Here is a 102,066-nt window from a genome sequence, read left to right on the forward strand (position 1 = left end):
ACACCTGCTTGCCTGCAAGCACTGATGGAAGTCAGAGGGGCTAAAAGGCCTGCCACTGATTTTAGTCTCACTTGTAGCTCCGTTCAATGACGCTGTAGACAAACATATTTCAGTCTTTAAACTGCCCCATATTTTGTAGGCAAGCAAACTTTTTAAGTTTAAGCCTGCCTTCTCGTGATTACCGGCTTTACCCACCTTATTATATTTACCACTACATCTCTGGTTACAGCCTGTATCCCCTCTGCCCATATCAAATTCAGCACAATAGCTCATCACTGTGAGCCTGTCAGTGCTGTTATTGTCATTCATAAGCCTCTCCCTGCTCCAGGCACTGGGCCCTCCTGGCAGCCCTGCTCAATGCTTCGATTATCAAACCGTCATTATGTAAATTGGCATGTACAGTGCAACTCTTTGATCCGACTAAATTAGGAAAAATGTTATTTGCTAACAGCCCCCAGGGGCATGGGTCGACCCTCTGCACTTTGCTGTGTCACAGCGCAAACTGTCAGAGGCGCATGTGTTTGATTTTTCTCTGAGCTGCGTGAAGTTTAATTGTTACACAGAAGTCAGATTGAAATTTAAAGGTATTTCAATGTTTGGTATTTTATTGTCAGCATTTATCAAGCCTGTTAAAACAATTCAAGATGCCAACATCAGTGCGAGGATTATTATTTTTATTTTGAAACAAGAACGCACCCAGGACGTAACTTTAATATTAAAAAAATAAAATAAAATAACTCTGTATACATTTGAGTAATTCAGATGTTTTAACTTTAAACCCTTTCAGAAGGGACTAAGTTCATGTGTGCAGTGTAAATGAAGGAAGAACTGGAGTTCCTTTTATTTTGGCTTTGTCAGTTTTGGACTCGTGCATTAAAAAAAGAAGAAAAAAGGAGGCTTGTGAAAGGCTAGCTTTAAACAACCCTGTTATTGTTATTTAATTGTGTATTATTTGTAAAGTGAACGATGCCAGTTTTAGTTCTCAGGACAGACACCAGATTTATGATTACAAATACATTTAAACCGAGGAACCGCTTTCATTTCAACTCCACTGAAAGAAAACTACTTTTGTTGCAGGCTACGAGCGTAACATGTATGATTTTGTCCACTTTACAAACACAGCAAACTTCATTCTGATGTAGACACACTCGCAATTTAGCTTGAATTACTTCAGAGACTGTCTAATAAAAAAGGCAACATTTTTTCATGATCATCAAAGCACTTTCACACTTTCTTTTAAACGCGACATGTGAGACACACGTTTAACTGAACAAAGATATGGCTGAAAGTGTTTACCTCTTGTAGAAATAGTTTTCTTTTCCGTCACTTTGTACACAGACAGCACGGCTCGAGCTCCTTACGTCTTCAGGTGTGTCTTCTGCTCCTCCAGCTGCCTTGTGTTGGGTTTTTATGGCCACCCTTTCCGTCCTTTTGTCCGACAGTCAGATAACAAGTCAGGGGCGATGTAAAAGTCATCCAGTCTAACTTCAAGTCCGTTCGCTCGCGCTCCACCTGCTCCTCTCGTGGTGAATTCGCCGCGTCTCGCGCAGGAGTGAGAAGCCGCCATCTGCTGGTGCGCGAGATCCAGCGGAGGGATTTTAAGGAGAGCTTCGCGGGGGTCATGCTGGCTTTTTATTGGCTCATCGTGCTGTCAATCAAGTAAATAAGCTCGCTGATCGTCCAGCGGCAGACTGGCGCTCTGACTTCTGGAGTTATTTTCCAATATGATCAATTTAAGCATATTATGTCCGCTAAATCCCTCCGTGTCTGTCTACACGTTTTTTTTTCTTTCTTTTACTGAAATTGAAAAACATCTCCAAAATATGAAAATTTAAGCTTTTTAGTGGCTCATCTTTGGCAAAATGTGTAGATATTGGTTTTGGTCGATGTAAAATATAGAATAGGCCGAATTTAATTTCAGAGCGAGTCTGCTGTAATTTAGTGAAAATTTCTTGTCGGTTGTATTTCTTGAGCTCAGGCGAGTAAAATGTTCCTGTCAAGACATTTCACTGGAATATGAACTATACATTAAAATCAATGCAAAAGTACATATATGAGATACTTTGTCAGAACATTTTTAACAGTCAAACTATGAAGTAAACCTGGTTTCATGTATACAACGATGATTTAATTTTTTTAAAAGTTTTTGAAAATCGACTACCCTCAAACTTCTTGCATGGACTTGGACCATGAATGCAATTGCCTCTTTTTAGTTTCTGTGATGCACAGCAACCATCCTTTAGTTTGTTTGCTTTTCGGCTTTTTCTCCATGCCTCTGTAGGAGAGAGACTTTGGAGAGATGGCTAATAGATGCCAGGGCGCCGCCTTTAGACTCTCTCCCGGCCTGGAAGGATTTGGGATGGGATAGGGAAGACAAGACGCCATCTCAGCCTCCAAAAACCCCTGTCTTAAAATGACTGCGGGTAAGAGGATTAGGGCAATAATGCCCTTCTCTTCTTGAAGGGTTTTTAGAGAAGATTTCTTCTCCCGGAGCAAAACCGTTTAGGTAGGGAATTAAGGGCAGCGCAAAGTAGCCTTTTAATGTAAAGCTTGCATATTTTGTTGGGAGATTCTTTGGGAAAGTGATTGGCCTCTAACGCAGTTTTATCTCTGACCGTGTTTCTCACTCTGAACACATTTTGAACAGTAGACAAAAGATTTCATGGAATAGAGAATATTTATGTGTTTGTGCACATTAAAACACAACTGCACCCAAATGCACTGTTTATAGACAACCAGTGTTTTGTGGACATGAAGATGAAAGTTGGGCTGTGTGTATGTGTGTGTGTGTGCGTGTGTGTGTGTGTGTGTGTGTGTGTGTGTGTGTGTGTGTGTGTGTGTGTGTGTGTGTGTGTGTGTGTGTGTGTGTGTGTGTGTGTGTGTGTGAGAGAGAGAGAGAGAAGGTGTGAGAGATCATTTTCTTTCAAGAAAAAACGTCATTTTTATGTCGAAAAGTCTTGTAGCTATTTTAAGAACAAGTCATATATACTAGCTTTGAAAATGTATTTATTTTTGAATGCTGAAATAGAAAAACTGTAAAATGAAACGAAGAGGAAAATGACAGTGGTGGAACTCTTGTAATAATAAATTGTAATCACTACATCCAATAAGGTAAGTAACTTAAGATAAGGGATAATATATTTGATATTTTCTTAAACACTGAATTAAGTTCCAAAATAGGAATAAGTCTTATAAGTCTTATATACACTTATAAGTAAGGGGGTTGTTTTACCTTTAAACGTATTACTATTATTAATAATAAGAATATTAATATTATTATTGTTATTATTGCTCCTACGACTACTCTTATCAGCCAGTTGATGTAGTTTCTCGTCCCTGACGCGTCTTTCCTTCTAAATCTGTTTCTTTTCAACCGCCTCAAACTTTTTCCATGTGCTTCAAAGTCTTCCCCTCGCCTGGAAAAACTCGTGTGCCTCTCTGGTTCTGTCGCCTTGGTAGGCTCCTATCACTCGGTTTTTCTCCGAGGTCTGAGAAAGAAAGAGGATTAACTTGTGAACCAATGGAAATAAGAACTTAAACGGGAGGTAAATCTGGCCACTGTCTCTTTGTGAGGACCGTCTCTAAAGCAATTAAAGCGAGAAAGAGTTTCTTCTCAGCGCCTCTCCACCTAAAGCTCCTTAGAGCGACTAGAGCTGTCCAGCGCATCTGAAGGGCTTAAACGCCAAAAACCAGCTCCCCTCACCCTGCACCCAGCACCCAGCCATGTCTGTGAATACAAGGTGCGCAAACAATGACCTCCAGCTGACGAACACACCCGAAATTTCAAAAACATTTACACATTTAGGCAGAAACTCCATATCCTCATGTAGATTTTAACCCTAAACTCTTTTTAAGGATCAATCTGTGTTGTTTCTGTGCTGATCTCCTGTCGCGTTTAACCCCTTTTACTCTACTCTCTGAGCAGTTCACACAGATATCTGCGATGAACTTGCTCCCCTGCATTTGGCAGAGATATGACGTACAAAACGATCTTCGTTTCCGCTGAATTCTGTTCTCTAATAGCTAATTAATACTCTTAATGATGTTTCTGCAACTTCATGAATACATTAGGTCTGCAAAGCAGCGCGCCTCAGCCTCCCCTGCACCATTCAAGGGTATTTCAGCATCTGTTCATCCCACAGCAATTAATCATTTTGATGTGTAGTTTAAAATCGACTTCTTGCAGGAGACCTTTTTGACAAGAATAACAAAGCAGTTTGCCAGGAGCCACCTCTTAGACACGTTATTAGCAGCACTTGCACAGTAAGACCCGCTTTTCCCATTTCTTTTTTTTTTTTTTCCTTTTTTTTTCTTTTTAGAGAATATATTAGATAAATGAATTTAAAAAGACAGCCACAATTTTGCGGTTTATTGTCAGCACCATGCCTCTGAATCCTCCTGAAATCCCTTTTATTGGTGACAAGATCTCAGGATCTCCTCTGCAAATCCCTCCTCTAAAAGTTTTCAACCTGTCAGTTTCCTCTGAAAGCTGTATAATTCCCCCTCTTTTTCTCTCCATCCATCCCCTCCTCTCTTTCTTCTTGCCCTCTTTTTCCTCCCTTGTCTCAGTCCTTCTGTCTCATTTCTTTTCCTTGCCTTCTCTCCTCTCTCTCTGGCCCGGATCCCTCTGCACAAGGGGCCCCATTGTATAGTCCTAATCCAGAGGCAACACAGCTTTAGGGACATGCAGGGATAAAAGGCCCATTAAGCCCACAACTTTATGGGGGCAAATCTCTCCCTAATCCTTCGCTTTATCTAAACAAAAGCCCCTCTGCCTTAATCCACCTATGTGTTGAAAAAAAGGAGAGGAAAAACTGGAGAGAGTGGCAGGGAAGGAGAGAGAGAGAGAGATTGTTGAAGAAGAAAAAAAATCTCACACTGTAGGATTGAACTAGGAGAGATCATATGGGGAGGGTCTGAGTTTCCTGGAAGAGCTAAGTAATAGTGACAAGCTTTCACCTGCACCAAGGAACTTTCACATGTGTTAACTATAACTGCTGCAGAGGTGAAATGAACCGTCATCCACATATATGCACGCACATGATACAAATGCATGCACATTATTGATGAACTTATGAGTAATATGATATTAAAATGGACAAACGGAGTTCTGGTCTGGATTAAAGGAGAGCATGAAGGTCTGCAGTCACTGCTCAGTGCAAAGAGGAAGTAGATGAATACAGCTGTGTGCTCACACATAGAAACATATGCACATATAATTTGACATCAATAAAATATATGTGTGTGTGTGTGTGTGTGTGTGTGTGTGTGTGTGTGTGTGTGTGTGTGTGTGTGTGTGTGTGTGTGTGTGTGTGTCTGTTTCCAATCTGATCATAACAAAATCAAAACATGAACTTTAGCTGTTGATTCGCGTAATTCATTAGTGTGTCTTTAAAACAATTAGAGAGCTAAACCATCTTCAAATTTTGTGATTAGTTGACTTTTTTTTTTTTTACATTAAATTACATATTTTGTCATTAGTTGCAGCTTTCTTCATTCTGAAAATCAATCTGTCCGGCTAATCTTAGAAAATGTTTATGTATGTATTCAGAGGTGTGCTGAAACACACAGACTAAGCCCTGTTTGACCCGCCTCAGCAGCACAGAGTACGCTGGAGGGCTTTCTGCACGTATTCTGTACCAAATACTCATCAACCACTGAAGGCTTACTGGATGATAACATTCAAACTCTGTGATTTTAAAAACACAAAATGCTATTTGTTTTCTTTAGATTAGATACTGTAGTGCAACAACACATTTATTTTACAGTATAGACAGAAAGCTTCAGTGCCATGTTGCATCTTCAAACCCTCTATGAGAAACACATGCTCTTGGACAGACACATGGCATTTTTAGGGCTCCGTTAACTTTTATGTCTGTAGTGTGATTGTTTCATCTGTAGGCGTTAAATTTTATTTACATGTACATATCTTTAAACTGCTTAGATTTCTGTCCCGGTTTGATTCCAACATTGAGTGTCACAGTCACAGCCCTCACTGTCCATCTGTGTTGCTCCCCACAGAGTGGAGACAGTCTCAGATTTGTAGTCCAAATCCTGTTAGACTCAGGTGTGGCCTTCCCTCTTTTACCCCCTGTTAATATTGACACAGGGTGTGTCCTGCTTTGCCCAGATTCCAATTAAAGAAATGGACTCATGAGGCCAAACGTTAGCAGCGATGACAAAGCCAAAGCTCCTCTGTGGAACTGGAATCCCTTCACTTCCTCTAAAACATCTGTCTTTACTACAGAAAATCCCACTGTAGCTGCTCCACTGCGGACAATCAGACCCTAATCTGGAGCTGGGTTTAGCAGACTGAGAGCTCAAATCTGATGGTTTTAGTCAGAGCTGTGAGGGATAGGTGGTGAGAGTGGCTGATACCTGCTGCGTCAGGGGTAAATACTGACAGTAACATTTGTGTTGAATGTGGCATTGTCCTGTGAGATTGTGAAAAGTTATCCAAGATCCTTCCAGAATAAAATCCTCCACCAATCTGTCAAAGATGTCAAAAGCCAGAGCATCACACATCTTTTACTGTCAGCATGGCACTCATCATGTTGCCTTCATTAACAATCTCAATTACCTCCTCCTCCTCGGCTCTGTGCCTTCCTAATAGAGCTAACACAGACTTAATGAAGCAAATAGTTGGGACAATTTAGTCATTAGAGACAATTAAGACAATCCAATGCAATCCACCTCAGACCAGGAGACAATCAGAGTAGTCGGGGAGAAATTCAGCAGCCAGCCACCCCGACCAAACATAGCCGTCTGCCGAGTCAGCCAGTGCAGAGAAAGCTTTAGAGTGGATTGAAGGAATTTTCCCTCTGGTGGTATCACTCGTAATACTTGAACCATTATAAGGCTGATCAGTAGTTGGCTGGAGGCATCTCCGTTTCCTCCATGCAGGGATTACACCTGGCCTCAGGAGGAGGAAAATGTTTCCTAAAGAGGCAAGCAGACGGAGAGGCAGACACAAGGAAGCCTGGATGCATTCCACCACAATAAAGTATAAATCCTCCTCTTCACAGCGTATTACAGGAATGAACATAAGGGATTGTGTCATTGTTGCCCTATAATCTGGCTTTAAACTCCTTGTTTTACAAATGGTCCTCTTTAAAAAGCTCTTTCTTTTTGTGTGGGTATTTTTTTCCCCTCCCTTCATCCTGTATTAACCTGCTGTTTCCTCATCAGCAGTTTTTCTTTTTTTGTTCCTGCATGTCAGATTGGGGTTTCGAGTATTATAACTATCTATATTTACAGAATTCCCTGGTAATGCGTAGAAATGCGACTCTCCTTCTAAAGGTCTCGTGTAAAGTGCATCATTCTTCCTATTAACCAGCAATGACAGTATGTTCCAGTTTTGTCACCAAAATAGACCATTCACACTGCATGATACACTACATGCTAGAATATTATAATTTTCCAAATGTCTTTCCATGTGTCCTTGCCCTCAAAAGCTAAGGGTAATATCCCATCCCGCTTTGGAAGTGGAGATGCCGGCACTTTTTTCTGTTCGCTGAACAGGCAGCCCGCATGAAATAACTCTTGAGAGAAATGCTCAAGCTGACATCTTCTCTTGTGTCTCCACCTCTTCTGTCTTTACCGAGCCTTAACAGACTGCATGCATTTGAGACAGAAGTAATTTAAACAGTAATCACAATTCATGGTTGATAAGTGTACACAAAACCTCTTTGTACCAAGGACGAGTATGGGAGCGTTCACTTTTCATGAAAGGAGAATTTTTGGTACCGCTGTAACTCATCATTTATGTAGGGTTTCTAAGTAGCAACTAATGGCTAACTAAATAACTATTAACAGTTCAGAAATCAATAGTTTATATATGAGTTATGAGGGATTGATAAGGGCAACTTTGGGGTTGCCAGGTTATGAAATCAATCCTTTTTATGGTGTGTATCCTTTATGGATGCAATGATAATACTTTCTAATAGGCCATCAAGTCTGCATTTATAAAAGTTAATATGTAATCAGCAAATTCTGTTTTACTTATATGTTGTTGTTTTTTTAACTATTTTGTCAGGGAGGATGATTATGACCAACAGAATGAATGGATGGATGGATGGATGGATGGATGGATGGATGGATGGATGGATGGATGGATGGATGGATGGATGGATGGATGGATGGATGGATAATTAATTCTATATATTGAGCATGAGTAAATCATTTATTAACCACTGGTGAAGCTGTTAGTTACCACTTATAAAAGCTTTATTAGGAGCGTCTTATTGGGCTCTGTGAGCATGGTGAACATTACATATGCTAAACATCAGCATGGTAGCATTGCTACTGTGAGGATGCTAAAATGTTGATGTTAGCACTGAGCTCAAAGTGACAGAGCAGCCACAAAACCAGTAGACTCTTAGTCTTGTCATTTTAAACAACCCCAATTCCAAAAAAGTTGGAACATAAAACCGGATGCAGTCATTTGCAAATGAGCTGTACAGACAACAGTTTCACAAAGTGTCCCTGATCCTTTTCCTAACATCCTTTATGCAATCATGTGTTCACAAGTGGTGAACCTCTCTCCATCCTCACTTGTGAACGACAGAACCTTTCCAGGATGCCCTTTTCATACCCAGTCTTGATACTATCACCTGTTACCAATGAACCTGTTTACCTGTGGAATGATCCAAGCAGGTGTTTTTGGAGCATTGAACAACTTTCCCAGTCTTTTGCTGCTACTGAACCAACTTGGTTGAAACATGTTGCTGCATCAAATTCTGAATAAGAATATGTTTAATGAAGCTGATGAGGTTAAACATTAAATATACTGTATTTGTACTGTTTTTAATTCAGTATATGTCAGAAAGGATTAGCTTGTTTCATTTGTGTTTTTCATAGTGTACTACAGTTGAGTCTGATAGGTAACATAAGAATGCAATGATAATGACATGTAGGCAGAATTTAACTTGTGATGTTGCAGGCAGTAGGTGATATGAGGGGGGATGCCAGAGAGAACAGGGGCAGAGGTTGTTTAGTTGCATATGTTCGTATTGTCTGCCTGACTCATTGATTCTTTATCTGCCTGAGGTTTATCTAAGTTAGAGTCTATGACCCCGACCACGGCTCTGAAGTATCAGTAGGCTGTACTGTATATTGATGAATCCTTGGTGCTGTCCGTGGTGCTGAAGTAGCAGACAGATTTGTAATTGCCCCCTTTTCTCTCAGTGTGGCCCTTCTGTCAATTCCATCTTGGATCTATAATTTTCTTTAAACTATGTACTATAAATACTCAACTCTATACCATATTATAACCTATATTCTCTATTGACTTGTGTCGCATTCATGATCAATGTGACAAGTAGCAGCGTGTAGTTGAAGAGGGAGAGGATCATAGAGACACACTACTGCTGCCTGTAGTATTCCTATAGTATTCCTAATATTCCTATGATCATATGATGATCATAGGAATGATGAAATTATTTTAGGGGAGACATACAGACTACTGATACATCCTCCCAGCTAAAAATGAACAAATCACCTACCGGTTGCAGTTATGGGATGGACGTTTTAGACCACTAGGCAACAAATATGCCCCATGCATCTTCTGTTAGTCTGAGATCTTTCTGCTCACTTTTACTATTAGGCTGTAATCAAATTATTTTGACAGGCGTTCTAACAAAAGAAGCTCTTCATCAGTTTCTTATTAAGATGCATTAGTTGTGGTGATTGAGTTTTTCGAGAAACAGGCAGTGGCTGTGGTTGATAAGAGATGTGGCTCAGTGATTGTGGGCTGAAATGATTTATGGAATATCAATGTCGCTCCAAGCTCAAGTCTCTTTCTTTAAAGAGAAATTAAAATTTGATGACTTTGCTCTTTAAGACTGCACAGAATTATGGTACAAACACAATTTAATCGCCAAATTAGCAGTTTGTTAGAGCAGTAATTAACAGTTACATCACTGCTGAAACACTCATGGCCATGATTGGTACTGCACACACTCACACACACACACACACACACACACTGACAGATTGGGGTGACGCCAGGCAGCAGGTCTGGTTCCAGCCTGCTGTCCTCTAGTCTCTTCACTCATTCTCTTTCTCTTTTTCTTCATCCTGCTCCTTGTTTGAGTCTCAGAGGCCCCATCCCTCCTCCTCCTCCTCCTCCTCCTCCTCTGCTCTCTCCATCGCCTCTGAAAGGAACCTTGCTGGGCCCAACTGTCTGTGTAACGAGCTGGGCAGGACGGTCACAGTGGGGTTTGCAATTGTGTGCGTCAGTGTGTTTACACTTGTGTATGTGTGTTTGCTGTGAGTACTTTGTGGGGGGTTTCAAGGAGTCTCCCCATGAAAGTGTACTTTAGGCTCTATCACCCCTTTTTCCTCTCTCTCTCTCTCTCTCTCTCTCTCTCTCTCTCTCTCTCTCTCTCTCTCTCTCTCTCTCTCTTCCACAGCAGGGAGCAGAGGGAGGAGGTGGAGCAGGAGGCTAATGGATATGTTTGTTTACCTATTTGTCCTTGACATGATCAATTGATCAGCAGGCTAATTCACTGCCACCGTGGGCTCATTACGTTTCCATTTAAATTGCAAATGGATTTCTTCGAGGCTTCATCTTCCATTCCCATTTCCACTGCATGTGTGTCGGCGTGGATGTACAGTAGAGGTGTGTGTCCATGGACACCTCTGGAGCTCAAACACAGCACAACATAATGCCCTCATCTGCGTTCATTTATTGGTGTGCGTGAGACAAAAGTTTTATGTCAGAAGTGAAGACCCACCTTATGTCACGTGTGTCTTTCTCCTCCTCATTTTTCATGTCATTATGAAGTAAAACAGGGATAATTAGCTTTATCATGAAGTGGATGTCAGTCATTAAATGGCTGTCATCAAGTCACACACACACGCATACACACAAACACACACACACACACACACACACACACAGTCCCCTGGGAGCGGTGTGAGCTAATTCCTGGGCAGTAAAAGCCTGTGATTATGTGTTGCTGGGAAGATTACAGTGAACGATTACTGATGTGGAATTTAAACAGTGGGGAATGAGCAGCCAAATTGAGCCAACAGCAGGAGATTGACGTTATCACAAATGAGCTTCTGGTAAAGCTGTTTACGCTGCATTTTGACTACATCTAAATAGTAATTCTTTTTTTTCACCATTTTAAAGGAAGAGATTGAAATTTTGGGAAATATGCTTATTATCTGTATTGGGAGGAGTTAGATGAGAAGGCTCTATCTGTCTGTTTGATATGAAGTGCGAGTCTGTTAGCTTAGCTTAGCATAAAAACTGGATACAGGGGGAAACAGCTAGGCAGGCTCTATCCAAATTTAATGAAAGCCACCTACATGCACTAATTAACGCATGTATAATATAAATATAAAAGATATATATGTTAATCAGTCTGTGTTATAGGGGGATTTTGTTACCTTCTGACGGGCTATGCTAGCTGTTCTCCCCATTTCCAGTCTCTTTGCTAAGCTAAGCTAAGCTAAGCTAAGCTAAGCAGCTGGCTATAGCTTCATATTTACTGTACAGTGTTGATGTTCTCATCTAGAAGAGAAAGAGAAAACCCCTGTTCCCCAAAATGTGGACATATCCCTTCAAGTGTAAGAGATAAAACAAGCACATTTCTATTATTTTCAAATATCTTTCTGCACTGAGTTCAGCCATTAAAACAGAAAATCGACAGATAGTCAGACGGGTGGATACATGAATGGCAGGGTCTTTACAACGACATCTCATGGGATTCATTTGTTTCATTGGCTTGTTTGGCCATAATGGGCTTTATATGATGACTCCTCACCCCTGTCAGATTCCACCATGATCCAAACAAACACACGCATTCATCACCATCTAACACACACACACACACACACACACACACACACACACATTCTGATCAATGGCCATAAATTTGATCCATGACAAGCCTGACACGTGCACCCACGAGGCCTTTGGTCACTTTGCTACTCTCGACCACTCCCAATGCAACACACACTCATATACTCACACACATACAGAGACAAGCGCCTTTTCCCCTCTCTCACTCCTTTCCTTCCCCTGACACTCTTGTCAAGGACCTCGTTGACCCCTGACCCCGCCCCACTTGGCACTGTTATTGATTTTTCCTCCGACCCTCTCAATCTGGGATGAAGAAGGGTGAGAACGGGAGAATTAGTCGCCATAGTCAGGTATAACGGAGGGGACGCCGAGGATGAAGGGGAGCGATCAATTCGCGCTGATGGCTGAGCTTGCAGCAGCAGAAACGACAGTCAGCCATGGAGAAAATCAAAAGGGCTCGAGGCAAAGATGTGATGGGGGTGAGAGAGGGGAGATGGGGGGGGGGGGGGGGCTGGAGGGAGGTCTTGTTTGTTGTCTTTTCATGTTTTGGACTTTTACAGAGTATTTATTGACACAAAAAACATTTAAAAGATGGAAGATAGGAGAGAAAAAGTAACATATTATAATAATTACACAATCACAGCATTCCATACATTGTGTACAATCGGTGTACAGTCAGAAGTGGAGGAAGTATTCAGATCCCTTAAGCAGAAGTAACAATACTACACTGTAAAAATACTCCATCACAAGTTAAAATCCTGCATTCACAACTTTGCGTAAATAAAAATAAAAAGTATTATCAATAAGTATGAAAACTAAGGGTACGCATTGTGCAGTAACACGTTCCCTGTCAGTCTTTTGTTGTATCACACAGAACTGAGGTCAGAAACTCAGGGCATCTGTGGCTCAGGAGGTAAAGCGGTCATGCACTTATCATAAGATCAGTGGTCTACATGTCAAAGTATCCTTGGGCAGGATAATGAACCCCAAATTGCCCCCGATGTGTGAGTGTGTGTGTGAATGTTTGAAAGCTTTTAATGAGCTGGTAGCTGAGCCATCGTATGAACGTGTGTGTGAAAAGGTGAATGCAGACATTGAGTGGTGGTCAGACTAGAAAAGAGTTATATACATACAGTCCATTTACCATTACTGAAAGTGCAATAGAATGTTATTTTGTAGTCACATGTTCCATATATGCTCAGTTTGTCCCATCTATATGTCTCACTGCAGTTGGCCTGTTTAAATATTCGCTGCTTGTTCAATCAGCACTGAGCTCTTTCAGAAATGTACCTCCCTCCTCCCTGTTTTCTCATTTAGCATTCATTTTTCTCAAAAAACACAACCACCAGTGTCCGCAGGTGAAAGGCAGACAAAAAATAAAAATGATGGAGGAGATGGCCTGTCAAATCTTCCACTACCATCTTTTTCCCCTTCTACCTAAGCTCCCATTGGCTGTTACACATTTCACTTGTGCTGGGACGCAACTCAACCAGACTGACCCCAAAGAAAGGAATCATATTTGAAGGTGTCAAAGTTTTGAATTTTGAACTTTTCTGATACAGGGTGGGCTAACACTGCTTTAAAGACAGTATAAATACTGTCTGGATTAGCTGCTACAAACACCTGTCCAGATGTTAGTGTCTGCATGTCTTTCTTCATGTTGCCACTGAGAGTATGCACATTTGACAATGGTAATAAGAGGAGTATCTTTGTGTTGAGCTGATCAGATGACACCTTGCCTACCTTTGTCTTTGCTTGTTTGTTGCACGTCGTACACAGACACATCACACAGATGTTTGTTTGATAAGCATGTGCTCTCTCTCTCTCTTAATGGTAAGCAAAAGCTTTTTAAGCAACCTCGGGTCCTTCTTTGACGCAGCTTGCAATAATCCATTCTCACTCCACCACCTCCTCATGGATCAGGTTAGAGATTTCACAGCAGTGTTCGGAGGTGACACACTTAGACATAATCTTTTTTTTCCTTATTTAATTTCCCACCATCCTCTCAGCTGATTCTCCCCCTGTCACTTTAGACGCAGCTAAGAGACTGATTTGGCTTTCATAATCTCTTCTTGCATTCCCCCCTCTTCTACTTGAGAAAACCTCGAAATATCATAAGGAGATTATTTTATTCGTAATTGATTGAATGGCTCCTCACCACAGACCAAGATACTTCAAAGTGTCTGAATTAAGACTTGGTGTGTTGGGGGAGCTGAGGAGGGGAGGGGGTGCGAGGAGGCAACGTGGCTCCATGAGGCTACTGCCGGGGTCGAGCAGCTGAGCCTCTTTGGCTGGCAAATAAGAGTTGAGTCTGATCCTGTGATGGCAGCTAATTGGCTAAAGCAAAGAGGTATCGGTCCGAGGAACATTTTGATGAGGCTCCTCAGCTCCTACAGACTGGTTTTCAGGCCACCACTGGATCCACTAAGGCAGATGCTTAGGAGGAAGAAGTTTGTCAACTTCGTCCTTTTCCAGACAAGTTTGGATGCAGTTTCCAGTCTTTTAGCACATTATATTCTGAAGGTTTGAGAAGTGTCACAGACTACGTGACACACCCCTGAGGTCTTCTCATAAACTGAACCAAGTAGTTTTGGCGCCTTAACTGAACCAAATTGTGACTATTTTGACAGTGTGTCCTGTGTGCCTGCAGATAGACCTACTTTTTGCTGTAAAAGGAACACTAAGACATTTTGGGACGCATGCTTGGTCACATTCTTGACCAAAGTTGCATGAAAAAATGAATACAGCCAGGAGATTGTTATCTTAGCATGGTAATAAGATTGAAAGCTGGGAAAGAGCTGGCCTGGCTCTGTTAAAAGGTAATAAAATCTGTTGACCAATCACATCTGAAGTTCACAAAGTTATATCTCTTTAGTTTAATCTGTACAAAAAATGAAGTGTGAAAATGTCCAGTTACGGTTTTAATGGAAGTTTATGTTTCTTGGTATTTCTTGGTGAGGAGTAGCGATTTCCTGAAGTCTCCTTTTTACACTTATGTTTGTCATATACATATACTTTCATATTAATATATGCATATACTATGATTCATGTACTATATACATATACTATCATATACTATAATTACACCTAGACTCTGGTTCTGTTCAAGGTTTCTGCCTTTTAAAGGGAAGCTTTTCCTCACTGCTGTCTGTTCATGGGGGAATTGTTGAGTATAGTATGTATGTGAGAGTATATTCTGGACCTGCTTTATATTAAAAGTGTCACGACATAACTTTTGTTGTGATTTGCTGATAAATACAATCGTTTTGAATCAAAACGAATGAGATGTAACTTGGTAATTAATGCACTTTTGAGGTGACTGGTAGGCAGATTCTGTTACCTTTTGACAGAGCCAGGCTAGCTGTTTCCACCTGCTTTCAGCCTTTATGCTAAGCTAAGCTATCTCCTAGCTTCACATTTAACAGGGAAGTTTAAGAGTGGTATTGATCTTCTCTTCTAAATCTCAGCAGGAAAGTGAATAAGCATGTTGTATTCCTTTAGAAGGAAGGTGGGGTCCAGATCTGTGTCTGTTATTGACCACGGGGATGCAGATTCTGCTTCTGAATGTCAAATTATTTCTGAAAGCGCCATGTTGGACTTGATTCTAGCCTCTACAGATCCTTAGACTTCTCAGTCACCTTGAAATGCTGCTCCTGCAGACTTCAGGCTTCCTGATCGCTCAGTATTTGAACTCCTAGCTTGCTCATACCTTCCTGCAGCCTTCAAGATCTTCCCTTTGGCAGCAGAGATGCAGTTGACCCCCCACCCCACCCCACCCCACCCCCCCATTCTCTGTGGAGTCAATCAAAGTGCCAGGTTAAGCATTATACTGCCGCTCCCTCTCAGAGGTACACATAGATCCCAAATGATCACTTATGAGTCCAAAGCAAAGTCTATGGGCCCTGAAAGAAAGAAGATGAGACGAACAGTTTGTCAAGTCTCCATTTCATATCTTTTCACCCCAAATCACAGATCTCTGTCTTATTTTCTCCACGCCTCCCTTTTTCTTTGCCCCCTTTCCTTTCTCTTCAACTCATCCTTTTGTCCCTCCATCACCCCATCCCTCGCTATCAGTCCTGACCCAATGCTGATCTTAATCCTCTTACCTCACAGCTCCATTACCCACTTCAGCCATTTTTGCATATACACCAAAGAAAGAGGGGCTCCTCTCTTCTTTCTCATACCCCCACAGCTCAGTCCTCCAATCCCCCCAAATATAGATCTCCCAAACGCCTGCCACATATACCATCTCTTATCGTATGTGGTTTCGTTTTCAATCAAATGTGGATGTTTCTAAATCTGAGGGGACAGTTTTATGGGGGGCAATGAGGCGTTGGAGAGACGGGGTAAATTATTCGTGCCCCTTTTCTTCTCCCAAGCCCTCATTCAAATTGAAAATGGCGTAAGTCAGTTCCCAGGCGGGTGTGGCCAAGATGTGGGATTATCTCCTGTTTTGTGTTGTTTTAATCCCTTAATGCCACTTCTGGTCCCATCACTGCTGATAGGGAAATGCAAATGCTCACTAGACTGCTCGTTTGCTGTATCGTCATTTACCACATCATTATTGACAACACAAGTGAACAAGAAGTCATCCTTCAGGCAATTTATTTATACATCTCAAGCCTGTATTTTCATGCTCTGTAATTCATCATGTCAACTATCTTCCTTTCAAAGCAGCCATTCATGATCTCCTCTCTTTCTCCCCTTTCTTTCCCTTCTAATTTACTGTTTCTCTCTCTCAAGGGAGAGATTAACCCCTAATCCCCTGATGTCCCATGGTTAATTGATATGATTTAACTATTACAAGGCCCTGGGTGGTTCCACACTGCTACCTCAGAGAGAGCGCGCCCTCCGCTGAGAACCACAACCTTCCCTCGTTCCCCCATTCGACCCTCCCCTAGCCTCTCCCCCTTAAATCATCCTTTTTTCTCTGCCGCCCTTCTCTTGTATATCTCTTTCATCTCCCATCTTGTTGTGCCTGACACCCCTTTCCCAAGGGTCACCATTCAGAAGCAGTTAGCGGAGTATGCTGGGAGTTTGTCTGCACCGTGAGACCAAAAGTTCAGTCAAAAGACTTTCTAGAGCTCGAAGTACCTTGGGATTGTATGCTGTACATAATTGGAATTATGTTTATGAGTACAAAAATAAAAGGCGCTCAGGAAAGGTTTCCTTTTGCATCCCCTGTCCACCTTCTCTGCTCACTAATGTCATCGAAAATGAAACAGAACAAACAGAACAGAATTATTTTTGAATCTTTCATTAATGGTATATCCACATGCTGTCAAGGACCTCTGATGGCTTAAGGTCATGAAGGCAAAAAAGTGACAGTGCTGTGTATATCAGGGCGGATTGAAAGATAAAACACAATGGAAAATCCCAGGATTTTCAAGCATTTCCTCCAACAAATCCAGCGATTAGTCTGCATCTCTGTTGCTCATAATCTTCAAATCTTGTTTGTGCGGTAGCAAGATGATGCCATGAAAATCCCATAAAAGGAGACTCTATAAAAGGTTTCATGCGTCTTTTATCAGTTTGTTATTGTCTTCTACCGCCACACCTCACACTGCTCTTTGTAGTTCTTTGTAGTTCTTGATAAACATGCAACACGTTCTAGAAACATATTTTAAAGGAATTGTGCAACAGTCCCAAAAATTTGCTTTCTTGCATGGATCTAGAAGGTCGACACCACTTTCACGTCTGTACAGTAAAGACAGAATAAGAGTATTTTGTCTGTATGGATTGCATTGAGAAAATGTGTCAATTAATGAGCTCTAGTGATGCTGTTAGTCTAGCCAGGCGAACTGTCGCCCCTGTTTCTAGCCTAAGCTAACCTAAGTTAAGAGAGCCAGCTGCTGGCTCTAGCTTCACGCAGTATTTACTGCACAGACATGAGAGAGCAAACCTTTTATCTACATTTCAGTATTGCTTTAACACGACCTGCACATTGTCAAATAAGCCAGCTGTATATCCTGGTCACTGCAAGGTTTTCTAAAGCCCTGTAGGGTAATGGACACTGAATCCAACACTAATCTGTGGTTGAATCTGCTGTCTGTATTTTAGTGTTTGTAGTGAAGAGGAGCTTTCATTTGATGCCCTTACATTCCTCATATACATCCTTCTGCCCCTAAACCTGTGCAGAGTGTGTTGACTCTATTATCAGTCCGGTGCTGAAATGTTACACCCCGACTGCAAATACGCAGCATGAACTTCCTTTCACCACATCTCTCTTTTCACTCTCTCATCTCTTTCTCTCCTACCTCTCTCACAATATATATACACACATAATCATTTTCTGGCATTCATACAGACACACTTGACTCACGCATGTCCACCACACACACACACACACACACACACACACACACACACACACACACACACACACACCTGCATTGAAACCTGAGAGTGTGTTGGTGAAATCACTGTCATATTTCTCAGGCTGATGGAACATTCTGCCCAGGTCTGAAAACATAATAAATAGAGGGCCGCACTGTCTGCTCCCGGTTTAGCATGTATTCGTAATGTGATCATTCTCCAACCCGCAACCTCCTCGAGCGCTTTTATCGTCGGCTCACATCATAACATCCTTCCCTCAGCTTTCATAGGAGAAAGAAACTACAAAGACCTACAAAAAACATTTAGCTCTCTCCTAATGACAGATTTAAAGAAAAATGGTCTTATAATTGTCTGCTATGTGTCAAAAGTAATGCTTTCACCTTTGTATTTCTGATAAGCTGGACTCAAGTATGAGCATCATGTAATGATAAAAAAGTAACAACATAATGAACAAGGCCTTGTATTTTTGGTGTGTCTGTGTGTGTGTGTGTGTGTGTGTGTGTGTGTGTGAGAGAGAGAGAGAGAGAGAGAGATTGTTGTGTCAGTCGAGGCTCTGTGTAGGTGTTGAGGGAACATGTCATCAGAGGTGTAGAGCTGTTTGGGGTTTGGAGTGTTAATGGGGGAGGGCTAAGAATGTGTGTGTGTGTGTGTGTGTGTGTGTGTGTGTGTGTGTGTGTGTGTGTGTGTGTGTGTGTGTGTGTGTGTGTGTGTGTGTGTGTGTGTGTGTGTGTGTGTGCGTGTGTGTGTGTGTGCGTGTGTGTGTGTGTTCAGGGTTATGTTTGTGCATTGCCCTGCCGTTTACCTTTTGGCTCACCTAAATGTCTGCGTCCACTCGTCTTTCTTCTCCTCCCACTCATCCTCATAGCCCCTGTAAGTCACTGAGGTATTTCCACAGCAGCGTGTCAGTGTTAATATTTACTCTGATCTCATGGTTGGACAGAGGAGCTCCTCCTTGTTGCCCGGCGTACACCTCTCCTAACTCATCGGCCGTGTTTACAACACCGAGCGCCACAACAGGATGTATGAAAATAGAACTGGCTAAAATAAAACTCCTGTTGGTCATTGTAGTTTTATGTCAAGCATTCATGCCCACTTTTAATTAAAATGATTGAGTTTGTAACTCAGAAGAGATCATCATATCTGCTGTCAAATTTGAAGCATTGCATTGCAGGATGTTTGGCAGACACTCGTGTCCATATCATGGACGCTGCTTTATATTCAATTTGGTGGATTTTGAGGGCCACAACTAATGCATATATTTCACACTGTAGACCGCCAAAGAAAACAGTAAATATGATGCAATAGATAGCAAATAGCAAGTGATTTCAGCCACACATTTCAGAAAGCAATTCAGAGGCAATTAGCCAGTACATTTATTTGAAAAGTTACAGTTTGTTTTTGTTTTTTTTGCAGACTCAGGATAATAATACAAAATATTATTAACAAATGAATTATCATTCGGTATTAAAGGTGATGGCAAAACTTTATTCATTCACAATCTCCCAAGCTACCCAGCTGAAAAAATATATGAAGTAGTTGAAATTAGCTCCACCTTAAGTAGCTTCAACATTCACAAAGTAATGAACGCATTAATGTGTCAATAATTATAATCCAACAATGTAATATATGTTATTCTTAAATGAGGTATTCTGCATGATGAGCACTTTAAGTATATTGTATGGTGCCACTTCTTCCACCTCTGAAAAAGTCTTGTCTGCTTCTTTGGTTAGTAATTACTTTTTCAGGAATACCTTAACAACCTGCTGCATTCAAGACCAATCACCCTCTCACTGCTCACTGCTCACTGTAGGAGGTTCCATGTAGAGAACAATTATTATATTAACTTGCTATATTAACTATATAATGCATTAAGTCAAACAACACTGCCTGACGGTACTTCGGCCATTCCCTTCAGTCAGTATGGATTGTACAGACTAGTTTTTTCCATCTGCGTAATGTATGATGGTAGTTATCTCTCAGTTAATGAGCATAGGTCATATAAATAACATTAAGAGTGGCTCTGTTCTATTCAATATACCTTTATTAGTCCCACAAGGGGAAATTCCAATTTTTTTTTAATTTTTATTTATTTATTTATTTATTTCTTCAATTCAATTGTTCTATTCTCTGTTCTACTCAAGTGTGCCACTAAGTCATGACAGTTTGACAGTGAGCCAGCATGAACAACACCAGGAGCCTGAAACTGATGCAGCTAAAAGGAATCCAGCCATCATTCATTTTGTTATTTGTTTTACAATGCATTGTGGGATATTGTGAGATCACATAATAACCTTTGCTAGACATTTGGGCACATAACACGGTTGTGAATATACTTAATAGTGGAGTATTTTGAATAGTGAACTGTATTCGGGATGCAACATAGGAGCTGCAGCAGAGCACAGCCTGACGCTGTGACTGCAGTGCATTGAGGCCTGTTGAGGCTCCTGGTCCTTCAGCCTCTTCTGAGAGGAGTTTTGCCTGATATGATTGTTGAACATTGGAGCAAAATGGCAACTTCAGAAAGACTTGACATTCATGCTGAGTTGTTTAGAAATGCAAAAATTAAGGAAAAATCTGACTTCTTATCCATGAAAATACACCACAGCAAACAGCGAAACTGACACAGAGAGTCAAATTGTTTTGTGTTTTAGAGTGATTTTTTTCTTTAATCCAGCTACATGTGTATGTGCCTCAGGGGCTCTCTGTGCAGTAGCGTGTGTGATGTTAGAGTGTTTATCTTTTCAAAGCGGCGTCTCCATGGAGCTGAGTTGTCTCGGTCAAACCTCTGGGTCACTGGGTCGTGAACCCTGGGTAAACTTCAAGCTGCTGCCTCCCAGCAGGAGCGAGAGGCCCAGTCAGTGTGTGCAGCGGATCGGCTGCAGATCAACCACAGTGCTGCACTCAACATAAAGGGCAAACTCGCAGAACTCAAAATTAAAATAGCTTTGTTGCAGGGTGTGTTGAGGTTTAGCTAAAACTTATTTTTTCAAAATCCTGTCTTTGTGTCTCGTTAACAGCTGGGCCTTTTCATTATTCTAGGCTGCAGCTTCGGTGTATATCATATTGGCGAGATGTGATTTACTGAAAAATCTCTTTCATACAAAATATGCAAGCCTTGTTAGTATGATACAGTACTTATATTGCTTACTTTCTATTGTCCCTCTCGAGCCCTCATCAGAGAGAGTTTAAAAGCCCTTCAGTTCTGTCTTGTGTTTCTTTTCTCTGCTATTACAGTGGACTATCAGACTTTTAATTGGCCCCTGGCAACAATTTGACAGTCGATAGAGCAACGACCCTCATTAAACACCTATTTCACTTCCATTTGGTATCAAGAGAAAATACAGGGAGAAAGAAAACAATCAGCAGAGTCTGTTGATTGAGAATGATGATGATTTAGTTAAACTGAGAATCCAATGCCTCCCTCCCTCAGCCCTGCGATCAGCACAGAAAAACACCTTATCCAGTCGATCCTACAGAGGAAGAAAAAAAGAAAACCTGGCTCCTTTTCTTTATCCCCAAAGCAGGATAACAGCCTGCGTTAGGGGAATATCCACGCCTGCCAATTGCAGTAATGGCCCCTAATTCCAAATTAATTCAGTCTAAATGAACTGTCAGAGGGAGATTGATTTGTTGGAGCTGCTGTCTTGATGAGTGCTGTCGTGGGAGGGGGTGATTAGGCGCTGAGGCCTGCGTCGCTCTCCCACAGCCTGAGGCTGTGAGGCTGGATTTTTCCATTTTTTTTAGCAGACCTGGACCTGAGCAGTGGCAACACCAGCTGTTTCTGGGATGACAGGTACGGAGACGTGTGGCCACTTGGGGATGACGTCCACTGAGTAGGTGGACGTGGTGACCAAGCGATGTGGGGCAAATTTTCTGTTGGAATTGATGGGACAATGGGACGCTGAGGGCTAGGTTGATGAGGACTGGTGTGTGTGACTTGTATAGAGAGAGAACTTTGCGGAAAATGCGCAGAAAGACCACCTGATTTTCAATTACTTGTGCAGACTTGTGTGTTTCTTTGTGTTTCATCCATAAATTGAATTCCAGCCTCCTCCACACCAAAAAGTTCCTTCTGCATATAGTTTCAGGCTTTTTCTGCGAAGACAACCTTATTAATAGGCTCTCTTCAAAGTTAATTAGCTGTGGAAACGAGGCCAGGGGCACTGGCATTTCTACCCCAGAGGACTTTGCTATCCCCGCTGATTCCCGGGCTAGGCTAATTATTTCCCAATAACCTTACTTACTGGCCATGCTCCCTCCTCTGGGCCTGAGCCTAACAAGCGTCACCCTGCGAGTCGATAGGCTGTTCTGCTTGGAAGTTTTTAGCCACCTGCCTCCCCGCATGCCCGCCGCCTCAGAGATGATTTCCTCCTCTTCCTCCCTCTGAGAGGAGGCGAGTTCAGAAGCTCTCGGAGCCCCAAACATGTGGAGCCAAGAGGGTGGTGGCTTTCCAAAGGCGCTGCTGTTTGATGTCGAAAATTAAATTCCTTCAAATTCGCCATTAACGCTATTACTTAAAGTATTGGACACACTCCTAAGTATCCCAATGGCATTATGTCTGCTGTCATTAATTTTGCCCTCTCCTGTAGCTCTTCCTGCAAATATCAATATCAAAAGGAAAAACTAAATAGTTAACCTTATTACTCTGGCTGTTTATTTTGACTGTTTATTTACTTTGTTATTTATATATTTCTTCTCCCACACCCAAAGCAGAATTGTCTGCTCTCATATACCCGCACATATGAATAAATATGGGCCACATACATATTCTGAGGGCTGAAAAGCTGTTTATCATGCAAAGAGGGAACATCAGAGGCTAAGAGGGGAGGTGGCTAAAATAGGCTGAGCTATTAGAATAGATATTAGAATATATTAGAATATTGGAAATTAAATGTGAACTTATGATCCTTTGACATACTTGAAGATGAAAGGAAAGAGTGCCTAACTCTTTAAAGACCGACATTTCAGATAACCGTTAGGCTAACCGTATAAAATAGCATTTTCCAGGTGAAGGTCATGATAATCATTGAAATGTATCAAATCATTTTGAGCAGGCATAAATAAGGTCAGTCTTCAATGGATAGCATATTTTTCTGACCTTTTGCACTGCATTTGTCCAGTTAATTACTGCCTGTGTTTGTTTCTACAGGAGTGTTTTTCTCACTCAGCCATATTGCATTAATCCCCTTTAAAGCTGTCCCTGTACAATCCTCACTAAGCACACAGCCTGAGGCCAGAAGCTGCACTGAGCATACGCTAACACACTACGCACGCTAATGGTCAGAGAAATATGTTTTTCTTCGTCTTTGATACTGATCATAACAGATTAAATGTCAAGTTTCTTCATAACAACTGAAGGATGCATGACGTGTGCCTTTGATAAGTTGGTTGTTGTTTTGCGGACTTGTCATTCATCCAGCTTTAAGTGCCTTTAATTCCCGACAGGGTCCAGAACAACACAATCAGAGAGATGTTTGTAGGATAAGAAAGGCCCGTACACATGAGATGTTACTCTGCTGCTCTCTAATCTTTTGCAACTAAAAATATTTTCATTAGATCAAGCACGAAGTGAGCTGGGAGTCAAAGAGCTTCTTGAGGAAGCTTTTAGTGGAATAAATGTCAGATATTTAGAGAAAAAGCACATTCAGATGGTACACAGCTACAGCACACGTAATGGAATGAAGATCTGAAAGAAACTTCAACTCCATTACAGTTCAGATAATTCTAACTGCACCTAACAGTAGACGGGAGATCAACACTATTACTTGATGAATTAATTAGTCAATTGACAACAAATTAATTGCCAACCATTGTGATAAGTGTCAAGTCATTTTTCATGACAAATGCAAAAGAAAATAAAATCACGTTTTTACATTCTCAAATGTGAAGATTTGCTGTTTTTCCTTTTAATTATTTTCATATTTTCCATTCATTTTTCAAAATAATTTAAAGGTTTATTTTAAGGACTATTGGTTGGACAAAACAAACACTGAGAATGTTTTAAAATTGTCTGAATTTTTACAAAGCAAATCATTCAAATAATCAGCAGATTAATCCATAGTGAAGATAATCATTAGTTGCAGTCCTAAACAAAATCAAATCAAGTAAAAGAAAAATGAACAGTAAAATGCTGCTTACGCATTAATACATGACTTACAATAATCTAATGTAATGTAATAGTATAACAGTCACAGCGGCCATTTTTCTGCATTGAGTACTTTTACTTTTAATACTTTGAGTACATTCGACTTTTACTTGTAATAGAGTATTTACTTAAGTAAAAGCTCTGAATATTTCCTGCCGCCAATTATCCGTATCTGTCTGAATGAAAGCCTTCCAGGGAAGTGGAGGCATTTACACCCTCTGAACAGCTGTAAGAGTTACAGTGTGGAAGGATGGAGGAACACCATCATCATCATAGTAGTACAGCAAACAGGAGCAGATCAGAAAACAGATCATCTTCTCACTGAAATGATACTAAAACTTACTTACAAAAGAGTGGAAATAAGAAACAAATATTGTCTGTCTTAAATAAAGACCTGCGGTAAAGACAAGCCCAGACGACTATATGAGAATTTACAGCAATCTCATACTTTATAATCTGTATTTATATAATGATAAATACAGGTTTTAGGATCATTTGTGCATCAAATGCTTCAAGTTAATCATAATCCAGAAATCACCAGACTGCCCTCCTAAAAACAGATTCAACATGAAACCAGTTCTGGATCCACAGAAAGACAGAAGAGATTTAACAAAAGACATGGAAAGGAGCAAATTAAAGACTTGTTTTTCACAAACTGAAAACAAAAACCCACATCTCACAGTAAAATAAATACAGTAACTGAATTATCCTCTGCTCTTTTTAGTGTCTATAATCTATTTCCACCAAAAGTTTCCTCTCATCCTTCCCACAATGCACCTGGGGCCATAATAGAAGCTGGGTGTCTCATTTCCCTGATGGACCTCCGCTCTGCCTGACACCACTGTCCACACACTCGTTAACAACTTTACTCCTCCCGTCGCCCCCGGCGATGCGCCGATGGATGGACGGCCCCGACGTCTCCTTGTCTCTCACTCCGTTTCTCTGCTCATCATTCCTCTTCCTCCTCCCTTCGGCCTCTTCCTTCACCTCTTGCACCATAACACTCACCTTTCCTCCTCCACAGTTCTAGCCTATCGCTCCGCACTGTGTTTCTTCTGTTCCCTTGTTTTTCCCTCATTTGTTCAAGAACTCAGAGCTATTCTGCTTTAAGCCTGCTCCTTTGATCAATACAGAGTGGGGCTTTCTGACTGCATACATCCTACACCATGGCAGCTTAGCCTATCAATACTATTTAAATTCTCCTTATGGCCCCAAACAAGCCGCTGCATTATTTAGCAGGCGTACGGTCAATTGCACATTATCTACATAACATTAACAGGTAAATAGTGTTCGTGTGGAATCTGTCTAACAGCTGTCGTTGTGATGTGGGTACTTGCATCTTTGTCACACTGGACAGTCAATATGGTGGGTTTAGTCTCTGAATCTCCCTATCTGTCTCTAAGTTATATGACATTTTCTTAATTCAGTGTAAGAAAATTTGGCCTTTTTCAGGAGAATAACTAAGAAAAAAGGCTTGAGAGCACAGCTATTAAAGGGAAAACACGCCATTACAAACTGCAGGTACAACACACTCTTTTATAGCTTCCCTTTCCTTTGTTGACCTCTACAGAATGGCAGAGCCTCGTTCAATCCAAAGCAGCAATACAGCCATAAGTGTAATGTACTTGTAGATGTAGGGAAGAATGGGCTACAATAAAAGCCGGGTCTCATTTACTGTGGAAATGTTTTCCCATCTCCTGAGTTGAAAGGGGAAATATTCATTAAGGAATAAATCAAATGAGCCATGACTGCAACAAGGTTGCAGTGGAAATTCAATTTGTATTCATAAACAGCCACAAGCAAGGAGGTGATAATTCAGAGGAGTTGGGTGCTGAAGCTGTTTGCTACTTGTTATTTAAAAGACCCGTGCTGTGTGTGTGTGTGTGTGTGTGTGTGTGTGTGTGTGTGTGTGTGTGTGTGTGTGTGTGTGTGTGTGTGTGTGTGTGTGTGTGTGTGTGTGTGTGTGTGTGTGTGTGTGTGTGTGTACAGTACATGCCATTGTTCCTGCCTCTGTGTGTGTTTCATGCACTCGATCCCCTCATAAAATAATGACGTCTGTTGGATCTATTAGCACTGATCATTTTCCAAGTATTGTTTAAACTCTAAACTCAATCACGCTAAATAAGCGCCCGAGTTAATGTTTTTTCATTAATGTAATGAAACACAAGGTGTTTGCGAACTGTTTTCAAATGATTCGTCATTAATGACATAAACGGCACAGAGGTGCAGACTTCATTATTAAAACTATTATGACACTGGTTTAAGTGAAAGTCCTTCACACATGAAAAATAGACTTTTTTCTGTTCCCAAGAGCTGACAGGTCCAAACTGAAAAAAGGATATTTATAAGAGAAAATACTGGTGAAACTAGCAAACTGTGTTTTCACATGGGTGGAAAAAGCTGAAGTGGTGGAAGAGCAGGTGTGTCTTTAATCACAGGGTTGGCAGTTCAATCCCTGGCTAGCGACATTTTCTACGGGATGTGAGTAAATCACTTTCAGCACAGTGATGCTCGGTGATTCCAGCCAAAGCTGAAAGTTGCAGTAATTTGCTGAAAAATTGACACAAAAACTGATGCAGTAGTCGATCAGGAACTTTACTCTTTACCCACTGTGGATAAGTGTCTGTGGAGAAGAAGATCCATGTTTGATATGTCCCTTCCCTCCAAGATTACAGATACAAACAAAATGCTGCTTGTCACACAGTCACATATAATGCTGGTCACCAAGTTACACAATGTTTGCTCTGCAACCTGCTGGCTGGCTCACAAGCGTTCACACACCTGCACGAAGGAGCGAGAAGTGCTGGAGGCGATACCGTTTTTGCTCCCATTGGGAGTGATTGCCCTATGGAGGTATGGGAGGAGAAATAAAAAGCAACCATCAAATGAATAACCCTGACCCAAGCCTTCGCCATGATGCCTGCATGATGAAGAACTGGTCACTCTGAGCTCCAGTAATCATCATTTCATCCATCAGCATTTCTTCATCACCTGCTTGCTAAATAATCTCAGAAGTAAAGATATTCATGTTGGCCAAGAGCCACGTATTCTCAATGGAAAACAAATAGATCAGCATTTTTTGAACTAAAAACAAAAAAACTGAGCTCCTCTAATCTCTCTGATCTTCATTGTATTTACATTTATATGATATTCATCCAGTATTAGACTAGTGTGGAAGAAAAAAGACATTTTTTGCACGTGTTCCTTGATTAAGATTGCCTGTTTGTCCCAGTAAAATGTCTTTTTTGTAGTATGAACTGCAAATAAATCCAGCAATACTACAACAGGACACTTTTACAACCTCACATACAGTGTTCTGTGTTTGGAAAGCACATCAAACCAAAGGCCAAGGTCTGGCTACTGCACAGCTCCTTTGTTACTGTTCTTCAAGCTAACGCCTCCATGCTCATAAACAGTTGGAGCCTTTTCTCTTCTCAGAAAGTGTCTGATGGAAAAAAGAAAAGAGCAGCAAACATATTTAGAGCAGAGAAAAAGGAGGAGAGAAGAGAGATGGAAAGAGGATGAGTTCTCTGCTGTGTTGGAGAGGCCGCCAAAATCCATTACCTAAGTGTTCTTTATCTTACCCATATGCTTTTGTTGTCTAATCTATCTCTGCAAATCCTGGATTCAGAAAACAAACAAATGGATCAGTCCCGCCGCTTGCTGCAACCAAATGCGCTACTGCGAACACCACAGAGGCACACTGCTGCAGCGCTGCCCAGAGGCCGTGGGCAGAAGTGCAGGGAGATATGCCCAAAGTGGCGGATGGATGGATGGATGGATGGATGGATGGATGGATGGATGGATGGATGGATGGATGGATGGATGGATGGATAAAAGTCACATAGGAATATTTTGGGGGGTGTTGAAGATAATCAGAGACAGCAGCTGGAGGAATTCGAGGACAGGAGACGGAGTTGCTAACTCTACTTCCTGCTCTGTCGGATCCTCTACTTTGGCCCTCGCATCCTTGATCCTCTCGGCTTTTACTACCCTCCCTCACCCCCTACCCCCCCTCCCCTGCTCTCTTCTTTTAAGGAGGATTGGAGTTTATTCCAGACAATCCACCCCAGTCCAGGAAGTGGAACGAGAGGGACTCAGGGAAATGCGGGATCATGGACGGACTTCCGAGGGGGAAAATCGCATCACAATAGTGCTGGGACTCTTATCAGATTTAAGTGAAGGGGTTTGAGGTTTATAAAGCCAAGAGCTCGGGCTCAGTGGTAAACTTTTAGAATGGTGGGGGATGCATTGATCATTGAAAAGGGTTTGAGCCTTAAGGGTTAGAGAGAGTCTACAGGCCTCTAAATTTTTCAACTGGATGAAAAACAGCGGCATCTCTCCTGCAGCACCCTGATTAGCTCTTAGCTAACACTGAAACAAGATGCAAACTGTGCTCTGCTGCATGCAGGCTCCATGCAACAGTAAAGAATATGTTATTATGAATCTCACCATAGTGACTCCCTCCAAAATTCATCAAACCCAGACATGATGCCAACCTTTAAAGAAGCAATGTCAAGAGTTAGGTGACACAGTCAGTACAACTCTCATGTATGTGTGTCAGAATAGGCCGAAGTACAAAGCGAGGGCTGGGAGGTAATTAGCTTAGCAGGAAAACAGGAAGTGTGTAAGTAACAGCTAGCCAAGCTCTCACCAAAGTTAAAAAACATACACCTCTAAATCTCACTTATTTACATGACAGACCTTGTTTGTTTAATCCAGACGCAAACAGAAATGATAGTTTTTAGCAGGAGTAATGTGCTATGAACCTGTCTAAGCTAATTGCATCCAAGCATGCCATACATAAAACACTGGTTCACCATTTTGGGAAATTCACTTACTCCCTTCCTTGCCAAGAGTTAGATGAGCAAGCCTACATCATGTTTCACTAAATATGAAGCTAGGCTAATCCAGTTAGCTTAGTCTATCACAAAGACTGCAAACAGGGGAAAATTAGCCTGCCTCTGTCCAAAGGTGATCAAACCTGCCTACCAGCAACTCAAAGGCTCACTAATTAATATGCCTTGTTTGTGTTATTCACACAAAAACCAAAGTGTGCAAACATGAGTGAATGTGAAAGTGTATTTCCACAAATGTCCCAAAAGTTCTTTAAACTTTACACTCAGTGCCTAAACAGAAGTGTTTTTCTCGCGTTAGCACTGATGAGATTCATGATTTTAGCCCGCTATAAATGTCAGAAGTGTATGATGTTGAAACAGCTCTTTTTTCTGTGTTAAATATCAGTTATCTGCAGACAAATGACTTGCTGGAACACAGCCATGCACTTCTTTCATGCTTCAACCCTCCTCCAATGCCCCCGTCAAGCTGTAGGCTAAACTAGCTAGTGATCAGTCCCAGTCATTAAGCCCAGCAGCAGCATGCTGTGTGAACAAACATCCCTAATCACAGCCTCTTAAAGACTCCTAATGAGACTCTGCTAATTAGGCCTCTGTCTCCGCGTCAATCTTTTCTCTCTCTGCCCCACTCTGCTCGCCCAGCCTCATTTATCTGGTATAGATTAGTGGATGGAGGGGTCGGTGAATGTGTGTGTGTGTGTGTGTGTGTGTGTGTGTGTGTGTGTGAGGTTGGGCCAAATCAGGCTATTGAAAATCATCAGTAGTTAAAGTGAGGGTTTAGGATGGAAAGTCATCAATGATTAAAGGAGAGGTTTTGTCTTTTATTAGGTCTGTTATCAAAAACAAAAATGTTCCAGATCAGATCACATCAAAACCCTCCTGTTAATTTCTCTGCCATCGTCCACAAATTCTAAAATGAAACCATAATTCCTCTAACGTTTTTGCTTGGTTATAATGATTAAACATCAGCCGTTTTGACTCACTTAGGCTTCCTATTATCGTTGTAAATTAACTTTTAAAAAATCAGACCAACAGCCAATCCAGACTATTGGACTTAAAATGATATGGGACAGAGAACAGCAGCAAATGTTTGCTAATTACACCTGATTAGAGACAGAATCCATTCATTAATTTGCAAAAAAAATGTGGCCTGATCTATCAATCTAGTTGATTAAAAAACATGTTTTCTTAGTTCTTTAAAGCAATACAATGACATAGATGCTACTCAATAGAGCTACTCCTAAATTTACATATATCACAGATGAAGGATACCAGTGACGAGCCAATAACTGGACCTTTGTCATATCTGATCTGCGCCTCACACCGTTAATGTTGTTACATGGTTGCAGTTTGTTTGGGTTTGGCCAACAAAATTATTTGGTTATGAGTCAAAATAAATACATTACTGTTACAAAGGTGATGTAGCTTAAAAATTAAAATAGTTCAACATTGAACAAGAACAAGAGTCTCCTCAGTGAAAGTCCTGTGTTTGTCTGACCCATCCATCCACCCTCACCTTCCTCCACATACGGACTTTCTTGCTCTTTATACTATGTCACATCCTCCTTAGCCCCGTCATAATTACTATGGCCACTAGAAAGTCGCCAAATATCAGTCGTAATAGGTTTATTTATGTGGTGATTTCTCTGGTGAGGATGGGCTCGACAGACTCGTAGTGATTGTCGCAGTGACAGAGAACAGATAGAACTTTCAAATCCTTTCTAACCTTGATTAATCTAATTAATTGAAGTTTTCTTTTTGTTATTTCAAACCAATCAGTTGTCCAGATATTTCAATTTAAATGAAGACTGCGCACACAAAATTTCACTCTATCACAGTTCCAGTGTATCTAACAATCCTGTGTTATCCAGGTACTTATGTCACTTTGTGATTCATCAGGACACTCTGACAAAGCGTAAGTAGGTCATCAACACCCTCCCTCCACAGAGTGAAGGCTTCCAGCAGCAGCAGCAGAAGCTGTCGACAGACTCCAAAACCCCTGGATTCACATTCAACAGAACAATATAAATCCTGGAAAGGAGTCACTCGAAGAGAGACCTCATCAACTTCCAACCTATGAACCAGGTGTGCGTGTGAGGGAGACAGGGAGAAAAAGAAAGCGAGAGAAGAGATCTCAGAGGATAAGTTTGGAGATGAAGATGATTTGCCCAGGGCTGTCACTGCCCACCCTCTCAACTGTCCCCCGCCTGTCTGTTTTCTCTGTCTCCCTTCTTTCTTTCTGTTTCAAATCTGTGTCTGAACTCCACACCAGTTTAGAAGGGGCTGAACGTGGCCGTCACTGAGCAGGTACCCAAACCACGAGCTGGGTCATAAGGCCTTAAAACAGCCGCATACAGAAGGGCAGAATTACCTTTTCCCTGCAATCTTCCCCAATTCCCAAAGAGACAGTTTTGTGAATGAACATGTCATCTCAGAGCTGTGCAATCCACAAAACAGCAGGTATGAGCTGATATCAAGACACAGCATGCTGTCAACTCTGTGAAGCCATCCTCCTGCTGGAAAGCACACCTCTAATCTCAGATACACTTCAAATAACATTTTACACATCTTATTGGTGAAATCTCTAAATGTCCTGAACATTAAGAAAAGAAAAGCATGTGCAGGTACTTGACCGTGGCTCTAAATAGATAGATTAATTGCTCTTCTTCTTCTGGGTTTCTGACAGTGTAGCCTCTTAAGGCCTCCCCATCTGGTTAATACACAAGTAATTTCAAATGTAACTTTTGTTATTACTGCTACCTGACACTTGTAATTACTGGTTACCAGCAGAAACCAGTAACCACAGGTGTGGTGGTTTAAACCCATGCTTAAATCTGAAGGATTATAATTTTAAGCACTGTGGGTTATGATTGGTTGTAATGGCGTTTTACTAGGTTGATACTGATGTGTGAGCTGCCAAATCCAACCGATTTCCTTTTGGCAGCTTTGAAAGCACACACACATTAGCACACACGAGCCCTGGATCCACACTGCCCTGTGAAGGAAGGCGGTAATGGCTTGTTGAGCTGCTATAAGGCCGGGCCTCGGGGCCGGTCACAGCCATATCTCACACAGTATCGATCAGCTCAGAGCTAAGTGTGGCCCAGAGCCCTTCATCCCTTCCTTCTTCATCTCCCTCTCCCCCTGTTCTTGATCCTGTAAAGTTATAACTGTACTCATGTCAGCCGGGTAATTATCATTGATCTGCTGCTGCACAATGTGACAAATTCCACTGTTGCTGGAACAGCTGATCTGTGATCTGTTGTCCCCCGCTGCCCTGACTTCACCACAGTGCGGATGGGCACTTGTTGCCATGAGATTTCACCCCAGCTGGATGGAGGCATTCTCAGTGTGATTTTGGCTTCAATGTCTTTTTATGTTTCCAGATAAAACATACACATTTCCCACCATATTATAAATACAAACAATGGTGTACAGGGATGCAATTTTGATTGGAAAAAATACAGATGATACATTGTTAACTTCATTAGTAGCATAAAGACACATTTTAATATAGTTACTCTTAAAAATACCAGAATCAAATGATCAATACATAAAGGTGTCATTTTACCCTTATCTATTTATGCCCAACAAAATAAGTATTAGTTCATAATTGTAGGAGATAAACCCCCCCTGAGGTTCCTAAAACCCCTAAGTTTCCATGAAAACAAATACAGAACATGTGAGTTCAACGACCTCAAAACCCACAAGACAAGTCAGTAACATCTCCTGTTCTTCTGACCTGAGTGCTTTCCATTTGTGGGCTACCTGACACCACAACAGCACCACAGAGAGTCATAAATGATGTGAGCAGGTAGAGGCGTGTTATTTCTCAGCTTCTGCTTGGGCTACATCGCAGTAAACATGTTCTCTAAGGCAGGGCTATGGCCTCATTGGCAAGTAGACTGAGATGATTACCCTTCACTGTCTTTACAAATAAACTTGGATGCATCCCCAAAACACAAACACAACCCTGATTCCATACAAGTTGGGACAGGAGTAACAACAGACCAGGAGAGACATGTAATGCTCCAGAAACCTGTTTGGATCATTCCACAGGTAAAGAGGTTCATTGGTAACAGGTGACAGTATCATGATTGGGCATGACAGGAGTATCCTGGAAAGGCTCAGTTGCTCAACACAGGCTCAGGAACATTTCATAAAACCATTGTCGGTAAACACAATTCATTTCTTAATGACTGTATTCTGTTTTGTTTTGTTTTTTAATTTAGGTTTTTACACAACATCCCAACTGTTTAGGAATCAGGGTTGTAGATATCCTGAGGGAGGATAGCAGCTTTGTGGGGGCAGCGGGGTCCCCCTACTGTACCTGAGAAAATGTTTATGGTATCATTTCGGTATCAAGTGCTTCACTGGCATCATAGAGCATCCCAACGTTTTCATCCCACTTACCTGCTGGTACACACTAGCAGCAAGTTCATCATCATAGAAAAGAGTCTCGATGGTGTCACATCATAACAAATTAGGCGGACAGGGCAGCAGGGCAGCAGATTGGTACATTCATCACGGGAGAAATAGATCATGTCACTGTTGTCTGTTCAGTGGAGGCCTATCTGCTGCTGCTGCTGCTGTGGGCCTGCGGATGGGGCGGCCAAGGCACTACATCAAACACAACTGTAGGAAATGAGGCCTTCATGACAAGTAACAGGCTTTGTTGAGTGGATGATGAGTGTGTTTGAAATATATCACACTAAAAGTTGTGCCTTTTCCTCTGGACAGCTGATGGATGACTGATTACTGAGGCCAGCAGAAAGATTTATTAGTGTTTATCCGATCACCGAAATCTCACACAGAAAAAAGTTTCGGTGTATACGAGTGTTGTAATCTGTCTCTGCTGCCTTTTAAAATGTCTTCTGTCAGTTTGTGGAAGCATTTAAGCAAAACAGAACCAGCTGTCAGCATTCTCAAATCAAAGTCCATTATGGAGGGAGTGTGGCTGCGTGCGTCCCTGTATCCTTTTGTAAAACACGACTGATAAATTCTCTTTTTGTAACCTCTGCAGGGTTCAGTGGCCACGGTCAATGACTGTGAGAGAGAAAGAGACAGGGAGAGGAAGAGCGACAGGCAATCATTTCTCTGTGCGAGCGGCAGAGCGGGTAGGCGAGCAGATGAAAGCCCATTTTCCTCTGATTAAGTCCTCCGAAAATATTCCATTTGTCAGTGCCACTGCAGCTGAGACAGGCCCTGGCCTGCACAGCCAGCCGACTGTATCTGTTGACTATGTAGCCGCCACGATTTACATCGCTCACTGACAACATCATCATTTCCTCCTTTAATGTCCCCCTTCACTTCTGTCTATACCTCCCTCCCATCCCTCTATCCTTCCACCTTCGCTGCTGCTTTCCCTCCTTCATTCCCCCTCTCTCATCCCATCCACGGTGCTCAGCACACGCCACCTCACCCCCCCTCCACCCCCCCACCCCCCATGCCCCCCTAACAGCCTATTTTTGTTTGATCTGCCCTCATTGCAAGGTTGACTGCTACCAAAGAGGGGAGAGCAAAGCGGGACCTGGCTCTGTCTCCGTCATAGTCATTTTCAATGTCATAAATTTCAATTTCCAATCTTTCTGCCCCCTTTTTTCCCCCCCTGTTCTTCAACCTCCCTCCTCCTCCCCTCCTCCCCCCTCCTTCTCTCACAGCATACCCATCATGGGAATTTGTCAATTCTGTTTCTCTCTGTCTTTCTCTCTCATTCATTCTGACGCCCTCTCTCCAAACACCTATTGGCTATTATCCTGTCTCATGTCTTCCCCAGACTTGTGCCACACAGAATGCAATTTTCTCCCAGCCGCATCCGTGATGAGATCCAAATGAAAGATCGTTAATATTTTGTTCAAAAAGAAATGGAGTTGTGTCTCCTATTTTAAATATTGTCATTTTCCCTCCTCGTGCTCGCCTGCCATTGAGATGCTCTTTCTCACCTCCAACACATCAGGGGGATGCAGATGATCACTTTTTTCCTGTTACTGCATGCTCTTCCCTCCCAGCCCAGATATATATATATGTGTGTGTGTGTGTGAGTGTGTGTGTGTGTGTGTGTGTGTGGGTGTGGGTGTGTCTGTAAAAGCTGTGGAAAACTCGACAGGCATATAAAAAGATATTTGCTCTTTGTCTCTTCACAAGGTCTTTAACTCGGAGACACTGACAGGAGCAGATGAAGCAGCTGTGAGTGTTGTTGTGTCAGAGGAGATGGAGTGGCACCATTGGCACAGTCTCTCTGACAGACTGACTTCAAGCCACGTTCATATAGTGATGCTAATAATGAGCAGGATAGGCTTTGTTAGTTTTGAGTCAAATACATTTTCTATTATTTTGTCTTTTATGTCATGATCTAAGAGAGGTGGTTTAGTTAAAGGATTGTGTTGGAAGACATCAAAATATAAAGACTCAAAAGGGTAAAAAGGTTATGTCTTGCATGAACACAATGAAAAAAACTGATGTTTAAATAGTGTTAAAGTTCACTTTATTTTCTTTGGTGTGGGAATCGGACAGAATGTGTTTGCAGCATGGAGATGGTTGAAAGTTTAGGAGTTTAGAAATCCGTCAGTAACCAGTGTCATTGCTAGGTTGCTTGACAATGTTGTCACCAAGCTGTTTGTCTGTACCACTCATGAGGATTTGAGGTGGGTAACCCTTTTTCAAAGAGTGGAAGTGATCACCTACCAACAAGCACTGATTCCATTCAGCAAAGGACAACTTTTTTGAGTAATCCCACTTAATTGCTTTCTTTATTGCACAAATCTGTTTTTATGGATTTGAATGTCGTGATGTCTTTATTTGTGTTATTTTATTGGGTTAACACTACTTCATGTGACTAGCTGCACTGAAAATATGTTTAATGACAGAATTTTTGACATGTTGAATACTTTTTTCCCCAACTGAAATACAGCATTTATAACACACTGTAGTGTTGTTGTAAACTGATTAAAAGACAAGAGAAAGGTGTTTATTCATGGTTTCAGTAACAGCTTTATCTTGTCCTATGAAGCATTCATAACTGGTGAATAAACGCTTTATAACACACATCACTGTTAGCCAGTTGTATCTTAAACAGGTTTTTAAACTCCAAACGTAGTTCTAGGTTAGCTTGCTCATGTTAAACCTGATTAGGCAGTGCCAGCATCCTTCATTATGTTGCCTCTACAAATGCATAAGAATTAAGAATAATGATTGAACAGACAACAACATCTTATAAGTTATAATGGCCCAGATTAACCTGTCAGGAGTTTCAGGATGATATGAGCTGCTGTGCCCCACAAATCAGTTTACACCCAGTATGAATGCAGCTTTCAAGGCCAATGGAGTTCCATGAGTCGAAAATGAAGAATACAGTGGAAGCTGACAAAGGAGGGCAAGCTTCCCAAGTACAGCAAACAGCAAGGCCAAGCTGAGGATTTACTTAGCTGCAGTGTGACTGTGAGACCAGTGCTTCAAAATTAAGCCTGAGTTTAATGGGGCTTTCAAAAGGCAAGCAAGTACAAACTAATGGGCAGAGAATGCAATTGATTTAACCGACAGAACGGTGGTGTTGATGGAGAATGTGCACCATGGCAAAAAGACACAATAAAGTTGTGAAATGTAAACTGGGAATTAATCAGCATTCATTAGCCCATGGGGCCTTTCCTCCGAGCATCTTCCTCTCTCCATCTTTCTATCGCTTAATGTTCCCTCTCTCATTGCGGCATCATGGGTAGCTCGCTCACTGCTCACCCAAGCGTTGCCCATTTGCCTGCTGTCTCGCCAGCTCGCTCTCTAACCAAACTTTACCTCCTACCTGACACTCTCCCCTCCTTCCCTCACCCCCTCCCTCCCTCTGCTCATTAGCATCACATTAGCATTTCATTTGCATGGCTCCAATCTTATTCAATTCAACCTGCTCTGTTTCTCACCTCCTTTTGTTTTTTTAATCACTTCTCAGCCTTCAGCAGAACTTCTTCCCATGTTGTGTAGCTGATTGTGTTGTTGAACTTGTGTATTTGTGGATTTTAGCTTTGGATTCAGAGGGAATGACACCATTTCTGCTGCCATTCCTTCATGACACAAAGTTTAAAGCGCCATTCCAGTGTTTTTCATGTTTTCACACTCACTACAAACCTCTTCCATTTAACTGCTGAAAAAGCAGCTGAAAAGTGTTTTGAATTATGACACCAAATCAGTTTATCAGTTTGACAAGGCTTTTATCGTCTCAACTCTCATAGCAGAATATCACTAGAAGGACAAACCTGCTGTACTGTACTGAATTATGACAATGTCAGTAACCTCACTTTTCATACCAATGAAGCTTGAACGAGCTCGAAATTCATTTCAGTCTCTTGGCTGGAAAGACACAGTAATTAGCCAGGTGAGCAGAACAGGGCGGGGTCACGCTCAGGCAATTAAGAAAGTGACAGCCCATCCAGCCCGCTGACAGGCTGAGGCCACACACACATCCACGGAAATACAGATTTATGCACACACACAAACATTGACGTAATAACTAGCTTCTTATAAAAGTCGGCAGTGAGCAGCCTAAATACCATAAAATCAGTGGATCTGTGTCATCCATTTCCTTATATCCTCATCCTGTTCAACAGTGGAAACAAGAAATTCACCACTGAGTCATGAGCAGGAGGCTATTTTCATTATTTTCTGATTACTTAAAATGATCACTTTTAACATGCAGAAACAAAAGCTTGCACCACATCTAAGGCTACGTAGAGGGCAGATGTAAATCAGGATTGTATCAGGAAGTGATAGGAATTGTTTTAGACGTTAATCATGAGCCAAATCACCCACATGACATGAGATTCTTCAGACATTTACAAAACATAGAACCTCACCAACCTATGAAACCTTTTAACTTACATGTGCATGTTTTCATCATGTATACACTCACTGTGTGTGTGTGTGTGTGTGTGTGTGTGTGTGTGTGTGTGTGTGTGTGTGTGTGTGTGTGTGTGTGTGTGTGTGTGTGTGTAGGGCTACAGTGTTGAGACAGGCTGGAGATCCTGTCACTGCTGAGCACCTTAATAAACTGCTGACAGCTGAACAGTGATATGATATCTGTTGTCTGTTATCAAATCAGATCACTCCCTCATTTTGCATACACACACATGCTCCCGTATGCACTCTCTCACACACACACACACACACACACACACACACACACACACATCCCACAGTCATCTAAGAAACACAGTGTTCGGATGTGATTCAACACTTTTGCACAGCGCTCATCTGTGCAGTTAAGTGTTAATGTGCTTGTGCATTCTCCCTTTGTCTCCCATCTCTCCATCGCTACCCTAGCACTTAACTCCGTGTGTGTGTGTGTGTGTGTGTGTGTGTGTGAAGTGGTGGGATATGGCGTGAGGCAGTTATAAATGGCCATCATTTCCCAAACCACTCTGTTCTCCATTGTGGAGTGCATGTCGCCGCGGGGCAGGAGAGAGGTGATGTGTGTGTGAGTGTGTGTAGGAGGATGTAAGGGTGTGTGAGGGGGTAATAGAGGAAGTGAAGGAGCTGATAGTCCCAGAGGAGAACTGACAGTAGAGAGTAGCGGAGATACAGCACTAGGTTGTCTGGAAAGCTGCGCTGAAATCAGTGTGTGTAAGCAAGAGACGACTGTCTAAATACAAAGACCTGAGAAACAGAATACGTATTGTACCAAACTTAGAGCCTAACGTCACTCTAATTCCAGGGCTGTAACCAGGACTTCAGAAATACTGAGGCAATGGCAGCCTCTAAGGCATAATTGGCTGGCCACCACACTCTCCAAAATTTTTAGAATAGCATGTTATATTTTTTTTTTAAGTTTCACTTTTAACTCTTCAGTTTCTTAATTTTTTTTTATCTGCCCACATTTCTCTAAAGGACAAAGAATTGTCCACACTGACAGAACTATAATTCAAGTGGAGAAACAAATCCAGTCATTTTATTATAGTGTATTTTTAACATCACATATTGACTCTATCATTGACTATCAGAATCAGCCTTAAAAACCCACCATGTGTGGATTGTTAATACCTTGGCCACAACCTGTGTGTCCTCACTGTTAGCTTCTGTACGCTAATGCACTCACCTCATTCAGCGTTTCTCACAGGTTCATGGATTTTGCCCGTCTTTTCTTACAGAGAGTCGAAGTGAAACGGGAACTTTCAGAGTTAAGAAAACTTCATTCAGTATCCCACTGACATATGATCGAGTCAATGACTGCAGGCATGTCTGGAACACCAGCAGGACAGAGAGGACTGAACGGAAGTTCTTAGACAGCAGAGAGTTACGATGACATGAACCAGTACATTCATGGGAAATGTAGTTTTTTTCTGTGCTTGCAAACTACTCATCATTTAACAACCAAAAGACTTCAGCTTCTAATAGTGAGTGCTGCAGTGGAGAGAAATTCTGAGTGTGAACACAGAATTTCACACACGTGAACACGAGGAACACATGCATGAACTTTTCATTATATCGCTGTCTGCTTCCTTTGTTTTGAGAGCCACTGGTGGTTTGTTGGTCAATTGGTTTGGTTTACATTTTATATTTCCACGACTTGGAGTAGCAGAAGTTGGACATTTAACCAAAATATTCAATACTTTTTACTATTTATTTGGTCTTTACAGCTCACTTGCTGACTAGTTTTAACATACCCTCAGTCACAGCGTGTGGTGCTAGTGTTAACACTGACTGAGGTTGGTGGGAAACATGTCCATGTCTCTGTCCATATCCCTGCAGAAGCAGCCTATGGGTTAGCCCACCCCTGGTTGGGAATCACTGGATTATTTTAAGAAATATTATCAGGTGCTGCTGGACCTTCTGTAACTGATGTAGGAAGACAATTCTGAGCATTTCATTTCTGCTGTATTTGATAATAATTTCACTGCCTTTGTAGATATCTGCTCTGTGCTGCAGTGTTGAGCTTCTCATGTTCTTGACTTTGTGTCATTGCTTCATTTAAAGTGTCACTTTCATAATACTGCAGAGGCCATTTTTGCTGCCAGCTAAACCTCAGGATATAATTGTCCTTTGTTTTATTCTTATATCCCTCTTTTCCATCTCACATGAAACTCTCTCCGAGCATTTGATTCACTCTGCTGTACATCTGCATTCATTCTTCCAACTTAAGAGTCTTTTGTTAATGGTATTGTGTTTTCTTTTGGCAGTCGTAAAGTTTGGGTTTAAAACTGTTAATAACAGTTTGGCTGTGCTGGCCCACTGTGAGCTTATATTATCCTCTTTTCTCTTAGAGTGTTAAAGCAGTTTGGTTACACTGCGAGTCCAATCACTGAGATTAAATTGGTCCATCAAAAGCAACTCTTTGAAAGATAAACGCTCGCGGCCAGGTTCATCCAGTGATTTGGATATGTGTCAGTGTATAGGATATCATAGACGCAGAGAGTTATTGTCTTCTTCTGCATAGAAAAAATAAAGCAGTTCTTTGAAAGCTCTTGATTGCCCTCTCCTCCTTGCTGCACTTTGCTTTTGTTTCATAAAGTAGGACTTCCTCTTCTCCCTCCTCTTCTCTGACACACAGCAGTAAGATCTCTCTTCACTGGTGCGGTGTGTAGAATTCCCTCATTAAAACACATTTGCAAACATTCAGACCCAATTTAAATTTCTGTATACTCTCATTCCCTCAGCGCCACTCTGAAGCAGTGTCACTCGGGCAGCTTGTGACATGAAACCTCTTGTTCTCAGATGCGTTAAAAACCACAAACTCTCCTTCTTTCCCTCTCCTCTCCTAAGGAGGTTAGAAATTAAGTGGCAAAAACAGCAAGGGACAGCCTGAGCATATGTGTGCACCCGCTTCAATATATTACAAATGTCTTCCACTTAGGCCTGTTTCAACCAGGGGCCTGATGTGGTTTTGATACAAGAGACAAGTACGGAAAAAGAGAGGGCCAGTTAAGGAGGGGAAACGGCCGGTGTTTGACAGGAGGCCTTTCTAAATCCCACACTCATCCATCATAAGTGGCATTTGTGCACTCTGAAGGCCCGATAATAGCCTTTTGCATTTTCACACTGTGCTTTGCCTTCTGGATTTGACGAGGGGGGGTGGGGAGTGCGGGATGAGGGACACACATATATTGTGTTTCATTCATCCCCCCCAACTCCTCATCATCCCACCCTCACTCCTTCAAGGCTGCTTCTCTTCTCTTCCCCTCTACATTTTGGGAAAATCACTCTCTGAATTGGAAAAGCGACCCCGGGGCCACAGGCGCAGGGTCCATGTTTCGTTTTTTTTTCCTTTGGATAATTGACTCTCCTTGCCTGGTAATTCATCGCTTGCATATGCCAGCTAATTCATCAGGAGAGGAGAAGCTGCCGACCTCACAACCTTGCATGCCCCTCCACCCCACCCACCCCAAACCCACCCCGTACACACACACATGCAATTCATATCCTAACACTTCTCACATCTCACCTTGCTAAATCGCACATATGCATGCACACGTACACAAACACACACACCATTCAGGGTTGAGTTTGCTCCCTCCACCAACACCACCACCGTCACCTCCACCCGCCCCAGAAGAGCCAGGAGCTTGGAATGAGAGGAGGGAACAAGCGGCAAGTTAGCGGATGAAAAACCTGAGATGATAGATGGGGCGCATTGTGGCATTATGAATGAATTATACCTCACAAATACCTTGAGCAGTGCAGACTGTCAGCCTGTATCTATACTAATCTGGGAGAAAATATAGCTGTTTCCACATTAAAGGGGGCTGGCAAAGAACGGGCTGCAGAATTAATTGAGCAATCAGGCCATTAGAGAGAAACATCATACTGAGCGCCGCTTCTGATGTAGCAACATTTATCACTGCTGACCAGGAAGCTGCTTCCATTCCTCTGTGTTTTTTTCTTCTTTTCTCTCTCGCTCTCTCTAATGTGGCCCTATCTTCAGACAGATTAGGATTATCGTGACAAGACAAAGGTATCTTTTGTCTTTTTCCATAGCCATGTCAGCGCCTGCTGCATTTATCACGGTTGTCACACAGTCTTAAGGCTTTCAGCTTGCACACCTTGTCCCATTTTTCTCCCAGTGGTGGGTCCGTGTTAAATTTGCAAAGAAAAGTACATTATTGGAAAATGTCCCCAGATAAATTGTAGGCCTGTCAGATACACAAGCGTTTGTTTGCTCTTTTTTTTTTTCAGTTTCAGTTCAGTTTTATGTTTATCAGGTGGATCTTGAGAAAATATGATTCCGATTTTTCTTCCTCAAAGTCACTGTGACGTTTTAACTTAGTATTAGGTTTTGGGAGATGTTAATATTGTAGGTGCTCAGTGATATTTGAAATATAACATGAAGGTCAACAGACAGAACAGAAGAAAAGTGAAAGAAGAAAGAAAATTTGCTATGGAGTCAAATAAACAGTGTCTACCACTTCAGACATTTTGAACACACACAGCCACCTCAGTTTTGTGTATTAAATGCTACAGATTGACTGACAGTCTGTAAAAAGATAAAAGTCAGGGCAATATTGGACTTTTTTTTGCCCAAATGAGAAATCCACATTTCACATTGATACAGAAAAATACAGTAGATTTTTATAAATTCATCTTCCTGATGAAGAATTGCTTATTTGAATTTATGGATGCATGTTATTATTATTATTATTATTATTATTATTATTATTATTATTATTATTATTATTATTATTATTATTATCCCATTACTTCTCATTCTCAAGCAGCATTACATAGTATACACAGTATACTACACAGTATACCATATACTGTTGATCAATGCCAGATGTTGACCAAATGCAGTCAATGCAGGTATTTGAAGCCATACACGATGACACTGGCTGAATCTCCTGGGGATTGTTAATGATGCTGTGACATCGTCATTATTGTATCATGTTTACTGAGGTGTACTGCAAAGCACTAGCGGGTGTTGTCTCTCTCTCTCTCTCTCTCTCTCTCTCTCTCTCTCTCTCTTTGTTTGTTTGTTTGTTTGTTTTGTCTTGTTTTGTTTTGTTTTGCTGCTTCCTTTGTCCCTCTGGCACAATGAAAGCAAAGTGCCAACAGTCTATTAATATCTGGATGCAGAGGTGGTGTGTGTTACGTTGTGTGTGTCTCTCTATGAATTCATGCACTGCAGGTGCATGTTGGTGAAGTGGATCCTTTGAAAAGAATGAAATGAAAGTAAAAACAAAGTAAAATGTGTGCATTTTTCACCAAACACTAAGATACTGTGTGTGTGTGTGTGTGTGTGTGTGTGTGTGTGTGTGTGTGTGTGTGTGTGTGTGTGTGTGTGTGTGTGTGTGTGTGTGTTGGTTTATCCCTTGAGCCTTTTTAAATGTCTGTCCATGTGCCAAACAATGTCTGAGAGCGACGGTGAATTAACACAGCAGACTTTCTGCACCTCCAATCAAAATAAACCCACGTATAAACACACAAAACTACACACTGTGATCCAGTGATGTACATAATAAGACATGTCTCCTCACAGCTGCTGACTGGATGGGACAGTTGTCTTGGTGATCTAATATCTAACTTCTACCCCCCTCTGCTGGACAAATCAGAGAATTGTGCCAAGATCGTCCTAAAACCTGCAGTTAAAACTTCATACTTATTTACTTTAATTACTTGGTTTATTCATTCATATTTACTGAAGGTGAATTAAGATACAGAGATTTCTGAGCAGATCTTCTCTGTCTGGCATAAACATATACATTAAAAATACTCACACACACTGTAGCACACATGCATTTGACCACATACAATAATGTAAAATAAAATTCAATTAATTGTTACAGATTGAAATAGGCTGCTAATCATTTCAAAGTGTGTGAAACTGTCAGAAGAAAATTCTTGTGCAGTATTTCATATTGTGCTTTGGGAAAACTATTATGCCTAATTCACATATAGACATGTTTTTTTGTTTTAAAACGGGTTTTTCCTCCTTCAATCTGAACAGAAAATCCCACCCACACAAGAAGTGTTTCAAATAAAATCTTCATCCATATGAAAGCTCAAAAAAACAAATGCAAGTACAGCCAAGAGCGCGTCAAACCCACAGGCAGCGACACAACCCTAAAAAAAACTGTTACCAGCAGGCTACCTGCAACTAGAGGTCTGATATTCACTGTAGTGAAAGAGATGCAATCGTAAATGTTGCTCACCATATGTACCCGTCCAATACAAACAGACTGCAAAAATGGCAAAAAAAAGATCAATGGCAAACACAAAAAGAGGGAGAAAGGAAGTTAGACATCGACAGAGTGGAGATCTTCTTTCTTTTGAGATAGAAAATCTTATCTGTTCGATTCAAAGTGTATGACCACACGTTACTGTAATTCCACTATTTTTGGTGGATACAAAAAACAAACCAGAACAGTCCTGTCTGCTCGACAGCATTACTACAGTTAAACTAAACGAATAAACAAACAAACATACCTAGCTCGAAATACTGGTTTTCACCCTGATGGTAAGTTGCTCTACATTCTAAATTACACTTTTCTGATGAAGGATGGTGTTATGTCATCTTGATGTTCGTACACAACACGGAAACAAGACAGACAAATAAATCATGCAACTAAAGGGTCACAGAAACAAACACACATGATTGTGGTCACTGTTGCTCTGAAAAAGTATTCCAATGCAAGTTTATTAATGAGATTACAAAATGAGAACAATGATTATATTCATGATTATTGTCACACATTTATAAAACTCCTTAACAAACTCAAGACTACATGTACATTTTGTCCATATTTGTCAGCAATTATAAAGTTTCTGATTACTGAATATTTCAGCAGCAAAGCAGTTCATGTTTCATTTGTTCTACAAGCCAGTAGCTGCACCCTGCAATAAAATAATTAGGATTGCCAAACTTTAAAGCCACTTTTGTAGTTTTTAACCGTGGCTAAATGCTTAATGCATGTATTTCTGTACCCATATTATATACCCATATTAAAGACTCCTTTAGTTTTAAACGCACAATCCATGTTATAATACCCAACACCAAAATAGACAACTGATTAATACCATCCAAACTGATTACTTAGTCTTTTGATATACTGACTCCCTCTGGGAACAACTAAATCTAAGTTATTGCTTTTTGATGCTGATAAATGTTTGGATGTTTACATCCAGGGTTTTTTTTAACATGGCTGTAAACAAAGTATGAAAAGAAACCCCCCACCAAAAAAGTTTTTCTCCTGCAGTAAAACTCAAAAGGTTTGCATGAGAATTAACTTGAAATCCAGGTTTTTAAAGTTAAATGTGTAATATAAGAGAATATATTAATAGATTGGAGCTTTGTAGTTATTATCCAACATATAAACAATGAATGCAGAAGCAAAGTTACTTCATATCACACATGTTGTGACACTTCTCTGTATTTAGCCAAGCACTGTACTCATCAGGTCTTCTGGGGTGCAAAACAGTTTCCGTGAAGATGAAGAAAAATAAGTATTACTGCCTGTTGTCTTTTCAGTATTGCTGCTCATACAGTATGTGTAACAATGTGTAACATCCTGCCATATCTCAGGCCTACAGAACTCCAAAATGAAGAACTTGAACTTTTATGAAATGTCAGAGTAAGCATTACATCACATATTCTGGCCTCCCTTCAGGAACTCCATGCTAAAGCATTACTGCAAGTCATTACATGGGCACGCATTGTCCTATCTATGCAATTTGATGATCCTTTATGGATCCTCTCAGATCATGGGATACTGGTTATGTTAATGTCTCACTGTTCAAATTGCCTTTATGAACATTATCAGCACAGAAATTTTGAGGACCATTAAAGTCCTGAAAGAAAAGTCAAATTATTCAGTCCCAAACACCAATCACCACATCACTGTGGTCCATTAAACTCAGAGCATCTTATCGATAATGTCTCTATTACAGGTGACTCACCCTCAGAACTGGCATTTTATGGTTTTTCAGTTAAAGCACACAGCTCTGTATTGGACAGAGGTGTTTCAGGGTGAAGAGTCGTCTCTGCTGATGCATTACGCAGGTCATCTGCTGGAGTGCATAAAGTTCTCAGTCTCTGGAAAAAGACCAAAGTTGCCACTCAGTTTGTGTTCAGATCACTTGTACTGTAACAGACCTCAAAGTATGAAGTATAAGAAAGTATTCTAACATCACATTTACACTAGTTGTAGAAGTTGTGTACCAGTGAAAAGGAGGCACATTCTGTATTTGTGGTTTAGGAGCAAATACCAAATTCTTTGGTATAACGTTAATGTGTGAATTCTGCAGCAACAACACTCTCTCCAGCAGCTAACACCTCATGACAATGCTGTCAATGACGAGGAAATCAGCCACATTAAAACCACATTCATCAGGGGACAGAACTGCTTCGAATAATCTCCAGCTACACTGTGTATTCAACATCAATAACAAATTACTGTTTTCAAAATAGAAAACATTACACTTCATAACATATTGTAACCTTTTTATAACATAAAACAGGGTCCTCAACTACATACAAGAACTTTTTAAGTACATTTATTTAGGACTAATTAGCCTAGAATTGTTTAATAATTTCACTTTTTTACAAAATGTATGTTATTTTTCAGTGATGCCTCTTGCATCTTAAGACAAGCTTTGTGATTCTCCCTGACAATCAGTTGGGCGGGTGAACTATGAAATACGGACTTGACAACCATCAATCTCAGGACAGACTGGACCTTTTCCACCAGAGAATAACAATGGATGTGGACATTTCCTGATTCATTAACATTCTGCTTGCTGGATAAGAACATGGCGAGCAGGATGTGACCCATGGGCTGGGTCCAGATTGACTTGCTGGGTCCAGACACTGAGAAACCCTGCTCCAGGTGAGCTTCGGTACCTGCCCTCAGGCAGGTGTGGGTTGGGACTTAAATAGACCACTTTGTTGCATGTAGACTTGGTCACAGACAGGTCAAAGAATTGACCTTTTAAGGCAAACGTTACATGGGGTACAGTGTGCTGTCAGTAGACACACTTACCTGCATCACTGTTCCTGGGGTCACTGCCATACGGTAGAAAAAACACAGATGACTCAGGAGAACTGAAGAGAGAGCAAGAAATATCCCAATGGCATATCCCCACCAGGGGTACTGGTAGGTGTTGTTGTATTTCAGAGGGGTGAACATCATCAGGGAGACAAGCAATATTACCTATTAAAGAAGAGACATACAGGTATTGTCACATGAACAGCATAGATTTTCATCAGCACATAGCTTTATACATCTGGACACTACAGCACACCGTACATTTACTTACAGCACAGACCAATGGTGTGAAGAACCTCCAACAATATTTCATGTAAGAAGAGGGGTAGTAGCCAATCATGTCCTTTATCTTGTTGTAATAACGATCAGCACCTTGCAGACAGAGAACCATATTAGCCAGATCAACTTTTAAAGCACCAGATCAAGCACTGGACATTCAGCTACTGTTTGAGGATATTTAACAATACAACAGGAATTATTAGTGCAGTGCAGAGGAGAAACATTTGCAAAGTGAGTCACGTGATCAAATATCAACCCAGAGCTTTCTTTTTAACATAATGTGCGATACTGTGATGAAAACAGCTCTGAGAGCTCCTCTGAACAAAGTCTAAGTCTTATCTGAATTGCCAAAAAGTGGCACAGTTATTAATTATAACATTGTTTAAAGTGTTACTGATACTTTAAAGTTTTTTTTGCTTGTTTAATATTTTTATTAAGAAAAAATGGCACATGAGAAAAAGCAGTGTCACATAAACATTGAGAACCATAGTTAAACAAGAAGCAACAGTAATATTATCAATAATTTGTGCTTCTCAATGGAGTAAATGAGAAACAAGCCATGTTTTCCATATTATTTGAGGGTCAAACACACAAGAACAGAGTAAGCCAACAAAATAATAATAATAATAATAATAATAATAATAATAATAATAATAATAATAATAATAATAATAATAATAATAATTAGTGCTGTCAGTCGATTAAAAAAAATAATCTAATTAATTACAGGATTTGTAATTAATTAATCTAATTAACCGCATTTTAATCTCATATCTGCTAAAGGTCCCCAAATAAAGAATTTGAATTCTAGGACATTACAATTCACTGACATTCACATTACAGCTGGTGAATTCTTTTCATCACTGTAGTTCTCGACGGTAGCTGGAAATTAGAGTCAGATGACGCTATATGAAACGCCTCTTTTAAGCCCTCGTCTTCCACGATTGAAATCGGCCTGCAATCAGCAGCAACCCACTTTGCGATTGAGTTTGTCAGTTTTTCTGTCGTGGCTTTGCTCATTCATTTTCCTAACTCAGCAAGTGTGGGTTGGCGGAGTGAGCTCACGGTAGCACTAGCGGCACTAGCAGCAACTACATGTTTAGCATTTAAATGATAATTCAGGCTGGAGCTGCTACGGTGATAGGAAAATTCTTTTTTACACAAGGTACAAATCACTGCATTCTTGTTAATAGTCCTGTCTTTGTTCTTTTTATAAATAAACTTGCCGTTCAAAGGTCCAAGCAGGCTTGCCTCGCTCGCATCCATGTCTGTTGTCACCCTGCTTTTGACTAGTGGCGCAGGTAGGATGCGACCTGCCACTGCAGCCTACGGGTCACTCAAAGGGCCAAATTTAAAATACTTGCGCATTGACTTGCCACTCATGTAGGGCTGGGCGATATGGCTGAAAACTCTATTGCGATATAAGTGTTTTATATTGGTCATATCGATAATTATTGATTTTTTTATGACCTATTTAAAATAAGGACCAGGAGAAAAATACATTCAATTTAAACATTTTTATTTTAAATTGAACCTTCCTCTGATTATAATCCCCTCAGCTATAAAGGCAGATAGGAAATGTCAACACAACCATGAAAAACACTCAAATAATAAATGTAAAAAAAAGTGTAAAAATGTAAACAGAGAGAAACCTGGGAACTTTTTTTCTGCAGGTTTAGTGCAGAAAGTTCACAAGCTGATTCACCTTCTGGTGAATAAAATGTTTTCAGATATGTGCAGTGTTTTGGAAACATAGCAGAAACTGAGGTGGACTTGACTGAATTATAAAACCAGCCTAGACACATGAACAACTTTAGTCACTCTTGTTATTCTAAACAAACATGAACTATTCAATTATATTTTTATTGCAAGTGTGTTTTTTTGTTGTTGTTTTTTTAAAAGCACGTGTAAGAGGTGTTTATAACCTGGCTTCTCCACAGTGCTCAGTGAAGCATGTCTTTAGCTATATGATATGCCGCTGCCTCCGTTACGTCTTCGTGCCTTTTAGATGATTTGTCATCAGTCACTGAAACAGATACCTCTGCATGGTGGTCAGCTGCTTGTGCGGTGGTGCTGTGGTTGGCGGACGTTGTCGAATAGGCTGCGCTCCAAAGAGTGAGCGCAGCTAAGGTGGTTAAACAAGTTTGTGGTGTTACCGGTCTTGGTGGGGACGACAGTCTTGCATAAGTTACACACCACATCGGTCTGACTACGGTCTGACTTATAAAATCCAAAAAACTCCATAGCTGACTTTCCCTGTTCTATCGACGATTTCTTCGCTCGCTGCAGCGCTCACTTTCTATTTCTCATCTCACTCCTCACTGAGCAACAAACACGTGACAACGACATGGCGCAACCGAACTTGATAATGTTACATGATTGGCGTGTTAGCGTGTCTCTCTCACTGATTAGTGATTACTCCCTACGTTGCTTGGTTACCTGAGAGCGAGAGCCTTTGTTCATGCAACCAACCTCGCTTCGCAACTTTAGGTTTCTTCCGACGAAGAAAAAAAAAATTATCAAGTGTTTATCGCTATTGTTTTTATCGCCCAGCCTTACACTCATGATTAATTGCGTTAATTTTTATAGCGCGTTAATTTGCAGCGTAATTAATTAATCTAATTAACGCGTTAAACTGACAGCCCTAATAATAATAATAATAACAATAATAATAATAATGTTAGAGCCATTTTTTCTTGTGTGTTGTTCCTGGTTGCCCCAGTAGGTGGCGCATGTAGACAATGGCTCATGTAATCTATAAGAAGAAGAAGAGTTAATTGCTTGACAAGAGTGCTGCTGACTGGGAGAGGAACACAGTTTTTCGACCGCCGTTAGTGGCCTAACTTTGAGTCCTTTGTGTTTATTTTGCATACAAGTTATGAAAGATAAGTGTGTGTAGATTAATCAAGTGTATTGTCAATGGGATAGGTGACTGTAAAATAAATACGTCTTGAACACGAATGGACATTGGATTCTTTGGAAATGCCACCGACGACGTGTCAACTACAAGTTCCCGGTAGCAGCCTCCTAGTGGCTTAGGTTTTTTTTGTTTTCGTCGAAAGATCAAGTCACTACAAATAATAATAATGAGTAAAAGGAAAAGAAAAAAAGGGTAGAAAAGAAAAAAGGGAGAAAGAGAAGAGGGGGGCATCAGTCCATTAGGAGACAGAGATTGGAGAGAGTTGATGAATGTTAAAAAGGATTGCCACTTAGTGTAAAACTTTTCAGAATTACCTCTCACTGAATATTTAATCTTCTCTAGCTTTAGAAAGGACATAACATCCCTGAGCCACTGAGTACTAGGGAGAGACATGAATAGACATTGAAAGTATTTTTGACATAGTATCAACGTAGCTCTGCCAAAAGCTAGATGATACTGGACAAGAATAGAACATATGAGTTAGGTTGCAGGATGAAGCATGACATTTGTCACAACTGTCAATGACAGTACTGGGATAAATTTGTGACAAACGGGCCTTGGAAAAATGAACCCTAAAAAAAACCTTAAATTGTATGAATGTGAGGCGAGCACAAGTTGAACTCGTATGGATTTTATTAAGAGCAGCATCCTCCAGTCCTCCAGGTTCAACCCTAATTCACCCTCCCAGTCAGCCTTGACTTTTGTGGCTGTTGAACTGTCATAAGACAGGAATTTGTTGTAGACCTTTGAGATGAATGATTTTTGAAGGGGGTCAAAACTGAGAAATTCATCCCACCAGTGACTCGAAGGTGAGGAGGGAAATGTCGGAAACAAAGATTTAACACAATGTCTGATTTGAAAATAACGAAACAGATAAGAAGGTGGGAGCTGGAATTTGCTTGATAAATCTGCAAAGCTACTGAAAATACCATCCTTATACAGGTCTTTTTCAATTTTTCAAGCCTTGGTCATGCCATATGGAAAAAGTGGAATCTGTTAAGGCAGGTTGAAATAAATGAGCTGAGGTAGATGCAGAAATAAATTTAAAATGCCGCCTGAATTGGTACCAGATTTTAAGAGTAGAACTTACCACTACATTATGTGTAAAGCCAGAGGGGTTGATTGGAATAGAAGATAACAAAGATGACGAAATGCATGACCGTATCTCTAGTCTACACCATAAGGGATCTGTTCATTTAAAGCAGAAAGAAATTTTGTGGATATGTGTTGCCCAATAGTACAGTTGAGGATTCGGGAGAGACAATCCGCCACGGAATTTGCACCTTTGAAGTACTTATTTGCGGATTCTAGGTGCCTTTCCGCACCATAAAAAGGAGGAAATATCTTGATCAATTGTTTTGAAAAAACGTTTTGGCAAGAATAGGGGGAGACATTGAAATATAAACAGGAACTTAGGCAAAATGTTCATTTTAACTGCATTAATTCTCCCAATTAGTGACAAGGGTAAACTTCTCCATCTCTGAAGGTCAGACTTAATTTTAGACAGCAAAGGGGAAAAATTGGCAGAAGAAAGAGAGGTTAATATTCTAGTTACATTAATCCCCAGACACCTAAAACCAGCAGGGCTCAACTTAAAGGGGATATCGGACTGATTAAGTTGTAAAGCTGGAGCATTGATGGGATAACATTCACTATTGGAAATGTTTACTTTATAACCTGAAAATGAGCCAAATCTCTGAAGGAAGGATAAGATTGGTGGTATGGAATTGGTCGGATCTGACACATACAACAATAAATCATCAGCATAGAGTGATAACTTAAATTCCATTTCCAATCGTGATATGTCAGTAAAAATGAAAGAGAGCCTCAGATAAATTGACAAAGGTTCTATCGCTAAAGCAAACAACAAGGGCAATAAAGGACATCCCTGTCAGGTGCCACGAGACAGTGTGAAAAAACTAGATTGAATGACATTGGTGGAGATACAAGCTTGTGGGGCAGTGTAAAGGAGACGTATCCATGAAATAAAAACATTTCCCAGCCCAAATTTGCCTAACACAGTAAGCAAGTAGTCCTACTCAACCCTGTTGAAGGCTTTTTCAGCGTCAACTAAAATCACTACTTTGGGAGCAGTTGTGGTTGATTTAGAATAGATAATATTTAACAGAGTATGTACATTGTAGAATAACTGCCAGCCGTTTATAAATCCAGTTTGCTCATCCGAAATTAGACTAGGTAGAATGCTTTCCAAACGAAGGGCCAGAGCCTTAGCATGGATCTTAACATCCAATTAGGGAGACAGGTCTGTAAGAGCTGCATAGTTTTGGGTCCTTGTCCTTTTTCAAAAGTAAACTTATGGAAGCTTGTCTTAAAGTAGCGGGGAGAGAACCTTGCTGCAGAGATTCATTATATACGGAATGCAATAATGGGGCCAATTTGGTTTGAAAACTTTTAAAAAATTCAACTGGAAACCCATCAGTACCAGGAGCTTTATTATTTTGTATGCTTTTCGTAGCTAGGATGATTTCTTCTACAGTTAGTGGTAAATCGAGTTCTTTAGCAACGTCTGAATTTAAGACAGGGAAATTTAGACTATCCAAGAACAAATTAATTTCACTTGTGTCAGACGGAGATTCAGACTTATATAGAGAAGAATAAAATGAACAAAAGAGTTAATGGTGGTAGGATCTGTATGTAATGTGCCTGATGAATCTTTTATCTGAGGAATAAAGCGTGAAGCAGTTTGGCAACGTAGCTGGTGCGCAAGGAGCTGGCTAGCCTTATCACCATGCTCATAATATGAAGAGCGTGAACGCAAATAAGGCACTCTGCGTCACTAGTTGTAATGAGATCAAATGGCTAGTTGTTGATCCAATTTGCTAATGTTAGTAGAGAGCTCTTGTAGTTTTAGTTTGCGGGTTTTATTCAAATGTGCTGAATAAGAGATAATCTGACCGCATAGGTATGCTTTTAACGATTCCCACAGCAGTGAGTAAAAAATAGGCTCTATGTCTTTAGAATATACAGTCTTAATGGTGGTTTGTTTAATATACTGTACTTTTAAATGCACATTATTGAAAGCATATGTGTCACTTCCATGTATGATTTCCCTTAAATGAAATTATTTTGTTGCTCACCAAATATCCACCCCACACAAATGGCTTCCAAAATGGCAAAAAACATGATGGGTATTCCAGTGCAAGCGTAGTAGTCAAACAGCAGAAATACATAAAGTCCTCCCTACGGCACATAACAGAAAAGAGATGGGTAGAGAAACAAATAAAAAAGTTTTGTTGAAAAGCAAACCATATTTGACACAAAGAATGAGACTGATAGACAGACAGGTACAGTATTTCTTCACAGTTTTAATTTCACAGGTTAAACAAATGAACTCTTACCTCAGTCACCATGAGGAGGCCAACAAAGAAGGATACAACACAGAGGAGCAGCAGAAGTAGTTTACGTCGATGACCAGTCAAAAAGAAAGATGGATACATGTCTGATATGGATGTCACCAAGCCTTCCAGACCCACAAACTGGGGGCAAAAGATTAGTGGTTCCTGTTATCATATTTTACTTTTAGTGCATTGATGCTTACAATTAAGTCATTTAGCCACTATGAGGTCTGAAGTCCAAGGAAGTCTTATAACAGTATATTTATTTGAAATATGGCTGAATGGTAACACTTTACTTCACTGTCCACTCCAAGGAAGATTATCATAATGAAGAAGAAGACAGCCCAGAGTTGAGGTAAAGGCATCATGGCCACTGCCCGAGGATACGCAATGAAGGCCAGGCCAGGACCTGCAAGGGGTCCAAAACAGGGTAGGCATTAGTACTCTTACAGGTCTGTGTCTGTGGTAATAGGTTGATTTTGATGCAAGATCAGACTAAGATTTTTATGTAGAACCTGCAAAGATTGAATCCTGAGATGGTGAGTAATTAAAACTAAAGCTCTCTTAATTTTGTTTTCTTGTTTGGACTAATTTCGTTGAATTTGACCTTTGCCTGTCTCACCATCCTGTAAGCCTTTCATCAATTCCCCTTTTGCAAATAAATCATATGAAATGCAATGAAAGATTGGCATATTTCTTAAAATGCTTTTTGAAGAAATCTCTCTTTTTTTGTAAAGCAAGTGCTGTTTTGAGAAGAAGCTCTGAAAGACTGTACCTTACCTCCCAGCATCAAACAGCAGACAAAGTTGGCAACTAGCTAATTAGTGGATTAGGTAGATTTGCAGCTAAACAGCAAGATATAGGGGATAGTCCACTATGAGTAAAACAGCTCATATCTCATATCATATCTGTATGTGTAAATCAGTAACTGTCTGCCAAACAAAATTTAAAGGGTGATAACATGTCAGTGTTGTGTTTACAGTCTGTTTCTGCAATCAGCTATTGCAGGTTTAAAGTTGGGGTATGGGTTTAAGTGAGGTATTTAGGTTAGGGTGGAATGAGAGGATGGCCTTGTTCATCACAATTTGAGGACCCAGCATCTGGCAGCCCTCAGCACTGTAACGACCTACTTGCAATGTAGGGATTAGAATCCAAATTTTCATTCGACAAGTTTTTATTGTTTAACATAGGGTTAAGATGTTGGGAGTAATTCAGTGCAAGTTGTTTATTTTTAATATGCACAAGCAAAACATGTTTAAAAATGATTGAATTTTTTTTACTGGAGAGCCATAAAGCTAATATATAACACTATGTTTGCCTGCAAACCGTCCCAAACCTGATTCAGCCACAGCTGAGATGTCAACACCCAGCTCATACGACATGAAGCCAAGGACGGAGAAGACTGCAAGACCGGCTACGATGCTGGTTAAGCTGTTAAGTGCGCACAAGGTAAATGTGTCTCTGGAATTAGAAAAGATGATTATGTACTGTATCTTGCATCACACAAACTGGTAAAGGCATAAAAAGTAAGCTAATAGAAAACAGTTCTTTTCCTTACCTGTAGCAGTTGTTGTTGTATTTGTTGTAGCTTCCCATAGCTGGCAAACAGCCTAAGCAGACAGCATTTGAGAATAATATCTGGCTCCCAGCTTCCATCCACACCTTGAAACAGTTAAATGAGGTGCCATATGCCTTTAAATATTTATTTGATGTTTATACTTTTCAGCATGTGTGGCATTAATGTTTACTTGATACTAAAGTTATGAACAGGTGTGTACCAAGTATTAACAATGATGTCCAGCCCAAGTCCCCTGGAACCTCGCTGAGCTGTGACTTGATTATGGCCTAGTTGCCACACCTGACATTGTGGGACATGACACACACCAGTTCAACGGAAGAGGAAGTCCCTAATGCACATGCTTTCAACTGGTATGACCTGTATACATTGACTCATCGCTCACACATACACCTCACCTGAGGATCAGTCAGACGGGTCAGATCAGGAGAAAGATAAAATCGAATTCCATCTACAGCTCCTGGCAATGTCAGACCACGGATCAGCAATGCAATCAGCATCACGCAGGGAAAAGTGGCTGTGACGTAGGCAACCTGAGAGTGAAGCATCAATACATACTGCCTTCATTAGTGGTCAGTTTTGACATCAAGGTTTTTAGGATTATGTGAAATAAAAGTACTGACAAAAAAAACGCACTGAGGGCTTTTGAGGGCACCTGAATTTTCATGACTAGAATAAGTGTATAAATCACACCTTTCCTGATGTCTTGACTCCATTCCAGATACAGAAATAACAGATGACCCAGCTTAGCAGAAGACATCCAGCCAGGTCCCAGCGGATGCTACCCAGCTCCTCAATTCCACCAGACAAACCCAGGACTCTCCTCCTGTGCGCAGAAAGGAAATCCTGTCAAGACACATGTTTATGACTCTATAATAATTTCAGTGATATGAGCTGTGTTGTGACGCATTGCAAATTAATGCATTACAGCAACTCTTGTTACTTATGGCAATAGCTTAATAGGTCAAGTTTCTTCACGTTAAGACATTCTCACTACTTCCCTTTTGCCAAGTAGAAAGACAAGAATATTTTAGTAAACTGTAACCTCTGCTCCAGTTCAAATGTTCTGTCCACTGTGAAAAACAAAAATTCTGACCTTTCTATGCACCTGGATGAGAAATGTGCTTGCAAGAAGCAAACCTATTTGCTCAGCTCCCCGGGAACAAGCCATTCCACCCAAGCAACCTAGACTGGATTTAAATCATTGGGTTTTGACACCTTTGACCCAGGCTCAACAGCCAGACCACAGTGCTGGGTCAGCACTTGAGAATCAGTCACATCAATCACAATCGTCTTGGACAGTGCAAAGCTCAGTATGCTGTTACTGTGTCCCTGCAATATAGTGCTGGGGTGAACTTGTTTTGGTGGAACATGTGCATGTGGGGAGGTGAGCCATGGCATTAAAATGGCTAAATCCCTGCAAATCCCTGGGAAAGGTGTTTGTACCGTTACCAACCAGTTTAGGATTAAGGCAACCTGAGACTTTTAGCATGTGCGTTGTTAGCTAGGAGGAAGCAAGCAAGAATTCAAGAAGTCCAAGAACAGGTGATGTCCAGGAAAAAAAATGAATGGTCCAAAAAACACTCAAAAAGGCTGCATCACTTGACACACACCACACAACACCTATGACCAGTGAATCATAAGAAGGCAGCTGGTTAGCAAGATACCGATTTCATGATAATGATTTCCATCACTGCCCATGGACTTCATTTGTGTTAACTGACAGGTATGCATTGGTCACTAGCCAAATTTTATGAATTTCTCAAAACTTAGCTGCAGTTACTTTTTAATGAGGTAACTAGTAACTGACTATTAATTTTTATTTTGCAGTCATCTGCACAACACTGAATACTTACTGCCAGAATTCTAAAACCGAAGACGTTCCATTTTCATTGATATGGCCATGAAGTGAATAATTCTGACCGTCAGTACAGTTCTCTGGCATTGGACAAGTGAAAAGAAACAAGTTAGATTGGGTAGAAATTTTTTTGTTTTTTTTTTAGAAATTTTCTATTTCCATTCATTGTAATTCTATACCTCTATAAGGTCATGGCACCAACATAATGCAGATGTGTACCTGTGTTCCAGGTGTTGTTACAGCTGGTCCAGGGAAGCACAGTGTGGAAAGAGAAGAAGAGGTAGCGGAAGGCCCAAGCCAGGATGACAATATAATACATCATCATGTAAAGCATTATCGTTTCATTGCTGTAGCCTAAACCTGTTGAAAATAATATGACCAAATTTCAACATCAGGTTCACACAAGTAACATATCAAATATTGCAAATACTACATCCACTGTGTTGAATCTGTAGCTAAATTAGTGGTACCTTCAAATAAAGGACATATTTTCCTCCAGCATGTTATTCCACCCTGACCAGTTAACTGTCCCAGAGACACCTCCAGGAAGAAGAGGGGGATTCCACAAGTGAACAGGATAAAAAAATAAGGAATGAAGAAAACCCCTAGAGAGAAGAATTTAGCAAATTAATTAAATTAATGAAAAAAATACAAATCCAAAATGTCAGTGACCTAATACAATTCTTCCAGTCTGTTCTACCTGACTTTTATCTAACTTTCTGCTTGTACAATACAGCTAAACTTTTTTTTTTTAAAACATTTTATTTGCAGGAGTTTTTGCATACACAATTAAACAAGGTAGACACAGCATGTTAAAAACAGGTTGACAAAAAACAACAAAAAAGGACATAGCCCGTGCCCACCCCCAGCCAACTAAGAGAGAAAAAGAGTGGAGGGCGATAATAACAGGATACAATTATAAATAAATAAAACATGGATACGGTAATAATCTCAATGAAGTTTTTTCAAGCTAAACTGTTTCAATGGAAAAGGATACAAAGGAGTATCTTACAAAGTAGGGACTGTTCCTTCGGTCCTTCGTGTGTTGGAACACAGGGTTCAATGTTCTAAAAGATTTCTGAAGATTGTCAGACAGGTCATATCATAGTGTCTCTACATGTAAAACTCCCATCAGTTATCTCGGTCTCAAACTGGTGTACAGAGTCAGATTTCCAGTTTCAAAATACATTTCTTACCATGCCATCCACCAAGACTGTGCTAGCACTGTGGTCTAAATTCTGTACAGCTGAGGAGTACTCAAGTGAAGCAGTTGCAGAGTAAGGGATTAAAGTAAGTTTAAAAACAGTAGAGCAGGCTGCCATTGAAATTTGAGACACCAAAAATTCTGAAGTTTAAGACAAATCTGAAATGATGAGCAAGCATGCCCTTAGCACCTGTGTACCTATCACATAAAGGTGAGAGAGATGGAAAAGGTTTGTGGAGATTAGCCTTGGGATAGTGTAGTCTAGTGTGGATTACTTTAAGATGAAGGAGTTGGAGTCTTGCCTTAATAGACCAGGACTTTATTCAGTAAAGTGCTTCTGTAACCCAGTGGTTATCTAGCCAGCCTGTTATTCAGTGTTAATAGGTACACTGTCTCTTTAAGAGTCACAACAGTAAGCTCTGCTTTACGGTTGTAGAGCAGCGATCTCAGAGCAGGAGAGTTTGCGGGTTGCACTTGAATAATACTGAGAGGGGAGAAGACATGGCCGAGCTGTAGCCAGTCTTTACTAGCCGTCTTTCACATCAAGTCACCACTTATACTTTTTTCCTGCTAGCGTGGGTGAACCAGAGTCAGGCAGAGACCGCTGTGTCCCGGGACTTGTCGCCAGCCATCATCCAGCTCTGCTTGTGGACAACTTGAGTATCAGAAAAAAAAACTTTCTTTCTATAGAGCTCTATAGTATTTCTTTTGGGTACCCAAATTTTGTTTCCTTCGCTGTAAGTTTCTTATTTCTTTCCTCCTGGACTAAGAAATACCAAATTGCGGATCACCACAATTTGTGGAGAGGATTGACTGTTCATTACTCAAGAATAAGGGACTGATTACTTTTGATGAACACTGCAAAGAGACTGAAAAAAAGGACTACACAAGGTTTTGAGTTGTGATATTTCATTTATATTGTTGGCAACTATTTGTGTTGCGGGACTAAGTCAAATCAATATTGAAGCTGAAGAGAATTTCTATATATATTTTTTGTGTGTGTGTGTGCTTGTGTCACTACAATGAAAGAACATATTTTGAGTTAAATGAACAGACACTGATTTAAAGGGAAGGTACGTTCCAGTCCATAAAATTTATTTTATTTTATTTTATTGGACTTAGGTAGCATACTACTACCAGACCCAGAATAAATTCCTGCTGAGTACATTTGAATCTGATCTCATCTTTGTTGTTACTGAAAGAGGGACAAATTGGTACTTGGTTACATAAGGGAAAAAATGGCGCCCGAACAGGGACTGGAGCGTGTCTAACCTTTCTTCATTTTCCTCCGTAGTATTTCTTATGTAAGAGTCTGTGCCAAAGTCAGCAAACAGAATGGCACTATGTGAAATGTATGGGTTTGACCCCGAATGTTCAGTTGTGATCAAGGGAATCAGGGCAGATGTTAACCTGAACACTGTAAAGAAAGCATCAGCACCTTGATGATCGTTCTGATACCATTTTGTGTCAGTTTACTGAGACTGTAACTCCAATGCTTCTGGAAGGGGGACATTCAAATGATGATGGTTCTTATTGGGAGGTTGTTTTGGTAGAGGAATATTGCACAGAAAGTGTAGATGAGCCAGCACCTGCTGAATAACTAGCTCCCCTTGCCCGTATAATTGATGATATGACAGTCACTTTTCAAGAGCAGATCAGTGAGTTGGCTGTCACCTATAATGTCAACCCTACTACTTTGAGCCAGAGTGCAGCAAGTTACATATGTGGAAAAATGGACAGTAACAAGAGCCATGCAACATCAACCCCTGCCCCTCGCCTCAAACCACAGCTTCCCTCTGACCCTTTATCTGAGGCCACTAATGCTACCGCCCACGTCTCAGGTCATGCACAGCCCCCCAAAAGTGACTCCTCCCTCACTATCCCTGTACCTGCAGATGTTCAACGTGTTGTTGTTGAACACATTGTAAAACACGACTCACACCCATATGCTCCCACTCTCAAAGAGCCACGCCCCTTTTCAGGCAACTTCCCAAAACCGCCCTCTGAAGTTGACTACAATGTGTGGAGGCTTCGTGCAAAACAAGTGCTAAATGACAGTACTCTCTCTGAAGGGCAGCAGCGTCGTGCGCTACTTGATAGTCTACATATGCCTGCTTTGAATGTGGCTCTTGGCATTGGCCCTCAAGCGCCCCCACATGCCTACTTACAGGAATTGGACAATGCTTATGGTACTGTCACAGGAGAGGAGGAACTGTACATTCAATTCTTGGAAACACACCAGAACTCATGAGAAAGAGTGTCAGTTAAAGGAAGTACGGAGAAAGCGACACATGGGAGTCACATCGACAAAGGTTCACACCAAGACCCTGGTGACTATGGGTGAGTCCGAGGTCACCAGCGGTAATGTCTCGAAGGTCCCAGATGTTGCCATAAGAGAGCAACTAGAGGAAAGAATCAGACAGTTAGAAGCTGAGCTCAAGAAAAATTCATCCTCTCAAACTACACAGCGTCCCAGATATGTGAAAGATGGGCAGAAACACTCAAACAAATCTAAGAACACTAATACAACTCTGCCAACCCCATTGCTGCCTATAGAACAACGCACAAAAATCAGGAAGTTCTGTTACAATTGTGGAGAGGACTCTCATATGCTGCCACAATGTACTAACCCACTTAATGCTGTTTTGGTGCAGAGGAAATTGTGCGAGAGACATAACAGCAGACAGGGCCAGCAACAAATTGCCCCCCAGTCTAACTTACCTTTAAACATGTAGGAGCTCCTGCTAGGGAACAAGCAGGAGCTCAAGGCCCAACTAGTTCCACCTGCGCTAACCACATTAGGTCTGAGCCCCCACAATCACAGGCAGACATCGCTCAAATCCCTGCTGGTCTGGTTGGAGAACCCTGCGAGAGTGAAGGTTGGATGGATGGAGTTCATTGTCACTGTTTGCTGGATTCTGGAGCACAGGTCACTATTGTATCTCAGTCATTCTACTCCCAACATTTATCCCATAGACAGCTATACACCATAGGGAAAGTACTTGACATTGAGGGAGGAGCAGGACAACAGGTCCCATATTTAGGGTACATTGAAGTGGAGCTCCAGTTTCCCAAACATGCCTGTGGTACCGACAAATGTGTTTCAGCCCTAGTATTAGTGGGGCCAGACCAGTCATACAATGAGAAGGTCCCTCTCCTCGTTGGAACTAATGTTTTATGTCCTTTGGTACTAGACTGCACAAAGAGAGGTGGAACACAGTTTCTTAAGACCCTACCAATCCAGGCTAGCTGGGCAATAGCATACTCACAATATGGCAAAAGCACAAAACCCCAAACAGAGAGTGCTTATGTTCTTCATGTGACACTCAGCAGCAAAGTACCAGTGCGGTTAAAACAGGGTGAGACAGGGGTATTAAAGGGTATCTGTCACACCAAGCCCAGAGGTGATCAGTTTCAAGCTCTTGTCAGTGGCTCAGAGGAGTTCTTCACTCCTGGAGGTTTGATAATCTACGACCAGATTACCAGAGGCTAGATTAGAGCATGACATCACTTTGCACCCAAAAACTGTCATTGCAGAATGTTCTCCCATTGACTGGGCCGTACCAGTTGTGCCCTCCACACCTAAGGCTTCACCAGATGCTAAAACCCTACAGGCACACACTCTCTCAGTCTCTCCCACTAAAGAGTCCCCACAGACTAGTGAGACCCTGGAGCTTGACTTTGGCGATAGCCCCATATCAACACAGCTTAAAGAACACATACAGACTAGGGTGGATAATGAAGTGCCAAATGCATTCTCTAGACATGAACTTGATGTTGGTAGCGTATCCGGAGTCACTCATCGTATTGAGTTAGAGCCACATGTCCCATTGAAAGAAAGAACACGGCGTGTCTCACCAGCAGATTTCAATGACCTAAAAAGGCATTTGCAGGACCTTTTGGCAGCAGGCATTATTGAAGAATCCACTAGTCCTTATGCCTCTCCAATAGTGCTCGTTCGAAAGAAAAATGGGGACCTGAGAATGGTTGTAGACTATCGAAGACTGAACAACCTCACTAAAAAGGACGCATATCCTTTACCTCGTATTGAGGAGACTTTCACATTGCTTTTGAGGTTCAAAATGGTTCACTGTGCTCGACCTTAAAAGTGGGTATTATCATCTGGAGGTGGAGCCATCTGATCGCCCTAAGACAGCATTCACAACCCCCTTTGGTACGTGGCAATTCCGGAGGATGGCCCAGGGCCTGACCAATTCACCTGCAACCTTCCAGCGGACAATGGAGAAGGTAATGGCTGGACTAAACCTTCAGGAAGTCGTTGCTTTCCTTGACAATCTAATAGTCTTTTCAGACTCGCTGGAGCAACACGAGGAAAGGTTGATGAAAGTACTGAAACGCATTGCAGACTTTGGGTTGAAATTATCCCCAGGTAAATGCAAATTTTTCCAGACAAAAGTAAAATATCTCGGACATGTAATATCTGCTCAGGGAATTCAGCCAGATCCTGATAAAGTAGCAGCCATCAGGGAATGGCCACGCCCTCAGACTGTTAGAGAACTGAGATCATTTCTGGGTTTCACCGGATATTACCGGAGATTTGTCCGTGATTATTCCAAAATCGTCAGGCCCCTCAATGACCTCTTAAAAGGAGAGTTCGCTCCCAGACACAAAGGTCAGAGCCACTGGAAAAGATCCAAGTCCCCTTCTCTCACAAGCGTTTGGAGCAGTAGCTGCCAGGAAGCATTTGAGCTTATCATTGAAAAACTGACGTCAGCTCCGGTACTTGGTTTTGCAGACTGGCGATTGCCTTATGTGGTACATACCGACGCCAGCACCACAGGGTTAGGCGCAGTCTTATACCAGGTCCAAGAGGGTCAGCCTCAAGTGGTGGCCTATGCTAGCCGTGGGCTCTCCAAAAGCGAGAAAAACTACCCTGCCCATAAGTTAGAATTTCTCGCACTTAAATGGGCAGTAAGTGAGAAATTTAATGATTACTTGTATGGGGCTACCTTTAAGGTGTTGACTGATAACAACCCTTTAACCTATGTGCTCACAAGTGCCAAGCTGGATGCCACAAGCACATGTGGCTCGCTGCCCTATCAGTCTACAACTTTGATATTCACTACAAATCCGGCCAGCTTAATGTGGATGCAGATGGATTGTCACGACGTCCTCAGGAGGACCCACATGAGGATGAGGAGTCAGTGGAGTTGGGCAAAAAGATATCCAGTCTCATGGGCTGTGCCAGTCTGTCTCCTGAGGAGTTCCATGTCTTTGGGGAAGAGGCAGTGGGCACTCTGTGTATGCGTCATGGTGTTAAAGTCCTTGCAATCTCAGATGAGAGTACAGAGTATGACTGTGAGATACCCGCCATTGAAACCCTCTTATGTAGTGAAAGTGCTGTCCCTGACAACCTGGACGAGCCGCCCCAATGGCCAGGTCAGCCAACACTCCCAGGGATGTCTACAGGTGACTGGCAGCAGGTACAGAGAGAGGATGAAAATCTGGCCCGTATCAAAGAAATCTTAATCTGTGATATAGACAGTGACACAATAGACAAACGGCTTGAACAGCCGGAGGTGGTGCTATTCCTCCAAGAGAGATCAAAACTAGTCCTTGTTGATGACGTGCTGTACCGTAAGATTTTCAATCAGAGAGGTGAAGCTTTCCTTCAACTTGTCATGCCCAGTTGTCTTAGAGAGCAAGCTTTCCAAGGTGTTCACGATGAGACAGGGCATATGGGCATTGAGAGGACCTTGGAACTAGCCAGAGCTAGATTTTACTGGCCGAAGATGGCTCAGTATATTGAGGAAAAATGCAAAACCTGCGAGAGGTGTGTGAGGAGAAAGTCCAGAGCACAAAGGGCAGCCAAACTAGTCAATATCCAAGTTAGCGGCCCCCTTGAACTCATTTGTATTGATTTTCTGTCCCTAGAACCGGACTCCAGAGACACCCGAAACATACTGGTCATAACCGACCATTTTACTAAATATGCCCAAGCATACCCGACAAGAGATCAGACAGCTAAGACTGTCGCCCTAGTGCTGTGGGAAAATTTCATCAGTCATTATGGTTTTCCTCGCAGAATACACAGTGATCAAGGTGCGTGTTTTGAGTCAGAACTAGTGACAGAGTTGTGTAGACTTTCTGGGGTGAAATCCCGCACAACGCCATACCACCCGAGAGGTAACCCTGTAGAAAGATTTAACAGGACTCTGCTCAACCTCTTGGGAACTCTGGAGGACAAGAAAAAGGATGAGTGGAGGAAGTATGTCCGGCCCTTGGTGCATGCATATAATTGTACCAGGAATGACTCAACTGGAGAGGCTCCGTTTCTTTTGATGTTTGGAAGAGAGCCCCGCCTTCCTATCGACCTCTGTTTTGGCATTAGCCCACATGGCCACAATCCTACCACACATTCACATTATGTGCGGGAGCTCAAAAAGAGACTCAGACATGCATACCAGCTAGCCTCTGGTAATGCAGAGAAAAGGCAGCTACTGAACAAAAGACGCTGGGATGCCAAAGTGACTGCTCTGCCTCTCAAAGTCGGAGACAGAGTTCTGGTAAGAAACTTGAGCCTAAGAAAGAAACACAAAATTTCGGATCGGTGGGAAACCGTTGTTCACATTGTCGTCAGACAGCCTGATGCTGATACTATGTGGTAAAGCCTGAGGATGGAGGGGGCAAGGACAGAGTCCTGCATCGTGACATGTTGCTTCCTTGTGGATTCCTGCCTGCAAATTTGGATGTACAGAGTGACAGTGTGGCTGATGTGGTAACTAGCCATGTCTCTGGAGCAGCTGATGAGGAGCAGGAAGTCCAAGAATCCTTATATACAAGTGTTGTGGAGGCAGGAGAGGACGGGGAACTTTCAACTTTGAGGGAGGAGTAGAACTGGGAAGCTGACTATATATCAGTTCAAGTTCCTGAGAATGATACATTGGAGACACAAAGTGGACCTCAGTCGCAAAGTTCTCTGAATCCTGGTGCCCCTGAGTTTAGTTCAGATCACTCTGGGTTGTCAGAACTTAAAAACTCTCCATCCCAAACACAGAGTAGGTCACAGAGGAGGCGAGCTCCCCCAGCTTACCTCGGTGACTACCAGCTTGGTTCCAGGTTTACCTGTAGGCAGCACAGTGTTAGTCCACTAGCACATCAAACACTGCTGTATAGCTTTTTAATAACTTTGCAGGAGCAGGTTTTAGGATTAATGCATTTCCTGGAGAGACAGACTGCCGAGGACATCAGTTTTTAAGGGGGGGAGGATGTAACCCAGTGGTTATCTAGCCAGCCTGTTATTCAGCGTTAATAGGTACACTGTCTCTTTAAGAGTCACAACAGTAAGCTCTGCTTTACGGTTGTAGAGCAGCGATCTCAGAGCAGGAGAGTTCGCGGGTTGCACTTGAATAATACTGAGAGGGGAGAAGATATGGCCAAGCTGTAGCCAGTCTTTACTAGCCATCTTTCACATCAAGTCACCACTTATACTTTTTTCCTGCTAGGTGAGCACATATATTGATGTTATGTGATTGTGCTTATGTTGTTAAAAGAGGTTGCTGGGGTATGTGTAAACATGAATGCGTAAATGTGCATTTTTGATGTTAGACGCTAATCGCGAGCTAACCGCTAATTCAGAGCTGAGAGCTAACAACAAACAGGCTTGTAAACGAGTCACTGTAATGATTTAGTTGCTTATGAGTGTTTAATATTGTAAACACTGTACAGAGTTGAAAACTTTTGCACTTGAATAATACTGAGAGGGGAGAAGACATGGCCGAGCTGTAGCCAGTCTTTACTAACCGTCTTTCACATCAAGTCACCACTTATACTTTTTTCCTGCTAGCGTGGGTGAACCAGAGTCAGGCAGAGACCGCTGTGTCCCGGGACTTGTCGCCAGCCATCATTCAGCTCTGCTCATGGACAACTTGAGTATCAGAAAAAAAAACCTTTCTTTCTATAGAGCTCTATAGTATTTCTTTTGGGTACCCAAATTTTGTTTCCTTCGCTGGGAGTTTCTTATTTCTTTCCTCCTGGACTAAGAAATACCAAATTGCGGATCACCACAATTTGTGGAGAGGATTGACTGTTCATTACTCAAGAATAAGAGACTGATTACTTTTGATAAACACTGCAAAGAGACTGAAAAAAAGGACTACACAAGGTTTTGAGTTGTGATATTTCATTTATATTGTTGGCAACTATTTGTGTTGCGGGACTAAGTCAAATCATTTATATTGAAGCTGAAGAGAATTTATATATATATATATATATATATATATATATATTTTTTTTTTTTTTGTGTGTGCTTGTGTCACTACAATGAAAGAACATATTTTGAGTTAAACGAACAGACACTGATTTAAAGGGAAGGTACGTTCCAGTCCATAAAATTTATTTTATTTTGTTTTATTGGACTTAGGTAGCATACTACTACCAGACCCAGAATAAATTCCTGCTGAGTACATTTGAATCTGATCTCATCTTTGTTGTTATTGAAAGAGGGACAAATTGGTACTTGGTTACACTTCCTCCTGTGTATAATCAACAGTTTCAATAGGCATCTCTTTTTCCCTATGCTTGTTTTATTTTGGATGTGGAACTGTCTAGTCTGCTTGTGCAGATGTCAAGAAACTTTGAAATTAAATGTCTTGCTTCTGGTTTAGCACCATGTTCACTGTGACAAGCCTGTTCAGATGTTTTGTGATTATTCTCACTGTCAGTCAGCGGAAATGTTTATATTCATTAATGTTATTAGTTATTACAAACCAGTGCCAGGGTGCTGAGTGTTGTTGTGGTTGGTGAGAAGGACGGGGAGGTGGGTCCAGTGAATAACAATCACAACAACTAAATATCAATTTTAACATGAGAACCTTATTGTAAACAAAGTTACATTTACTGTAAACCTGAGTTATCAGCTCTAGAAAAAGATGTGAACTTCATCCTGTGCGTTGTAGCACTTGGTTCTGTAGCAAGACTGTTAATGTGCTTACCTCCTCCATTTCTGAAGCACAGGTATGGAAATCTCCAAACATTGCCCAGACCAATGATTTCTCCACTTAATGCCAAAATGAACTCCCTCTTGTTGGCCCACTGGTCTCTCTTAGCACACGGTGGAGGAGCATGGCTTGGACTGCTGTCATCTTTCTTCAGATTCCTCTCCTGGGTACTTGAAGGCTCCATCAAAACAGGTCAGCTGTGTTGAAATGTAAGTGATGAGAACTGAAATCGTAGTCAAATCTCCTGTGAAATTTGCATCAAGCAGAGTGTGGTATTCCCTGGAATATGCATCTTGTGGAAAATGGTCAGTAGTAATGTAGAGAAAACACTACCTACCCTGAATATCCTTTAACTGCTTTGTTAAAGTTCCAGGTGCAATCCAAAAATGGTGGTGTGCTAAGACCAATTGGGTATCAGAGGTCTAAGATGTGTCACTGGCTGGTGCATGCAGGGTAACAGGGGCAGGACCCAAATGCAGATAATGCAGAGTGACTGGAAGAGTTCAATGATTTACCATAGTAGAGACATTATATGTAGGCTTACGGAATTGTGAGGCAGGCAAGGGTCAACACCAGCGAGGCAGTCCAAACAGGAAAACAAATCCAGAGGCAAGGTACGCAAGGAGTAGATCTAAATCCAGATGAATCCAGAATGGGGAAAAAGGAATGGGACAGGGCAAAAATTTCTCAGCAACTTGGACAAATTAGCTGAAGAACAGTGGATCTTGACTGATTGAGGAGTGGCTGAGGAATGGTTACGGTAACGAGATTGGTAAATTCAGTTCAGAGTAGTGAGGTGCTGGCAGCACAGACATGAGTGGGAGGATCTGGAGTGAGACGAGAAAGTCAGAGCACTCCATCCTTCACACCTAATAAAAAACAAAACAACAAAGCTGGTCCAGAACGCCACAGAGGGTGGGTGAAAGGGGTCTGGGCAGGGAAATAGGTTCCTGGGAACTGAAGAACACCTTGAGATCTCAGATGGACATCCCGGGGCCTGGACAGAAGCAGAGTCAGAGAAATAGCACAGCACATAGGTTTTGAGTTGAAATGTACCAAACAGCTGTATTTTGGTATTGTATAGGGCCCAGAGCATGTAACACACAGTGTTGTTGTAATTTTTGTTGTAATCATTGTGAGCATCATTGTGAGCCCTGTGACTTTGTTGCAACAGTTATGGCCGTAGGAAAACATATAATTTATTCAAAACCTGTTTTTCCTGTGGTTTTATCAGGCTACACCCTAAACTGAAATCACCTAGAATGTAACAGACTCATTTTGCCTCATCAGCAGTGTCTCAACTGTTTCATCTGTGAAGCTTTGGGATGTCTCTTTTGTAAGAGGCTTATTCCTTAGAACAGGTATCACAATCATCTCATTACATTGTCATGCTGGCTTGGGCCTTCCTCTTCCTCTTCTAAAACAAAATGGCAGAGTGCCCAGTTTAATGCAGACATGCAATTTCAACTGATGCAGGTATATGCTCTGCACTTTAAGATACAGTCTATGTCACATATTTCTGTCAGGCACAGATGACCAGTAAAACCTCTAAGGTCACATCTTACTGCATTTAAGGAAACAATATGGTGTACTTAGTCGTACACTTTTGGGATATTCTCTGTTATTTCCTTAACTCTCCTTATTCCTTTGTGGGTGTTTTGCATTTTGGCTGTAACACCTGGCACTCTGAGACAGGTAACGTGATGTGAAATCAATATGCTGTGGTATGGGAGATGCTCTGAGTCTCCTTCAAAGCTTTCATGGTTGTCTTTCAGTGTTTTCTTCATCATTCTTAACCGTCTAGTGAGCAATTGTTTTCAAGCCATGTTATTGGAAATGCTTGAAACATCACAAGGTTTGCTTACAGTAGTGTTGTTTTTGGCAGCCTGTTTTAATTTTAGTCTTAGTCTAGTCTTTGTGTCAAGCTGTCATTTTAGTTTTTATTAGTTTTAGTCACGTTCATACTCTTTTTAGTCTAGTCAAGTTTCAGTCGACTAAAAGTCTGAGCATTTTTGTCTTAGTTTAGTCAGAATTGTCCGTGACTATTTTCATCTAGTTTTAGTCGACGAAAACTGATGACACTGTAGTCTAATTTTAGTCAATGAAAATTGTAGTCTCTTTTTTAGTAATGCAATTCTATTTGACCCGGTCAATATAGTATCTAGTAGTATAAACGAAACCAAAATTTTCTTTTAGTCAAACCCATTTCACAATTCAAACAAGGTTGTCTTATTATTATATTATTGTTAGCTTATAGACTCAAGAATACATCCATTTCAGACACGAAGGAGGCTCTGATTTGAATTTACAACATATTTATTTTACCAAGCAAAGCCAGCTGGCTGGCAATCGGTCCTGTTCTCTGTGTCAGCTGTCTGTCGTTCACGCTAACCAACCGCAGCTGCATCTTCTAAATAACGCCGCGAGTGGGAACTAATGCTGTGACGTCACGTGCGACTGCGCAGTGCGACCTGATGCAGCCCCTGAAGCAAGACACAGGAAACAGAAATACTGCAAAATAATAATAACGAGACGAAATAACGTAAGAAGATTTCGTCTCATTTCGTTTTAGTCAATGAAAATGAAGAGACATTTTAGCAGAGTTTTTATTTTATAAACCACATTTAGTCTCGTTTTTATCCATCAACAATATTGCATTATATATTTAATTGTAGTTATCCTCACATGACCAGCATTTACGTTGCGTCTTGTCTCGTTTAACACTATGCAGTCAAGATTAATGTGGTTATTTACACTTGTCTTTGACAAATTAAAATATCCGCAGGGAAAGCAGTTTATGCAGACATGTTGTTGCATGTTTCACACAGTCTCTGAGATCTGCAACCACATGGAGTTACCTCTAATGTTCATACAAATAACTGCAAAATGGCCAAAACATTTTTTTACTCTAAATTATTCTTATTAAGCCTGGGTGGAATCATCACCCTGTGCAGAGTGCATAACAACGGATAAAATATGAATTTTAAAACTGATTAATAAATGATTTCTGTTTGCCTCCCTCCTCACAGAGCCTGAAAGTGTTGTGTTCTCCAGTAAACCACATGAGTGCATCACCAAATGACTCAGAGGTGTGAAACACCTCAGGCACAGGCAGAGCTGTGTGAATGAAAACACTGACATGTGGTGACAAAGACTGCAACTGCCATGTGCCGGAGGCTCACAGACACATACGATCAGTGCTATTCCAGCTGTATCTGTATAGTAAGTAGCATTAATAATGGAAGTCACAGCAGTGCTGAAGAATAGGCGTTTTCTTTCGACGAATGACCTTGTACAAGTCATTGTGTCTTTTATGATTATTATCTGTAGGGTACATAAAGTCAAATTCTTACTGTGTCTTTTCATCAAAGAAAAACAGCCAATTCTGGTTCCAGTGCCAGGAGGTCTTTTCTGCGTCACGGAAAGTTACAACAGCTCCATTTGAAAGCAGCAGTTACTCTCATCAGTGTTAGATTGTGAGGGAATGCATCATCCATTGTATTGGTCATTCAATGGAAATATACTGGTGGCATTTTGATGCATATGACAATAGATTCCTTTAATCATTGCACTGTCCAGTGTTCTTGTTATTTTGTTCATTCAGATTCAGAATTTATTTGTCACATACATACAATGCAGTGAAATGTTACAGTCGGTTCCATGCTAAGTAAAAACACAACAGACACAGAAACAACCCACAAAGAAAGTAACAGACAGGAAAACAATTCATTTAAGATGTCAGGAGGTTATTGCAGATAGGGGAAAGTGGTGAACTCAAATATAATAAATACTTGTGACTATTTTCCAAAAGTGCTTAATCAGTGTGTCAGGGACCCAGCACAAAGGCATGAGGACAAAGGTATAAAAAAGAAGATTTTCTTTAATAAAGTGATAAACAAGGAAAAAAATTAATTCACATAACTTAAATGGAAAGGTGAACAACCAAAAACACAGGGCCCAAACTCAAAAGGAGGTCAACTAAGCAGTACAAAAACTAAAACTTCAACTTAACATAATCAGACCTGACACAAATGACACACAAGGGGAGTTATATAGACACGGACTAATCCTAGACAGACACACAGGGGACCACACCAACATTAGATCTAAGACCTCCAACCACTTAAAGATACTCAAACTAATAAAACAAACAACAAAGCAAAATAAATGATAAACAAAGAAATAATCAGCTCAGAATAACTAGTAAAAAAACAACAAAGAGATTTTAAACCAGTTGACCAAACCATCCCCCCCTTTTTCATTCTCCCTCGTGGCTCCTTCCACTTCTTGTTCATCGGCCTTAAAAAGCCACCTTCTTCGACTCGTCTAGCCTTTAGGCCCAGGAGCTCAGGAAACAAAAAGGTAAGTATTAACTTGCAAACAAAACCCAATTTTAACTAAATTGTGTACAACCAAATAGAAAAACTGACGAGAGAAATAAAGTGTATTGTTTGAACTCAAAAGACTATGTGTAATGTCATTACTTGAAAATGTTTGTGTAAAATGTGATAAATACAAAGAAATACTACCACTGGTGGGCAGCAGCTGATGCGGCCGCCACACAGTGCCATTCAGTAATCAAATGGCTTGGGGTAAGAAACTCTTCCTGAGTCTCTCAGTCCTTGCCGCCAATGTGCAATATCTGCTTCCTGAGTGGAGCAGAGAGAACATACCATAGTCTGGGTGGCTACGGTCTCTCAAGATTTTGGTGGTCTTGTCCTTGCACCGCCTGATATAGATGTCCTCTAGGTTAGGGAGTTGCCCCCCTATGGTGCGCACCACTCCCTGCAGAGCCTTACGGTCCTGTATGGTGGTGTTTCCATATCAAGCGGTGATGCACAAAGTCAGAGTGCTCTCAGTGGTGCTGGAGTAGAAGCCTTGCAGGACTGTTTTGGACACTCTGAATTTCTTCAGCCTCCTGAGATGGTACAGTCTCTGCTTAGCTTTCTTTACCACGGTGTCCAGGTGGGTAGGCCATGTCAGATCTTTGGTGATCTGGACACTGACGTATTTGAATGTATCCACCCTCTCCACAGATTGTTGGATAAGGGAGTGTAGTCTTGCGCCTGCTTCCTCCCAGTGTCCACCAGCATCTCTTTGGACTTGCTGACGTTGAGGTGGAGATTGTTACTCTGGCACCACTTGGTCAGGCACCTCACCTCCTCCAGGTAGGCTGTTTCATCGTTGTTGTGGATTAGGCCTACCACTACGGTGTCATCAGCAAACTTAATGATGGTGTTGGAGTCTGCGGTGGCTGCACAATCATGCGTGTACAGGGAGCACAGAAGAGGGGACAGAACACAACCCTGGGGGGGGGCCTGTGCTGAGGGTGAGGGGGGATGAGGTGTGTCTGCCCGCTTTCACCACCTGAGGTCTCTCTGTCAAAAAGTCCTGGATCCACCTGCAGAGGGCGTTGTTCAGCCCCAGGCTCCTGAGCTCTGTGATGAGGGTGGAAAAATATTATTAAAGGCTGAACTATAGTCAACAAATAACAGTCTCACAGAGTTCAGCACTTTCCCATTGCTCTTGTCCAGGTGTGATAGGACAGTGTGTAGTATGTGAGCAATGGCATCCTCAGTGGATCTATTGGGCCGGTATGCAAATTGTAGAGGGTCCAGGGTGTTGGGCAGTGAGGAGCAGATGTGGGCCTTGACCAGCGTCTCAAAACATTTCATCACCACAGAGGTGAGTGCAACTGGGCAATAGTTGTCTTGACAGGCTGGTCGAGGCTTTTTGGGTATGGGAATGATGGTAGACCTTTTAAAGCATGTGGGGATGATGGACTGTGCCAGGAACAGGTTGAATATAGCCATGAACACTGGTGCCAATTGGTCGGCGTAGACCTTGAGAACCCGCCCAGCTATCATCTGATCCTGCAGCTTTCCTGGTGTTCACTTGCTTGAATGTCCTCCTGACATCATGTTCACTAGTGGTCGTCCACTCCCTCCTACTCCATCACTCTCCCTCCTTGATGCAATGGAAACTTGGTCACGGCAGGTGTCGACGCATGCAAAAAAGTCTTGATGCTCAGTCTCTGTATTGTGAAATCTAAAAAGACAAGATCAGTTGTATGCAGTGACAGCAAATGTTTAGAAAGCTCTACTGCAGTGGTTCAATAGAAATACAATGTGATGAACAAAACTGAAGAACTTGTGCTGATTGTAATTCCCCCCAGGCACGATGAACACAAGTAGCTTTCTTGAACTGGTTTAATGAAGCCTCCAAATCTTCATCAACACCGTGAAAACTGTGCAAAACAATACAATACAATACATAGCTTGCAACAGAGCAAACAGTATACAAACAAATAATAAGATACCTCGTTGGCTGCATGCCACAAAGAGGGGACTGTCCATGAGACTCAAAAGAGATGGTCCCTTCGTTGTCCTCCACTTGATGAATTCAAACTCATAACGTGATCCAAAAAAGGCCGTGGGCCATATGACAATCCATCCATCATTGTCAATGGCAGCAGAGCGTGACCCGGAAAAAGAAGGAAACCATGTCTCCTTGAAAACAGCGCGAGAACAAGCTTGATGGACATGACTTCATACAGATAAGTCTGGAGAGAGGTGCTGTCAAGCCTTTGTGCAGACTGGTCCAGAATTGCAGTCAAGATGCTCCTTGCCCCAACGAAATTGGTTCCTTGGTCACATCTCAGTTGGCAAACGTTTCTTCTGATGGCAATGAATGATCTGAGTGCATTGATGAATGCGTTGGTTGTCATATCGTCAATCACCTATATGTGAACAAATCTTGAACAAAGACAGGTAAGTATGAGTCCATATCTTTTGAGATCCTTTCTTCCTTCCTTAATGCAGATTGGACCGAAGCAATCCATTCCAGTGTACATGAAAGGTGTAGCTTCTTCCATTCGATCTTGAGGTCGTTTGTACATTCGTCTGTACATTCGGCATGACACATTTGTAGATGTGTGACGAGACAGCACTGCTGCATCCCAGGATCCACCATCCATTAGCTCTGAGTGCATTTGTTGTCATTCCACGTCCTTGGTGTTGTATCTTTTCATGGTGGTGCTTGATGAGTAAGGATGATATGTGGCTTTTCTGTGGAAGTATTGCTGGATGCTTCATGTGCGGGTGTAGCGCAGCCTGACATAGACGTCCTCCCACCCTGAGTATCCTGTCTTCAACCAGAAAGGGGCTTAACTTCTGTAGCTTACTTTCTTTGGTCTTGTCAACTTCCTGCTGTTGCTTGAGTTTTTTTTATCTCAGCTGGGAAAGCTTCTTCTTGAGCTAGGTTAATGATGGCAAGCTCTACTTCTTTCCTTTCCTCGATGCTTGTACTTTCATTGGTGCGTTGCTTCAGACCTTTGTGTTCTTTGGTCATTCGCTGTAATCTTGCAACTGCCTTTACAGCTCTTGTCCAGTCCGAAAACTTCTTCAGGTGGTCTAAATGGATCTCTCTTCCTTTGTCTCAGTGTTGTACACTAGAGCCTTGCAAAGTTCAGGATCATCTTCGTTGACTTCTCCCACCTTGCATTCTCTCTGAAGTGGACCTCTTTGCCAAAGAGGACTTTGAGGACTTTAGTTGGTCTGCAGTCATACCTCAAGAGGCGTGATCCGCGGGGTTGTCCTCAGAAGCCACATAGGACCACTGTTCAGGCTTTGTACTTGACTTGACTGGCAACGATTGCGATTGGCAATGAAGACTTAAAATCTTCTGGCATCATTGTTTATGTAGCCAAGAACAACTTTGGTATAGAAGAAGAAGAAGAATCAGATGGACAATCCCCTTTATTAGTCACACAACAACTACATCACACACTCGCCATGCAGATTTTTGGTGAAATTTGTCCTCCACCTTTATCCCATCCTGGTCACCTTCCTCCACAGCAGACCAGGAGCGGTGGGCTGCCATCCGACCAGCGCCAGAGGACCCAATCTCTTTCATCACCACTGGTCAGGTGGTGATCTTCTTTGAAATATAACATGAAGGTCAATAGACAGAACAGAAGAAAAGTGAAAGAAGAAAGAAAATTTGCTATGGAGTTAAATAAACAGTGTCTACCACACACAGCCACCTCAGTTTTGTGTATTAAATGCTACAGATTGACTGACGGTCTGTAAAAAGATAAAAGTCAGTGCAATATTAGACTATTTTTTGCCTAAATGAGAAATCCACATTTCACATTGATACAGAAAAATAGAGTAGATTTTTATAAATTCATCTTCCTGATGAAGAATTCCTTATTATTATTATCAACCCATTACTTCTTATTCTCAGATAGCATTACACAGTGTACTGGCCAAATGCAGTCAATGCAGGTATTTGAAGCTGTACACGGTGACACTGGCTGAATCTCCTGGGAATTGTTAATGATGCTGTGACATCGTCATTATTGTATCATGTTTTACTGAGGTGTACTGCAAAGCACTAGCAGGTGTTCTCTCTCTCTCTCTCTCTCTCTCTCTCTCTCTCTCTCTCCTCTTTGTTTGTTTGTTTTGTCTTGTTTTCCTGCTTCCTTTGTCCTTTGTCCCTCTGGCAAACTTCTATCCCCCTCTGCTGGACAAATCAGAGAACTGTCCCAAGATCAACCTAAAACCTGCAGTTAAAACTGCTCCATTTTCACACTGGGTGAACATGACTGTCATACTTATTTACTTTAATTACTTGGTTTATTCATTCATATTTACTGAAGGTGAATTAAGATACAGAGATTTCTGTGCAGATCTTCTCTGTCTGACATAAAAATATACATTAAAAATACTCACACACACTGCAGCACACATGCATTTGACCACATACAATAATGTAAAATAAACTCATATTCAATTAATTGTTACAGATTGAAATAGGCTGCTAATCATTTCAAAGTGTGTGAAACTGTCAGAAGAAAATTCTTGTGCAGTATTTTATATTGTACTTTGGGAATACTATTATGCCTAATGCACATATAGACATGTTTTTTTGTTTTAAAACGGGTTTTTCCTCCTTCAATCTGAACAGAAAATCCCACCCACACAAGAAGTGTTTTAAATAAAATCTTCATCCATATGAAAGCTCAAAAAAACAAATGCAAGTACAGCCAAGAGCGCGTCAAACCCACAGGCAGCGACACAACCTTAAAAAAACTGTTACCAGCAGGCTACCTGCAACTAGAGGTCTGATATTCACTGTAGTGAAAGAGATGCAATCGTAAATGTTGCTCACCATATGTACCCGTCCAATACAAACAGACTGCAAAAATGGCAAAAAAGATCAATGGCAAACACAAAAAGAGGGAGAAAGGAAGTTAGACATCGACAGAGTGGAGATCTTCTTTCTTTTGAGATAGAAAATCTTATCTGTTCAATTCAAAGTGTATGACCACACGTTACTGTAATTCCACTATTTTTGGTGGATACAAAAAACAAACCAGAACAGTCCTGTCTGCTCGACAGCATTACTACAGTTAAACTAAACGAATAAACAAACAAACAAACATACCTAGCTCGAAATACTGGTTTTCACCCTAATGGTAAGTTGCTCTACATTCTAAATTACACTTTTCTGATGAAGGATGGTGTTATGTCATCTTGATGTTCGTACACAACACGGAAACAAGACAGACAAATAAATCATGCAACTAAAGGGTCACAGAAAAAAACACACATGATTGTGGTCACTGTTGCTCTGAAAAAGTATTCCAATGCAAGTTTATTAATGAGATTACAAAATGAGAACAATGATTATATTTATGATTATTGTCACACATTTATAAAACTCCTGAACAAACTCAAGACTACATGTACATTTTGTCCATATTTGTCAGCAATTCTAAAGTTTCTGATTACTGAATATTTCAGCAGCAAAGCAGTTCATGTTTCATTTGTTCTACAAGCCAGTAGCTGCACCCTGCAATAAAATAATTAGGATTGCCAAACTTTAAAGCCACTTTTGTAGTTTTTAACCGTGGCTAAATGCTTGCTGCATGTATTTCTGTACCCATATTATATACCCATATTAAAGACTCCTTTAGTTTTAAACGCACAATCCATGTTATAATACCCAACACCAAAATAGACAACTGATTAATACCATCCAAACTGATTACTTAGTCTTTTGATATACTGACTCCCTCTGGGAACAACTAAATCTAAGTTATTGCTTTTTGATGCTGATAAAGGTCTGTTTACATCCAGGGTTTTTTTGTTTTTTTTTAACATGGCTGTAAACAACCTACATTTTCAGCAAAAGTATGTAAAGAACCCCCCCACCACCACCAAAAAAAGTTTTTCTCCTGCAGTAAAACTCAAAAAGCTTGCATGAGAATTAACCTGAAATTTAGACTTTTAAAGTTAAATGTGTAATATAAGAGAATATGTTAAAAGACTGGAGCTTTGTAGTTATTATCCAACATATAAACAATGAATGCAGAAGCGAAGTTACATCATATCACACATGTTGTGACACTTCTCTGTATTTAGCCAAGCACTGTACTCATCAGGTCTTCTGGGGTGCAAAACGATCAGTTTCTGTGAAGATGAAGAAAAATAATTATTACTATACAACATGATTAATTTACTAAATGTACTGTAAATGTTGTTTCAGTTTCAGTGTAAAAGATGAGAAAACTTAAGAAAACTTACAAACTTCAGACCGTTAAAAATGTCTGGGTATTTTGTTCAGTCATAAACGATGACTTCAAGCTCTATTACTGCCTGTTGTCTTTTCAGTACTGCTGCTCATTTAAAGTACAGTATGTGTAACAATGTGTAACATCCTGCCATATCTCAGGCCTACAGAACTCCAAAATGAAGAACTTGAACTTTTATGAAATGTCAGAGTAAGCATTACATCACATATTCTGGCCTCCCTTCAGGAACTCCATGCTAAAGCATTACTGCAAGTCATTACATGGGCACGCATTGTCCTATCTATGCAATTTGATGATCCTTTATGGATCCTCTCAGATCATGGGATACTGGTTATGTTAATGTCTCACTGTTCAAATTGCCTTTATGAACATTATCAGCACAGAAATTTTGAGGACCATTAAAGTCCTGAAAGAAAAGTCAAATTATTCAGTCCCAAACACCAATCACCACATCACTGTGGTCCATTAAACTCAGAGCATCTTATCGATAATGTCTCTATTACAGGTGACTCACCCTCAGAACTGGCATTTTATGGTTTTTCAGTTAAAGCACACAGCTCTGTATTGGACAGAGGTGTTTCAGGGTGAAGAGTTGTCTCTGCTGATGCATTACGCAGGTCATCTGCTGGAGTGCATAAAGTTCTCAGTCTCTGGAAAAAGACCAAAGTTGCCACTCAGTTTGTGTTCAGATCACTTGTACTGTAACAGACCTCAAAGTATGAAGTATAAGAAAGTATTCTAACATCACATTTACACTAGTTGTAGAAGTTGTGTACCAGTGAAAAGGAGGCACATTCTGTATCTGTGGTTTAGGAGCAAATACCAAATTCTTTGGTGTAACGTTAATGTGTGAATTCTGCAGCAACAACACTCTCTCCAGTAGCTAACACCTCATGACAATGCTGTCAATGACGAGGAAATCAGCCACATTAAAACCACATTCATCAGGGGACAGAACTGCTTCGAATAATCTCCAGCTACACTGTGTATTCAACATCAATAACAAATTACTGTTTTCAAAATAGAAAACATTACACTTCATAACATATTGTAACCTTTTTATAACATAAAACAGGGTCCTCAACTACATACAAGAACTTTTTAAGTACATTTATTTAGGACTAATTAGCCTAGAATTGTTTAATAATTTCACTTTTTTACAAAATGTATGTTATTTTTCAGTGATGCCTCTTGCATCTTAAGACAAGCTTTGTGATTCTCCCTGACAATTAGTTGGGCTGGTGAACTACGAAATACGGACTTGACAACCATCAATCTCAGGACAGACTGGACCTTTTCCACTGGAGAATAACAATAGATGTGGACATTTCCTGATTCATTAACATTTTACATTTTACTCACCTTCCTGATCCGGGCAGTGTACGATGTTCCGCCTAGCCCGGCGAACCTGTACACCTGGGGGAGGGTCGAGACCCCGAATTGCCCACTGTGCTCAGCAAGGGGAACATTGGAACACATACTGAGCTCCTGCCCAAAAGCTCTCAGCGAGGGCCGATACACCTGCCGCCATAATCAGGTGCTGAAACCGATTGCAGAAGCTATCAGCAAGGGGATCAGCAGCTGCAGCCGAGTGCGCAATACCACCAGCACAATTGCTTTTGTCAAGGCAGGAGCGCAGCCGAGGGCAGGTCACAAGAAGGTGACAGCAGGGATCTTGGCAACGGCACCGGATTGGCAGCTCACAGTGGACTTGGAGAAGCAGCTGAGATTCCCACAGCACATTGTCAGCACCACCCTGAGGCCAGATATACTTCTCGTCTCATAGAGCACCAAGAACATCATCATCATGGAGCTGACAGTGCCATGGCAGGACCGCTTTGGGGAGGCTCATGAAAGGAAGAGGACCAAATATGAATAGCTGGTCATCAACTGTCGGCAGCAGGGCTGGAAGGCGAGGTGCATGCCCATTGAGGTAGGCTGCAGGGGATTTGTGGGCCACTCACTCCACAAAGCTCACAGTGTACTGGGCATCACAGGAACACCAAGGAGCGAGCCATCAAGAACATCACCGAAGCAGCTGAGAAAGCCTTGAGATGGCTCTGGATCTGGAGAGAAGGTCCGTGGGGACAAGCGAATGCCATCTGAATACACACCATGGTCTGATCAACCGTGGTGGGGTTGCCTGGAAGAGGGTGTATAATGTTGAAAGACCTGAATCACCCGATGACACCAGGTTACATTACTGATGATGTGTTCAGTTGCATCGGAAAATGTATTCAAGAACTACTTGCTGGATAAGAACATGGCGAGCAGGATGTGACCCATGGGCTGCCAGTTGACGACATGGGCTGGGTCTCCATTGACTTGCTGGGTCCAGACATTCAGATACCCTGCTCTAGGTGAGCTTCGGTCCCTGCCCTCAGGCAGGTGTGGGTTGGGACTTAAATAGACCACTTTGTTGCATGTAGACTTGGTCACAGACAGGTCAAAGAATTGACCTTTTAAGGCAAACGTTACACGGGGTACAGTGTGCTGTCAGTAGACACACTTACCTGCATCACTGTTCCTGGGGTCACTGCCATACGGTAGAAAAAACACAGAGGACTCAGGAGAACTGAAGAGAGAGCAAGAAATATCCCAATGGCATATCCCCACCAGGGGTACTGGTAGGTGTTGTTGTATTTCAGAGGGGTGAACATCACCAGGGAGACAAGCAATAATACCTATTTAAGAAGAGACATACAGGTAACGTCACATGAACAGCATAGATTTTCATCAACACATAGCTTTATACATCTGGACACTACAGCACACCGTACATTTACTTACAGCACAAACCAATGGTGTGAAGAACCTCCAACAGTATTTCATGTAAGAAGAGGGGTAGTAGCCAATCATGTCCTTTATCTTGTTGTAATAACGATCAGCACCTTGCAGACAGAGAACCATATTAGCCAGATCAACTTTTAAAGCACCAGATCAAGCAGTGGACATTCAGCTACAGTTTGAGGATATTTAACAATACAACAGGAAAACTCTTTCAAAATTTGGGTTTGGTGATAGTTTCTGCAGGTGGATAAAAGTCTTATATACCGGCCCTAAAGCTGCAGTCTTTACTAATGGGATAATATCTCAGTTTTTCAGTATAACCAGGTCAACTAGACAGGGGTGCAGTCTAAGTCCACTATTGTTCACAATTTTTTTGGAGCCTTTGGCCACGTCGATTAGAGCAGAGTCAAGAATCAAGGGTGTCATCGGAGGTGGCAGGGAGCATAAATTATTTCTTTATGCTGATGACATTTTGGTACTGAGTCGGGACCCAGCCAATCCTGTGTCAATTTTATTAGAAATTATTGAAGCATATTCTAAAGTCTCCGGTTGTTGCATTAATTGGCACAAATCAGAAACCATGCCAGTGTCTCAAACCTGTTAACATAACCAGCTATCAGCCTTTAATTTCAAATGGTTACCAAAAGGAATGAAATATCTAGATATAGAATTAGATCCAGATATTACGTAAATTATGACAACTAATATGGAAAAAGTATTGAACAAAATTAGAGCTAATTTGGATAATTGGAGTAAATTACATCTGACGTTGGGGGTAAAGTAAATGCAATAAAAATGGTTGTGGCACCACAAATAAATTACCTAACTGGAATGATACCCATATGCATTCCAAAACAATTATTGATTAGATATGACAAAATGATAAAGCAATTTCTCTGGGATGGAAAAAAACGCGAATTCATTTGGATAAATTGTGTGAGTCCAAGAAAAGAGGGGGTTTATCGTTGCCGAACATAAAACATTATAGCGTTGCCTTTGAGATGTCCAAGCTTACAGGACACTGGGATGAAGCTGATGCTGACCTGGAGTGGGTCCTGATTGAGCGGGAACTCACCTTCCCTTTTAAACCTATAGAGGCTCTAGCACAAACAATTAAAAATGAGAAGAATAAGGTTAATAACCCTATTCTAGAGCATTCAAAAATGGTTTGGCAAGAGGTACATAAGAGATGTAAAATCTCTCAGTATACTCAAAAATATGCATCCATATGGCACAACCCGAAAATTAAGATAGGAAGACAGCCTATCTTTTGGGCCCAGTGGTTAAGAAAGACATAAGAATAATAGATGATTTATTTGAAAATGGCAATTTTCTTTCATATATTAGACTCAAAGAAAAATTTAATTTAGAGGGCAGAGGCCACTTATGGAAGTATTTACAAATTAGACACTGTATTAAAGACGTGGTTCCTGTTGTTCAGGATAGAAGTCCGATCGACTGCTACTTACAACTACCCAAAATACATCATAAGGCTTCAAGATGGTATGAGATGTGTCCTTGGACAAATAATAATGGTTGTACTAATCTCAAGATGATATGGAAGAAAGATCTGTCTTGTACACTGAATGAAAAAATATGGGAGGGGATTCTTTCCAACACTGAAAAATACATTAGAGAAGCCAGAGGCAAATTAATTCAGTATAAAATCATTCACAGATATTATTTTACACCATCAAGACTTAACAGAATGGGACTAATTAATAACGATCTATGTTGGAAGTGTGGAGCAGAAAGCGGTACATTTATCCATGCATTATGGGAATGTTCTAAGATCCTCCCCCTGTGGGAAAAAGTTATAATTATATGAGCAAATCATTAAATTGTGAACTTCCCAGGTCACCAAGACTATGTCTCCTTGGAGACAGAACTGTGGTACCCCAGTTGAATAAATACAGTTTTAGAATATTAAAAACTGGCCTAATGTGCACGGACTATTTTGAGGTGTTGGAGGGAACCCCAAGTTCCCACGCTGAGTATGTGGAAGACACAGATGATGGGGACTGTGGCATGTGAAAAGATGTTGGGGAGATTAAACTGTGAAAATGATATGATAAAAGAAAAATGGGATGATTTTGAAAGACAAATGTGTTAATTTGCCCACCCTATCTACTTACTCACCTGCCTGTCTTATTTTTAGTTAAAATATTTTCAGATTTTTCTTTTTGTTTATTTATCTTTTTTTTTCCATATTATTTTGACCTCCATTTTGTCTGTTGTGTTTTGATGTTCGTTTGTCTGTTATAACAATGAAAATACAGTAAAAACTTTGAATTACAAAAAACAATACAACAGGAATTATTAGTGCAGTGCAGAGGAGAAACATTTGTAAAGTGAGTCACGTGATCAAATATCAACCCAGAGCTTTCTTTTTAACATAATGTGCGATACTGTGATGAAAACAGCTCTGAGAACTCCTCTGAACAAAGTCTAAGTCTTATCTGAATTGCCAAAAAGTGGCACAGTTATTAATTATGACATTGTTTAAAGTGTTACTGATACTTTAGAGTTTACCGAAGCCAGAATATACAGTCTTCATGGTGGTTTGTTTAATATACTGTACTTTTAAACGCACATTATTGAAAACATATGTGTCACTTCCACGTATGATTTCCCTTGAATGAAATTATTTTGTTGCTCACCAAATATCCACCCCACACAAATGGCTTCCAAAATGGCAAAAAACATGATGGGTATTCCAGTGCAAGCGTAGTAGTCAAACAGCAGAAATACATAAAGTCCTCCCTACAGCACATAACAGAGAAGAGATGGGCAGAGAAACAAACAAAAAAAGTTTTGTTGAAAAGCAAACCATATTTGACACAAAGAATGAGACTGATAGACAGACAGGTACAGTATTTCTTCACAGTTTTAATTTCACAGGTTAAACAAATGAACTCTTACCTCAGTCACCATGAGGAGGCCAACAAAGAAGGATACAACACAGAGGAGCAGCAGAAGTAGTTTACGTCGATGACCAGTCAAAAAGAAAGATGGATACATGTCTGATATGGATGTCACCAAGCCTTCCAGACCCACAAACTGGGGGGCAAAAGATTAGTGGTTCCTGTTATCATATTTTACTTTAGTGCATTGATGCTTACAATTAAGTCATTTAGCCACTATGAGGTCTGAGGTCCAAGGAAGTCTTATAACAGTATATTTATTTGAAGTATGGCTGAATGGTAACACTTTACTTCACTGTCCACTCCAAGGAAGATTATCATAATGAAGAAGAAGACAGCCCAGAGTTGAGGTAAAGGCATCATGGCCACTGCCCGAGGATACGCAATGAAGGCCAGGCCAGGACCTGCAAGGGGTCCAAAACAGGGCAGGCATTAGTACTCTTACAGGTCATAATGTGTCTGTGATAATAGATTGATTTTGATGCAAGATCAGACTAAGATTTTTATGTAGAACGTGCTGAGATTGTGTCCTGAGATGGTGAGTAATTAAAACTAAAGCTCTCTTAATTTTGTTTTCTTGTTTGGACTAATTTCGTTGAATTTGACCTTTGCCTGTCTCACCATCCTGTAAGCCTTTCATCAATTCCCCTTTTGCAAATAAATCATATGAAATGCAATGAAAGATTGGCATATTTCTTAAAATGCTTTTTGAAAAAATCTCTTTTTTTGTAAAGCAAGTGCTGTTTTGAGAAGAAGCTCTGAAAGACTGTACCTTACCTCCCAGCATCAAACAGCAGACAAAGTTGGCAACAGCTCATATCTGCTGTATGTGTAAATCAGTAACTGTCTGCTTACAAGTTCACCAAACAAAATTTAAAAGGTGATAATATGTCAGTGTTTACAGTCTGTTTCTGCAATCAGCTATTGCAGGTTTAAAGTTGGGGTATGGGTTTAAGTGAGGTATTTAGGTTAGGGTGGAATGAGAGGATGGCCTTGTTCATCACAAATCGAGGACCAGCATCTGGCAGCTCTCAGCACTGTAACGACCTACTTGCAATGTAGGGATCAGAATCCAAACCTTCATTCTGACAAGCTTATATTGTTTAACATAGGGTTAAGATGTTGGGAGTAATTAAGTGCAAGTTGTTTATTTTCAATATGCACAAGCAAAACATATTAAATTATTATTATCCATCCATCCATTTTCTATTTTTTTTACTGGAGAGCCATAAAGCTAATATATAACACTATGTTTGCCTGCAAACCGTCCCAAACCTGATTCAGCCACAGCTGAGATGTCAACACCCAGCTCATACGACATGAAGCCAAGGACAGAGAAGACTGCAAAACCAGCTACAATGCTGGTTAAGCTGTTAAGTGCGCACAAGGTAAATGTGTCTCTGGAATTAGAAAAGATGATTATGTACTGTATCTTGCATCACACGAACTGGTAAAGGCATAAAAAGTAAGCTAATAGAAAACAGTTCTTTTCCTTACCTGTAGCAGTTGTTGTTGTATTTGTTGTAGCTTCCCACAGCTGGCAAACTGCCTAAGCAGACAACATTTGAGAATAATATCTGGCTCCCAGCTTCCATCCACACCTTGAAACAGTTAAATGAGGTGCCATTATTATATGCCTTTAAATATTTATTTGATGTTTATACTTTTCAGCATGTGTGGCATTAATGTTTACTTGATACTAAAGTTATGAACCGGTGTGTACCAAGTATTAACAATGATGTTCAGCCCAAGTCCCCTGGAACCTCGCTGAGCTGTGACTTGATTATGGCCTAGTGGCCACACCTGACATTGTGGGACATGACACACACCAGTTCAACGGAAGAGGAAGTCCCTAATGCACATGCTTTCAACTGGTATGACCTGTATACATTGACTCATCGCTCACACATACACCTCACCTGAGGATCAGTCAGACGGGTCAGATCAGGAGAAAGATAAAATCGAATTCCATCTACAGCTCCTGGCAATGTCAGACCACGGATCAGCAATGCAATCAGCATCACACAGGGAAAAGTGGCTGTGACGTAGGCAACCTGAGAGTGAAGCATCAATACATACTGCCTTCATTAGTGGTCAGTTTTGACATCAAGGTTTTTAGGATTATGTGAAATAAAAGTACTGACAAAAAAAACGCACTGAGGGCTTTTGAGGGCACCTGAATTTTCATGACTAGAATAAGTGTATAAATCACACCTTTCCTGATGTCTTGACTCCTTTCCAGATACAGAAATAACAGATGACCCAGCTTAGCAGAAGACATCCAGCCAGGTCCCAGCGGATGCTACCCAGCTCCTCAATTCCACCAGACAAACCCAGGACTCTCCTCCTGTGCGCAGAAAGGAAATCCTGTCAAGACACATTTTTATGACTCTATAATAATTTCAGTGATATGAGCTGTGTTGTGACGCACTGCAAATTAATGCATTACAGCAACTCTTGTTACTTATGGCAATAGCTTAATAGGTCAAGTTTCTTCACGTTAAGACATTCTCACTACTTCTCTTTTGTCAAGTAGAAAGACAAGAATATTTTAGTAAACTATAACCTGCTCCAGTTCAAATGTTCTGTCCACTGTGAAAAACAATAGCAAGAAGCAAACCTATTTGCTAAGGAACAAGCCATTCCACCCAAGCAACCTAGATTGGATTTAAATCATTGGGTTCTGACACCTTTGACCCAGGCTCAACAGCCAGACCACAGTGCTGGGTCAGCACTTGAGAATTTGGCAATCAGTCACATCAGCAACATCATCAAGGCTAACAAGGGACAGGTGAAACATTTCAACAGGAAACACAGGAAGTAAAGAAAAAGTAGACACAACTCTTTCTAAGTATAACAGGAAATTACAACACCTATGATCAGTGAATCATAACAAGGCAGCTGATTAGCAAGATACCGATTTCATGATAATGATTTCAGTCACTGCCCATGGACTTCATTTGTGTTAACTGACAGGTATGCATCGGTCACTAGCCAAATTTTATGAATTTGTCAAAACATAGCTGCAGTTACTTTTTAATGAGGTGACTAGTAACTTACTATCAGTTATTATTTTGCAGTCATCTGCACAACACTGAATACTTACTGCCAGAATTCTGAAACTGAAGACGTTCCATTTTCATTGATATGGCCATGAAGTGAATAATTCTGACCGTCAGTACAGTTCTCTGGCATTGGACAAGTGAAAAGAAACAAGTTAGATTGGGTAGAAATTTTTAGAATTTGGTACCATGTTGATATTTCATCAGCTTTGTAAGAAAAAGCAGGGCACCGTTTTTTTGTTTTTTGTTTTTTTGTTGTTTTTTTAAATAAATTTTCAGTTTCCATTCATTGTAATTCTATACCTCTATAAGGTCATGGTACCAACATAATGCAGATGTGTACCTGTGTTCCAGGTGTTGTTACAGGTGGTCCAGGGGAGCACAGGGTGGAAAGAGAAGAAGAGGTAGCAGAAGGCCCAAGCCAGGATGACAATATAATACATCATCATGTAAAGCATTATCATTTCATTGCTATAGCCTAAACCTGTTGAAAAAAATATGACCAAATTTCAACATCAGGTTCATACAAGTAACATATCAAGTATTGCAAATACTGCATCCACTGTGTTGAATCTGTAGCTAAATTAGCAGTACCTTCAAATAAAGGACATATTTTCCTCCAGCATGTTATTCCACCCTGACCAGTTAACTGTCCCAGAGACACCTCCAGGAAGAAGAGGGGGATTCCACAAGTGAACAGGATAAAAAAATAAGGAATGAAGAAAACCCCTAGAGAGAAGAATTTAGCAAATTAATGAAATTAATGAAAAAAATACAAATCCGAAATGTCACGGACTTAATGCAATTCTTCCAGTCTGTTCTACCTAACTTTTATCTAACTTTCTGCTGTACAATACAGCTAAACTTTAAAAAAAAAAAAAAAAAAACATTTTATTTGCAGGAGTTTGTTTGCATATACAATTAAACAAGGGAGACACGGCATATTAAAAACAGGTTGACAAAAAACAAAAAAGGACATAATTTAAAGTAAGTTTAAAAACAGTAGAGCAGGCTGCAATTGAAATTTGAGACACCAAAAATTCTGAAGTTTAAGACAAATCTGAAATGATGAGCAAGCGTCCCCTCAGTATCTGTGTACCTATCACATAAAGGTGAGAGAGAAGGAAAAGGTTTGTGGAGATTAGCCTTGGGATAGTGTAGTCTAGTGTGGATTACTTTAAGATGAAGGAGTTGGAGTCTTGCCTTAATAGACCAGGACTTTATTCAATAAAGTGCTTCCTCCTGTGTATAATCAACAGTTTCAATTGGCACCTCTTTTTCCCCACGCTTGTTTTATTTTGGATGTGGAACTGTCTAGTCTGCTTGTGCAGATGTCAAGAAACTTTGAAATTAAATGTCTTGCTATTGGTTTTACACCATGTTACACCTGTTCGGATGTTTTGTGATTATTCTCACTGTCAGTCAGCGGAAATGTTAACATTCATTCGTGTTATTTTTTTATGATCAATTTTTTATTGAAAAACGTACGAAACATCCCTCCCACCCTCCCTGTGGCGACTCCCCATGAATCTCCCACCCATGATTTTTCCCCCCAATAAAATAATAATAACAGAAAAAATCAAGGTCGGCCACGCTGCACCCTCTCTTTAACTACCCTGTGTGCCGTCTCCAAGGCCTGCAGTTTTATGGCTGGCCCCATGTATACGGGCCACAGAACACTCCATCAGAATAATTTCAAGACATGAGTTGGCCCAATGCTGCTAAGCCAAGGAATGTGGCGGTTGCCATCTGAGGGCCAGCATCTTCTTGGCCGCAGTGAGGCCAGCCCATAGAATGCACCTATGCATTGGACACTGTGAACTTCACTCGTTTTTATGTTGCTGTTTTGTTTTAATGATGTTTGTAATCTTTTATGCTTTTTTTTCTGTAAGGCAACCTTGGGTGAATTGAAAGGCGCCTCCAAATAAAATGTATTATTATTATTATTATTATTATTATTATTATTATTATTATTATTATTATTATTATTATTATTATTATTATTATGTTGCAGGGACAAGTTTAGAGAATAATCGTCGTTAAGCAGAAGCAAGGCCAGGGAGACTGGGATCCTGACCCTAAGAATTTTACTCAAAGTGAGAGACACTTCCTTCCAGAATTTAACCACACCCAGGCACTCCCAGTAAAACATGCATGAATGTCCCCTGGGCATTAAGTGGGCAAAGACTGCAATTTGAAGATGTGATGATCTTCATAGAGTAACCCCTTCTGGGGGTGAGGTACATCCTATGAACATACTTATAGTGTATCAATTGATGGTTGGGGTTTTTGGATGTATCCCTAAGATTTTTTCACACTGTGTCTCAGCAAATCTCTCTTTCATTTAAGTCTTTTAAATCTCTATTCCAAATAAACTCTCCTGGCAAAGATTTAGGGCAACCAGAAATGAATTTGTAAAGTTTAGAAACCAACCCCCGTGTGGGTCCTCCTGTGGCGAGTAACTTATGTAGAGGGTGGTAGAGCGTGTGTGGGGAAAGCTACTCCCCACAGAACACGGTATGCCCGCATAGCTGATCTCAACTGCAGATAGAAGAATAAAGATGAACCTGGAAGATCAAATTCAGCTTGCAGTTCATTAAAAGCTCGTAAACCCTGGAGACCATACACATCTCGTAAAACATTCACTCCCCTATTCTTCCAATGAGGAAATGAAAAGGACTTATTACCAGTAAGAAGTGAGAAATTATTGAAAATCGGTGTATGATTATGCCATTTATAATCTGCGGCAGTATACTTCATCACAGTATGGTAAGATGCAAGTAAAAAAGAAATAACATTGCATCATGAATAAACATTCATTAATGTTATTAGTTATTACCCAACCAGTGGCAGGGTGCTGAGTGTTGTGCTTGGTGAGAAGGACGGGGAGGTGGGTCCAGTGAATTAACCACAACTAAATATCAATTTTAACGTGAGAACCATATTGTAAACAAAGTTATATTTAGTACATGTAGCACTTGGTTCTGCAGCAAGCCTGAATAATGTGCTTACCTCCTCCATTTCTGAAGCACAGGTACGGAAATCTCCAAACATTGCCCAGACCAATGATTTCTCCACTTAATGCCAAAATGAACTCCCTCTTGTTGGCCCACTGGTCTCTCTTAGCACACGGTGGAGGAGCATGGCTTGGACTGCTGTCATCTTTCTTCAGATTCCTCTCCTGGGTACTTGAAGGCTCCATCAGAACAGGTCAGCTGTGTTGAAATGTAAGTGATGAGAACTGAAATCGTAGTCAAATCTCCTGTGAAATTTGCATCAAGCAGAGTGTGGTATTCCCTGGAATATGCATCTTGTGGAAAATGGTCAGTAGTAATGTAGAGCAAACACTACCTACCCTGAATATCCTTTAACTGCTTTGTTAAAGTTCCAGGTACAATCCAAAAATGGTGGTGTGCTAAGACCAATTGGGTATCAGAGGTCTAAGATGTGTCACTGGCTGATGCATGCAGGGTAACAGGGGCAGGACCCAAATGCAGATAATGCAGAGTGACTGGAAGAGTTCAATGATTTACTACAGTAGAGACATTACATGTAGGCTTACGGAATTGTGAGGCAGGCAAGGGTCAACACCAGCAAGGCAGTCCAAACAGGAAAACAAATCCAGAGGCAAGGTACGCAAGGAGTAGATCTAAATCCAGATGAATCCAGAATGGGGAAAAAGGAATGGGACAGGGCAAAAATTTCTCAGCAACTTGGACAAATTAGCTGAAGAACAGTGGATCTTGACTGATCAAGGAATGGCTGAGGAATGAAGTTCAGTTGATGAGATTGGTAGATTCTCTTCAGGGGAGTGAGGTGATGGCAGCACAGATAGGAGTGGGAGGATCTGGAGTGCAAAGAGAAAGTCAGAGCGCTCCACCCCTTACCATCACCTAAAAAGACCTCAGACACACACTCCACTCTGAGTCCCCTCAGAAGGTGACCAGCGCATAGGTTTTGAGTTGAAATGTACCAAACAGCTGCATTATGGTGTTGTATAGGGCCCAGAACATGTAACACACAGTGTCATTTTTGTTGTAATTAATTTTAGCATCATTGTGAGCCCTGTGACTTTGTTCCAACAGTTATGGTCATATAGGAAAACATATTTACTTTATTCAAAACTCGAATTAAACTAGAATTATTCAAAGCACCTAGAATGTAACAGACTCATTTCGCCTCATCAGCAGTGTCTCAACTGTTTCATCTGTGAAGCTTTGGGATGTTTCTTTTTGTAAGAGGCTTATTCCTTAGAACAGGTATCACATCATCTCATTTCATTGTCATGCTGGCTTGGGCCTTCCTCTTCCTCTTCTAAAACAAAATGGCAGAGTGCCCAGTTTAATGCAGGCATGCAGTTTCAACTGATGCAGGTCTATGCTCTGCACTTTAAGATACAGTCTATGTCACGCATTTCTGTCAGGCACAGATGACCGATAAAACCTCTGAGGTCTACGGTGGCCGGGAGGTGCAAACCAAAATTACAAAGTGCAAAACACTTTTACAAAGCTTGAAACAATTTACATTTTGAAAACATTTTTACAAATCATTAAACAAAATGACATTGTCAAAACACATTTACAAGCCCTGAAACAAAATTACATTTCAGTAAACAAATTAGCAAGACGAAAAACACCTTTACAAACTCCAAGACAAATTTACATTTACGTAATGAGGCGTCTACGTATATTATGTCTATGCACTATGACCGCCAAACACAAATACAACAGTTCGGATTGGCCGCTCCGGTTATCCCTTCCGGGTCATCCACGGAGTTGGTACATTCCCTTTCCATTAGATTTTGGAACTTGTAAAAGTGTTTTGCCACTTGTAAATTTATCTCGGAGTTTGTAAAGGTGTTTTTCATCTTGTTAATTTGTTTATTGAAATGTAATTTTGTTTCAGTGCTTGTAAATGTGTTTTGACAATGTAATTTTGTTTTATGATTTGTAAAAATGTTTTCAAAATGTAAATTTGTTTCAAGCTTTGTAAAAGTGTTTTACACTTTGTAATTTTGGTTTGCACCTCCCGGCCACCGTAGAGGTCACATCTTACTGCATTTAAGGAAACAATATGTTGTACTTGGTCGTACAACATTCTGCTGCACTGTGACACAGATGAGCAACGCTGAGGAGAATAAACACAAAAACAATACAGACGAGATAATAAATATACCAATGGTTATTTTGTGGGCATTGTGGATGGATGCTGGCAGCCAGGTTTTAGTCTCATAGTTAGCTTTTTATTGTGTATTCTCTTATTGTTGTTATTTTGTAAAGTGTCCTTGAGTGTCCAGAAAGGTGCCTTTAAATAAAATGTATTATTATTATTATTATTATTATTATTATTATTATTATTATTATTATTATTATTATTATTATTATTGACAGCATTCAACTACAACATCTACCAGTACCTCTGGTGGGGTTATGCGTTTACTTTTGACGAATGACCTTGTACAAGTCATTGTGTCTTTTATGATCATTATCTGTAGGGTACATAAAGTCAAATTCTTACCGTGTCTTTTCATCAAAGAAAAACAGCCAATTCTGGTTCCAGTGCCAGGAGGTGTTTTCTGCGTCACGGAAAGTTACAACACCCGCATTTGAATGCAGCAGTTTCTCTCATCAGTGTTAGATTGTGAGGGAATGCATCATCCATTGTACTGGTCATTCAATGGAAATAGACTGGTGGCATTTTGATGCATATGACAATAGATTCCTTTAATCATTGCACTGTCCAGTGTTCTTGTTATTTTGTCCATGCCTTCTAGAGCACATGATTATTTATTATTATATATATATTATTATATTATTATTTACTATTATTATTATTATTCCTGATGTGCAACCTCATGTATGTATGTATGTATGTATGTATGTATGTATGCATGCATGCACATAAAATATACATGGATATGCATTTGTTCTTATGGTGTCAACAGTGTTTAGACTGTTGAAATAAATTTCCCCTCAGACAATGAAACTGTCATCCTTCAATCAGCCAATTCTTAGCACCTTCAGTGGTGCTGAGCCTTATCTGTCCAGCTGTCCATTGACCTGTAATTCCCAAATCCCTCAAGTCTTATGTTTATGACTGACTAGAACTTTCCCAATACATATTGTATGTACTATTGTTGGTTCAGTTTATTTGGCATTTTATTGTGTTTTCATTCAATCTTCTCAGAAAACTCATGAACTCCTGTGTCGAAGTATGCGGCCATGCTGTTTGAAATGCTCAGTCTCTGTATTATGAAATGTAAAAAGACAAGATCAGCTGTATGCAGCGACAGCAACTGTTTAGAAAGCTCCACTGCAAAATGTGCTCATGGTATCAAAATAACAGTACTGGTATATCATTATATTGTATATGACTAGTTTTAGTGTATATTGTATACATAAAACTACATCGGGAGATGATTAATGGGGTAAGTTGTTTTTTATTTCTCTAATCTTTGAGTTTTCTGGTAAACTATGGGAAAGTTTCAACAGTTGCGAAATGAATGTAGTGGAGTAAAAGTTCAATAGTGGCACATGGTGGAGCAGAAGCATAAAGTAGCACAAGTTGGATATACTTTGTTTAAAATTTCCATTTTATGCTGTTTTATCCTTCTACTCCACTACATCTCAGAGGCCAATATTGAACTTTTCACTCCTCTGAGATCAGACTTTATTGATCTCACGGTGGGGAAGTTAAATCTTTACAGCCAGCAAGTGTTAGAAAAAGCAAAAACAGTCGCACAAAAGGGTCCAGATAAAAAAGTGCGCAGGATACAAAACTGAAAAACAACTATATGTACATTATGTACACATTGTAAAAATACTACTGCCCATAAAAAAGTACTATTGCCAGTATTGTTAGGAAAAAAGCTCCTAGTGACATGTTGGTGTGACAGCTGCTGGGATGAAGGACCCAGTCCTGTAAGCGAGCTCAGCATTTCTTATTTTTTTGGTCAATTCTGCATTCGTATGTTTAGACCTTGTTGGGCCAGAGAAGTTGAATATAACCTGTGTAAACATTGACTAGTTGTAAGTATTAGAACTGGAAGAAGTTCCTGAAACATGAAAAATACAATTTACAAATTTATTGTATAAATTATAGTGTGGGAGAAACCGGAGCACCCGGAGAAAACCCGTATGACAGCGGGAGGCGCGCGCAGCCTCAAGAGTCTTGTCGCAGTGACTCTTTAGAGGACACAGTGTTGATCACTGCGTCTCTGTGCGCTCCCATCTTCTTCTGACAGGGACCTCTGCAGCAGCTTTGCCGGCCCAAGCTGGACTCCAGCCCGGACCTGTGCTGCGTGTCATCCCCTGTCAGAACACCCCACCCCCCAGCAAAGCCTTAGAGAATAAGAATAGAAAGGGCAAACAGGATGGAAACGGCAAACCATCCCAGAAGAAAGACGATGCCCATGAGCAGATACTTCAGTGCAGCTTCACAGGAACCGCTGGCGCTTCTCTTCTTCGCTTTCCTCGCAGTGAAATCCAGGATGCAGTCCTGCAGAGTCCGGACGACGGCCGCGTCCGCAGCTGGATCCTCTGATTTGATAAGAGCCCCCAGCTGCCGCCCGCTGCCGAACTTCTTCTTCAGCTCTTTGATCACAGTCTTGCACAGCTTCTTGGTGGTCTTGAGACCCGGACAGGCGAAGTCTGTGATGTGGGACAGACCCTCCATCGTTTTGTCTCGGAGTCTCTTGATGTGCGTGGCCCTCTCCTCATCGCTGAGTCCCTCCAAGGCGCCGCACTTGCACAACGCTCTGGCCGTCAGCAGGGTGACGAAGAAGCTGAGCCTGAGCTCCTTTCCCTCCTCCTCGGGAGTGGTCTCTCCGGCGGAGGATGGGGGCGTGGCGGGTGTGGCCTCTCCGGGGGGGGGTGGGGGGGTGGCGGGGGGCTGGGGCTCCCGTGCCTCCTCGGATGTGGACCCCCCAACAGAGGCTGGAGGGCTCTCAGAAGGCTCGACCATGGTGACCTCAGAAAATGCTCTGTCCTCAGAAATGTTCTCCATGTCTTGTAGTGTCTGTGGTGGATTGTGTTCAAATACCTCACGAGTTTCTGCTTCTAAAGTTGCCTTTGATTCGTACTGGTGTCGATCGTTCAGCGCTCTGTGCTGTGAGACCTGATCCTGACTCTTATAGGCTGAGTGGCTTTGATGTCTCTACAGTCTAAAGTCGCGCTTTGGTGCTCCGTGACGTCACGCACATGCGCGCGCACTACTGCACGTTCTCTTCCAAACACAGCACTAAAACATGAAATACTTCATTCATTAAAAGTGACAATAATGATCAAACTCTTCACCAGCATCCATAGGCGGCGCCAAGGAGGGGCTTGCCGGTGCTTCAGCTCCCCCTAGTGGTAACACAGCACCCCCATAGCACCCCCATGAAATCCAATAAAAAATCATTAAACAAAGAAGATTTTTAGGACATTTTATCTCATGTGCTTTTTTATCATGTGCTGTCAGGGGTCTCAGCTCTAAACCCAAAGCACAGATCTTTTTTATTGACTATGGCACAGAATTATGACATCACTGAGGATAACTTAAATGCAGAGTTGCATCAAGCCCGACGTCTTCTCGAAAGAAAATCACGACAGGGACACTCCGTTAACAGAACTTTGGGAAATTTGACACTCATGGCACCATACAAGGACGCGTTTATGGACTTGTACAAACTCCTCTGTATATCCCTGATATTACATCTTCTTCCTGTGAACGATCTTTCTCCTGTCTCCGCCGTTTGAAAACCTATCTGAGGAGCAGTAGCAGAGATGCTCGTAGCAGTAACCTTGGACTTTTGGCTATCAATATTCAATTCAATTCAATTCAATTCAATTCAATTCAATTCAATTCAATTCAATATACCATTAAAAGGGCACGAGCCCTGAACGTCGACAAGATCATCGATGCATTCGCCCTCAGCCACAACAACCATCGCATAGTCCTCCTGTGATACTGTATGTCAGATGGGAAGTGTTTTTTTAATTTCTCATGGTGATGGGTTGCTGTTTTGATATGCTCTTTGCAAGTATGTTATCTATTGTGTTTGCATTTTGATGTTTTTGTCTCTCATGGCACGATGGTTTTAAACATTATTTGATGAGTACATGTGGATGTTTCCACTTTCATGCAGTTCTGATTTGAGACAGTTACCTAATTAGTGTGTCAATAGTAATCGTGTCACACAGACCTGTTTAGGTGTGACACCGGAAGGAGACACCAGGGGAGACACACCAGAGATTGCACTTCAATAAAAAAAATAATGTCATTGAAATCCCATTGTTTCTCGATCTGTGCATAACCTTTGGCTTTTGAATGAAGTGAATGTCAGACAGTGGCATAATAATACAGTTCTGGAATACTTGCAAAACTATATTAACGTTGTGTAGTTACTACTGTTTATGTGTGTGCTTGTGCACATACTGTATTTCTAGGAGCACCCCCAGTCAATGCTGGAGCACACCTCTAGCACCTGCAATCAAATTTCTCTGGCGCCGCCCCTGACTGTAAAATGTGCTCATGGTATCAAAATAACAGTACTGGTATATCATTATATTGTATATGACTAGTTTTAGTGTATATTGTATACATAAAACTACATCGGGAGATGATTAATGGGGTAAGTTGTTTTTTGTTTCTCTAATCTTTGAGTTTTCTGGTAAACTATGGGAAAGTTTCAACAGTTGCGAAATGAATGTAGTGGAGTAAAAGTTCAATAGTGGCACATGGTGGAGCAGAAGCATAAAGTAGCACAAGTTGGATATACTTTGTTTAAAATTTCCATTTTATGCTATTTTATCCTTCTACTCCACTACATCATATTGAACTTTTCACTCCTCTAAGATCAGACTTTATTGATCTCACGGTGGGGAAGTTAAATCTTTACAGCCAGCAAGTGTTAGAAAAAGCAAAAACAGTCGCACAAAAGGGTCCAGATAAAAAAGTGCGCAGGATACAAAACTGAAAAACAACTATATGTACATTATGTACACATTATAAAAATACTGCTGCCCATAAAAAGTACTATTGCCTGTATTGTTAGGAGAAAAGCTCCTAGTGACATGTTGGTGTGACAGCTGCTGGGATGAAGGACCCAGTCCTGTAAGCGAGCTCAGCATTTCTTATTTTTTTGGTCAATTCTGCATTCGTATGTTTAGACCTTGTTGGGCCAGAGAAGTTGAATATAACCTGTGTAAACATTGACTAGTTGTAAGTATTAGAACTGGAAGAAGTTCCTGAAACATGAAAAATACAATTTACAAATTTATTGTATAAATTATAGTGTGGGAGAAACCGGAGCACCCGGAGAAAACCCGTATGACAGCGGGAGGCGCGCGCAGCCTCAAGAGTCTTGTCGCAGTGACTCTTTAGAGGACACAGTGTTGATCACTGCGTCTCTGTGCGCTCCCATCTTCTTCTGACAGGGACCTCTGCAGCAGCTTTGCCGGCCCAAGCTGGACTCCAGCCCGGACCTGTGCTGCGTGTCATCCCCTGTCAGAACACCCCACCCCCCAGCAAAGCCTTAGAGAATAAGAATAGAAAGGGCAAACAGGATGGAAACGGCAAACCATCCCAGAAGAAAGACGATGCCCATGAGCAGATACTTCAGTGCAGCTTCACAGGAACCGCTGGCGCTTCTCTTCTTCGCTTTCCTCGCAGTGAAATCCAGGATGCAGTCCTGCAGAGTCCGGACGACGGCCGCGTCCGCAGCTGGATCCTCTGATTTGATAAGAGCCCCCAGCTGCCGCCCGCTGCCGAACTTCTTCTTCAGCTCTTTGATCACAGTCTTGCACAGCTTCTTGGTGGTCTTGAGACCCGGACAGGCGAAGTCTGTGATGTGGGACAGACCCTCCATCGTTTTGTCTCGGAGTCTCTTGATGTGCGTGGCCCTCTCCTCATCGCTGAGTCCCTCCAAGGCGCCGCACTTGCACAACGCTCTGGCCGTCAGCAGGGTGACGAAGAAGCTGAGCCTGAGCTCCTTTCCCTCCTCCTCGGGAGTGGTCTCTCCGGCGGAGGATGGGGGCGTGGCGGGTGTGGCCTCTCCGGCGGGGGGTGGGGGGGTGGCGGGGGGCTGGGGCTCCCGTGCCTCCTCGGATGTGGACCCCCCAACAGAGGCTGGAGGGCTCTCAGAAGGCTCGACCATGGTGACCTCAGAAAATGCTCTGTCCTCAGAAATGTTCTCCATGTCTTGTAGTGTCTGTGGTGGATTGTGTTCAAATACCTCACGAGTTTCTGCTTCTAAAGTTGCCTTTGATTCGTACTGGTGTCGATCGTTCAGCGCTCTGTGCTGTGAGACCTGATCCTGACTCTTATAGGCTGAGTGGCTTTGATGTCTCTACAGTCTAAAGTCGCGCTTTGGTGCTCCGTGACGTCACGCACATGCGCGCGCACTACTGCACGTTCTCTTCCAAACACAGCACTAAAACATGAAATACTTCATTCATTAAAAGTGACAGTAATGATCAAACTCTTCACCAGCATCCATAGGCGGCGCCAAGGAGGGGCTTGCCGGTGCTTCAGCTCCCCCTAGTGGTAACACAGCACCCCCATAGCACCCCCATGAAATCCAATAAAAAATCATTAAACAAAGAAGATTTTTAGGACATTTTATCTCATGTGCTTTTTTATCATGTGCTGTCAGGGGTCTCAGCTCTAAACCCAAAGCACAGATCTTTTTTATTGACTATGGCACAGAATTATGACATCACTGAGGATAACTTAAATGCAGAGTTGCATCAAGCCCGACGTCTTCTCGAAAGAAAATCACAACAGGGACACTCCGTTAACACAACTTTGGGAAATTTGACACTCATGGCACCATACAAGGACGCGTTTATGGACTTGTACAAACTCCTCTGTATATCCCTGACATTACATCTTCTTCCTGTGAACGATCTTTCTCCTGTCTCCGCCGTTTGAAAACCTATCTGAGGAGCAGTAGCAGAGATGCTCGTAGCAGTAACCTTGGACTTTTGGCTATCAATATTCAATTCAATTCAATTCAATTCAATTCAATTCAATTCAATTCAATTCAATTCAATTCAATTCAATTCAATATACCATTAAAAGGGCACGAGCCCTGAACATCGACAAGATCATCGATGCATTCGCCCTCAGCCACAACAACCATCGCATAGTCCTCCTGTGATACTGTATGTCAGATGGGAAGTGTTTTTTTAATTTCTCATGGTGATGGGTTGCTGTTTTGATATGCTCTTTGCAAGTATGTTATCTATTGTGTTTGCATTTTGATGTTTTTGTCTCTCATGGCACGATGGTTTTAAACATTATTTGATGAGTACACGTGGATGTTTCCACTTTCATGCAGTTCTGATTTGAGACAGTTACCTAATTAGTGTGTCAATAGTAATCGTGTCACACAGACCTGTTTAGGTGTGACACCAGAAGGAGACACCAGGGGAGACACACAAGAGATTGCACTTCAATAAAAAATTATGTAATTGAAATCCCATTGTTTCTCGATCTGTGCATAACCTTTGGCTTTTGAATGAAGTGAATGTCAGACAGCGGTATAATAATGCAGTTCTGGAATACTTGCAAAACTATATTAACGTTGTATAGTTACTACTGTTTATGTGTGTGCTTGTGCACATACTGTATTTCTAGGAGCACCCCCAGTCAATGCTGGAGCACACCTCTAGCACCTGCAATCAAATTTCTCTGGCGCCGCCCCTGACTGTAAAATGTGCTCATGGTATCAAAATAACAGTACTGGTATATCATTATATTGTATATGACTAGTTTTAGTGTATATTGTATACATAAAACTACATCGGGAGATGATTAATGGGGTAAGTTGTTTTTTGTTTCTCTAATCTTTGAGTTTTCTGGTAAACTATGGGAAAGTTTCAACAGTTGCGAAATGAATGTAGTGGAGTAAAAGTTCAATAGTGGCACATGGTGGAGCAGAAGCATAAAGTAGCACAAGTTGGATATACTTTGTTTAAAATTTCCATTTTATGCTATTTTATGCTTCTACTCCACTACATCATATTGAACTTTTCACTCCTCTAAGATCAGACTTTATTGATCCCACGGTGGGGAAGTTAAATCTTTACAGCCAGCAAGTGTTAGAAAAAGCAAAAACAGTCGCACAAAAGGGTCCAGATAAAAAAAGTGCGCAGGATACAAAACTGAAAAACAACTATATGTACATTATGTACACATTATAAAAATACTACTGCCCATAAAAAGTACTATTGCCAGTATTGTTAAGAGAAAAGCTCCTAGTGACATGTTGGTGTGACAGCTGCTGGGATGAAGGACCCAGTCCTGTAAGCGAGCTCAGCATTTCTTATTTTTTGGTCAATTCTGCATTCGTATGTTTAGACCTTGTTGGCTCAGGGAAGTTGAATATAACCTGTGTAAACACTGACTAGTTGTAAGTATTAGAACTAGAAGAAGTTCCTGAAACATGAAAATACAATTTACAAATTTATTGTATAAATTATAGTGTGGGAGAAACCGGAGCACCCGGAGAAAACCCGTATGACAGCGGGAGGCGCGCACAGCCTCAAGAGTCTTGTCGCAGTGACTCTTTAGAGGACACAGTGTTGATCACTGCGTCTCTGTGCGCTCCCATCTTCTTCTGACAGGGACCTCTGCAGCAGCTTTGCCGGCCCAAGCTGGACTCCAGCCCGGACCTGTGCTGCGTGTCATCCCCTGTCAGAACACCCCACCCCCCACCCCCCAGCAAAGCCTTAGAGAATAAGAATAGAAAGGGCAAACAGGATGGAAACGGCAAACCATCCCAGAAGAAAGACGATGCCCATGAGCAGATACTTCAGTGCAGCTTCACAGGAGCCGCTGGCGCTTCTCTTCTTCGCTTTCCTCGCAGTGAAATCCAGGATGCAGTCCTGCAGAGTCCGGACGACGGCCGCGTCCGCAGCTGGATCCTCTGATTTGATAAGAGCCCCCAGCTGCCGCCCGCTGCCGAACTTCTTCTTCAGCTCTTTGATCACAGTCTTGCACAGCTTCTTGGTGGTCTTGAGACCCGGACAGGCGAAGTCTGTGATGTGGGACAGACCCTCCATCGTTTTGTCTCGGAGTCTCTTGATGTGCGTGGCCCTCTCCTCATCGCTGAGTCCCTCCAAGGCGCCGCACTTGCACAACGCTCTGGCCGTCAGCAGGGTGACGAAGAAGCTGAGCCTGAGCTCCTTTCCCTCCTCCTCGGGAGTGGTCTCTCCGGCGGAGGATGGGGGCGTGGCGGGTGTGGCCTCTCCGGCGGGGGGCTGGGGCTCCCGTGCCTCCTCGGATGTGGACCCCCCAACAGAGGCTGGAGGGCTCTCAGAAGGCTCGACCATGGTGACCTCAGAAAATGCTCTGTCCTCAGAAATGTTCTCCATGTCTTGTAGTGTCTGTGGTGGATTGTGTTCAAATACCTCACGAGTTTCTGCTTCTAAAGTTGCCTTTGATTCGTACTGGTGTCGATCGTTCAGCGCTCTGTGCTGTGAGACCTGATCCTGACTCTTATAGGCTGAGTGGCTTTGATGTCTCTACAGTCTAAAGTCGCGCTTTGGTGCTCCGTGACGTCACGCACATGCGCGCACTACTGCACGTTCTCTTCCAAACACAGCACTAAAAAATGAAATACTTCATTCATTAAAAGTGACAATAATGATCAAACTCTTCACCAGCATCCATAGGCGGCGCCAAGGAGGGGCTTGCTGGTGCTTCAGCTCCCCCTAGTGGTAACGCAGCACCCCCCCCCCCCCCCCCCATAGCACCCCCATGAAATCCAATAAAAAATCATTAAACAAAGAAGATTTTTAGGACATTTTATCTCATGTGCTTTTTTATCATGTGCTGTCAGGGGTCTCAGCTCTAAACCCAAAGCACAGATCTTTTTTATTGACTATGGCACAGAATTATGACATCACTGAGGATAACTTAAATGCAGAGTTGCATCAAGCCCGACGTCTTCTCGAAAGAAAATCACAACAGGGACACTCCGTTAACACAACTTTGGGAAATTTGACACTCATGGCACCATACAAGGACGCGTTTATGGACTTGTACAAACTCCTCTGTATATCCCTGACATTACATCTTCTTCCTGTGAACGATCTTTCTCCTGTCTCCGCCGTTTGAAAACCTATCTGAGGAGCAGTAGCAGAGATGCTCGTAGCAGTAACCTTGGACTTTTGGCTATCAATATTCAATTCAATTCAATTCAATTCAATTCAATTCAATTCAATTCAATTCAATTCAATTCAATATACCATTAAAAGGGCACGAGCCCTGAACATCGACAAGATCATCGATGCATTCGCCCTCAGCCACAACAACCATCGCATAGTCCTCCTGTGATACTGTATGTCAGATGGGAAGTGTTTTTTTAATTTCTCATGGTGATGGGTTGCTGTTTTGATATGCTCTTTGCAAGTATGTTATCTATTGTGTTTGCATTTTGATGT

General features: G+C 41.3%; 3 protein-coding genes across 3 annotated transcripts in view; all 3 read right to left on the reverse strand.

Annotated features, from left to right (window-relative positions):
- The window catches only part of dmbx1a (diencephalon/mesencephalon homeobox 1a), an 8,047-nt gene extending 6,475 nt beyond the window's left edge, over nucleotides 1-1,572 (reverse strand). Inside the window, exon 1 of the mRNA XM_070974518.1 lies at nucleotides 1,297-1,572. The gene's annotated coding sequence lies outside the window, so the exon portion shown is untranslated. The remainder of the gene's footprint in view (nucleotides 1-1,296) is intronic.
- A 44,462-nt stretch (nucleotides 1,573-46,034) lies between these two features.
- On the reverse strand, nucleotides 46,035-67,443 carry LOC139338516 (sodium- and chloride-dependent GABA transporter 2-like). Its single transcript, XM_070973591.1, has 14 exons — nucleotides 67,254-67,443; nucleotides 57,566-57,700; nucleotides 57,315-57,455; nucleotides 57,094-57,175; nucleotides 55,931-56,063; nucleotides 55,636-55,770; nucleotides 55,220-55,323; nucleotides 54,998-55,122; nucleotides 53,958-54,070; nucleotides 53,665-53,802; nucleotides 53,404-53,506; nucleotides 47,378-47,478; nucleotides 47,101-47,271; nucleotides 46,035-46,154 (listed from the first exon to the last, which is right to left on the reverse strand). Exons 1-14 carry the CDS (start codon nucleotides 67,441-67,443, stop codon nucleotides 46,035-46,037), a joined length of 1,791 nt encoding a protein of 596 aa, XP_070829692.1.
- Nucleotides 67,444-78,389: 10,946 nt separating this feature from the next.
- On the reverse strand, nucleotides 78,390-89,837 carry LOC139338504 (sodium- and chloride-dependent GABA transporter 2-like). The gene is made up of 14 exons (XM_070973561.1): nucleotides 89,648-89,837; nucleotides 87,230-87,364; nucleotides 86,979-87,119; nucleotides 86,680-86,761; nucleotides 85,788-85,920; nucleotides 85,493-85,627; nucleotides 85,071-85,174; nucleotides 84,849-84,973; nucleotides 83,865-83,977; nucleotides 83,572-83,709; nucleotides 83,310-83,412; nucleotides 80,650-80,750; nucleotides 80,373-80,543; nucleotides 78,390-78,509 (listed from the first exon to the last, which is right to left on the reverse strand). The coding sequence occupies exons 1-14, from the start codon at nucleotides 89,835-89,837 to the stop codon at nucleotides 78,390-78,392; spliced, it is 1,791 nt and encodes a 596-aa protein (XP_070829662.1).
- Nucleotides 89,838-102,066: the final 12,229 nt, after the last annotated feature.

The sequence above is a fragment of the Chaetodon trifascialis genome, chromosome 11 (assembly GCF_039877785.1).
Source record: "Chaetodon trifascialis isolate fChaTrf1 chromosome 11, fChaTrf1.hap1, whole genome shotgun sequence".
Taxonomy (NCBI): Eukaryota; Metazoa; Chordata; class Actinopteri; order Chaetodontiformes; family Chaetodontidae; genus Chaetodon; species Chaetodon trifascialis.

Coding starts and splice junctions, on each gene's coding strand:
- LOC139338504 (XM_070973561.1), bottom strand. CDS start 89,837: ATGGAGCCTTCAAGTACCCAGGAGAGGAATCTGAAGAAAGATGACAGC. Junction 85,175..85,492: donor CCCGTCTGACTGATCCTCAG/GTGAGGTGTATG, acceptor AACTGTTTCAAG/GTGTGGATGGAAGCTGGGAG. Junction 83,978..84,848: donor CTCAGCTGTGGCTGAATCAG/GTTTGGGACGGT, acceptor GACCCCTTGCAG/GTCCTGGCCTGGCCTTCATT.
- LOC139338516 (XM_070973591.1), bottom strand. CDS start 67,443: ATGGAGCCTTCAAGTACCCAGGAGAGGAATCTGAAGAAAGATGACAGC. Junction 53,803..53,957: donor TCCTTGGAGTGGACAGTGAA/GTAAAGTGTTAC, acceptor TTTTGCCCCCAG/TTTGTGGGTCTGGAAGGCTT. Junction 47,479..53,403: donor TTGTGTGGGGTGGATATTTG/GTGAGCAACAAA, acceptor TCTGTCTGCAAG/GTGCTGATCGTTATTACAAC.